This window comes from Oncorhynchus gorbuscha, linkage group LG19 (genome assembly GCF_021184085.1).
Source record: "Oncorhynchus gorbuscha isolate QuinsamMale2020 ecotype Even-year linkage group LG19, OgorEven_v1.0, whole genome shotgun sequence".
Classification (NCBI taxonomy): Eukaryota; Metazoa; Chordata; class Actinopteri; order Salmoniformes; family Salmonidae; genus Oncorhynchus; species Oncorhynchus gorbuscha.
The window spans coordinates 20,074,774-20,207,654 of record NC_060191.1 but is presented as its reverse complement, the minus strand read 5'-3'; the positions used below and the strand labels follow the sequence as shown (position 1 = coordinate 20,207,654).

The 132,881-nt window shown below is 42.4% G+C and overlaps 4 protein-coding genes across 17 annotated transcripts; 2 read left to right on the top strand and 2 right to left on the bottom strand.

Annotated features, from left to right (window-relative positions):
• Window positions 1-4,766: 4,766 nt before the first annotated feature.
• gpatch4 (G patch domain containing 4) lies at window positions 4,767-9,034 on the top strand. 2 transcript variants are annotated; one of them, XM_046314519.1, is made up of 7 exons: window positions 4,767-4,926; window positions 5,274-5,356; window positions 6,670-6,836; window positions 6,956-7,069; window positions 7,182-7,297; window positions 7,473-7,523; window positions 7,676-9,034. In XM_046314519.1, the coding sequence occupies exons 2-7, from the start codon at window positions 5,278-5,280 to the stop codon at window positions 8,529-8,531; spliced, it is 1,383 nt and encodes a 460-aa protein (XP_046170475.1). In that variant the 5' UTR covers window positions 4,767-4,926; window positions 5,274-5,277; the 3' UTR covers window positions 8,532-9,034. The 2 variants fall into 2 exon arrangements, with proteins under 2 accessions (XP_046170475.1, XP_046170474.1); XM_046314518.1 differs by having other exon boundaries at window positions 4,847-4,949.
• An 8,388-nt stretch (window positions 9,035-17,422) lies between these two features.
• On the bottom strand, window positions 17,423-24,520 carry LOC124006362 (C-type lectin domain family 9 member A-like). Its single transcript, XM_046316336.1, has 7 exons — window positions 24,309-24,520; window positions 21,343-21,423; window positions 20,541-20,648; window positions 20,185-20,454; window positions 19,894-20,054; window positions 18,405-18,532; window positions 17,423-18,303 (listed from the first exon to the last, which is right to left on the bottom strand). The coding sequence occupies exons 1-7, from the start codon at window positions 24,370-24,372 to the stop codon at window positions 18,165-18,167; spliced, it is 951 nt and encodes a 316-aa protein (XP_046172292.1). The 5' UTR covers window positions 24,373-24,520; the 3' UTR covers window positions 17,423-18,164.
• A 1,414-nt stretch (window positions 24,521-25,934) lies between these two features.
• On the top strand, window positions 25,935-35,360 carry LOC124005814 (nestin-like). 2 transcript variants are annotated; one of them, XM_046315379.1, is made up of 6 exons: window positions 25,941-26,934; window positions 27,805-27,929; window positions 29,638-29,711; window positions 30,350-32,516; window positions 32,596-32,757; window positions 33,047-35,360. In XM_046315379.1, the coding sequence occupies exons 1-6, from the start codon at window positions 26,119-26,121 to the stop codon at window positions 34,644-34,646; spliced, it is 4,944 nt and encodes a 1,647-aa protein (XP_046171335.1). In that variant the 5' UTR covers window positions 25,941-26,118; the 3' UTR covers window positions 34,647-35,360. The 2 variants fall into 2 exon arrangements, with proteins under 2 accessions (XP_046171336.1, XP_046171335.1); XM_046315380.1 differs by lacking the exons at window positions 29,638-29,711; window positions 32,596-32,757; window positions 33,047-35,360 and having other exon boundaries at window positions 25,935-26,934; window positions 30,350-30,508.
• Window positions 35,361-42,781: 7,421 nt separating this feature from the next.
• On the bottom strand, window positions 42,782-121,758 carry mef2d (myocyte enhancer factor 2d). 12 transcript variants are annotated; one of them, XM_046314067.1, is made up of 13 exons: window positions 121,547-121,758; window positions 83,718-84,090; window positions 81,400-81,603; window positions 67,717-67,851; window positions 60,927-61,134; window positions 58,783-58,839; window positions 54,048-54,226; window positions 53,118-53,147; window positions 51,288-51,399; window positions 50,788-50,971; window positions 49,539-49,607; window positions 47,338-47,388; window positions 42,782-44,445 (listed from the first exon to the last, which is right to left on the bottom strand). In XM_046314067.1, the coding sequence occupies exons 2-13, from the start codon at window positions 83,769-83,771 to the stop codon at window positions 44,022-44,024; spliced, it is 1,707 nt and encodes a 568-aa protein (XP_046170023.1). In that variant the 5' UTR covers window positions 83,772-84,090; window positions 121,547-121,758; the 3' UTR covers window positions 42,782-44,021. The 12 variants fall into 12 exon arrangements, with proteins under 12 accessions (XP_046170023.1, XP_046170020.1, XP_046170024.1 ...); XM_046314064.1 differs by lacking the exon at window positions 67,717-67,851 and adding an exon at window positions 67,500-67,637; XM_046314068.1 differs by lacking the exon at window positions 67,717-67,851 and adding an exon at window positions 67,500-67,637 and having other exon boundaries at window positions 53,127-53,147.
• Window positions 121,759-132,881: the final 11,123 nt, after the last annotated feature.

The window sequence follows — 132,881 nt, the reverse complement described above, 5'->3', positions numbered from 1 at the left end:
TCATACATGATCGCTATTCATTACAGTAGCCTAGTTTAAGATCTGAAGCAGTGGATGGGGAGATATGGTCAGGAATTTGTGGTTCAGATTGTAAGAAATAAGGACCAATCGGCAATGACTACTTGATGGAAAACAGAATAACTCATTGCATGCTAGATTAGGCCTTCAGTGCAGGTAGACATACCTAGTGCATCAGTGACATCATGTAGATGCAATGTTGGATGAAGGCATCTTTAAATCATTTTTCACCACTGTACAGAACTAATAATTCAACATAGTAGGCCTGGTGTTGTATAGGCTTAGTCATATAAATGTTCTCCTGTTGAAAAATGTTAATATGCATACTGCACATCATCCATTTTCTGCCAGTCTATCTTTCCCCTTGCCCCCCCCCAGACACTGGACACACGTTTTATTGACATTGGGTATTTCTGGCTCACAATATATATTGTGACTGCTGTGATAACTGTGTGTCTGGGTGGTTTATAGGGACTGTAAGGCAGCAAGAGAAGAGTTTCCTGGTAAACAGTAGGCTGGTGATGATAACTGGGGACTTCAGGACGTGTGTTTTTCCTGCCTGCTGAGTGTTCACACAGATAAACAGCACAGCATGGTGGGTTACTGGCACACACATCCTTGTCATGAGGAAACCAAGAGCCCACAGAAAACATCAAATGGTTTCCTGTAGGCTAGAGTGCCCTACCAGGGTCCTCTGAGACAAAGCCTGACTGGACTCCTGTTGGATGGAACTAATCATGTCCACCTGCCTGTCATGCACTAATTGAGCCTGGGGACGCAGTTAGAGTGGAACTGTAGCCTATGTCTCTACACAAACTCAAAAGCAAAGTTAAAATCAATTGAGCTGCAGAAATTCATGGAATAAGACTAATTACATATTATGTAAAGATGTGCTTGACCCTGGCCCATCTGTTGATTTGCAGATTGCTCTCTCTCTATCTCATATGACCCCTGGTGGATTATGAAAGCTTTACTCATGTGGCAAGCTGCTGCTTTAGAATATAAACATATTGTGATAAAATACGATATTGATTATGAATCATTGACATTTTCAAAGCATGATAAGTAAAACAATTACAATGTCTAGATAGCTTCCCATAGGCTCCATAATTATAAGAAACGTGTAGAAATGTTACAAACAGGATGGGTATAAGTTGGAAAGTTTGGGGAAACAGCTGTTGATGAAAACGTTATCACAATGCAATTTTCTCTGGGGCCCCAACATGGGGATTCTCCATTGGGACCCTAGGAGGCAGGTTTGCAAGAACAAGGGGGCAGGTAGGCCAACTGTCAGAACTGTGGCAGGCTAATCAAGAGTCCACTATTGGAAGGATATAGAGCACATTTGTTTCAAATTACTGTAGTTTCAACATAGGAGGTTTGTGGTACCTTGATTGGAGCAGAACAGGTGGAATGGTATCAAACACATGGTTTCCATGTGTTTCATGCCATTACATTAGGTCCATTCCAGCCGTTATTATGATCCGTCCTTCCCTCAACAGCCTTCTGCGACTTTCACGTATGTATTGGGTAAGGGTTGGTATTGGAATGACAATGGCAATGTTCAGTTTGGCTCGCAAGTACAACATTTAGCAATTAAGGATTATTTGCAAATTCAAAACCACTTCTAATCAACTAAGACTGAAAACAAGTTCAGAACGTTGCAGATTGTGCTCGTTCGAGGGTGTAATCATTTATCCAAACCAGTGGAGACTGCTGAGGGAAGGACGGCTCATAATAATGTCTGGAAGGAAGTAAATACAATGGAAACCATGTGTTTGATGTATTTGATACCATTCCACTAATTCCAGTCCAACCATTACCACGAGACTGTCCTCCCCAATTAAGGTGCCACCAACGTGCCACCAAACGAGAGTTACAATTGGACAAATTCCACTAGGTCCCTCCCCGTTTCGTTCAGTTTGCTTCTGTGTAAGAAACGTAAAAAATACACCCCAGTGTTTAGTCACTTCAAATGAAGGGGGAGATTTGCGGTGTTTGTGTGAGAAGTGTGTATAAGGGCATGAGACAAAGGAATGTGTAGCATTGGGGAAAGTAGGGATATGTGCAGTGGTGGAAAAAGTATCTAATTGTCAAACTTGAGCAAAAGTAAAGATACCTTAATAGAAAATGACTCAAGTAAAAGGGAAAGTTATCCAGTAAAATACTACTTGGGTAAAAGTCTAAAACTATTTGGTTTTAAATATACTTAAGTATCAAAAGTACATGTAATTGCTAAAATATACATTTGTATCAAAAGGTAAATTAAAATGTCAAATTCCTTATATTAAGCAAACCAGACGGCACCATTTTCTTGTTATTTTAATGTACGGATAGCCAGTGGCACACTCCAACACTGACATAATTTACAGACGAACCATGTGTGTTTAGTGAGTCCGCCGGATCAGAGGCAGTAGGGTGACCAGTGGTGTTCTCTTGATAAGTGTGTGAATTAGACAATGTTCCTGTCCTGCTAAGCATTCAAAATGTAATGAGTACTTTTGGGTGTCAAGGAAAGTGTATGGAGTAAAAAGTACATTCTTTTCTTTAGGAATGTAGTGAAGTAAAAGTTGTCAAAAATAGTCAAGTAAAGTACAGATACCCCGAAAAACGTCTAAAGTAGTACTTTCAAGTATTTTTACTGAAGTACTTTACACCACAGGATATGTGTTAATTATAGGGGTGCCCATGGGACTGTGGATCAGAAATGTCCAGTGCAGAAGAGGCAGGTTGAGCTTTTCAGGGCTAGAGTAGTGCAGAAGTTATCATATTCTGAGGCAGTGAAGAAAGTAGAGGAAGATGGGTCAAGGGGGAGGGACTGTGAGAGGAGTGGTGTGAGTACTGTAGTAGAGCTGTACCAGTACATAGGGATAGGCCAACAAGTGATATACAGTATCAGTTTGGATACACCTACTCTTTCCATTTTTTTAAATATATTTTTTTTAAACTATTTTCTACATTGTAGAATAATAGTGAAGACATCAACACTATGAAATAACATATATGGAATCATGTAGTAATCAAAAAAGTGTCAAGCTAATCCAAATATATTTGAGATTCTTCAAAATAGCCACTCATTGCCATGATGACAGCTTTTCACAATCTTGGCATTCTCTCAACCAGCTTCATGAGGTAGTCATCTGGAATGCATTTCAATTAACAGGTGTGCCTTGTTAAAAGCTATTTTGTGGGATTTATTTCCTCCTTTAATGCGTTTGAGTCAATTAGTTGTGTTTTGACAAGGTAGGGCTGGTATACAGAAAATAGCCCTATTTGGTGAAAGTCCAAGTCCATATGATGGCAAGAACAGCTCAAATAAGTAAAGTGAAACAACAGTTCATTATTTCTTTAAGTCATAGTCAGTCAATCCGGGAAAATTCCAGTTTCTTCAAGTGCAGTTGCAAAAACCATCTAGCACTATGATGAAACTGGCACTCGTGAGGACTGCCACAGGAAAGAAAGACCCAAAGTTACCTCTGCTGCAGAGGATAAATTCATTAGAGTTAACTGCACCTCAGAGATTGCAGCCCAAATAAATGCTTCACAATGTTCTTGTAACAGACACATCTCAACATCAACTGTTCAGAGGAGACTGCATGAAACAGGCCTTCATGGTCAAATTGATGCAAAGAAACCACTTCTAAAGGATACCAATAATAAGAAAAGACTTGCTTGGGCCAAGAAACACGAGCAATGGACATTAGACTGGTGGAAATCTGTCCTTTGGTCTGATGAGTCTAAATTTGACATTTTTGGTTCCAACAGCCGTGTTTTTGTTAGACACAGACTAGGTGAACGAATGATCTCTGCATTTGTGGTTCCCACCGTGAAGCATGGAGGAGGTGTGATGGTGTTGAGGTGCTTTGCATTGTCAGTGATTTATTTAGAATTCAAGGCACACTTAACCAGCATGGCTACCATAGCATTCTGCAGTGATACTCAATCCCATCTGGTTTGCGCTTAGTGGGACTATCATTTGTTCTTCAACAGAACAATGACCCAACACACATCCAGGCTGTGTAAGGGCTATTTGACCACAAATAACAAGAGTGATAAAGTGCTGCATCAGATGACCTGGCCTCCACAATCACCGAACCTCAACCAAATTGAGATGGTTTGGGATGAGTTGGGCCGCAGAGTGAAGAAAAAGCAGCCAACAAGTGCTCAGCGTATGTGGTAACTGTTGAAAAAGCATTCCAGGTGAAGCTGGTTGAGAGAATGCCAAGGGTGTGCAAAGTTGTCAAGGCAAAGGGTGGCTACTTTGAAGAATCTCAAATATAAAATATATTTTGATTTGTTTAACACTAGTTTGGTTACTGCATGATTCCATATGTGCAATTTCATAGTTTTGATTTCTTCACTATTATTCTATGATGTAGAGAATAGTAAAAATAAAAACCCTTGAATGAGTAGGTGTGTCCAAACTTTCGACTGGTACTGTATGCTTCAGTAAGATTGGATTTTTTTGCATTTATAGCAATGGTTTTCAACTGTACTACAGAAAATTAAGATTGTGGTGGACGCTACAGAGAGATATTTGGGTGTATGAGACTTAACGTCAGAAGAGTTACAGGGTGTGTTGTGTGGTGGTGACTAGGCCTACCTATATCTAGGTATGCCTAGATATATTTAAATAGTGGAATATTGTGGTGAGTCTAGGGTTAGATGGTAGGGTATTTGGTGATTTTTAAAAACATTTTGTATTTACAAGCAAAGTATAAAGGAGTTATACTCCAGTCTAGTAGGTGGCGGTAATGCAACATTTATTGGATGCCAACCGCCGTTAAACCTCATCGAAGAAGAATAAGAAGCGTAGTCTTTTCCGGTGCTGTGTCAGCCTGCTGAATTTACCTCATGGTTCCAGTCGAACTGTGAAAACGTTTGTATTTATCCCTTTTGAACAACAATGTGAGTCTTGATAACCAGATGAGGTAAAATAATTAGTACTATTACCCCGGTCGTTGTTTATGATTTTATAGCCAGCCCTTATTAGCACAGCAATGACTTGCATTGAAGTGTAAATGTTCTCTTAAAACTAACTAGCTTGTTAGCTAAACCCAAACTGAACTTTGACTGAGCAGTCTTTTTTTGCGGACTTTTAAACAGAATTTGTATATTATATTTGAGAAAATAGTGTTCTTTGTGCATTACTGTTCAACTATCTAATACATAAATATTGACATCTGATACTGAAGACTTGTCAAATGCAGTGTAATATAGCTAACGTTAGCTAGCTAACATGTTCATTTCTTTAGAAAAATGGCAGAAACTGTTCAGGAAAAGAGCCGTGGACTGAAGTTTGCAGAGCAACAGCTACTGCGTCATGGCTGGGAACAAGGTAAAGTTAATGTTATGTTTTCAGAAAGGTATTTAGTAACAGCATAGTCATTTAATGATGGGCAATATGCTAGCTAATGAACATTTTAAGATTACAGGCAGGAGTTTATATATCAAGTGTAACGTTATACATATGTCAGCTTGAACTTGCTTGTAAATTACATTAGTAGGCAGAGCAAACCAGTTTTGGTGATTTAAATCCATCAGAGCACATTTAGAGCACGTTTTTGGACTCATTCAGCAGTTTTTACCTGATTTAAGTACAATACCATTGGAAATGAATGTTGACAGTTCAATTTGTATTCCTGAAACTTGTGTTAAATGATGTTGGCTCATCCCGTACTGGCTCGGGAGAGACTAAGGTCGAAAGTAATGCGTCCTCCGAAACACAACCCAACCAAGCCGCACTGCTTCCTAACACAGCGCGCATCCAACCCGGAAGCTTTACCAATGTGTTGGAGGAAACACCTGGCAACCTTGGTTAGCGCGCACTGCGCCCGGCCCGCCACAGGAGTCGCTGGTGCGCGATGAGACAAGGATATCCCTACCGGCCAAACCCACCCTAACCCGGACGACGCTAGGCCAATTGTGCGTCACCCCACGGACCTCCCGGTCGTGGTCGGCTGCGACAGAGCCTGGGTGCGAATCCAGAGTCTCTGGTGGCACAGCTAGCGTTGCAGTGCGGTGCTCTAAACCAATGCGCCACCCGAGAGGCTGGCCAGCAACTTTTAAAGAGAGACTGACCCAACTTTTTTGTGCCATTTCATGAACGCCGTGTTCGGCACATCCCAGCATGTGTGACAATCAACGGTCCAAAACCAAAGATATTGATCTGTTTTGAGCAGTAAATCTTATGTCATCGTGATGACTATATTCTTTTATACTAACATCACCAATCTGAGGTTAAATGATATGTAATTCCACAAAATGTTATGGTTTGAAAATGCAAGCTTGTGAGTAAGGTAGTAACAAACTGTCCACATTAGTGAAATTAGCGCTATATTCAATTCAATATGGCAAAATAATTAAACATGTCAATTTAAGATGATTGTCTATGTTGCCCACTCACAAACTATTGCAACAATGACATCTATTTCTCACTAATTTAACGATTTAGAGTGTAAAAAAATGCTCTCAAACACAATTTAACCGGGCGCTCTAGACTAGAGTCTCAGTGTCTGTGCAGCAGCCTGAATGTTTGATGTCCCTACTAGTAGTAGTTGCCAGTTGTAACTAATTCTGTGGTGTTATGAATGGTAACTAGATCTAATATTCTTAGTCTACCACTAATAGAAGACCCCTCACTGTTCACAGGTAAAGGTCTTGGTCGGCAGGAGAATGGTATATCTGAGGCTATCAAAGTCAAAGTGAAATGTGACAAGGGAGGAGTGGGACATCGCCAAGGGGAGCAGTTCACCTTCCATTGGTGGGACCATGTCTTCAACAAAGCATCTTCTAGCCTGGAAGTGGAATCTGGTGAGGTAAGTCCTCAGAGGGGGGGTGTGAAATGAAAGATTATTTTACCACTAGGCCACACATGCATGCACACATTCACACACTTACATTGGGCTTAGGCTACATCTCCTCCTTTCTGTTCTAGAATGGTGTGCAGGTGAAGAAGTTGGTGGAGGAGGAAGAGGAAGGAATGATCTCCAATAAGAAGCCAACAAAAGCCATGTTGGGAAGAGACAAACTTTATGGATGCTTTGTGAAGGTACAGGAAAAACAAATCCAAATGGAACACACTCATATCTGTGCCAATGAGTGCCCTTGATAGTACAGAAAGATTGGATGGACTGGAACGGTTTTATTTCTCTTCCTCCTAGTCTGCCACCCTCCTGGCAGGACTGGAGCAGCCAGAGCAGAAGTCCTCCAGTACAGATGACAGCAGCAGCAGCTCTGATGATGAGGACCAGAGACTGGACCTCTCCAGCACCACCAAGTAAGAACCTCACTGCCCAAAATCATCCACCAACATACAGGGATTGATATCAGTTTGTGAAGGTTATTTGTTTTCATGTCGATGTGAAGATTACACCCATACATTGTTAATGACAGTGGTTTTATGTACTCACAGGTTTAAATAATAAATGCTGTTTCCCTCTCCCTTTGTATAGGCTATCAGACGCTGACCTGGTGAAGGCTTGTGGAGGACGCACCGCCCACAAGTAAGTTGCTTGTCACCAATACTTTTGTAATAAACCATAAACAAATCACATGAATGTGTGTTCTATCTTGGTGCATGCTGTTGGTGAAGAGCTTGAACCTGGTCTTAATTAGGAAGCTAAACATTGTTTGTCCCTATTCCTGTTCGTAACAGAGGAGCCAGACATGGCCTTACCATGAGTGCCAAGCTAGCCAGACTGGAGCAGCAGGAGCAAGAGTTCATGGCAAAGTATGGCAAGAAAAACCAACTAGCGGCTGCAACACCAGATAGCGTCACTACCCAGCCAGCTGCCCAGATCCCTGAGGTTGAACTGACCCATGAGACCCCGGGGAAGAAGACCAAAAAGAAAAAGAGGAAGAATCACTCAGAGGATACCCGTGAGAATTTGGCTGAAGAGAACGCTGATTCTGCTGTTGTCTCCAGAAGTACCAACATGAAAATAAAGGTGAAAAAGAAGAAAAAGAAGGAAAGTTTAAAGGAGAACACTGGGAAGGTGGCGGTGGTTCCTGTAGAGGAGGAACTAACGTCTGTGGAAGATAATACAGCAGACAATGCTCAGCCAACCAAGAGGAAACGTTCAAAACAGAGGAAGGTGTTGGAAGAGGGCGAGAGCTGTCATCTAAATGGAGAGGTGTGTGAAACTGATATCATTTCTATAGAGAGTGAAGCCGGAGGAGGCTGTGAAGACGCTTTGGAGGGAGAAGGTGCCACTCGGCAACAGACGGACTCCTACACTACTACCAAGAAGAAGAAGAAGTCCTCCAAGAACAAAGAGGTGGCTGAGGAGATGGAACACTCTAAAGATAGAGAATCCAACCAATCAGAAACTGTGGCGGACACCCCTCCAAAAAAGAAAAAGAAACGGGATGGAGCAATAGAGAGAACAGTGGAGGAGGAACCTAAAATGAAAGGTAAAAAAAAATCAATGCAAAGCGGTCAAGCAGACCGTAGAGGACAGTTTGCACGATGTATTGGACTCCATACCTCTAAAAAAGAAAAAGAAGGCTAAACACCAGGAACCAGTTTGATGAGGACTTGTGGTTGCCTTGTTGGAAAGGAAACAGGTCAGGGATTTGGGTCAGCGCTCTAATACATCTTATAGACACATGAAACCATCGAATGAAATGCAGTATATTTTTAATTAACGCTTATTGCAACACCGTGCAAAAAGGATGTTTTTGTTTCTTGTCAACGTATTTATTTGTATGGAAAGATTCAATTACAGACTATTAAGAAAATATATATTTAGTCGTGAACTAGTGTTTTTATACAGCTTCTTGTATGGTGGTCTTGTATTGTTCATATTCTCAACATGGATGTTTTAAACAATGTGATATCAACATCAGATATGAGGTTGCTGTGTATGAGCACAGTAATGTATTTTCTTTGCTCAATAAACTTCCCTTACTACTTTGTGTGATGAGGTACAAGTGCCAATGAAAGCTGCTGATTTAGAAGTATTACATTTGTTTATAAAAGTGATTTTATTAAAAGCGGAACCTATGAAAGCCCTACACAAATGAGTGTTTATTTTTTATATACTCTTTATAATAGATCTTTGACTGTGAACGTGGCTCAATTTACCCTGACCATATGATTCAGCATTCCAATTAGACGAAGGTGCATTGTTTGGGTTAGTTAGCACAATCATGACCCCACAGGTTGATGCTTCCGAAACCTATGAAAAGAATACAATGAATGAAAAAACTGAATAAAATAATGATTTAGGGCTGAATTCAATCTGTCGAGGAAGATCCACGTTAAGATTTGAAGGTAATGGTTTCCGATTGGTCCGGCATGCAAGCGTTTACCGTGAATGCAGTCTGCGAACGTGGGAACACTGATTTTAAATTTCAATCGAGCTACAATGGAGACCTTCGACGGTACCGATTGAATCCAGCCCTTGGTGGAGAGTTGTAGGCAACATGCTTCTTTGTTGTATTTATACTGATTGGAATGTCCTTACACATCAGTTAGATTCTGATTACGTCCATGAACCCAAAGCCATTGACTGTCTTCTGCTATGTCAGTCAGGCCAATCCAGTACCCATGATCAGCATAGTAGGTTTGAGAGTTGAGAATGAATTCTTGAATGAGAAATTAAGAAACTCAAAGTCGATACAAATGAGTAAATAGACTACATTTAACAGTTAGCCGCAGTTCTGTGAGCCAGCGTGACAGTGTCTAAACGTTATGGATATATGCACCTTATCTGGTCCAAATGAAAGAGATTATGGTATGAAAGTACTTCCTACTTCCTGTAGTCAGTCCCCTACTTTTTTGAATGGGCTTCAAGCTTACACAATCAAATTATTGAAAAGGCAGTTCTACACTGAGTGTACACAACATTAGGAACACATGCTCTTTCCATGACAGACTGACCAGGTGAAAGCTATGACCACTTATTGATGTCACTTGGTAAATCCACTTTAGATGAAGGGGAAGAGACAGGTTAAAGAAGGATGTTGAGCTTTGAGTCATGGACAGTGAGTGCCATTCAGAGGGTGAATGGGCGAGACATTATTTTTGAAGTGCCTTTGAATGGGATATGGTAGTAGGTGCCAGGTGCACCAGCTTGAGTGTGTCAAGAACTGCAAAGCTGCTTCTTTTTTGAATACTCAACAGCTTCCTGTGTGTATCAAGAATGGTCCACCAACCAAAGGACATCCAGCCAACTTGACACAACTGTGGGAAGCATTGTCAACATGGGGCCAGCATCCCTGTGGAACACTTTCGAACACCTTGTAGAGTTCACGCCCTGACAAACTGAGGTTCCTAATGTTTTGTATACTCAGGGTATAAGATATATATACAATTCTATTCGTGTTCGTGTATTGATTTGCTCATACCCGATTCCTTTTATCAACATATTTGACGCTCTAGAAGTAAGACACATCGCCTGAAAGTTAGAAAGGTCTTATTTGAAGCCCATTCTTAGCCTACAAAACGAGACAACAGGAAGTACCACTTTCATACTGTATAACAAAGAGCACAGATGTAGCAGTGTTAATGAACGTCTTGTTGTGAGGGAGTTTCTTTGAACATACAGTAGCTATAAACAGTTGAAGTCGGAAGTTTACATAAACTTAGGTTGGAGTCATTAAAACTTGTTTTTCAACCACTCCACAAATCTCTTATTATCAAATTATAGTTTTGGCAAGTCGGTTAGGAGACCTACTTTGTGCATGACACAAGTCATTTTTCCAACAATTGTTTACAGACAGATTATTTCACTTATAATTCACTGTATCACAATTCCAGTGGGTCAGAAGTTTACATACACTCTGTTGACTGTGTCTTTAAACAGCTTGGAAAATTCCAGAAAATTATGTCATGGCTTTAGAAGCTTCTGATAGGCTAATTGACATCATTTGAGTCAATTGGAGGTGTACCTGTGGATGTATTTCAAGACCTACCTTCAAACTCACTGCCTCTTTGCTTGACATCATGGGGAAATCAAAATAAATAAGCCAAGACCTCAGAAAAAAATGGTAGACCTCCACAAGTCTGGTTCATCCTTGGGACAAATTTTCAAACACCTGAAGGTACCATGTTTATCTGTACAAACAATAGCATGCAAGTATAAACACCATGGGACCACGCAGCCGTCATACCGCTCAGGAAGGAGAAGCGTTCTGACTCCTAGAGATGAATGTACTTTGGTGCGAAAAGTGCAAATCAATCTCAGAACAACAGCAAAGTACCTTGTGAAGATGCTGGAGGAACCAGGTACAAAGTATCTATATCCACAATAAAACGAGTCCTAAATAATCGACATAACCTGAAAGGCCGCTCAGCAAGGAAGAAGCCACTGCTCCAAATACTCCATTAAAAAGCCAGACTACGGTTTGCAACTGCACATGGGGACAAAGATCGTACTTTTTGGAGAAATGTTCTCTGGTCCGATGAAAAACAAATAGAACTATTAGGCCATAATGACCATCGTTATGTTTAGAGGAAAAAGGGGTAGGCTTGCAAGCCGAAGAACAAAATCCCAACCGTGAAGCACAGGATGGCAGCATCATGTTGTGGAGGTGCTTTGCTACAGGAGGGACTGGTGCACTTCACAAAATAGATGGCATCATGAGGGGGGTAAATTATGCGGGTATATTGAAGCAACATCTCAAGACATCAGTCAGGAAGTTAAAGCTTGGTCACAAATGGGTTTCCAAATGGACATTGACCCCAAGCATACTTCCAAAGCTGTGGCAACATGGCTTAAGGACAACAAAGTCCAGGTATTGGAGTGGCCATCAGAAGGTCCTGACTTCAATCCCATAGAAAATGTGTGGACAGAACTGAAAAAGCGTGTGCGAGCAAGGAGGCCTACAAACCTGACTCAGTTACACCAGCTCTTGTCAGGAGGAATGGGACAAAATTCACCCAACTTATTGTGGGAAGCTTGTGGAAGGCTACCCAAAACGTTTGACCCAAGTTAAACAATTGAAAGGCAATGCTACCAAATACTAATTGAGTGTATGTGAACTTCTGACCCACTGGGAATGTTGTGAAAGAAATAAAAGCTGAAATAAATCACTGTACTATTATTCTGACATTTCACATTCTTAAAATAATGTGGTGATCCTAACTGACCTAAAATGGAATTGTTACTGGGATTAAATGTCAGGAATTTTGAAAAACTGAGTTTAAATGTATTTGGCTAAAGTGCATGTAAACTTCCGACTTCAACTGTATCACAAATTTTAATATGGTTCCTATTTCACTTTTTGTACATTTGTATTGCTTGAGTAACCATGTAAAGGCTGTGTGAATCTCCCTTAAAGCATTTACCTGTAGTAGTGTCCTATCTGTGCCGTCTGCTTCCTTGCCAGGTCCTCCAAAGGTGACAGAGGGGGACTTTAATGTGCAGAAACGGGTAACAACTAGATTGGAACAGCACCCTGCCAATTTGACAAGGTTTGCCTCTCTATCTGTGCAACATGAAACATGCAAAGGAATATAATAATAATAATAATATATACCATTTAGCAGATGCTTTTGTCCAAAGCGACTTACAGTCATGCGTGTATACATTTGTTGTATGAGTGGTCCTGGGAAGCAAGCCCACTATCCTGCCAAGTGCCATGCTCTATCAACTGGGCAACAGAGGACCACTACGATCAGCTACATAGTGTTTTTGACATTTTAAAGTAACATAAAGCATCACTGTGACATACATTCTGGACCATCAGCATATGAGAAAATATTAACTAGGATGGAAACTTTAACTTTGGGGTTGGCATCTTTCTATGGGCAGTAGTTATCAACTGGGAAAGTCTTCAACTGAAATATGACCCCCATGACCCCCATGAGTCCAATTGAGCCCATCCCTGTCTCCTGACAAGTTCATCCTCTCTGCCTTCAATTGCTGGTTTTCAGCAATTGAAAAGCAATTGATTGGCTACACTCTGCTTGCAGTAGAGATTCATTAGGTCCTGATTGGCTGCCAGTAGGGTTATATACTCATCTGTTAGCTGCTCCAGTTCCATCAACACATTTGTGTTGTGCTCTGAGAGGGCAGCGTTGACTGTGGAGAGAGAGGACATACTTACTCAACCTGCACCTCTCCAAATGTCATATGATTTTGTCTTTATGATCCACATACTCACAGTAAACACAGAGAGGTATAATGGCTAGCACAAACAGGACACAAAGAATCCCCCAAACACACTGCCATGACTCGAAAGGGTTGAGAGTGGGGAGCAGGGCTGTCCTCCACAGGAATAGCAAAGATAGGAGTGCATTATAGTTACATTTTAACATGCTTCATTAGTGAATCTGACAGTAAGCTATCATTCAAAGGAGTCTAATAATTGAACAAATGGTGGATATTGATCTCTTATTTAACACACATGCAGGACCAGGTTGACTTGGTGCCCTCCCCCCTTGCCTTTACTTCAACATATAGCGTATGTTCTTCCTTTTTATCTTTTTTTTCCATTCGTTTTTACTGTGGTAAGAATGTAACTTGTCACTTGATTAAAACTTCATTTACAATACATTTGGCATCAATGTTCTCCAACACGGAATTGATAAAACATTCAAATAATCTGGACTAAATAGCTGCCATAACTGGCTCGCTTGCTTTAAGCATCCATCAATTTGAAGATTAAAAAACATGGCGATTTAAATAAAACCATTTTAGTGCTAGGTCTGGCAGTGAGAATTAGCTTAATTGGTAGAAATGCACTAAAAAAGAGTAAGATGAAGAGAGAAAGAAATGCTAAGACTCAGCTTTTGGTAAAGACCATTTTAGATTTTTTTTAAACCATTGTATATTAATGCAGCTCTTCTGGCATCCTTCAGATAAAAAGACAGTCATAACCAACGGTGTCTGAAATACATGTGTGACTACTGTTAAAAAGCATTCCTTACTCCAGGACTTTTCAACAGGTGACTATCAGGAAAATAAAGAAAAATAGTTCTCTGTCTGTATTGATCTGTTTTATTTAAAGCAGAATTCGAACAGGCTTATGTTTCGTCATTGGACGCCTTCATAAGCACTTTTTCTTTATTTTCCCCCGTTTTCTTTATTTTCCCGTTAAAGGTGTTTATATACCCGTTGAAGTATCCTGGGGTGAGGAAGGCCTTTTTTGATTTTCAAGTCCCTCAGTCGAGCACCTGATTCCCTTTTTTTTGTTCAAGCTGGGCTGAAGCTTGTTTGGGTACACTCTATTTCTACAAGTGGGACTACTGTTGTTACTATCTTCAATAGGATCTGTATAAGTACTTCTGGGTTGACTCTGGTCTGCATGAATAACTCACAGATAATCTCCACCCGGCCGGCTCTCTCTCTCTCTCTGTAGCAATTGAGCCTGGGGATGAGGTTACTTCACAGACTGACATTTCACTGTACAGATTCACACATCTGACTCAAACGGGTATGTTTACGTGTCATGATGGTAACATTGCTGTGTGGTACTCAATATGGAAAGCTGTAAAGATGTGGGAAACAGAAATAACTATGTTAAGAAACAGAAATAGGATTTTCTTTCATTCCTCTCTTGCTTTATGGTGAGCATATCTCTGAAGACTTGCCTTTCCCTCCTTATACCCTCCAGTCACTGGTGGATTCTTAAAAAATAAGTTGACCCGAGCCACATTGACTGGTTACAAGTTCAAGGAAAAGCCTCAACTTGCTAAGATGTCAGAAAATGTAGTAATCCTTTTCCCATTTGTCTGTAATAGATATATTAAGTAATTCCCCATAGGAATGCAATAGATCTTCAGTACACTATTGAGCGAACACTAAGAGATTGAATGGATGCAGGGTTGCTACAATGTGCATGTGGGCTGCTGTAATGTTGAAATACTGTCACCAGAGGGTAGTAGTGAGGTCATAATGGATCAGAGAAAATAGCTACACAACTTGTCATTCCCAATCCTTTATTCAGTCCATCAATTATCCAATAAGATGAATTTGATCTGTTTACTTTGTACACAAAATAGTCTCATGATATGTGTGTATCAGATAAACTAAAACCATTGTGTACACATTTAATAAAATAATTGCAAATGTATTTGCAGAGACCATCTTCTACAAAACATTAATGTCAGTCAAATCGTGAGTTTCTCCAAGTGACTGACTCAGACACCAATATCAAAAAGAAGAAGTCATCCAAGAACAAAGAGGAGGATCCAGTGGAGCTGGAACACACTAATGTCAAGAAACCAACCAATCAGAAACTGTGGAGGACTCTCCTCCAAAAAAGAAAAAGTAACAGGATGCAGGAATAGAGGAGAGAAAGGAAGGGAGAACAGTGGAGGAGGAACCTAAAATAAAAGATACAAAGAGGACAAGCAGACAGTAGAGGATAGGTTACACATTGAGTCCATACCTCTAAAAAAAAGTAAATAATTTGGAACAAGATTGATGAGGACTTGCCCAAGATTGTTGGAGAGGCAAAGTGATCAGCCATTGATGAGCTTGTGGCAGAGCTCCAATGTTCAGTTAATCTCATAGACAAATGAAAACATCAAATTAAATACGGTACATTTAATCTGGACTCAACTGAAATTTTTGCAAAACCATGAAAAAAAAGGGCGTTTTGTTTCCTGTCAACAATAGACTCCGCAATTCAACAATAGAGGTTTATAGTGGAATTGATATTAGAAATCCTTTTTTAAACTGGTGTTTATATGCCGATTCTTGTACAGTGTTCTGTATTGTTGATATTCTCAACATGGATATTTTAAACAATGTGATATCAATATCAGATATGAGGTTGCTAGATATGAGCACCGTAATGTCCGTGTATTTTTTGCTCAATGAGCTTTCCCTACTACACTCTGTGATGTCACACATTTGCATGATACTTAAAGGGGCATCATTTTTTGGACTTATAAATTAATGATATGTACCCATCGATTCTTGAAGAATATAACTTATACAGTGCATTCGGAAAGCATTCAGACCCCTTGACTTCTTCCACATTTTGGATTTATACGTATTTTTTTCATCAATCTACACACAAATCCCCCCAAGCAAATGTATTAAAAATAAAGAAACATAAATAACCTAAAGGGCCTGTTTGGCCCTGTCCGGGGGTATCATCGGAAAGGGCCACAGTGTCTCCCGACCCCTTTTTCTCAGCCTCCAGTATTTATGCTGCAGTAGTTTATGTGTCGGGGGGCTAGGGTCAGTCTGTTATATCTGGAGTATTTCTCCTGTCTTATCCGGTGTCCTGTGTGAATTTAAGTATGCTCTCTCTAATTATTTCTTTCTTTCTCTCTCTCGGAGGACCTGAGCCCTAGGACCATGCCTGGCCTGTTGACTCCTTTCTGTCCCCAGTCCACCTGGCCGTGCTGCTGCTCCAGTTTCAACTGTTCTGCCTGCGGCTATGGAACCCTGACCTGTTCACCGGACGTGCTCCCTGTCCCAGACCTGCTGTTTTCAACTCTGTAGAGACAGCAGGAGCGGTAGAGATACTCTGAATGATCGGCTATGAAAAGCCAACTGACATTTACTCCTGAGGTGCTGACCTGTTGCACCCTCGACAACCACTGTGATTATTATTATTTGACCCTGCTGGTCATCCATGAACATTTGAACATCTTGGCCATGTTCTGTTATAATCTCCACCCGGCACAGCCAGAAGAGGACTGGCCACCCCTCATAGCCTGGTTCCTCTCTAGGTTTCTTCCTAGGTTTCTGGCCTTTCTAGGGAGTTTTTCCTTCTACACCTGCATTGCTTGCTGTTTGGGGTTTTAGGCTGGGTTTCTGTACAGCACTTTGAGATATCAGCTGATGTAAGAAGGAGTTTATAAATACATTTGATTTGAAATATCATATTTACATAAGTATTCAGACACTTTGCTATGAGGCCCAAAATTGAGCTCAGGTGCATCCTGTTTCCATTGATCATCCTTGAGATGCTTCTACAACTTGATTGCAGTCCACTTGTCATAAATTCAATTGATTGGACATTATTTGGAAAGGCACACACCTGTGTATATAAGGTCCCACAGTTGACAGTACTTGTCAGAGCAAAACCAAGCCATGAGGTCGAAGGAATTGTCCGTAGAGCTCCGAGACAGGACTGTGTCGAGGCACAGATCTGGGGAAGGGTACCAAAAATGTCTGCAGCATTGAAGATCCCCAGGAATACAGTGGCTTCCATCAATCTGAAATGGAAGAAGTTTGGAACCACCAAGACACTTCCTAGAGCTGGCTGCCAAACAGAGTAGTCGGGGGAGAAGGGCCTTGGTCAGGGAGGTGACCAATAATGCGATGGTCAATCTGACAAAGCTTAACATTTCCTGTGTTGAGATGGAAGAACTTCCAGGACAAACATCTCTGCAGCACTCCACCAATCAGGCCTTTATGGTAGAGTGGCCAGACAGAAGCCACTCCTCAATAAAAGGCACATGACAGCCAGCTTGGAGTTTGCCAAAAGGACTCACAGACCATGAGAAACAAGATTCTCTGGTCTAATGAAACCAAGATTGAACTGTTTGACCTGAATGCCAAGAGTCACGTCTGGAGGAAACCTGGCACCATCCCTACGGTGGAGTATGGTGGTGAAGGCATCATCATAAACTTGTACTTCATATGCTAAGATGTTTCAAAATTGAAGGAAGAAAATCTTGGATGGCAAGTCCAGCTTTACTTTGTAAACTGAATATTATATGATTTCCGATCTATGAAAGGCCAAAACAAATGTTATACAAAAACACTACTATACATACAGTTGATTTTGATTGTGAACATAGAAATAGCTGTATGAAACATAATACAATAAGACAATATAAGAGCACTTATTCATTGTCATAATGAAATAATTGATATGAAAGAAAATGTCCCTGATTTATATGAAAGCTCAAAACAAAACATTATTTTTTAAATTCACCAAAGCTACATTAAAACAGATCGTTGATTGTTAACATTTCAAAAACGTACAAAACAGACCTGTGTTTGCGTCAGCCAATTAAGGTTTTCCTTTGTGAATTCTATATTAAAATCACTTCCTGAATTGAGTGAATCTGATTTGACCCCAAAAAGCAGATGCAGGGGTCCTTCAATGAGAAGAATACAACTTAATGGAATTCTCAAAGGAAGATAATATAATAATATAAGATAATATAATACAATATATTGGAGCTCAGTATGTGAGAATACCTCTTAAGAGAGTGTCCCTGCAATTTAATCTGACCATATTAATGCTCTACTCTCACAGATCCAACTGTTCTGCATATCACACCGTACAGCATTCCAATTAGCCAACGGTGCATTGCTTGGGATAGTTAACACACAATCACCCCCAGTTTGACTGTTCCAAAACCTGTGAAAAAAGAACACCACCATTAATGAAAACAAATTAGAGTCAAATAATGATTTAACAAGGTTTCTTTGTTGTGTTTACACTGAATAAAACGTCCTTACCCATCAGTCAGATTCTGATGACCTCCATTAACCCAGAGCCATTTGCCCTCTTCAGCTTTGTCCGTCAAACCGATCCAATACCCATGGTACTTATCATAGTATTCTTTAGTGTGGTTATGAATGAATTCCTTAATGAGAAGTGAGTGAAACCACACATGAAGTGTTAGGGAAAAGGTACATTTTATAGTCATATCCACATTTTCCGGAAGGCAGTGTGTAAATGTTGTATCTCGTGAATGTAATCAGGTCCAAATGAGAAATAACAAAGAGCACAACAGGAAGTAGCATTGTAATGGGCTTGGTCCTTTTTGTCTTTTAGTTTTGACTGCTGTACCCTGAGCTCATAGCTATCACACATTTGAATCTAGTTCCTATTTCACTTTTCAGTCGTTTTCATTGTTTGATTGACTTAAAGGTTGAGTGAATCTGTCCCTCTAAACCCATGGTGGAAAAAGTACCCAATTATCATACTTGAGTACAAGTGAAGATACCTTTGATGGGTTTGGATGTCTGAACTTGAAATGTTATTTATCATTAGTTATACTAGATACCTGAGGGGTGCCATAGCCGAGGGGCTACACCAGAGGTTAATGGCTATCTGTAGGGGGAAGGTATATGGTGGGTGCATTTAATCTTGGAATGTACTGAGTGTAGGGAAAGTGATCACATGTACCAGGCATTGATAAGGGGAGAGAGCCATGGATTAGTGATGAAGGGGGTCGAGGTCAGGTCACTTTAAGGGAGAAAGAAAAGTTTATTGCCTGTATCACTTAGTTTCCTGCCGAGCAATAAAGATACAATGTTTGGCGAGAAGGAGGGGACTCCACCCAAAGCGAGGTACAAATACCACTACTATTGTCGACATGTTTTTGTCGATTCAGCTGTTCGATCCTTTGGGGAGAATAAACTTGGGTTAAGGTTTCATAGTGTCTGTCGAGTTCTTACTCTGGTCATTTCAACCTAACACCTTAATAGAAAATGACTCCAGTAAAAGTAAAAGTCACCCAGTAAAATTCTAGTTGACTAAAAGTCTAAAAGTATTTGGTTTAAAATATACTTAAGTATCAAAAGTTAAAGTAAAAGTGGAAGTCATTTCAAATTCCTTATATTTAGCAAACCAGACGGTACCATTTATTTTATTTTTTAAATTTACGGCTAGCCAAAGACACACTCCAACATTCAGACATAATTTACAAACGAAGCATGTGTGCTTTGGGAGTTCGCCGGATCAGAGGCAGTAGGGATGACCAGGGATGTTCTGTTGGTAAGTGTGTGAATTGGACCATTTTCCTGTCCTGCTAAATGTAAATGTAATGAGTTCGTTTGGGTGTCAAGGAAAATGTATGGAGTAAAAAGTATAACATTTTCTAATGGAATGTAGTGAAGTAAATCTCAAAGTAAAGTAAACGACTTAAGTAGTACTTTAAAGTATTTTTACTCAAGTACTTTAGACCACTGCTATAAACTCTTGTTTGCACCAGTGTCCCACCTGTTCTGCTCGGCTGCCAATGACGGGCAAATCAGCATTCTCTTGTTTGCAATATTGTTGGCTTTCTGTCCAGGTCTTCCATGGAGGGTCATATTGCACAATCAGGTAACAACTAGATTGGAACAAAATCCAGCTATCTTGGCAAGAGTTACACACTCTCTCTACAACAATAAAACATTTACAGTATTAACGCTACAATATAAACAAAATTAGTTTTGTTAATACTGTATATTCATTTTAAGTGTAATATCTAATAAGTGATGTATTTTAATGTACAAGAAAGGGGATTACCTCCTGAGCCAACGTTTTGTGAACAATATTTCTTGACCGGAAAGTCATCAAACTGAAATATGAACTGAAGATTCCAGTTCAGTCTATCCCTCTCTCTTGACACATGTTCTTTCTCTGCCGCTAAACGTCGGTTTGTGGTGCTGACATTGGTGTAATCACTCTGCAAAATGTGATTGGCTCTACTCAGATTGCTATTGAGATTCATTAGGTCCTGATTGGCCGCCAGTTCCCCCACCAACTTTGTGTTGTGCTCTGAGAGAGCAGTGCTGACTATGGAGAGAGAAGGACATGTTTACTCTACGATGTCATTCTACACCCCTCCAAAATCCATAATACTTTATGATCCACATACTCACAGTAGACACAGAGGCCTATAATGGCTGAAACTAAGAGGGCACAAAGAAGCCCCAAACACACTGCCGGTCCTCGAAAGGGTTGAGAGTGGAGAGCAGACTTCTCGTCCACTAGGAATAGCAAAGATAAGAGTCATGTTATTATAACCATGCTGTTAGCATAAGAATATACATTTAATGGTGAGCATTATTCCATCAGCTGATGAAATCTAATAATTGAACAATAAAAGGTGGATAATTTGATTATGGCGTAGATTCAATCCGGCCCATGGAAGATTTGTGCTGTAGCGTGAATGAAATTTGAAAGACATTTGTGGAGACTCTGCATTCACAGTAAACACTGCATTAGTCGGGTAATTCAGAAATGACCTTAATATTTCTATTGCACCATAGTCTCGTAAGTCTGGCAACAGCAATGACTAAGGTCTGGTGTCAACGACAGAATCTTTCAGCAATTTCAATAAAGGATAAACAGACAACTCTCCCAACAAATCACGAGGCAGGCGTGTCAGAACGTTGCACTTTGAAACAAATGACGAGCCACTTGCAAAATGCTACCATTAATAAATAACCTCTGTGATCTCCATCTCGCTAGCTACTATTTAGTATGTTATTCAAGCGGATAAGTGGCAGTGACGTAGTTCCTCTATGCCAAACTGACATTCTGTTACGTACAGACAGACGGTGTTAAGCCGGAACATTTGAAAATTGTAGGAGGCAACCTGGATCTCTAGAGAGACTAATCATGCTATAACTCAGATCTTCCACAGTACGGATTGAATCTAGCCCTCTCTCTCAAACACACCTGCTGTGGCAGGATTTTGTTGAGTGACTGCACTTCCCTTAGCCTTTACTTCAGCATATGCTGTTTCTTCCTCTTTTTTCTCTGTGGGGAATAGAAATTAATACAGATACAGTACCTCAGTCCACTTACCAACACACCTAAACCCAATTACCCACACACCCCAGCCCAGTTACCCACACACCCCAGCCCAGTTACCCACACACCCCAGCCCAGTTACCCACACACCCCAGCCCAGTTACCCACACACCCCAGCCCAGTTACCCACACACCCCAGCCCAGTTACCCACACACCCCAGCCCAGTTACCCACACACCCCAGCCCAGTTACCCACACACCCCAGCCCAGTTACCCACACACCCCAGCCCAGTTACCCACACACCCCAGCCCAGTTACCCACACACCCCAGCCCAGTTACCCACACACCCCAGCCCAGCCCAGCCCATTACCCACACACCCCAGCCCAATTACCCACACACCCCAGCCCAATTACCCACACACCCCAGCCCAATTACCCACACACCCCAGCCCAATTACCCACACATCCCAGCCCAATTACCCACACACCCCAGCCCAATTACCCACACACCCCAGCCCAATTACCCACACACCCCAGCCCAATTACCCACACACCCCAGCCCAGTTACCCCCATCCCCTAACCCTAACATACACATGTCAGTACCCTAATATTCATACAGTCAACTACCGATACACCCATATCCTAGCCTTAATTGCCCTATTTGTTAGTCATAGACCCCAGTTTCTTTGCCAAAACTCCTCATCCCTGTAGCCTTACTATCTCAGCCCTGTTACCCACGTTGCCTAGTCCTGTATTAACCCAAGTCACCAACAGTAACCTATATCCAGCCACTTGCTGCACATCTCAACCCTGTTATTTGCATATCTTAGTCCTGTGACCTCTGACCTGTAATCACTTAATCATTTCTAATAATATCATAGATAAACTCACAGTGCAGTGGTATAACACTGGTAGGGGTAAAGTGACTATGAATAGACAATAAACAGCGAGTAGCAGCAGTGTAAAAACAAAAAGGGGGGGGGGGGGTCAACGCAAATAGTCCGGGTGGCCATTTTATTAATTGTTCAGCAGTCTTATGGCTTAGGGGTAGAAGCTGATAAGCCTTTTGGACCTAGACTTGGTGCTCCGGTACCACTTGCTCTGCGGTAGCAGAGAGAACAGTCTATGACTTGGGTGGCTGGAATCTTTGACAGATTTTTGGGCCTTCCTCTGACACTGGCAAGTATATAGGTCCTGGATGGTAGGAAGCTTGGCCCCAGTGATGTACTGGATCATACGCACTACCCTCTGTAGCGCCTTATGGTGGGAATCCGAGCAGTTGCCATACCAGGCAGTGATGCAACTGGTCAGGATGCTCTCAATGGTGCAGCTGTATAACTTTTTGAGGATCTGGGGACCCATGGCAAATCTCTTCAGTCTCCTGAGTAGGAAAAGGCATTGTCATGCCCTGGGGGTGTGTTTTCATTTCCTGTGCCCTGGGGGTGTGTTTGGCCCTCCTTTTCCTGTAGTCCACAATCATCTCCTTTGTTTTTCTCACGTTGAGGGAGAGGTTGTTGTCCTGGCACCACACTTCTAGGACTCTTTTTGCTGACGACACCGTTGTGGTCTAGAGTTCTTTCCTCTGGTTGCACATATGACATGCTGGTAGAAACAAGGTAAAACAGATATAGGTTTGCCTGCATTAAAGTCCATGGCTACTAGGAGCGACAATTCTGGATGAGCATTTTCTTGTTTGCTTACAGCCTTTTACAGCTCGTTGAGTGCGCTCTAAGTGCCAGCGTCGGTTTGTGGTGGTAAATAAACAGCTCTGAAAAATGTAGATGAAAACTCTCTTGGTAGATAGTTTATCATGAGGTACTCATGAGCTACTCTTTATTAGACATCGCGCACTAGCTGTTATTGACAAATAGACACACACCCTCACCCCCACCCCCACCTCGTCTTCCCGGACATAGCCGTTCTGTCCTGCCAATGCACAGAAAACCCAGCCAACTGTATATTATCTGTGTCGTTCAGCCACGACACAGTGAAACATGAGATATTACAGTTTTTAATGTCCTGTCGGTAGGATAGTCTTGAACTGGGATCATCCAGTTTATTCTCCAGTGATTAAACGTTGGCCAATAGAACGGATGGTAGAGGCCAGTTACCCACTCGCAAACAAATTCTCACAAGGTACCTTGATCCGCACCCCCTGTATTTCCTTATTTCCTTCATGCGAATGACGGGGATTTGGGCCTTGTCCGGGAGCAGCATTATATCCTTTGCGTCAAACTCATTAAAGAAAAGTCTTCATCCAGTTCGAGGTGAGTAATCTCTGTTCTGATATCCAGAAGCTCTTTTGGTCATAAGAGACGGTAGCATCAACATTAGGTACAAAATAAGTTACGATGCGAAAAAACACACAGGAAAACATCAGCCATCCCCTCTGGCGTCATTCTTTCATTCCATTCCAGATGTACATGCATCTCAGCCCAAATACCAATACGAAGAAATATCATTGTGCAAGAGACAGTAAACAAATCTGTTGACATTAAATATTTGTTCAGTTATTACGCTAATTCAGTTTATACAGTACATTCTGGAAGTTTTCAGACCTCTTGACTTTAACCACGTTTTGTTACTTTACAGCCTCAATCTAAAATGTATTAAATCATTTTTTTAAACTTGATTTAATCAAAGATATTTGATTAACACGTAATGGCAGAGTAGATTTGCCATCAAAGACAAAAAAAACATGAACATGATTCAGCATAAATAGCTGCCATATCTGGCTCACTTTCTTTAAGCACCCTCCAATTTGATTTTTCACAAATAATTGTGGTTGTTATAGTCTTCCGTCTATAACATTTTTGTAAACCGATAGAAATGAACTAAAAGAAGACAGTGACATTGATGAAGAGATGAGAAAGAAAGGCCAAGACCCACCTTTCGGCGAAGAAACGATGGGATTCTTGAAAACCACGGAAGAATAATGCAGCTCTTCTGCCATCCTTTAGACTTGTCGTCAACAGTGTGTACAGATAAACCTTACCCAGTGTTGAACTATATTATAGGGTGGACCCTGTTTTTTATATCCCTATTAGGACCTGTATTAGTACCTCTGCTTTGACTCTGGTTTGCGTTATTCATGTCAGACAACAATTTCACTGTTCCATCTGACGGAGAAGAGGAAGTTGTGTTGAAGTGCCATGGGCGTACTGTCATGATGGTACTGAATGACAATGCAGAAGTCAGTATGAAAATCTGTATGGAAAACCATTGGCCTACAACTTTGAATAGAAAACAGAAATAGTTTTGTACAGAAATAGAAATCGGAGTGTCTCTCTTTCTCTGCTCACTTGTTTTAGTGTGAGGATACCTCTGAAGACTTGCCATACCCTCTTGTCAGTGGTTGATTGAGACGTTTTTTGAGAAGTTGGCCAATCCACATTGTGGTTGACTGGTTTAAAAGTAAAATGTAATACCCTGATTTGCTAAGACTTCAGAAAATGTTGTAATGCGTTTATCATTTGTCTGTAATTCATTTCCCATATGTCTGCAATAGATTTTCACTTCAACCATAGGATCGAGGTTGAAGTGGTGTCACGACTTCTACCGAAGGTAACTCCTCTCCCTGTTCGGGCAGCGCTCGGCGTCGCCGATCCCTTTTTCCTTTTCTGGTTATTTTGTCTGTTCCTTTTCACACCTGGTTTCAATTAGGCTTGTGTGTATTTGCGTTCGATTATCTATGCTGTTTATTGTTTTCGCTATTAAGTACGTGTATGTAGTGTCGGAACTGTGGTTGTTCCTCCCTGTATTGACACGAGTTTCTGTTCCTTCGAGAGCGTAGTTTTGGATTTTCATCTGTGCCAATTTTGTATTGGTGGACTATGTGTGTGTGTGTGTATGCTCTCCTGCGCCTGACTCCTACACCTCTCACCGAGACGCACCTTATCACAAGTGGAGTTGTTACCATGTAGACGTGGGGCTGCTGCAATGTTGAAATACTGTCACCAGATGGTAGTAGTGAGGCCAAAATTGATCTGAAAGTAGCTACGTCACTTTTTAAAATCAAGATGGTAGTCTATCCTTTATTAAGTCAATCAATTATCTAATTAGATTGATTTAGCCTATAATTTCTAAACCTACATCACGTGTGACAATCGGAGTTGTCTTAGTTCAAATATAAATGTTTCCTCTAGGCTTCCTGTCAAGTCTATTCATCATAGAGTATTGTATTTATGCTATTGCATTTAGCCTTACATATTACAATCAGTAGTCTAGTCTCACAATTGCGCACAACATGTGTGTATCAGGAAAAAAAACTGGTGTAAAGAAATACATGATTTCATAAAAATAACTGAATATGTGCTTGTAGAGAGATAACAAATATCATTCAATCAAAATGTGAATTTCTCCCAGTGAATAAGATGCAGAAGACATTCCAGCAGTGCTAGAGTTAACCCCTAAATGACATCACTTCTCACTCCCACCTCCCTCTCTTCCCTCCTCTCCATCCCTCCTCCCCTTTCCTACCCTCTGCCCTCCCCTGCATTAATTCCAGTATGAAAGGAGAGTATCTCACCAGCGGTCACACTAGAGGAGGCAAGCAGCCTCACAGCACATTCTGACCCTCACACACAGGCTTGGAGAGAGAGACCAAATCAGCACCTCACACACATTGACAGAAACTGCTTGCTCCAGAGCGAGGCCCTCTTTACTCAACCAGCATCACTATCTGTCCTCTCTCTCTGACATGGAGCTCCACAGCCTCCGACACCACCACAGCCACCGGACCGACAACAAGCTCCAGATGCTGAACCTCAACCAGCGCCTGGAGACCTACCTGGGCCGAGTGAGGCTGCTGGAGGAGGAGAACAAGCTACTATGCCAGGAGCTCCAGGCCCTGAGGGTCAGTGGCCAGGGGGGGCGGATGGGCCTGGAAGACAAGCTGAGCCTGGCCAGGCAGGAGGTGGAGGAAGCCTGGAGGGAGAAGGACCGGGTGGAGCTGGAGCTAGGGAGTATGGGTGAGGAGCTCCAAGTCCTGGGGCTGCAGAGACGGTGGGAGGCGGACGCCCATGTGGAGGTGAAGAAGAAGCTGGCAGACAGCAGGAAGGAGATGGAGGAGGAGAAGAGGGCTCAGATCTGGTTAAGAGAGAAGGTGAGCCAGCTGGAGAAACAAATCCAGTTCCAGATACAAACCCACCAGGAAGATGTTGCTGGCTTCCAGGCTACACTAATCCAAGTCAGACCTGCCCTGCCATCTCCTCCACCCCAAACGGGCACCCAGCTTCCAAGCCTCCAGGACCTGGGTGAGGAGTACTCCCAGATGGCTGTCAGGGCATGGCATGAGGCGGCCATGGTGTTTCAGGGCCAGGTAGACAGCCTGGACGAGTCTCTAAACCAGGCCAGAACCCGGTTGGCCCAGGTGGGCCAGGAGAAGAATGAGAGCCAACTGAAACTTCATGCCCTGGAGAATGAGCTGTATTCAGCCCAGGATAGAAGGCAGTGTCTGGAGAGGAGTGTGGCCAAACAGAGAGACGGACAGAGGCAAGAGATACAAAACCTGCAGGTAAGAACAGTTAAAGTAGCCGACCTCGATCTTTGCTGTGGGCATATTTATGGGTGTGGGTTTATTCATGTCAGTATCTCATAGTTAACTTTGTTATAACAGTGTCATTTGCCAATGCAATCATCTAACAGTATCAATTAGATCAATCACCTGAACCTGAACTGAGCCATAAAAGTGAGATTCCTAACCCTACTATTAAATTACATATTGAGTGACGCTTGAATAATCATACATTCTTTAAAATGTCTTGAGTGTGTTGTTTGAATGTGACTGCTGTGTGGGATTTAGGACCTTCGAATGACTTCAGTCCAAAGGCAATTGACAATGTGCTTGTTGTGTATTTTGCCAGTTAATCGAGACAGCTAAAGCTGCTTCCAGTTGAGCAAACCAAAGCAAAACAAAACGTTTGAAATGTCAGTCATAGCAGAACGTTTTTCAAATGGACATGGCCCAAAATAAAAACGGGGAAAAGATGGTAATTTTATGAAAATGCACAGAGGTGTTTTTGTCCAAATGAATCTGATGATATCTATGACGAAGAAACACACCAACGCAGTATCGCTGAGAAGGCTTATATTGTGCCCCCTTTCATTTGAAATGCTAATGAAATGTTTGGACACAAACAACATATTGGGCTCTGCACAGGCTGGGGCTCAGGGAATTTGTTCCAGGTCAGAATTTGTCTAGAAAGGTCAAAAATCCACACTGGGGCCCAACCATAAGATGCAGCATAGAACTATGTTCTATGCTGGGCATAAGCTCTTGACATGGGGCCAGGAACTAGAATTCAGTTCCTTCAATACATGTGCTATTGTTGGATGACATCAATGCTATTTCTAATCAATTCTCTTCCCTTTTCCTGTTCCCCAGGCCCATCTGGAGGTGTTGGAGATGGAGAAGGGGGCACTGGGAAATCAGATTGACACTCTTCTGACAGAAAGTAGGGGTCTGGTGCAGCTGAAGATGTCTCTAGGCATGGAGGTGGCCACATACAGGTACGGTACATGTCACAGTACATATATCAGACGCTACAGTACCTTCCTCATCATACCTTTAGCACTAATCTATATACATTTTGGGCCAAATGCTAAAGGGTAACTAGTAAATCATGCATTAATGTCAATTGGAGCTTTGCTTGAAAATATTACTTACATACAAGGATCTCAAGTTGGACTTCAGTCTTAACTTGTTTTCCTTGTCTGTTTTCCTTCACAACCACTGATCTGATAGACCATGGCAGGTGAAAGTGTTATGATGGCCATCCATCCAATTATTTTACTCATCAGCTGTAGAGGGAAAGGAAACGAGGGGAGGAAGCCATGAAAGACCATTGGTCCACAGCCAAAGGTGATCAGAGGTTGTGTCATGTTGTATGTAAGAGAGGCGTGGGAAGGTTCAAATAAAAGGGTCACCTCAAGTTGGTTTGAACATGCTCTGATGAAACAGATGAAAAAGAGACATGTCTGCAACAAAGCCTGTCGATCAGAATATGAAAATTGAGGCAAAATGTCCCACTCATCCCATCTTCACTAATATCTTCCCCTTCTTTTCCAAGAGTTATTTGCCAAACATGTTCTTTTTCTTTTATATACCTTTCCACCGATATGTGAGAAAGCCGTCATTATTAGCCCCATGTCCATGCTGATTTAGACGTCTAGTTTATCACATTCAAAGATGGCCTTTCAACTGGAAGTTCAGACTGAGCCCCATCACCCCTCCCCCTGTGAGAATGTGGAACAATATGTAGATGCCCAAGGCCTGTTGTCCAATAGGGCTCAGCCGTCTGGGCTAAAGGTCATCCCCTTGAAAAGGCCAGTCTCGGCTGTCTTGAGCAGGGTAACTTTATATGGGCCTCTAGAGTGGCGCCTTGCTCTTCCCCCTCCATAGTGACCCCAAGGTATCAGCAGGGAATGATCAACGTATGAGCTATGTGTAACAACCTTCTTCTTCGTCTGATGAGGAGTAGGAAGGATCGGACCAAAATGCAGCGTTGTAAGTGTCCATGATCATTTATTATATCAGGACGTGACACTATGGGAGTCTAGAGTAACAGGAATAAGAGGCAGGGGGAGAAGCAGAGAGCAAGTCTCAAAGAGATTTGCTAAATGTGTCAAATTCATCTTTTCTGCACCTACACAGTGCATCCCAACACGCAATAGAACACATTGAGCAACACTTGGAATGGCATGCTGGGATCATATTGGGATATTCATGTGCACCAGTTTATAAGTATTTAAGATGCTTGTTTCATTAGAGATGCTGGTTTAAATGTGTGTGTGAATGGGCATGGTCCGCATCTGTGAATACAAATGGTATTCGTTCTGCTTGGGCTAATCAGAATGTCAGGGCGTGCATGCCTGTATTTGATGCTGTGAGTATGTGAGCGGGGGAATTGATGGTAGTGGTGTGCACTGCAGATGGCTCGTCAATGACAATGTCGTCCCCACATTTCAATAACAACAATAACATGTTGGCAACAAAAGCCCTCCCCACTTCACTCCTCTGACCCCACCCTACGACACTTATTTCAGAAAGCCCCCTAGTATGGCCAAACTAAAATGATCTCGCTTATTCGTCACATTAGTATTCAAGCTGCTTCTAACCAGGACATAAGATTTTCTAGATAGTGGTGCAAAACACATTACATCACTTTCCCTTCATGACTCCTTCTCTCGTTTGTCTGTGTCTGTTATTGTCCTTCAGAGCTTTACTGGACAATGAAAGTCTGATGGGGGATTTCTCTTCAACAAATCAGCTAAGGAGTACCTACACATCTGGTAAAGGATCACTTCATGCAGAAATCAACCAGCTATATCAGTGACCGTGTTGTAATACAACATGATATTGATAGGCGTCAAAGCCATCACCTCCATGACATGTATTCCTGTTACTGTATATTTTTACTCAAAACCAAGAGATAGGAGAGTCCTGACTCTGTATTGTACTGTATATAATCACATTAGACCAAAAAGACCGGGGGATGGTGTGGGTTGGTTAGGGGGCTGAGATAGATGCTTTGTGCTCTGTAACACAAGCTACCTAAGAGGGTCCCCAAAGGTCATTGAGCCATATGGCTTTGCTTTCCGGTAATTCAGACCGGAGGGGAAGGAAGTCATGATCAATATCTTTCCATTACTGTCTAACCTCAGGAGAACATGTCTCCTAATATTGCCTTTGGGATGGGATTTCGAGATCTGTCAACCTAAGATAAAACTGAAGACGTTTTGGAATAGGCAGAGATTTGCATTCAAAAAACAATCAAAGCATTGGTGAATGTTTCCTGGTATTGTCAAGATTACTGTCAGTATCATTTCAACTTTATTGATGTCTATCTATGATAGTCCCTGGCCTGTGGCCTACCCATTACCATTATGCATGGTCTACCTATTCAATAATCTTCCTATGTCATTCACAGATGGAGTCCCCAGCTCTCGAGGGGTTAAGCAAAGCTTCCAGACACAGCTGGCTACCAGTCACATGATCAGTCCCTTCTCTACCATCCATAGAGCAAGCCCACGATCCAATGTAACCACGATGTCCGCATCACCAATCTGGACTCAAAACCAGGTAACCCTGAACGAAACACCTGAGAGTTGTCGAAAGACAGAGGAAGAGCATGTTGACTTTGACTTAGGGTCCAACCGGCAGGTTATTTGGTCAACGCCTTACCCCAAAGTACCACAGGATGGAATTTCAGTCGACCACTTCAGACCCCAAGATGTCCATGAAGAAGTCAACTATGCTGAGCCTCTCTCACCTCCCACTGAAGAGGCAGGAGCTGATGTTGTATCTTGGCTTGGTTCTGACCATAAGGAACAATCCATGTGGGATTTAGAAAAGGAGGAAGAGGATCAGAACATAGTCAGAACCTGGGTTGCTAAAGACAAACCAGTTCTGGAACATGCCATGAGTCACCAGGTTGAGATCAGCTTCAGTATGCCAACTGTGTTCAGCACTGATGCTCAAGAGCCATACAGCCCTTCAGTGAGCTTTGAGAGAGCAGGTTCAGTGACAGGGGCACATTCTGCTTTCTCGGCGAATGATGATAATGATGTACCTTTTGAAATGTCTTCTGAAAAGGAGGAACCTCTACTAGATCTGCCTTACGGTCCCATGAATGCATTGGAGGAAAGAGATCTCGAAACAGCAAGGAAAGACGCTGAATGGGTGGGGAAAGAAGGCTTGGAGTCTGAAACTAAATTAGTGCTAGAACCTGCATTTGAGACCTTCACTATCAGTCAAGCTTTTGAGTACAACAAGCCAAAAGAGTTCAACCAAGAGGACAATATGTCATATGCATCTACTCAAGCCTCCCACGGTTCAGAAGAGGCATTTCACCATGTTAAAAGTGTGGAGGAAGATGTTATTAATCTCACAAAAGAGGATGATGAAAACTACATGTCTAACAAAGATGAGGAGCAATTGGAAGATGAATTGCGCCCCTATGGGTATGGTAAGGATGATTGTGAAAGATTGGCTGGGTTCAATAACGAAAATTGTGTGACAGAAAGAATCGATAAGTTCAACCGAGAGGCGATTATCTCATATGAATCTGCTCAAGCTTCTCACTGGTCAGAAGAGGTAGTATTTCACCATGTTGAAAGACTGGAGGAAGGTGATATAAATTTCACAAAAGGGGATGATGAAAATGATATGTATAATAAACGTGAGGAACAATATGCATTGCACCCCAATGGGGATGTAAATGATGAATGGGATAGAGTGGGAGGATGCAATGAAGAGAATGGAATTAGAGAAAGAATGGATGAAGGAATGGATCAAGAAGGAAAGGATCATATGAAAGAGGAAGAGATGTGGAATAACAGAGAAACCCAACCAAATCAGTCTGATCAAGAGCATATACCTTTAGGCAGAGAGAATATATCCGACAATGACAAAGAGGATCATGATGAGGCAAACTACTGTCAAAATACTTCTGTTTCATGGAGGGCTGAGCTAGATGGTGACAGCTACGCTCAGGACAACACACTGGCCGACACACACCCCCTGATCCGTTACAAGAGTGACGAGACGGATGCCAACACTCAGGCTTCACACATGGGCGAGAGTGACTCCAGTGATGGTGAACAGGACAGGGAGGTTTGCCAGACAGGATCAGGCACCTGGGGCGAAGGCAAGTCCAAACAGTTTGACACCATGGAGGATCTGTATGAAGAGTCAGAAGGGGATGTCATAGATCAGGAACGTAACATGGGCTCCACTCACCAAGAGGACGTGGATGCTTGCCAAACAAAGGAGCATGCTACACAGGAGAACGATGAGGAGAATGCAGTAGATCAGTTGATTCAGGAGGCAGAAGAGGAGCAATCCTATGAGGAACTTACAGAACCTGGAGAGTACTCCATGATGTGCTCCGATGAGGACTATAATGAAGAAAGAATTGATAGATTGGTGGAGCAAGAGTTAGAGAATTTATCTATATCCAGTTACAGTGAACACTTTAATGGGCAGATGATTGAGAGCGAGTCAGTACTGAGTCTTCAAATTGCGTCTCACACTGAACTTTCCCAGACACAAGACATATTATACAGTGAGGAGGTAGAGCAGATACACTCAGAGAGACTGAATCAATCTGAACAAGACCTCAGGCGGCTAGGAACTGAATCAATCTGAGCAAGACCATATGACCTCAGGCGAGGAACTGAATCAATCTGAGCAAGACCATATGACCTCAGGCGGCGAGGAACTGAATCAATCTGAGCAAGACCATATGACCTCAGGCGGCGAGGAACTGAATCAATCTGAGCAAGACCATATGACCTCAGGCGGAGAGAAACTGAATCAATCTGAGCAAGAGCATATACCCTCAGACAGAGAGAAACTGAATCAATCTGAGCAAGACCATATGACCTCAGGCGGCGAAGAACTGAATCAATCTGAGCAAGACCATATGACCTCAGAGGAACTGAATCAATCTGAGCAAGACCAGACCTCAGGCGGCGAGGAACTGAATCAATCTGAGCAAGACCATATGACCTCAGGCGGAGAGAAACTGAATCAATGAGCAAGACCAATGACCTGAACTGAATCAAAGCAAGACCATGACCTCAGGCGGAGAGAAACTGAATCCTCAGACAGAGAGAAAATCTGAACCCTCAGACAGAGAGAAACTGAATCTCACCGAGCAAGATAATATACCTTTAGGCGGAGAGAAACTAAATCAATCCGAGCCAGGGTATATAACTTCAGGCGGAGAGAATTTGAATAAATCTGAGCAAGAGCATATACCTTCAAACGGAGAAAAACTGAATCAATCCCAGCAAGAGCATATACCTTTAGGCGGAGAGAAAATTAATCAATCCGTTCCAGAGTATATACCCCAAGGCAAAGAGAACATGAATCAATCCGAGCAAGAGAATATAACTTCAGGCGGAGAGAAACTGAATCTATATGCGCAAGAAAATATACCCTCAGACGGTGAGAAAATTAATCAATACGAGCAAAAGAATATACCTTCAGACAGAGAGAAACTGAATCAATCTGAGCCAGAGTATATACCCTCAGGTGGAGAGAAACTGAATCAATCTGAGCCAGAGTATATACCCTCAGGTAGAGAGGAACTGAATCAATCTGAGCCAGAGTATATACCCTCAGGTGGAGAGGAACTGAATCAATCTGAGCCAGAGTATATACCCTCAGGTAGAGAGGAACTGAATCAATCTGAGCCAGAGTATATACCCTCAGGTGGAGAGGAACTGAATCAATCTGAGCCAGAGTATATACCCTCAGGTAGAGAGGAACTGAATCAATCTGAGCCAGAGTATATACCCTCAGGTGGAGAGGAACTGAATCAATCTGAGCCAGAGTATATACCCTCAGGTGGAGAGGAACTGAATCAACCTGAGCCAGAGTATATACCCTCAGGTGGAGAGGAACTGAATCAATCTGAGCCAGAGTATATACCCTCCGAGGTTCTGTATTCAATGACCTCTAGGATTCGAATGACACCTGAACACACGTCTCTTAGAGAAAGTTCAGAAATATCCAAAGCAGACTATTTGGCTCAAGGTAATGTCTTCAGTGAGGAACTGGGAACTGAAGCTGTACCAGACAAAATAGAAGGACAGGATGACCAGAACCTTTCTATGCTGACTCATGAAGACTTTACTGAAAGCCATTCTATCCACAGCAGTTTAAACAGCAGGCCTGAGAGTCAAACCAACATGAACAACTCGGATATAGAAGAGTCCAACAGCACAGATGATGAGTCTCCAAATGCAAGCCAGTATTTGCAACGTACCAACGGAGCAAATCTAACTGCAGATCAGGTAGACTTGTTAGATGTGGAGGTCTCTCACTATGAGGATTGCAATGCTCTTATAGAACATTCTGCAGAGGAGGTCACTAGCTATCTGGAAAGTCATGAATGTCTTCAGACAGACAAATGGGAAGTCTTAGAAAGTCCAAACAAACACCTGGAATCTGGAGATCCTTTTGCAGGTCACAAGAGAGACTCTGAGAGATCATCCAAAACTGACAGCGAAGGCCGGGACCTCCACAGCTTCCTCAGCTCTGGTGTACACAGCAACTTCTGGGGTTCCAATCTGGAAACAGGAGCCTCCTATCAACCGGACGAGCCATATGACCATGTGACCAAGCTACACAATCAGAACCTAGCCTTGGCTGATAACCTATCCTGGGTGGATTTGGAATCCACAGGCGGCCAATTGGAACATAAAGATGGACAGTGACACACCTTAAGCTTCCACCCTTGAAGAAGAGGACAACCAGATGCCCTCACAGGTGAAGCAGCTGGTGTGTAGAGATGTAGTAGAGGGTGTGAATGTGACTTCTGAAGGTTCTGAAGATGAGGGAGACTCCAGGTCATCTGGGGAAGAATAGGAACAATTTCAGCATGGTTTCTATAAGGAGTAAAGTAGAAGTAACAAGTGTTATTGAGAGTGTAATACTATTTACACTTTACAGGCTTTGAATATGAGCATTGATTCACATTGATCCTTACAGTGAAAAGTAAATGAAAGGATAATATGTCACAGAATGTCATGACAATTCAGTGTTCTCTGGAATCCTTGGGATGTTCCTACCCTAAACCCCAACCTTAACCCCTACCCTACCCTTACCTTAACCCTAGAATATAACCATAACCCTTACCTACACCATTTCAAATGTCAACTTCAATGGGGTAGGGACGTCCCAAGGATGCGAGATAGCATGGACCGTCAAATATTTATGCTGTTTTCAAAAGCCAAAGTTGTGCCTTGGTGCACACCCTGCTGACACTAACCACCAGTGTACCTACTCCATTTCAAGACATTGAGGGCCAATTGTGTAAGTTTTACAAATGTATGTTTGAATAGCCATTTTTGTATTCAATGACCTCTAGGATTCTTTGGAAAAAGTAACTTAGTTAAAAACCAAATAAAGGACATTTGAAAGTCAAAGCATTCTTGATTTGATTGCACTGATTGAAGGAAATCAATTAGAGAAAAACCCAGGTATTTCAATGCACAAGACCTGGGAGCTTTTTTTTCTAGTGGCAACTTTTATCTTAACATCGTAAGCACGTTTATTTGATAAGGACTCCAGTTGATATATACAGTACCCTCAGAAAGTACTCATTCCCCATGACTTACTCCAATGAAAAGTGTCATTTATGATTATAATTTGAATTACAACTCAAACACTACAAGCGGCAGTGCAGTGGTTTGAAATCCTAGAAGAACAGCTTGCCTTCATTTTTATAAATATAACTAACAGACAATGAAACAACATGGTGCCATATTAGCTATGCTTCGTTAACGATTATGGCAAAAAAACACTTGTGTTGTTTATTGGCTAGTGTTCTCTGTAGAAATCCACACAAAAAAATGAACATGGAAAAATAAAACTAATTGACAAATATGTTTATAATTGTATATTTGCTTAAGAACTTTTTATGACTTATTTCATGATGCAGTTTTGATATACTCTACATTGAAATATTTACATTTTTATAACTAAAGCTTTTGTAAAATTAAGGGAGAAAAACAAAGAAATATAAACAAATAAACACACTGGTCCAATATAAAAAATAAAAAAAATAATTTAACAAGGCAAGTCAGTTAAGAAACTGTCAGTTATTTTACAATGATGGTCTATTATCCAGTAGTCTGTTCTGATAGAGGAAAGACTAGCGCGCAACGGGTTCCGAGAATAAATATCCAGTGTCTTGACAAAGCTCGTTAAAGACAGAGGAAAGCATACCCTTAGACCAGGCCAAGAAAACAGCTGGCTTCTCCCTCAGCATCTATCTGTTTCCTCTGAGTATTACATTAAAGTGAGTGAGACCCAGGGGCGGTGTGGGAGGGGAGACTTGGCACCATCCCAGCTTTACTGACCTCGAAGCAGGCTAGCTAACAAAGCCACACTGGGCCCTCCATAACAAACAACCATCCCATGGGAAGACCGAGGGAGAAAATAGGCAACAAGGAACAATGGATGACCTCCCCTCACCTCCTCCTCTTCCCGCCTCATGGCCTTCTTTCCCCCCTTTCTGTCATTCATTAGTCAGTCTTCAGAACAATGGTGTCTATTTTAGCTGCCGGTTGCCTGCTCACTGCCCAAGTCTGTGCAATGACTGATTGAATAAAGAGGAAACCACAGCCATTCACAGAGAGAAGGGCTGGGTGCTGGAATGGCATTACGGCAGCTGTCTGGCATGCTCTTATTTTCTAAGGTCTATGGCTCCTACTCAGCCTTGTAACTAGCTATGACAATACAACTTTATATATTCAGTTTGGGGAATAAGAATAAACTAACTAGGTTATTTCGGCATAAGATGATCTACAGTATATGAAATAACAATACTTATTTAAAGAGATGTTGTGGATGGACAAGCCATTTCTATCCCAGGAACACATGCCCAGTGCTGTTAATAGAAGAATAGTTTCCCGACAAACAACCAGGATGACCACATCTGATGCAAGACGCTGAAAGTGTTTGGTCACTATGTCCGGCTGCGACCAGAGGCTCCATTTCAGCTGGGCCTTTCTGGCTAACCTGGGGGGAGGGGCTCAGCTGCAGGGCTGGGGTTTGTGTGTGACTTTGACACAGGAGGGGTGTAAAACTATACCAGCTCTCTACAGGGAGTGTGTTTGTTCTCCTTCGACAACCATCTGTCATCCATTAGTCCCTTTCTATTGATTTACTCCATGTGACGGAAGACCTGTAAAATCAGACAGAGGAACGGGTGGCTCCTTGACAGGCCTTCATTTTCTCTTTTGTTCTAAATTTACGACTGGCCCACCCCCTGTAAACAATGGGCTATAAGGAAGAGAAATATGTTATACGTGCCATGCTGTAAACAGAATATAAACATATATTCAACCTGATGCATATACAGTGTGTACTCGTTCTATTAGACTCAAATAATTGTATGAATACATCACTAAGGACAAGTGCCACTTACAGTACCAAGGACAGACAAATGACAAAGCACTTCAGACAGACGCTTCTGACAGGGTTTCAGCTGCTATCTCACAACCACATCAGCTGCTCCAAAAAATGTGTGAATCATTCTCACATAAAAGGTCCCCCTTATGACGAGATAAGGTCACGTCTGGCAATCAGCAACAGGGTAACAGAAATAATCACACGCGCCCAGCCAATGACCTTGATTGTAATAGAGTATAAGTTGTTCTAAAATGTGCAGTCGTCAAATGGTAACGCTGATTAGCGGGAAAGAGACAGTCAGGCTCTTGACCCCTAGCTCTAAAAGAAGGGTGTATTTATTTTGGTTATGAATATGAGTTTGGCCTCACTGACAAGAATCTGAATAATGACAAATATGTTTTTATACTGAACAGAAATATAAACGCAACATGCAAAGAATTGAAAAGATTCTACTGAGTCACAGTTCATATAAGGAAATCAGTCCATTTAAATACAAATCTATGGATTTCACATGACCAGGAATACAGAGATGCATCTGTTGGATCAGAAAACCAGTCAGTATCTGGTGTTTCCACCCTTTGCCTCATGCAGCGCCACACATCTCCTTCGCATGGAGTTGATCAGGCTGTTGATTGTGGTCTGTGGAATGTTGTCCCACTCCTCTTCAATGGCTGTGCGAAGTTGCTGGAGATTGGTGGAAACGGAAACACGCTGTCGTACCCGTTGATCCAGAGAATCCCAAACATGCAGTGGTGGAAAAAGTACCCAATTGTTATACTTGAGTAAAAGTAAAGATACCTTAATAGAAAATGACTCAAGTAAAAGTGAAAGTCACCCAGTCAAATCCTACTTGAGTATAAGTCTAAAAGTATTTGGTTTTAAATATACTTAAGTATCAAAAGTAAAAGTATAGATCATTTCACATTCTTTATATTAAGCAAACAAGATGGCTTATTTATGGTTTATTTTTATTTTTTTATGGCTAGCCAGGAGAACACACCAACACTCAGACATTTACAAATTATGCATATGTGTTTAGTGAGTCTGCAAGAGAAGAGGCAGTAGGGTTGACCAGGGATGTTCTCTTGATAAGTGAGTGAATGGACCATTTCCCTGTCCTGCTAAGCATTCAAAATGTACTTTTTGGGTTTCAGCGAAAATGCATGGAGTAAAAAGTACATCATTGTTTTAGGAATGTAGTGAAGTAAAAGTAAAAGCTGTCAAGAATATAAATAGCAAAGTAAAGTACAGATACCACAAAAAAACTACTTATGTAAAAATACTTTAAAGTACTACTTAAGTACTATACACCAATGCAAATATGCTCAATGGGTGACATGTCTGGTGAGTATGCAGGCCATGGAAGAACTGGGACATTTTCAGCTTCAGCGATATGGTGTTGTGCTTTATCATGCTGAAACATGAGGTGATGGTGGTGGATGAATGACATGACAATGGGCCTCAGGATCTCGTCACAGTATATCTGTGCATTCAAATTGCCATCGATAAAATGCAATTGTGTTTGTTGTACGTAGTTTATGCCTGCCCATACCATAACTCCACCACCACATGGCACTCTGTTCACAACGTTAACATCATCAAACCGCTCACCTACACGATGCCAGACAGAGGAAACAGAGGAGACTGTGGTCTAACACAACGCTGAAAGTGGCTTATGGTAGAGAAATTGACATTCAATTATCTGGCAACAGCTCTGGTGGACATTCCTCCAGTCAGCATGCCAATTGCATGCTCCCTCAAAACTTGAGACATCTGTGGCATTGTGTTTTCTGACAAAACTGCACATTTTAGGGTGGCCTTTTATTGTCCACAGCACAAGGTGCAACTGTGCAATGATAATGCTGTTTAATCAGCTTCTTGATACCTGCCACACCTGTCTGGTAGATGGATTATCTTAGCGAAGGAGAAATGCTCACTAACAGGGATGTAAATACATTTGTGCACAAAATGAGAGAAATCAGCTTTTTGTGCATATGCAACATTTCTGGGATCTTTTATTTCAACCCATGAAACATGAAACCAACATTTCACGTTACGTTTATATTTTTGTTCAGTGTACATATTCGGATGCATATTTTGTCCACTCTGTGATGCAGGAGCCAGTGGATTATTTTATTTTGCCTCAAGACAGCCGGATGGTACCAGATGCCCACTCTAATCCAATCAAAGATGGCCCCCGGTGAATTCACTCCATCAGTTATATACAAGCAAATGTGGCCATGCATAATATTAGAGCCACACCCTGGCCACGTGATAGGCATTAGAGTTAGCAGTGTGGTTAAGGTTAGGTTTCAAATCAGATTGTATGACTTTGTGGCTGTGCCAGCTAGTGACCACCCTGCAGCGCTGCCTCCAGAATAAGATTCAGGACAAAAAACGCTAACCTGCGAGATATACTTCCACAGACTGAGTGGTCTCGATTATAAATGATTACTAGTTGGCCATTGTCACTGGAGGAGACAGAAGTGTGTGTCTGTCTGAGACATGAGCTACACAGGACAGAACAGCTGTCACTATGGTCAACTGTCTGGAGGAGGGGACAATACACCCCCACCTCATCGCTCCAATCCTCTTGTCTCATTACTTCATCTCTCTCATTTAGAAAATTGGGACTAAACATGGTATTATTTATTAAGCATTTGTTTACTGTCCAATGATGATTAAGAAATTGAAATCTTTCACTTCTTTAAATAAATAGAGATTATGTCAGTGGAAAGGTTATCATGCAATGAATAGATGCCTCAATACAACATTTCTCCATGAGAACTCCCCCAAGTCTCTCCTTCCAAGATCATTCGACTTTCTCTTTTCCCTCCCATGACAGTTATGATTTACAAAGAGTCATTTTATATTAACGTTTTTGTTTTATTAGTATTAACCTTTGTCGTTATGTCATTCAAATACCGTGGCATAGTCTCACATAACATGCAGTTTAAGTCAATTAAGTTGATCACTTTGCTTGCGAAAAATGTAATGCTTTAAATGTGATTTGATATAGTAAATGATTTCTAGAAACATTTCCATTTTTGAAAACTAAAGAAAAAACATATTTGGCTTAGGTTTATGGGCTGTAAAATAATTCAGTAGATCTGAACACTTGATAATGATGACCAAAGCATTACCAGCACATCTTATAGTAAGAATAGATCACTCCACTCCACTCCACATATCTCTGGCAATTAATGAGAAACTCTCTCAACAGTCCCATATTTACTTACCAAACATAGCTGATACATCACGTTTCAGATTTTTTTTTCTCTCCAGAAAATAAGTTTGTATTGATAAATGATCAAACTGTTTTGATAGTTAACACAAATCCACATTCTAATGTAAATCATAATAATAACAAACCAAAACCTCTTTGTAGGTCAACTTGTCTATTTAATATATAAAATACGATAAAACATACGCAAAAAGGGAAGGGTAAGAAGGGACAAATGGATACTTTGGTACAATAACAAACACTTTTTTTGTAAAAGCAGTATAGAATTTGTAATAACATATCAGTGCATACTTTATTTATGAAAATATACACAAATTGTATATCATTCCCCAAAAAAAACAAAAATGTTTATTTTTTAATATATTTTTTTACAACGTAAATCAGACTAGCCGAACACAATATATTAACTATAATTTATTCACTTTTTTCTTCAATTTCTATTTTATTTCTGTGTGATGTAAATCCTTATTGATATTACATTTCATATTTATTTCCTATAACATGATTCATTCTTTTTTTGTGTTATGCCCATGCATTGACATCTTTGTGTCTGGTCGGAAATAAATTAAATGTGTCTTGTCCCCACTTTACTATGTGTAGACTAAGTTTTATACATTTGACTAAAAATTGCAGCATTGTATTAAACTTGTTTACCACCTTCCATGATCTCACATGTACTAATATTACTACAGCCGTTTTGTTTTATGTCATAAATCGTGCAATATTTGTACACCATTTGAAGAAAAAACAAAACAAAAATTGAAACCAAAACAAAAATATAATATTTATATATAATAAAATAAATTCAAATAAAACAAGATTCCTAACCTACACAAAACCGCAAAAAATAAAATTGTCTTTTCTATATCATCATTACAATTACCATCGATGGTCACAATAATGATAATATTAACAGTAATAATAGCAATTACCATAGAACAATTATAATAAAAACAGACAATAGAACTGTCACCAGCACAAATTAACACTGGAAAGTGAGATTCTCTAAACATCATTCATTATACATGGGAGATATGGGGGCGCAGGTTAACTATTGTCATGACGATTGTCTTTTCATTTGTGATTACAGTGACCCTTAGTGTTGTTCTGAGATAATGTCAGGGCTTTATGCAACACATTGATTGGCCAATGTCCAGAGTACTAACCAACCATCTCCCCATAGTCTGCTTCCACTAGTGACCATTTAGTCTAGTTATGAAACATCGCTTCATGGCGTGTGGCCCTATTCAAGACATAGCTACCATTTTTATGAAAAAAACAAAAAAACATCAGGGTCAATGTTTTGTTCAAAGCTTAGGACACAACAGTCTTACAGTCCAAGGGTGTGCGAACATGCCGGCAGTCGTGATAGCTCTCTCTCTGCCATCCGTCTCTAGACGATCGTCTAGACTCCTGAAGAGTCAAGCTGCACAATCCCTACAGCAACAACTACAACGATATAAAACAATAAAGAGACAATGTGAGGTCATTTGAACAGAGTGCAGAGTATATGTGAGTATGGTGTTTGAGTGTGTGAAGCAATGAGCCGTTTTGGCAGAATATTGATAGTGGTGGAGGTCAAATGAGAGTGAGATGGACTTGTCTTTTAAGTCACGGGTAGGGAGCGAGTGAAATGCTGTAATTAATTAATGTGGCCAGGGAGGTACTCTCGTCTAACATAAAGCACAAGGGATACTTGTCTGGCTAATGTGTGTGAATGTGTTTGTATGTGTGTGTTGGATGAGTTTGATGTGCCTGAGGACATGCAGACATGACTGTCCCATTCTGGAGGACACCTGGCTTTTAAAGAGACGGGGCATTTTTTGGGGCTTGGGGGGAGGAAGGGGTTAAAGTGCGCTCCATCAGAGTACTAACCACTGCTCACTCAAACAGTCCAATCCACTGCTACTTTCCATTCTGTCCCTCTAGCACCCTCACTTGGCTTTGCAACGTAGTACACTAATGTACACACAAATAGAAAGACAGATCCACTGAGAATCAACACATTGGCTTTTAGGGATATCCTGCTGAACATATGTGAACATATATTTCTATATACAATCCCTGTCATCTATCATTTTCTCTGCATCGTATGCAGTTCATCCCTTACTCTCAAAATCTACTATCGTTGCTGTTATATATATATATATATATATATATATATATATATATATATATATATGTTTACCCACAAAAAAACAATATCCCTGCTATATAAAAGCCATACAGAAGGAAACAGAACAAATTGCTTATATACACAGTTCTTTGCTTTTTCTCCCAGTTTACATCTCTTATTCAGAGCCTTCTGAAACACTGGCATTGTTTAACAAAAATACTTTTTGTGTGTGAGTGCGGATGGATTTGAGCGTGGAAAAATCAAAAAAAGTCAAAGGTAGTAACAAAAAAACTTTACACAAAAAGAGCATTTGAAATAAATATCAAAAACATGAACACACACGTAGAATCTGAAGTTGATCTGTAGGTATCTGTAGCATGTGTCATAGAGCTAGTGCAGCCCATCCCTGATAAAACAGTATTTGACCTAGACAAGGTATCGATGTTTCAGATTAAACAGCTTTTTGCATGGTTCTGATTAAATACCTGGCTAAAACTAAACAAAACAAGGATCGTCCACTTTAGAACAGTGAATCCTGTCTTATCAAATGGTGAATTTTGGGTTCTTAAATCTAAATTAGAAATGTTTATAGAAATGTAAAGATGGCTGATGGACAAGTCAGACAGAGAGAGTACGTAATATTCCAACAAAACCATTTAAATCTCATTCACCAATCTCATACTCTTTACAAAAACACCAAAAGCTGGATATAACAGTACCACTGGGCAGATACAAAGAAGTGGATTCATTTTGGTTGTCATACTGTTTCTCAACAGAGCAGTGCAGCTGGACTAGAGACCTACTGTGGATAAATGACAGGAGGATACCAGATGTGTATTATGTGATGTAGAGGGTAAAAAGAAAACCCAGCAAAGCCAATAGTCAGTCAATAGTCAGTCAGTTTTCTAGACGCTCTCTCTCCCTTCAAAACGAAAAGGAGACAGAGCCAGTTTGAACAAAAGAGAACTCATTCTAATCCTAATCTTGTCCAACACACTATGTTGACATGTAATCCCTGGTTCGGTTACTCTGCCCCTATAGAGGGTGCATGTGTGAGAATATGTGTGTGTGTGTAGTACAATATAGGGTAAAACAGTATGCAGCTTGTACGTCAATGCATACATTTGTGAGAGAAAGTGTGTAAGAGCATGCGCAAATGTGCGTGTCCGGTGCACGTGTGTGTGTTTGTGTGTGGTGGAGGCATGTGTGGAGGTCAGCATTTACTGTACATACGGTAAATAGGTGTGGGGTGGGGGGGGGGGGGGGTGAGAGAGAGGGGGGCATCTCTCCCTTTCACTCCCTTGTTCTACACATCTATGTTACCCAAGTGTCCAGTCTCATTCTCTTCACATTGGCACCCTCCTGCTCCTGCTGCTCCTGCGTGGACGAGGGCCTCAGGAGCCCCATGGCCGAGGAGGCCCCTCCCTGGTGGTGGAAGTCCTGGGCCCGCCCCTGGGCCCCATCGTCCCGGTCCCCCTCGTAGGAGCTGCCGTTGCTGCTCAGGCTGCCGACGGGCGAGCGGCCCTGCAGGGTGGACGGCTCCAGGCGCAGGGCCCCTGGGTACTGGCCTGACATAGGGGCCCCTGTGATGGTCACTAGGCCTCCTCCTCCGCCACCTCCGGCTGTGGAGCACGGGGTGCTGCGGTCACGGTTGGGCGACACGGGCTCCGACTTGATGCTGATGTTGGGGTTGGTGTTAATTGTCAGCATGGTGCCCTGAGGTAAGTGGCCTACCGGCCTGGAGGGACCGAGAAAAGAGAGAGAAATGGTGAGACGTGTGCTGACATCTGCTGGTCAGCCAGGGTAACTGCAACACTCCTTACGAACACACATCAACATCACCATGAACATCACTTTTAACACAGGAGCCCAGACAGGGACCTGCTCAACAGCACACAGTGCAGTAAGTGCTGATGGAACATAGAGTCAACACCTCCACACACTAGGTGGAGGGGGGGGAATCCTAGAAAACAAATGTGTCAGCAAATTGAGTAGCGGAAAAACAAACAGAACCTTGGAGAGAAAGAATATAATTGTTTATGGGAGTGGTAGATAAGTGTCCCTTCTATGAACTGCGTAGGTCTTCATTTCTATGTGCAGTGCTCTGTGTTCCACCCTACTGTTCATACACACCCTGGGCTGACAGCTCATGTTTGGCTAATTGCTAACGACAGGTAATGTTTCACTGCTAATGTTTTAGGGAACAAAGTGTCATGACGTAGCATTTACAAGAGACTACAGGTTGATGGACTGAGGTTAGACAAATGAACAGATACGCAAACAGACTGGATGAAAAGGCCACACGGAAGCACACGGTCCACAAGCCATGCAGACTGACTCTGGATTCCGAAAGACCATGCCTTGTGCCATGTGTCCACAGTCACTTTAATCTTTTGCATTTAGTAACTCATGCAATTGTACCCAGACACCTCCAACAACACACCCCTCCAACAAGTCCCATCTGTAAATTCACACAGCCCTCAGCACCCTCCCCCTCTCTCCCACACCACCCCCCACAATTGGAAAAGCCAACAATCACTTCAATCAGGTCACCCTTAAAAAGGTTCAACGCAGCCGTTTTTTTTATCTCAATATGAAATCATTTCTGGCTAACAATCAAGTACCTTCCTGTGATTTTGACTATTTGAATTGAAAACAAATAAACAAAAATAGCTTCTTAGCAAAGAGACATTTCTCATGAGTGTAGAGGGGAAAACTGAAAACTAGCTGTTATTGGCAGAGAGGATTGGAACTCTGTTATTGGTCTATTCACTAATTTACCGCCTGGCGATGACACCAGGCAGGCCAAAACTCCATCCCACAAAAACAGGCTGCCATTTTTTTCCCAAAAGTATTTTCAAACAGCTCTTACACTAAAAGGGTATATCATAATTTTCACGGTATTATCCCAACCTCGGTGTGGAAATATTCAGTGAGCTCCAAAGTATTGGGACTGTGACTCATTTTGTGTTGTTTTGGCTCTGTACTCCAGCACTTTGGATTTGAAATGATGCCATGAGGCTAACCTGTCAAGCTTTAATTTGAATGTATTTTCATCCATTTCGGGTGAACAGTTGAGAAATTACAGCACTTTTTGTCCCCCCATTTTAGGGGACCGAAAGTACTGGGACAAATAAGAATAGAATATATTCTATTGCTACCATGATTATGGATAGTCCTGAATAGTGAATAATGATGAGTGAGAAAGTTACAAATATTATATCCCCAAAACATGCTAACCTCTCACCATTAGAATAACAGGGGAGGTTAGCATTCTTGGGGGGTATGATATTTGTAACTTTCTCACTCATCATTATTCACGATTCAGGACTAAGTGATCATTATTCACCATTCATTCAGGATGAACCATAATCAAGGTAGCATCCCTATTAATGTAGAAGTGTTAAGAAACATATTCTATTCTTATTTACAATAAAAGGGACTCAAATGATTGGTCACAAAATAATGTGAAACACAACCAAAACAATGATGTAATCATTGCATGCTAGGAATATGGGACCAAATACTAAACTTTTGACTTCTTTAATACACATAAGTGAATTTGTCCCAATACCTTTGGTCCCCTTAAATGGGGGGAATATGTACAAAAAGGGCTGTCATTTCTAATCGGTTTACCAGATATGGATGAAAATGCCCTCAAATTAACACTGACAGTCTGCATTTTGTCACTGTATCATTTCAAATCCAAAGTGCTGGAGTAAAGAGCCAAAACAACAAACAAAAAGAATCACCAATACTTTTTTTTCATATTTTTGACTGCACTGGGCCTTTAAGATAGTGTACTTATAGGGCACAATGACCCATTCATATTATTTTATATATTCACAATTGCACAATAAAAGATGCAAGAATGTGATTATGTACCCTACAACACACACACATATTCTCGCTCATGTCCACACTCACTCCCTAAACCCTTGACTGTGTTACTCTGCCTCTATGTGCCACTTTATCAAGTGTAAGCCCGGCATTATGGACTTGTACAGGTAGATGGATTATAGTGCCACAAGGGTCCTGTTGCTATGGAGAACAAAACGAGCAGAGTCAGCAGGCCGGTGACAGTGATGAAGGCTCGCTCTTCAGGCTAGCTCAGGGCGCTAACACAGCTAGTGTAATCAGAAGCACATGGTTACAATACAGTACAGTATAGTGCCGTTTCCCAAAACCTGGTCCAGAAGGACCATTGTGTGCACAGTTTTCACATTAAACCAATCTCTCAATAAATTTGCTTAAACCGAGTTGATAGTAGGTTTCATGGATGACTATTACCAGCATCTCCATATGGAGTCTCTGTCAAATCATTATTGGATCTGGTTTTAAATGAAAACCAGCATGCATGGGGGTCCTCAAAGACCAGGTTTGGGAAACAGTGCCATGCTGTGTGGCTAGTTATACACTGAAGATAGAAGAGGCTGGTGGGAGGAGCTATGGGAAGATGGGCTCATTGTAATGTCTGGAATGGAATTAATGGAACGGTATCAAATACATCAAACATTTGGAAACCACATGTTAGACACAGTTCCATTTATTCCATTCCAGCCATTACAATAAACCCATCCTCCTATAGCTCCTCCCACCAGCCTCCTCTGACTGAGGAGATATACAGTACCAGCAGAGACCCTCTTCCCTGCCAAATAGCAAGTTTGATTGAGAGGCCATGCTGTAAAAGGAGGGTAAAAAAGAAAGTTTGAGAAACTAACACAGGGAGGGTGATTCAGAAACCTGCTCTCCATTGATGTACATAACAGACAGCCCAACAACTTGGCTAAATCATTTTACATTCAAAATTTGTCAAACATTGGGTATTCATTTACTAAATAAAATGTAATTATAGACTTATCATTTTGAATGTATTGACCAAGACATCAATCTAGTTCCTAAATACATTTTATTTGATCAATTCTATTATTTTTCTCTTTCCTGCAATGTAGTGTAATCAAGCTGGAGGGGATGTGTTGACACAATGATTCCCTATCCGGTTGTCTGTGCAAACAATCTATTCCTTGAGGATAAAGGAGCTTTCTCTGAACTAAATAGGATATTATGTGCACAGCACACAAATCAGCAGTGTGTACTATTTGTTTCTGTGTACATTGTAAAACATGCGTAAGGTAGAGACATAAAGGTAAGCCTTTCCCTGAATAAAACAGCTGGAGACAGGGAGAGGGAGAGAGAGACAGAGACAGACAGACAGAGGAGACAGACAGACAGAGACACAGAGAGAGAGAGACACACACAGAGGTAGACACAGAGAGAGAGTGAGACAGAGAGAGGGGGAGAGAGGGAGATATTGAAAGAGACAGACAGAGAGCGAGTTAATAGTAAGACGGATAGCAAGGTAATGGCAATAACTGCCACCTGTAAACTTACTGAGGTAGCGAGTTGTGTGTGTGCACCATTTCTCCAATGCAAAAGGACATGTCCTTAATGCAAGGACAGACAGACTGACAGACAGAAAGACAGACATGTTCTCTAAACAGGAAGCATTTCTCCAAAACCCCTGAAAACTCCTCAACTCAGATCCTTTATCTCCTGAATGCATCAGCTGGCTTCTTCAAACATAGAGACCAACACATCCTGCAAGGCTGAAGGCAGCAATTGACATGTGGAAAACGATTCAATAAACAAGTAAACAAGTCAACGCGGGAAGGCTAGCGGGACACCCTTGACACAGCATTAACATTTAGATTGGTGTGCTAGTCAACAGGTGCACGCTAGTTGCAGTGAGTCTTTACAGGAGGCTCTGGAATGACTGGCCACTCAGTGCAAGAGAAGGAAGGGGTGAAAAAAACAGCAGAAATCATTTCTCCCTCGCTTCTCACGGCGAGTAACCAGGGCTGACAGGGAACGCGAGGCTCGCAGTGCAAAACCGTCAATCACCTTTGATTGGAAGTGTCTGCTCACTGCGGCTACCGTGCAAGGGAATAAATAACAGAAACAGTGGGACTGTACGTATAGCCTATGTAATCAAACGCTTGTGTGAGAGAACAAATCGTGGGAGGAACTTGCTCTTCAGGGCAAAATGAGAACGGTTTGTTCAAGTGCCTTACTTTGAAGCAGCAGTTTCACTGATCTATATGAAGTATGGATGGGTGAAATCTGACTATTGATCTTACTGTCAGGCCATCCAGGTGATATACAGATAAATAGACCTGTGCTTTAAGACAAAAAAGGAGGACTACATTACTCATTCTTGGTGTGTGTTTGGGTGTGTGTGTGAGTCAATGCTGTCCTGTGAGACTGAAACACACAGTGCGGGGCGGCTGCCATATTCCTGCATATTTCTCTCTTTGGTTCCAACACTCAAAGCCTCAGAAACAAGATATTATACAAGGGTTTGGCCGGCCGGCCGGGATGTCCTTGTCCTATCGCACTCTAGCGACTCCTGTGATGGGCCGGACGCATGCACGCTGACACGGTCGCCAGGTGCATGGCGTTTCCTGCGACACATTGGTGCGACTGGCTTCCGGGTTAAGGGAGCAGTGTGTCAAGAAGCAGTGTGGCTTGGCAGGTCGTGTTTCGGAGGACGCATGGTTGTCAACCTTCGCCTCTCCCGAGTCCATACGGGAGTTGCAGCGATGGGAAAGACTGTAACTACCAATTTGGTACCACGAAATTGGGGAGAAAAAGGGCTCAAAATGAAAAATGTAAATGTACAGTGTAAGTTACATGGAATCTAAACTGTTATACCTTCATTATGTTCATCAGAATTGAACCCGACCTGAGAGCCGCACAAACTTAATTTGATGCGACAGACAGGAAAAGCATGACGATAACCACACATGTAGCGCTAGATGCTAATTCGTTCACCTCAGGTTAGCAGCGAAATTGGAGATGCAGTTAGCCATCTCCCCGTTCTGTTTCTCTGCGCCCCACATGCTGTGGACAAGAGGGGGAGAACAAACAGGCGGTTACATACAGCTACCTCACGGCTAGCCTAGCCACCACAATCACAGAAACCTGCATTTAGCTCTAACAATGCCAGTAACGAGACAAAGCTGACGGCTAATGAGGATCACTAGCTAGCATTAGCCTTCAGCAGGTGGTCAACGCACACCTAAACCTAAAGTGCTCTTGGATCCACGTGGGGAGGTGTTAAGGGAGAGGGAGTTATTTAGGTTAGCCCCTGACATACTCAAACTCAAAGTGGAGGTACATGCATACCAGAGAAGGCTGGTGGGAGGAGCTACAGGAGTACGGGTTCATTGTAATGTATAGAATGGAATCAATGGAACGGAGTCAAACGTGGTTTCCATATGTTTGATATGTTGGATACCATTCCATATATGCCATTCTAGCCATTACAATGAGTCTGTCCTCCTATAGCTCCTCTTACCAGCCTCCTCTGATGCATACTATACCATAGCTAGTGGATACCAGTGACGGTCAGAGGTATTCACAGTTTGGGTCTTTATTGTAGCTAGCAACCATGCTAAGCTGCTCTTGAGGAAAAATCCTTAATTTCATGTCAAATGCCATTGACGCACGGCTTTGGTGAGTCAGAATTGCTGATGAAATTGTGTGCATACAGTAAGTGCATGTGTGTTTAAGGGCTATAGTACAGGTAGGTACAGAGGGATGGCATGGGAGAGTAGTTACTACTAGATTGGTCACATAGTTTTGGGAAAGGGTTTTGGGTTAATTCACTGAATCTCACTGCCCTAAACGCCGATATCTGCGTTTAGGACAGTGGGGACCCAATTTTTCAGCTAGAATTTCAGGGGGCCTCATTTTCAACCCAAGAATTTCCCCCATCCCACCTCAAATCAAGTGACACCTTCAATGAATTGCATTTTCATCTCTTATCAAAATGAAAAGAAACCAATAAATACATTTACTCAATAATAGTTTTTTTGTATATTGTTCCACACAATAATCTATACTCTTAATTTATTATTATTATTTACATTATTTGGGGGGTGAACCCACTAAAGTTCCCCCGTGAGCCTACAAGGGGTCGTGACCCCGACTTTAAATACCACTGGTTTAGGGTGCAGCTAGCCACACTTATGTAGCTAGCTACACTCATACAATTGGGTGACCGGTGAAGTGTACTTACACCAAGTTACTGAGTGACGCCAAGCTAATCTGTTGTTGTTGTTGTTGCTGCTGTTGTTGTTGTTGCTGCTGTTGCTGCTGAGACACTGCTGGTTGCTGTTGCCAGGTGGACATGTTGCTAGGCAGCAGCCCTGATGGCGTGAATGTCTGGAGCGCAGTGAGATCCGCACTTGTCAGCTGGTACTCTGAGATGGAGGGAAGGGGAGGGAGGGGGAGAGAGAGAGAGAGAGAGGGAGAGAAATACTCACACATTGATCAAAGTGAATACGCATAGGATTCACTTATAGTGTTAAATTGTGCTCCTTTCTGCCTTTGCCAATTAGGGCAATTACAGAGCAGACTGACAAAAAGAGAATAACTGAATAAACGAATCAAAAGTATTCACCCTTGTGTTTCTATCATCCACGGGTCCTAATACACTTGCTTTAAGACTCACTACAGACATACAGTGTGTGCCCAATTGCCCGTGAGCAGAGAGTACCCATGTCCTCTTTCACTCACCAGTGTTGTAGGTCGTCTGCATGGCGGAGAAGGGGGCTAGGAGACTGGGCGTCGCTACGGAAACCACTGGCGTGGACAGGTTCCCTTGAGAACCACCTAACCGCTGAGCATTCTGGGAAGACAGAGGACACAGGAAAAACGCTTGAACATCAGGAAGACTTATTTTAAACCAAAAATGTTGTGCCCACGCAGTACCATGACGTTTACTAACAGTATCAAATACAAACAAAGGTGGGAACATCCTGGCCTGTACGGTTCTTGACTTCTCTATGACACGAAAACACCAACATTCACGGCCACGTGAAAGAATAGTTGGTAGAGGTGTTAGGAAGTGTTCCACTCAATGGAGAGTCATGCGGATTGAATGAGAGACATGCATCGGGCAGAACAACCAGAGTGAGCGATAAAGTGATTGTGTTTGTGTGTGTGTTGGTGCGTGGTGAGAAGTGTGTGAGTCTGGGCTCAGACGCTCCAGGGGTGGAGGTCATTGTGCCATTGGTGTCACCTTGTAACAGTTTATCCTAGTCAATGGATACACACACTCCAGAGAATACTGTAGACTACACACAATGACCTCCTCCTGCCCAACCCGACATGGATTACACACACATGGAGTTGACCCATGCACGTGCCAAGATGCATACAATGCATTCACAGAGAGAGCTTTTGCTCCATTTTGGATTTACCACACATAGTATGTATACATGGCTACACACTATTCTATAACATACAGTACCAGTCAAAAGTTAGGACACACCTACTCCAGGGTTTCTTTATTTTTTCTATTTTCTACACTGTAGAATAATAGTGAAGACATCAAAACTATGAAATAACACACATGTCAAAATATATTTTATATTTGAGATTCTTCAAAGTAGCCACCCTTTGCCTTGATGACAGCTTTGCACAATCTTGGCATTCTCTCAACCAGCTTCATGAGGTAGTCACCTGGAATGCATTTCAATTAACAAGGGTGCCTTGTTAAAAGTTCATTTGTGGAATTTCTTTCCTTCTTAATGCATTTGAGCCAATCAGTTGTGTTGAGACAAGGTAGGGGTGGTATACAGACGATAGCCCTAATTGGTAAAAGACCGAGTCCATATTATGGCAAGAACAGATCAAATAAGCAAAGAGAGAAGACAGTCCATCATTACTTTAAGACATGAAGGTCAGTTAATCCGGAAAATGCAGTCGCAAAAACCATCAAGCGCTATGATGAAACTGTCTGCCACAGGAATGGAAGACCCAGAGTTCTCTGCTGCAGAGGATATGTTCATTACAGTTAACTGCACCTCAGATTGTAGCCCAAATAAATGCTTCAGAGTTCAAGTAACAGACATCTCAACATCAACTGTTCAGAGGAGACTGTGTGAATCAGGCCTTCGTGGTCAAATTGCTGCAAAGAAATCACTACTAAAGGACACCAATAAGAAGACGAGACTTGTTTGGGCCAATAAACACGAGCAATGGACATTAGACTGGTGGAAATCTGTCCTTTGGTCTGTGCAAAGCTGTCATCAAGGCAAAGGGTGGCTACTTTGAAGAATCGCAAATATAAAATATATTTTGATATGTGTGTTATTTCATAGTTTTGATGTCTTCACTATTATTCTACAATGTAGAAACTAGTAAAAATAAAGAAAAACCCTGGAATGAGTAGGTGTGTCCAAGCACTGTACATTGTACTGTGCTCCTATTCGGTACTACACTGTAAGTACTGTATACTCATGATGTACTAATATACCAGTATATCAGTATGACACTCATGCCTGTGAGATCACAGTGTTGACACAGCAAACACAGTCAAGTCTAGGAGGAGTTTCTATTCACCTCACTCACCAACTCCAGCTCCTCATCGGTCTGCAGGGGGCAGTAGGACAGAGAACACGGGTTACAGTTCTGTACTAACCTGCTGATCTAGGATCAGCCCCCCAATCCTAACCTTAACCATTGGGCTCATTAAGGGGAAATTCAAAACTGAACTCGGATCAGCATCCAGGGGGCTATTTCCTCACAAAATTATCAAATTCAGAACAGTAATTATGACGAGATGCACGGATGCATTTTGACATCAATTCTTCTTTAGCACCGCCTAAAGCCACACTCAGTTTGAGTGCCAAAATCAACCTTTGAATTGAATCTTACTATAATTGCTGTCCTATTAATTGTTCAATTACTTTATAAACTAATAATGACTCAGCATCTGTCTTGTAGAAAAATGTGCACTTCCGAGTGACACCACTCTGAGAAACAAAACGCTGTTATTACTGTAGACATCCCAACCTCCTAAAATGTGTTGAGTTGAATCACAAGACACAATAATAAATAAATACCTCTCATATTTCAACCGTTTACAAATCAAACAGCGTACAATTTGTTTAGGTATTAAATGTTTATCTCAGAAGGAACAGAGATTTGACCTAGATAGTTTGTGTGTATGCATTGATATGTATGCTGTGTGCCCTTCTTAAAAAATGTATGTAGTTCTGTCCTTGAGTTGTTCTTGTCTATTGATGTTCTGTATTATGTCATTCTGTATTACGTTTCATGTTTTGTGTGGACCACAGGAAGAGTAGCTGCTGCTTTTGCAACAGCTAATGGGGATCCTAATAAAATACCAAATACCAAAAATTCATAAAGATTCAACACCCCATTGTTTTGTGACTGGCGGGACACCAATGAAGCATTTATCAATGTGAGAAAACAACAGACTCAGTTTGGGCCAGTAGGGCTCCCGTAGTAGATCTCTCTGTGGCTCACCAGCTGCATCAGGCTCTTGCCGCTCTGGGAGGTGATGACCCGGAGATCAGGCTTGCGGCTGTTCACCATCTGAGGGCTGGGCAGAGGTGGAGACTTGGCCGGGACTACTTTCCCCAGGCTGTTGCCGTTGGAGACGGAGAGGAGGCCGGGGGAGGCCCTGGCACTGATGTAGCCGTTCGCTGGTTGAGAGGGAGACGGAGAGGAGATATTAATATGGTGTTAAGGAATGTATGGAGTGTTTGTGTGGTTTGTGTATACCTCTCACTTACTGTAGGACAAATGTCACACTGTGAATAACAGCATGAATCTGTAAACTTTACTCGTTTGACCCTTTCACGCATTACACCGTAACACTACAAAACGTCATAGCTTTTCTCTACAGGAGCAACGTCACACCTATGTCAACCCTACGGCATCCCTACAGCATGTCAACAATCAGAAAGTCCCCTTTAGTTCATGTCATGTGACACACCCCTAAGAGAAACAACCTTTTGTTATTACTCAGGACATTCCAACCTCCTAATGTGTTGTTGTCTCATAAGACACATTTAAAAACAAATAAATACCTCTAATATTTGTATCTTTAACAAATCAAACAGTGTACGCTTCGTTTCGGTTTCACTCATTATGAAGGTCTATTCATCGAACGGCTCAATGGTGAGCAGTGTTAATCTGGGACAGCATCAAGCTACTCAGACAACAGCATTCCTTCTTGCCATGGGACAGACCGTCAGACTGATTTCCCCTTACTTGGTTAAAAGGAGCCGTTGACTCAAAGAAAGACAGGCTCACTGTGTGGATGGGGGAGCGGGGGACTTTCCCAGCACTGTCAGGAACACAACCAGGCAAACACAGACAGTAGACACACACAGACAGAGAGTGAGAGAGACAGAGAGAGAGATACAAAGAGACATACGAACGTACCGTGGGCAGACACACAACTACGCACGCACGCTCACACACTCCCTAGAGCTGGGCAGGGTTCTGCGACAGCAGATAAAAGTTGCTCCATGACGTGTCCCAGATGCTACCAGCATGTGACACCGTTTCATCTCAGTCACACATACTTCAGTTCACACACACACACACACACACACACACACACACACACACACACACACACACACACACACACACACACACACACACACACACACACACACACACACACACACACACACACACACACACACACACACACACACACACAGATGGGTGGCAAGGAGCAAATGATGTTTGTTCCAGACTCATTTGTGGGAGTAGTATCAATAACACACTACCTCCATCAAACATACAAATGCGTAACAGTCATCTTAATTTTGCTCACGCCATTCACAACTGGATAAAGAACTCTGGGCAGCCAGTGAAGGTTACTTTGTACTGAGGTGTTTAGGGATGGGAATATGGGAATTTAGGTGAGTGTGAGCCACAGCCGAGGGAAAAGTGGAACAGGGCGATGGTGGCTTTTTGTGTTGTACCCGACCTAGCAGACAGAGACACTCGCTCAGTCCTTCCTCTAAGAAACCGGACACTCACTCATCTACCCCAGCAACAGAGGAAGAAGAAGGAGGAGAAAGTACGTGTGTTAGTCAGATGTTGGCCCCAGGCCCTGGGCTCTTTGAACAACAGGGCTCTAGTGTGTAAGAATTCACATTCATTATGTGTCTATGTTAATGTTAATCCATGGATGTGTTTGTGTAAGTATACAGTTGAAGTTGGAAGTTTACATACACCTTAGCCAAATACATTTAATCTCAGTTTTTTACAATTCCTGACATTTAATCGTAGTAAAAATGTCCCTGTCTAAGGTCAGTTAAGATCACAACTTTATTCTAAGAATGTGAAATGTCAGAATAATAGTAGAGAAAATGATTTATTTCAGCTTTTATTTCTTTCATCACATACCCAGTGGGTCAGACATTTACATATACTCAATTAGTATTTGGTAGCATTGCCTTTAAATTGTTTAACTTGGGTCAAATGTTTTGGGTAGCCTTCCACAAGCTTCCCACAATAAGTTGGATGAATTATGGCCCATTCCTCCTGACAGAGCTGGTGTAACTGAGTCAGGTTTGTAGGCCTCTTTGCTCACACACACTTTTCAGTTCTGCCCACAAATCTTCTACAGGATTGAGGTCAGGGCATTGTGATGGCCACTCCAATACCTTGACTTTGTTGTCCTTAAGCCATTTTGCCACAACTTTGGAAGTATGCTTGGGGTCATTGTCCATTTGGAAGACCCATTTGCGACCAAGCTTTAACTTCCTGACTGACGTCTTGCTTCAAAATATCCCAAATTTTCCTTCCTCATAAAGCCATCCTTTTTGTGAAGTGCACCAGTCCCTCCTACAGCAAATCACCCCCACAACATGATGCTGCCACCCCCGTACTTCAAGGTTGGGATGGTATTCTTCGGCTTTCAAGCCTCCCCCTTTTTCCTCCAAACATAACAATGGTCATTATGGCCAAACAGTTCTATTTTTGTTTCATCAGACCAGAGGACATTTTTCCGAAAAGTACGATCTTTGTCCCCATGTGCAGTTGCAAACCGTAGTCTGGCTTTTTTTTATGGCGGTTTTGGAGCAGTGGCTTCATCATTGCTGAGCGGCCTTTCAGGTTATGTTGATATAGGACTCGTTTTACTGTGGATATAGATAATTTTGTACCTGTTTCCTCCAGCATCTTCACAAGGTCCTTTGCAGTTGTTCTGGGATTGATTTGCACTTTTCGCACCAAAGTACGTTCATCTCTACGAAGACAGAATGCGTCTCCTTCCTGAGCGGTATGACGGCTGCATGGTCCCATGGGGTTTATACTTTCGTACCATTGTTTGTACAGATGAATGCAGTACCTTCGGGCGTTCGGAAATTGCTCCCAAGGATGAACCAGACTTGTGGAGGTCTATATTTTTTTCTGAGGTCTTTCTGATTTCTTTTGATTTTCCCATGATGTCAAGCAAAGAGGCAGTGAGTTTGAAGGTAGGCCTTGAAATACATCCACAGATACACCTCCAATTGACTCAAATGATGTCAATTAGCCTATCAGAAGCTTCTAAAGCCATGACATAATTTTCTGGAATTTTCCAAGCTGTTTAAAGGCACAGTCAACTTAGTGTATGTAAACCTCTGACCCACTGGAATTGTGATACAGTGAATTATAAGTGAAATAATCTGTCTGTAAACAATTGTTGGGAAAATTACTTGTGTCATGCACAAAGTAGATGTCCTAACTGACTTGCCAAAACTATAGTTTGTTAACAAGAAATTTGTGGAGCGGTTGAAAAAAACAGTTTTAAATGACTCCAACCTAACTGTATGTAAACTTCTGACTTCAACTGTACGTTCATGTATGTTTCTAAGTGTTTATCTGTTGTATGTATGCATCACCATATCTGTTTTAGTGTGTACCTGTGTGAGTGTGTGTGCTGTGTGAGTGTGTGACTGTGTGTGTGTGTTCTCTCTCCCAGGTTCTACTCCTATTACACCCAGTGCCGGGTGTGGGAATCTCAGGAATGCCGGGTGACGTCAATGGTGACATTCCCTGAGCCCAGAGCCTGGTTCTGTGTTCAACAGCTGAGAACGACAGAGCGAGGGGGAGGAGGACGGGATGTGGAGAGAGGAGGGGGAAGAGAGAGAGAGAGAGACAGCGGGCTAGCAGCGTGAGTCACTTGAGCTGCGTCTTGGGACCACTGCACTGTTTACTGCACTGAGGGTTACTGAGACAACCCCAGTTTAGAGAGAGAAAGGCATCGTGACTACAGTGGTCCCGGTTCCATGACTTTGTGACTTGGATATGATTCTGAAACTTCAGATATGAGTGTGTAACTCATTGTCGTACGAGTCTTTCATTGATATCAATGTGAAAGCCACACCTATGCTCACAAAATGTAAATTAAGATTTGGTGCTTAGTGCCTTAGTCACAAATAGATAAACATATTCTTCTCAATACAATAATACAGTCATTCAGTTTTGGGGAAGATATTGTAGCACAATATCTGATAATATTGTCATCTACCTATGACTGTATGCTGAGAGGAATTAGATTAGAAGTGAGGCTCTGGTCAGTGTCAAAGTCACCTCTGAGGAGATGGCTCTGCCTACAGTTTGAACCAGGGGGATTAGAGTGTGTGTGTGTGTGTGGAAGGGGGGGACATGGGGGAACAGCTGCGATAGAGGGAGAGGACAGAGAGAGGGAAGGAGAAAGCAGGGTCAGGGGAGACAGGAGAAGGGGGGTGAGGAGATGGCGTAGATGCTAGGCCAGAGTGTTCATGTCATTCATGTCTCTCTCTACCCCTCTTGCTCCCTTTTTTCCTCAGTCTTTCATTCTCTCTCGTTCCCTTTCCTATCAACCCCCTGAGCTTTTTACAAGTGGCTTTCCTGTGACCCTCAGCTGTCGCTGTTCGACAGGTGTGTGTGTATGTGCGTGTTTGAGTACATAAGTGTCAGTGTTTGTGGCGGTTGCCATCGACCAGCTATCCTGACATTTTTTTCTCTTCCATCAAACAGTGGAGTCTGTCCCAAAGTGTAATCCATACACCTTTTATGCTTTACTATAACCCACAACTCCCATCACATCAAGGAAAGCCATGAAGGGTAAAAACTAACAAGCTAATAATCTATTTTCACAGCTACAACAGAGAGACGCAGTTCACTGTGTATACAGTATCATCTTATTTGCTAAGTAAAAACTACTCAAACCCAACTAGGTATTTTAGCAGAAGTAGACGTCACTTACGAACTGGGCTTGGGCATCCTCCGTTGGAGTTGTTCAGTTCACCTCCTAATAGAGCACCTGTGGAGGTAAGAACAGAAGACGGCGGCCATGTTGAAAAGGACAAGTTGCACATACGAGTGGATGTGAATGGTAACAATTGCTAAGAAAACATGAAGAACATGAACAATGCTGAATCCATAACATTGATGCTGTTCATCGACTACAGCTCAGACTTCAACACCATAGCGCCCGCCAAGCTCGTCACCAAGTTCAGGAACCTGGGACTGAACACCTCCCTAGATCCTGGACTTCCTGACGGGTAAACTTCAGGTGGTAAGAGTAGGCAACAATACCTAAGCCACACTGATCCTTAACAGGGGGGCCCCTCAGGGGTGTGTGCTTAGCCCCATCTTGTACTCCCTGTTCGCCCACGACTGTGTGGCCACGCACAACTAACCCCATCATCAAGTTTGCTGATGACACAACGATGGTAGGCCTGATCAGAGACCTGGCAGTGTGGTACCAAGACAACAACCTCTCCCTCAACGTCAGCAAGACCAAGGAGCTGATTGTGGACTACAGGAAACCGGAGTGGGTGCACACCCCGATCCATATCAACGGGGCCGCAGTGGAGAGGGTCAAGAGCTTCAAGTTACTCAGTGTTCACATTACTGAGGACTTAACATGGTCCTCTCACACCAGCACAGATGTGGATGTGGATTTGGCAGAGCCCCTCAGATTCTTAGGAACATTTACAGTTGCACCATTGAGAGCATCCTGTCTGGTATGGCAACTGCACCACCCTCGACAGGAAGGACCTACAGAGGGCGGTGCAGACAGCCAAGTGCATCATTGAGGTTGAGCTCTCAGCCATCCAGGACATACATGCGAGGTGGTGTCTGAGAAAGGCCTGAAAGATTATAAAATCTTATTTTCCCTGGCCATAAGACTGTTCAATGGCTAACAGCTACTGCTCCCCCTCACACCTCCCCTGCCGCTAAAATGATTATTGATTTGATCTATTACTACCACTACGCTGCTGCTCTATATTACCATAAATATTTATATATTCCTGCTCCAAGTCACTTTTCAGCCCTGTTTACATGTACACCGAGTATACCAAACATTATCAACACCTTCCTAATATTGAGTTGCACCACCCTGTTTCCTTCAGAACAGCTTCAAGTCGTCGGGGCATGGACTCTACAGGGTGTCGAAAGCGTTCCACAGGGATGCTGACCCATGTTGACTCCAACGCTTACCACAGTTGTGTCAAGTTGGCTGGATGTCCTTTGGGTGGTGGACCGTTCTTGATACACACGAGAAACTGTTGAGTGTGAAAAACCCAGCAGCGTTGCAGTTCTTGACACAAACCAGTGTGCCTGGCACCTACCGGACACCGTTCAAAGGCACTTAAATCTTTTGTCTTGCCCGTTCACCCTTTGAATGACACACATGCACACTCCGTGTCTCAAGGCTTAAAAATCCTTCTTTAACCTCTTTAACCTTTAGTCTCCTCGCCTTCATCTACACTGATTGAAGTAGATTTAACAAGTGACATCAATAAGGGATCATAGCCTTCACCAGGATTCACCTGGTCAGTCTGTCAAAGAAAGGGCAGGTGTTCTTAATGTTTTGTATAATCCGCCTATCACGCCTTCATTTACACTCTTGAGCGCACACACACACACACACACACACACACACACACACACACACACACACACACACACACACACACACACACACACACACACACACACACACACACACACACACACACACACACACACACACACACACACACACACACACACACACACACACAGTATGCTGCTGCCATACTGTTTACTACTTTATTATCATCTATCCTGCTACCAGACACTTTCTCCTAATCCCTGCCTACATGTACAGTACATCTCAAATACTCCAGTATCCCTGCACATGTTGTTTTGGCACTGCCCCCGTATATAGCTTCCTCTCTTATTTCTCTTGTTTATTTTGTATTATTAGTTAAACCATTTTGATAATGCATTTTTTCAAAATTACTGCACTGTTGTGTATGGCTTGCAAGTTAAGCATGTCACTGTACTTGTGCATGTGACAAATAAAACTTGAACTTGTGATGAAGTCAACCATTAACCACCGTCCATTCTGTTCCTTACCTGCACTGGCCGGTCGCTGTGGTAACCCTGGAGACCCAGTGTTCCTCTGGAGAGATGGTTGCTGTGGCGACAGCAGGCGGGGGTCTGTGAGGGTGGAGGTGACGAAGGAGGTGGTGACCAGGCCGCCAGAGTTACTGAACTGGAGAGCGTTCTGATTGGACACTGGCACCGTGACGGGCATGGAGAAGGTGGGCTGTGGGACGGCTGACTGGAGGAAAGACAGGAAGAGGAGGGGCTTAGAAATGTAACCGCACGATGGGCACATGTATAATGTTAAAGACACTAACACACACTCTCAGAGGCATGTGCACGCATAAGCACACACACATGATTCGTTACCATGCAAGTGACTTGTGGAAACAAGAAGCTGAAAAAGTGTTTGCTTTCAGATCACATGCAAGGTTATGTGTACATCATAAAAGCTACATGGGATTGTTATTGCATTGGTTATTGGTGACATGTATAATATGATATCTCATGACCCCACATAGTATCTTTAATTGCAGGGAAAATTGAAGAGAAACTATACAAGTTTTTTATTTTTGCACAGAGCTTGGAAATTTGAGTATCTGATATGTAGCCTCTACCTGAGAAGTTGACTGCTGATTTTCTTAATTTGACCTTGAAGTAAACGTTTACCCTTAAAAATGCATATAACTAGTCACTAAAACGTTCTCTAAAGTATCAAGGACTGCTTTAGCAAAGTATAAGAAGTGTAGTTAGCAAATAGCTTTGAACCGGTCCTGAGTCAGCTAAATATTACTAGCCGTGTGACCCAGACCAACACCAGGTCCTAGTCAGAGACAGGACCCAGGCCAGGGTTGTCCACTCTTCTGCCTGTAACCCATTTCACCCTGTTTTCCTCATCATGGCATAAAGCAGGCAGTGCCTCTATATATAGAATATGGGCCAAGCGTGGCCTGGTACTGTATGTGCTGAATGGGACCCAGTTTAAAAAGAGAGAAAGAAGATGCTCTACTCTGTCCATCATATCGACCTTCCTTCCCGTTAGCCTACAGCGTATTCCACAAGTTTACATCTGGGATGTATGTGCGATGCTATACAGGGGAAGAAAGGAGAGCAGAGGAGACTAAATTCTTTTGGTATTGTTTGTTTTGTAATGTATCGGTCATGATCTGACAAGAGTCCTGTCATTCTTGTGACAAACTATTTGTCAATGTGGCAAGACTGAGTGTAACCTTTTCCTTTCTTTATAGCATTTTAGTAGACTGAATATTAGTCTTTGTCTGCATTATCCTGTTCTAGTGACGAACAACAACAGTGCTAGGTAATGTAAAGACAGAAAAGCATCTGGGCTGTCACTAGTGCTGTAGCTCCTCTGACCCATAAGACCTGCAATGGTGTCATGTCACGTACACAACTTCACTCAATATGCTCTATATGGCAAGAATGTTCAGGGGACTATGGTGACAAAACCAATCTGACTTGGACTCCACCGTAGTAGAGATGTCTCAAATCCCAGAGCACCAGAAACTGAGAGAGAAAGAGGCAGAGAAAGAAAGAAAGCACAAGTGAGGGTAGGGGAGAGAAGAAAAGAAAAAAAGAGAAATAAAGAGAAAGACAAAGACAGAGAGAGAGAAAGCCCAAATGGGTAAAGCCTACTGGGCAAGCTGGTGTGCAGGTCTGGCGTCTGGAGAGGTAGTCTACAATATAAGGCAGAAGGTTACAGCACTGCAGCACTGCACACTGGCCAGGCAGAGAGGAGGGCTGGATGGATGGATGGGTGGAGGGATGGAAGTGGGGTTAGTGTGATGGGGCAGAGGTGTGGAAACGTGGAGCATACAGCACTGGGACAGCACTTCCTACATACACTTATCGTACACTCATTAAAATACTGTTTAATACTCCACTGATGTACACTAAACTGTGCTGTGCCATTTGGACAGATATCTCTTGGATAACAAGTTATTCAGCTATAGGTCAGCTCAAATACTGGACCCTATTCCAACTAAACTACTGAAAGAGGCTTGGCCCTCCAGTAATAAAGCCTCTCTTGAAAAAGCCAAAAGCCTATATCAAATCTTCCATTCCTCTCAAAGATTTTAGAGAAGGCTGTTGCGCAGCAACTCACTGCCTTCCTGAAGACAAACAATGTATACGAAATGCTTCAGTCTGGTTTAGACCCCATCATAGCACTGAGACGGCACTTGTGAAGGTGGTAAATGACATTTTGATGGCATCGGACCGAGGCTCTGCATCTGTCCTCGTGCTCCTAGACCTTAGTGCTGCTTTTGATACCATCTCACCACATTCTTTTGGAGAGTGGAAACCCAAATTGGTCTACACGGACATGTTCTGGCCTGGTTTAGGTGCTGTGAATGGTTTGTCCTCTGACAAATCAACATGTTCCTCAAGGTTCTGTTTTAGGACCACTATTTGTTTTCACTATATATTTTACCTCTTGGGGATGTTATTCGAAAACATAATGTAAACTTTCACTGTGCGGATGACACACAGCTGTACATTTCAATGAAACACGGTGAAGCACCAAAATTGCCCTCGCTAGAAGCATGTGTTTCAGACATAAGGAAGTGGTCAAACTTTCTACTATTTATAGTCGTCTCAAATAAAAAGGACCTCGGCGTTACTCTGGACCCTGATCTCTCTTTTGAAGAACATATCAAGACCATTTCGAGGACAGCTTTTTTCCATCTACGTAACATTGCAAAAATCAGAAACTTTCTGTCCAAAAATGATGCAGAAAAATTAATCCATGCTTTTGTCACTTCTAGGTTAGACTACTGCAATGCTCTATTTTCCGGCTACCCGGATAAAGCACTAAATAAACTTCAGTTAGTGCTAAATACGGCTGCTAGAATCCTGACTAGAACCAAAAATTTGATCATATTACTCCAGTGCTAGCTCTCTACACTGGCTTCCTGTCAAAGCAAGGGCTGATTTCAAGGTTTTACTGCTAACCTACAAAGCATTACATGGGCTTGCTCCTACCTACCTCTCTGATTTGGTCCTGCCGTACATACCTATACGTACGCTACGGTCACAAGACGCAGGCCTCCTAATTGTCCCTAGAATTTCTAAGCAAACAGCTGGAGGCAGGGCTTTCTCCTATAGGGCTCCTACCCATGTCAGAGACGCAAAGTCTCAACCTTTAAGTCTTTACTGAAGACTCATCTCTTCAGTGGGTCATATGATTGAGTGTAGTCTGGCCCAGGATGGGTTACAGAAGGCTACAGCACTGCAGCAAGGCTCTGGAGCAGGAACCAAGACGCAGGGGCCCCTTGCTAGAATTTCTGCAAACAGCTACCCTCAGGGATCGGTCTCAACCTTTAAGTCTTTACTGAAGACTCATCTCTTCAGTGGGTCATATGATTGAGTGTATGGATGCTGGGGGTGGTCCCTGGGGGGGGGTGCGTCACCTGGGTGGGTTGATTCACTGTTGTGGTGGCCTGTCTGGGTTTCCCCCCTTTGGGTTGTACCGTGTCGGAGATGGGGGCCTTGTCTCAGGATGGTAAGTTGGTGGTTGTAGATTTCCCTCTAGTGGTGTGGGGGCTGTGCTTTGGCAAAGTGGGTGGGGTTATATCCTTCCTGTTTGGCCCTGTCCGGGGGTGTCCTCGGATGGGGCCACAGTGTCTCCTGACCCTCCTGTCTCAGCCTCCAGTATTTATGCTGCAGTAGTTTATGTGTCGGGGGGCTAGGGTCAGTTTGTTTATCTGGAGTACTTCTCCTGTCCTATTCGGTGTCCTGTGTAAATCTAAGTGTGTATTTCTCTAATTCTCTCCTTCTCTCCTTCTTTCTCTCTCTCGGAGGACCTGAGCCCTAGAACCATGCCCCAGGACTACCTGACATGATGACTCCTTGCTGTCCCCAGTCCACCTGGCCATGCTGCTGCTCCAGTTTCAACTGGCCTGGGCCCTAGGACCATGCTGTCCCCAACCTGGCCATGCTCCTGCTCCAGTTTCAACTGTTCTGCCTTGCTATTATTCAACCATGCTGGTCATTTATGAACATTTGAACATCTTGGCCACGTTCTGTTATAATCTGCACAGCCAGAAGAGGACTGGCCACCCCACATATGCTCTCTCTAATTCTCTCTTTCTTTCTCTCTCTCGGAGGACCTGAGTAGGACCGTGCCCCAGGACTACCTGACATGATGGCTCCTTGCTGTCCCCAGTCCACCTGACTGTGCTGCTGCTCCAGTTTCAACTGTTCTGCCTTATTATTATTTGACCATGCTGGTCATTTATGAACATTTGAACATCTTGGTCATTTTCTGTTATAATCTCTACCCGGCACAGCCAGAAGAGGACTGGCCACCCCACATAGCCCGGTTCCTCTCTAGGTTTCTTCCTAGGTTTTGGCCTTTCTAGGGAGTTTTTCCTAGCCACCGTGCTTTTACACCTGCATTGTTTGCTGTTTGGGGTTTTAGGCTGGGTTTCTGTACAGCACTTTGAGATATCAGCTGATGTACGAAGGGCTATATAAATAAATTTGATTTGATTTGATTTGATTTGATAACTACCCGTGGGCATAATTTTAATACTAGAGTAAAGTGACTCATTCATTGTGTCAAGTACATGTCATTATAAAGGCCCTAAAATGAATCATATTGGATAAATAATAGTCTTTAAGCTTTTCCTCAGGCTAAGTGGGTTCATTGAAGGCAGCTCAAGGCCTTCAACAGCATAACAAAAAACAAACCTATTTTCTCAGCGGCGTGCTACATTGGTGTATTTCCTAGATGTGAGGGTATCAGAATGAATTAAACCAATGCCCTACTTTCCTTCCCTCCCTCTTGTCCTAGAAGCCTTTGAAAGTTTTCCTTTCAACTTTTGGGAACGTCTCATCCTATTTGTTAGCAGTGACGGATTAAAACCACAAAAACAACTTTCAAACAACGTTTTGTTGACCTTTAAAGGTCCTTGATATTTGACTACAATGTTGATCTTACCAGTGAATACTCTGTATAATGCAATTAGATCGAATCGTTTCACAAAAATAATGCTCAGCTTTTATCTTAGTATTGTTGGAATACAGGAGGGAAAACGAGTGCTTTCAAATGACAGAGAAATAAGGAACATTTGTCTCTTTTTAGTACAAATTTTCTGACAGTCACAGTCAATTTCAAACTAACACAACACATAACATTGCAAACAATATTAAGGAACATCTCTTAAATCTGAAAAGCTAAATCAGCTGTGTCACCAATTGGCAAGTTCCAGTCTAGCCTTTATAATCCTGTACATGCCTGTAGCCTGCCTAGCCTCCCTATGCTCCCAAGCACTTTCTACTCGACTCCGGGGATTGCAGTACGAGTGGGATTAAGCGTGTATATCCCAGCCCCCTAGCTGTCATGTTGGTAGATTATGATGCTGTTGAAGGAGATTGGTGCTGTATGCTTCCGTTTGCTACAGTAGGCCCTGTGAAAGGTGTGCCGGGCAAGGTGGGGGATGGGGGGCCAAAGCCAGTGCAAGCTTGCTTCCAATCGTCTAGGGTGGAAGCTACACTGTCCAGGGGGTGGCAGATTGAATTCTATTCTTCTTCTTTCTACTCAGAAATGTTTTTAGGAGCTATTTCAGCTCACCACAAACACCAAAGTGTTGGAGATATGGCTTAGGTTAAATGCGGGATAAGTGGTATTCACTGAACTCATTCAATAGAGAGACAAACTTTTTTTGCTGAACCGCTGCTTTAATGTAAGTGAGTGGTTGGGTGTGTGATAATATTATCAGTTTTGGAGAACAAAACCTTTCCATCACCATTGCGTTTTTTGTCTTAGTGACAATATCCTGCATAATACAGATTACGCAATACATTGTAGTACATGTTGTATAATACATTCTAAAAAACCAGGGCTTAAGTCAGGGATAGGTGTGTACATATCCAGTTCAGCTCATCCTGTGAGCAGTAAAGTCCTTCACATTGGCCCGACGGGAACTCGATAGACAAAGTCCCATCCCTCGTGACCAATAGGGAGGCCAGATCAGACAGGAAGCCTGGTTGAAATTGAGTGCTCCTCATTAAACTGACGTTAATGGCATTATTGAGCCCTGGTGGAAAATAATGAATCATAAAAAAATTGGCACCGGAGAGAGGAATAAAAGAGGCAATAAACCGCGGCAGCGTGCCAATTATGAGGCAGCCCTGGAGAGTGTCTGAAAAACACCCTGGAAAATGAGGAACAGCCTATCCGAACCTAGATGGTCACACTATCTGTAAAACTGACGCCCTTGAAAAGCATGAATCTTGTACGATTCTTCTCACTAACAATGGGGTGACAATGAATAATGAGAAGTTTTGCCCCGTTTACCATGGCATCCTCATATGCCACTTTTATGTAGTCTTTATGACATCTGTCAATGGCTTATGAATGATTCCTGATACCTGTGACCACTCTCCAATCAGACTGTTGAGCTCCGCGCCCCGACATCCTTGCCCGGGCACACACGATCAGAGGGGTATTGTGGGTACAGAGGTGTGTGAGAGATGGAGAGGAGTGGGGGGTGGTGGGGTGCTCTGTGATTATTTGGGTTGCTGTCTGCAACCGGATCTGGGTAAAATCCAGTCCGGTCTGGTACAGCTCACGGTACTCACTGACAGCCTATAGCTCTGCATCATTTTATCAAACTCCTCGTCAATTTTTTTGTATTTCTCCTCAGTGTGGGGGGTGAGAGAGAAGGGCTCCTCGGGGTCTGGGCTCTCTGAGTCCCGGTGCTCTTTCTTGTTCAGAGCCTTGGTCCATTCGTTCCCACAACAGAGAGAGGAGAGAGAGGGAGGTTAGAGAACGTGACGAGAGGACGATGGTACTCACGCCATAGCGCTTGAACAGGATATCCAGGTCCTCGTTCTTGCGGTACTTGTCATCGTTTAACGGGCTTTGGTCGATGGAGTCGTCGCCGTCCGGCTCGGGGCTGTTGCAACCGTTAAAGCCTTTCTTTCGCAACGTCTGAAGCGGTTAGAGGAAGAAGAAGCAGAGGAAGGAGGAAAACATTTCATTTTCATGCACAATTATGTCAACAACACCCATTAACCAGACTGTACCATCATTTAAATTCTAATAATGATAAGGAAAGGAACAGCGATGGCATTTGAACAAAACCAGTAACATGATTCTGAGCCTCAGATAATATTTAAAATCGATCCATTCCAGGAAGGTCAATGTTCACAACATCTATGACCGTTTCGAAGCTAACCACCTTTAAAGGTTTACTCTACACAAATCAACAAAGATGTCTGAAATAAGGAGTTATCACTGGACAATGACTAACATTTTCATCCACCCACACAAGTTCAACAGTTTGGGGCCAATTAGAAATGTCTTTGTTTGATGAATGAAAAGCCTTTTTTTGTCCGTTAAAATAACACCAAAATTATCAGAAATACAGTGTAGACATTGTTAATGTTGTAAATTACTATTGTAGCTGGAAACGACAGATTTTTAATGGAATATCTACAATTGAAGTCGGAAGTTTACATACACCTTAGCCAAATACATTTAAACTCAGTTTTTCACAATTCCTGACATTTAATCCAAGTAAAAATTCCCTGTCTTAGGTCAGTTAGGATCACAACTTTATTTTAAGAATGTGAAATGCCAGAATAATAATAGAGAGAATGATTTATTTCAGCTTTTATTTCTTTCACCACATTCCCAGTGGGTCAGAAGTTTACATACACTCAATTAGTACTTGGTAGCATTGCCTTTAAATTGTTTAACTTGGGTCAAAAGTTTTGGGTAGCCTTCCACAAGCTTCCCACAATAAGTTGGGTGAATTTTGGCCCATTCCTCCTGACAAGAGCTTGTGTAACTGAGTCAGGTTTATAGGCCTCCTTGCTCGCACACGCTTTTTCAGTTCTGCCCACAAATTCTCTATAGGATTGAGGCCTGGGCTTTGTGACGGTGTTACGTTCCCCAGTTTCAGTGTTTTGGGTTTGTATGTGTATGTGTTTCAGGATGGCTTCCTGGATTCCAATCAGCTGATTGGTTGGTCCCATTGCAGATTGGAGCTCTGACCCCGCCCTCTCGTCAAAAGACACAGCTGTCTGCAATTACCAACTCCTTCTCCAGCTTGAAATGCCAGTGTTCATTTGTTAGGAGAGAGAACTTCTTGGTATGTGCTGTGTTGATTAGACAGTTTTTGTAAAGTATTTTGTAGCCGGTCCTGCAGTGGTATGTGTATGCCAAAAGGACTCAGTGTCTTTGAAATTGAAATTGTTAATTTCCGTTAGTAATTATTCTGTTTTTGTTCCCAGGGGGGAAGGGGAAGGCACCATGGGAGTGTTTAGGCAATAGGCCTGCGGGCATACATATACCCGTAGTATGTTATCTGTCTATGCACACTAGGTAAGACCTGGGTGGGCCACCCCCAGTATTTTGGTTAGCACGCCAAGTGGCGTTAAGAATAAGTAAGTAGTGGGTAGGTAAGGTAGGAGAGGGGGCTCTTTAACTTTTACTTTGGTTCCATCCAGCCCCTTTCCCCCAAATTACCGTATGAAGGAAGAATATATTCCCTGTAAATGGTAATATTCTCTGCCTCTGTCATCCTTACCCGCACCTACAGTCACCTACACCTCTTTCAGTCCACGGGGAGTTGAGTGAAGCAGGGTGTTGCGTTCCCTCTTCCAAGAGGTGTAGGTAACATAATGGGGGCTCATCCGGGATCATTAAACCCACCGGACCCTGCTGCTCTGAGCTCTCTGTGATTGAGGTGTGCTGGTAGGTTGAGTTTGGATGACTTGTTTAGTTACGTGTGTTCAGTACGCTGCTGTGTACCATGGCTGCCTCAGCAGTCTCCCAGTTTACTGAAGCGCCCTCTGTTGGTGGGGTTGCGTAAAGTAGACCTTTGCGCCATAGCTGATGATTATGGACTCTTCGTCCCTGAGAAAGCCCGAAAGGCTGAGCTTTGGTGCTAGTCAGAGAGGGTTAATTGAGAACTAATTTTCTCATTGAAAGATGAGGAGAGGGAGGCTTCAGGGAGATGAGACGGGTAGACCTTCCGATGCCAAGTCTGAGGACGGCGCGGAGGAAGGAGTTGCTAGTACCCCCTTTACATTGCCCCGATATGACCCTTTATCTTTTGCTTCGGGTCATTCAGACGGAACTGCAAGGCTAAAGGTGAGGCTGGCCTGTTTGGAAATGGAGCAAAAAGATAGATGGATGAAGTTGATTTAGAAATTAGGAAAATGAAAATCGACAAGGAGGTGAGGATCCGACAACTGGAGCTAGACGCTGGCTCCAGTGCGATTTCACAACCTGCCCATCATCAAGGCCACTTCGATGTTAGTAAAAATATTGCTTTAGTCCCTCCATTCCGTGAGTCGGAAGTTGATTACTATTTATCTGCGTTTGAGCGTGTGGCTGTTGCGCTGCATTGGCCACTCGAGGTTTGGCCACTCCTGTTGCAATGTAAATTGTCTGGGAAAGCGCAGGAAGTAGTAGCTGCTCTCTCCCTGGAAGACAGTTTACACTGTGATATAGTTAAAACAACCATGTTGCATGCTTATGAGTTGGTGCCTGAAGCTTGTAGGCAGTCCTTCAGGAACCACAAAAACCCTCTCACTGTAAGTTTGTTGAGTTTGCTAGGGACAAAGAGACTGTTTTAATCGCTGGTGTTCTCCAATACCATGACTTTGTCCTTAAGCCATTTTGCCACAACTTTGGATGTATGCCTGGGGTCATTGTCCATTTGGAAGACCCATTTGCGACCAAGCTTTAACTTCCTGAATGACGTCTTGCTTCAAAATATCCCAATTTTCCTTCCTCATAATGCCACCCTTTTTGTGAAGTGCACCAGTCCCTCCTGCAGCAAAGCACCCCCACAACATGATGCTGCCACCCCCGTGCTTCACGGTTGGGATGATGTTCTTTGGCTTGCAAGCCTCCCCCTTTTTTCCTCCAAACATAACAATGGTCATTATGGCCAAACAGTTCTATTTTTGTTTAATCAGACCAGAGGACATTTCCCCAAAAGGTAAGATCTTTGTCCCCATGTACAGTTGCAAACCGTAATCTGGTTTCTTTATGGTGGTTTTGGAGCAGTGGCTTTTTCCTTGCTGAGCGGCCTTTCAGGTTATGCCAATATAGGACTTGTTTTACTGTGGATATAGATACTTTTGTACCTGTTTCCTCCAGCATCTTCACAAGGTCCTTTGCAGTTGTTCTGGGATTGATTTGCACTTTTTTTACGTTCATCTCTAGGAGACAGAACACGTCTCCTTCCTGAGTGGCATGGCGGCTGCGTGGTCCCATGGTGTTTATACTGGCGTACTATTTTTTGTACGGATGAACATGGTACCTTCAGGCATTTGGAAATTGCTCCCAAGGAGGAACCAGACAAATGTTTTTATGAAGTCTTGGCTGATTTATTTTGATTTTCCCATGATGTCAAGCAAAGAGGCACTGAGTTTGAAGGTAGGCCTTGAAATACATCCACAGGTACACCTTCAATTGAATCAAATTATGTCAATTAGCCTATCAGAAGCTTCTAAAGCCATGACATAATTTTCTGGAGTTTTCCAAGCTGTTTAAAGTCAGTCAACTTACTGTATGTAAACTTCTGACCCACTGGAATTGTAACACAGTGAAATAATCTGTCTGTAAACAATTGTTGGAAAAATTACTTGTCATGCACAAACTAGATGTCCTAACCAACTTGCCAAACTATAGTTGGTTAACAAGAAATGTGTGGAGTGGTTAAAAAACAAGTTTTAATGACTCCAACCTAAGTTCATGTAAACTTCAACTGTACGTAGGCATACCAAGGCCCATTTTCAGCAACCATCACTCTTGTGTTCCAATGGCATGTTTTGTTAGCTAATCCAAGTTTATCATTTTAAAAGGCTAATTGATCATTAGAAAACCCTTTTGCAATTATGTTAGCACAGCTGAAAACTGTTGTTCTGATTTTAAAGAAGCAATACAACTGGCCTTCTTTAGACTAGTTGAGTATCTGGAGCATCAGCATTTGTGCATTCGATTACAGGCTCAAAAGGGCCAGAAACAAAAACCTTCCTTCTGAAACTCGTCACTCTATTCTTGTTCTGAGAAATTAAGGCTATTCCGTGTGAGAAATTGCCAAGAAACTGAAGATCTCGTACAACGCTGTGTACTACTCACTTCACAGAACAGCGCAAACTGGCTCTAACCAGAATAGAAAGATGAGTGGGAGGCCTCAGGGAACAACTGAGCAGGAGGACCAGTGCATTAGTGTCTAGTTTGAGAAACCAATGCCTCACAAGTCCCCAACTGGCAGCTTCATTAAATATTTCCCGCAAAACACAAGTCTCAACGTCAACAGTGAAGAGGCTACTCCTGGATTCTGGCCTCCTAGACAGAGTTCCTCTGTCCAGTAACTGTTCTTTTGCCCATCTTAATATTTTATTTTTATTGGCCAGTCTGAGATATGGCTCTCTCTTTGCAACTATGCCTAGAAGGCCAGCATCCCGGAGTCGCCTCATCACTGTTGACGTTGAGACTGGTGTTTTGCGGATACTATTTAATGAAGCTGCATCAGATGACCAGGCCTCCAATCACTCGACCTCAACCCAATTGAGATGGTTTGGGATGAGTTGGACCGCAGAGTGAAGGAAAAGCAGCCAACAAATGCTCAGCATGTGTGGGAACTCCTTCAAGACTGTTGGAAAAGCATTCCAGGTGACTACCTCTTGAAGCTGGTTGAGAGAATGCCAAGAGTGTGCAAAGCTGTCAAGGCAAAGGGTGGCTACTTTGAAGAATCTTAAATCTATTTTTGATTTGTTTAACACTTAATTGTGTATGTTATTTCATAGTTTGTCTTCACTATTATTCTACAATGTACAAAATAGTAAAAATAGAGAGAAACCCTGGAATGAGTAGGAATCCAAACTTTTGACTGGTACTGTATATAGTAGTAGTATTGCGCTCGTGGAGCAAATTAAGGTTAAGTGCCTTGCTTAAGTGCACATCAACATGTTTTTTTTTCCTCTGTCGGCTCGGATATTCGAGCACCTCTAAATTGGTGTGAAGCGGCACGCCAACAAAAGCCATTGAGCAAAGGTAAAGGGTAGGGGGTGAAACAGAAGCACACCGCGGTGTTAGCCAGCCAGAGAGTTGGGCAGTCAGGCCATTTCAGCTCGAAATGCACAGTGGAAAGGGTCTTATTTTGACATGATTCTGGAAACAAGCTTAACTGTAAGTAGCTTTTCCAGTGGGATCTGGACCAAACAGCAAACCAGATCCTGACACTAGCAAAATGGATTCCCACCTAGTGTCGCAAATTCTTCCACATGACAGATGTACTATTCAGTTCTATTGTATATGGAAAAAGGGAATATGTATTTAAGTAAAGCAACATAAATAAATGGGTATCTACAGTATTGCGTGGCAGAGAGAGGACTGTATTATCCACCATACAGTGAGTACTGCCTGATGGAGATTTGATTAGTAGATAAGTGGATGTTCTCTAGGACACCCACTAGGGACTATCACTGTTCTCTGTGTAGTGAGGATGACTCAATAACATGAAATTCAATGCCAAGCGGAGAGGTAGAGAGAATAAAAGACGTAAAAAGACTAATGCAGTCATTAGCTAACCAACTGTGAAGTTCAATCCAGGTTTACTGAGCTAAACCCCCCAATACAGATCAAATTCACTCTAAATATTATCATCCATAATGTATACTGTGATATCCATAATATATATATATATATATTCATATTATTACACACAGTGTGAAATACATTCCACCCACAGAGATGATTCTTTCATCTGTACCCGGTTTCTCTGTTCAGGTATATACATTCAAATCAGTACACTGATCAAATTAGACACGAGAACTTCCTGACACTGTTTAGCCTCCATGCTGTTTATTCTGCACTGTTCATAGAAAACATGATCAGTGTGTCTGTGCTGACCTAAAAAACTAAAAACTGACAATGACAACATCTGACAAAAGTCTGTGCGGGGACGTGGTAGAGTCATGGACATATGCAGCCGACTGTCAACAAAAACAAAATCGCTACATACAAACCTGCCCTGACAATAGGACATGGCAGTCCTATATAATGGTACACACACACACACACACACACACACACACACACACACACACACACACACACACACACACACACACACACACACACACACACACACACACACACACACACACACACACACACACACACACACGTCGGTCAGCTGATCAGCTTGTTTCAGTCAGCTCCATCTGTTCACCTGTCCCTCCACACCTCTCCCCCGCTGGCACACTCTTTCAAGTGCTGCCCTCTATTGTGTTGCCAGGGTAAGATTCCCCTGCAGAGCAGCACACAGTCTGACTGGCTGGGCTGTGAGCTTCCCTGCCCCTCCCCCTATCTCCTGCTCTCTCTTTCATTCTCTCCCGGTCGCTCGGTCCTGGTCTTTTTCTCTCCAGCTGTATCTCTCGCTTTCCTTCACCTTTCACCCTCTTCTCTTTCACTCTATCCATTTATATTCATCTCTTTCTCCATCTTTTTCTCTCAGGATCTAATAATCGATCCATACAGTCCTCTCACGTCATCCTCCTACATGTTCTCCTGCACTGCTCTCCTTTATCCTCTTATCCGGGCTTCATTTCTCCTCCATCTCCCGTCTATCCATCTCTCACTTCTGTCGTCTTTTGACCTCTTCCTCTCTTGACCTATTCCCACAGCTTCTCATCCTACTTTTTGCTCTCAAAATGCCATCCATCTCTCCTTTTCTCCAATTCTACCTTCTCTCTTTAGAATGGAGGTATGTGGTGAGCAGTACGGGCCGGGGCCCAGGACCACAAAGGCAGAAGGTAATGTCACGTCCCTTTTGCAGTTGCCCGCATTCAGGTACATTGTGCCATTACCACAATGGCCAGCGGTGTGGGTGTTATTACTTATACATGTGGTTAATGGACCCCCTCTATCACACCATCTCAGGAGGGGCCGATGTCTTGCTTCCTCACAAGAGTACAGAGGTAGCGGACCATGCCCTCATTGGATATGGATGGTCTGGAATCTGCCGGATAACAGTGTACTTATCCCTACGAGGAGATCCATATGATCTGTATCACAGACCAAGCAATCGTATTCTGTTGTATTTTTTATTTATTTTACGAGGCAAGTCAGTTAAGAACAAATTCTTATTTTCAATGACAGCCTAGGAACAGTGGGTTAACTGCCTTGTTCAGGGACCGAACGACAGATTTTTACCTTGTCAGCTCGGTCATTTGATCTGTAACCTTTCGGTTACTAGTCCAACGCTCTAACCACTAGGCTACCTGCCGCCCCATTTAACAGTCTGTCTAAAATGGGAATAATGATGCTCTTTAAAAAAATTGAGATTCATTTTAACGGCATCACATCACACTATTTATTTAGCTTGCCGTGATGAATAAATAAATGCGGCTTTCATTTGCTCTTAAATAATCAATCATGCCCCATTAATGTTCCTGGCAGTAACAACAACAAACATGATGCAGACTAAGTGCCTGTTTAACAAAAAACTGAATCTGATTAGATGCCATTTACCATCACACCCTGATGCATCATAATAAAACCGATTACCGTCTCCATGGCGATCAAGTCACCGCCATGACCTTTGGAGGTGACTTGATAAGGAGAAGCCTCCATTGACCCTGTCCTGTCCCGATTAGGATATTTGAATATGAAAGGTCTTAGGGCATGTCCCAGGAATTTGGCTGATGTGGCAAAACGGGATTATTCTGAGGGAGGCCTGCCTCATGAGGAACCATCAGCGTCATGATAGGACAGTCCCGAAGGGCCCTGGCCTCTACCCAGAACTCTTTTTGGTGTTGGGCCTCCATATTGAAAAGTGATGGGCAATTATATGTTCTAATTAGAATCAAATACTTATGGGGAATCTTGTCAAGTGCTGTTTTGTGGTGCGTGTCATGAGGAGCTCCTCTCACCGTTGATCTTGAATCAGGGCAGTGACAAAGTCTTTAAGCCATGCTATGGTAAGATCTTCCTCTTTGAGCTGCTTAAGAAAAAGGGCTTCCCCTCCTCTTCTTCCTCTCTCCTCTTCCTGGATTTGATTTGATTTGATTCATCTCGCTCCTCATTCAGAGCTCATTCTCCATCACTTTTCCTTCCCTCGCCCCTGATTGGGATCTGCAGTGAAGCGGATTAACACGTTCTGGCAGGAGAGGCAGGCTGCCCACACACACACACACACTGCACGTGCAGCATAGAAAGAAGCTGTGTATGTACATATGCATCACCTCCCAGCTGTGTACTAGAGTGAAGGAATGCCCAACTGTGTGAAGAAAATTGTGTGTACATACAGTACCAGTCAAATGTTTGGACACAACTCATTCCAGTGTTTTTCTTTATTTTTACCATTTTCTACATTGTAGAATAATAGTGAAGACATCAAAACTGAAATAACACATATGGAATAAGGTAGTAACCAAATAAACAAAATATATTTTAGATTCTTCAAAGTAGCCAGCCTTTGCCTTGATGACAGCCTTGCACACGCTTGGCATTCTCTCAACCAGCTTCACCTGGAATGCTTTTCCAACAGTCTTGAAGGAGTTCCCACATTGTTGGCTGCTTTTCCTTCACTCTGCAGTCCAAATCAACCCAAACCATCTCAATTGGGTTTTGGGTAGGGTGATTGTGGAGGCCAGGTCATCTGATGCAGCACTCAATCACTCTCCTTCTTGTCAGAGCAGCTCACAGATCACTGCACCTGTACATAGATGGGCAGTTTACAGATGGGCTATCTACCTCATCCCCATACTGTATTTATTTATTTATCTTGCTCTTTTGCACCCCAGTATCTCTATTTGCACATTCATCTTCTGCACATCTATCATTCCAGTGTTTAATTGCTATATCGTAATTACTTCACCACCATGGCCTATTTACCTCCTTATCTTACCTAATTTGCACTCACCCGTATATAGACTTTTTTGTTCGATTTTTTCTACTGTATTATCGACTGTATGTTTTGTTTATTCCATGTGTAACTCTGTGTTGTATGTGTAGAATTGCTATGCTTTATCTTGGCCAGGTCGCAGTTGCAAATGAGAACTTGTTCTCAACAAGCCTACCTGGTTAAATAAAAGTGAAATAAAATAAATAAAAACAGCCTGGAGGTGTGTTAGGTCATTGTCCTGTTGAAAAACAAATGATAGCCCCACTAAGCACAAACCAGATGGGATGGTGTATCGCTGCAGAATTTTGTGGTAGCCATGATGGTTAAGTGTGTCTTGAATTCTAAATAAATCCTAGACAGTGTCACCAGCAAAGCACCCCCATACCTCCATGCTTCAAGGTGGGAACCACACATGCAGAGATCATCCGTTCACCGACTCTGCATCTCACGAAGACACGGCGGTTAGAATCAGAAATCTCAAATTTGCACTCATCAGACCAAAGGACAGATTTTCACCGGTCTAATGTTTATTGCTCGTGTTTCTTCGCCCAAGCAAGTCTTTTCTTCTTATTGCTGTCCTTTAGAAGTTGTTTCTATGCAGCAATTCGACCATGAAGGCCTGATTCACAGTCTCCTCTGAACAGTTACTTGAACTCTGAAGCATTTATTTGGGCTGCAGATTTCTGAAACTGGTAAATCTAATGAACTTATCTTCTGCAGCAGAGGTAACTCAGGGTCTTCCTTTCCTGTGGCGGTCCTCATGAGAGCCAGTTTCATCATAGCGCTTGATGGCTTTTAAGACTGCACTTGAAAAAACTTTCAAAGTTCTTTACATTTTCCGGATTGACTGACCTTCATGTCTTAAAGTAATGGACTGTCGTTTCCCTTTGCTTATTTGAGCTTGGACTTGGTGTTTTACCAATTAGGGCCATCTTCTGTATACCATCCCTACCTTGTCACAACACAACTGATTGGCTCAAATGCATTCACTTTTTATGGCTGCAGGGGCAGTATTGAGTAGCTTGGATGAAAAGGTGCCCATTGTAAACGGCCAGCTCCTCAGTCCCAGTTGCTAATATATGCATATTATTATTAGTATTGGATAGAAAACACTAAAGTTTCCAAAACTGTCAAAATATTGTCTGTGAGTATAACAGAACTGATATTGCAGGCGAAACCCTGAGGAAAATCAAAACAGGAAGTGGCTTCTATTTTGAAAACTCCATGTTCCATAGCCTCCCTTTGCTGGTTTTAAAGGGATATGATCCAGATTCCTATTCCTATCGCGTCCTCAAGGTGTCAGTCTTCAGACATAGTTTCAGACTTTTATTTTGAAAAATGAGCCTAAACGATAACATCGCGTCAAGTGGTCACATGAGTTTTGCTCACAAAACAGAGTTTGGATAGGTATTGCTTTTCCCTCTCCTACTGTGAAAGACATTTGCAGTTGATATATTATCGATTTATATATTTTAAAAACAACCCGAGGATTGATTATAAAAAAACATTTGACATGTTTCTGTGGACATTATGGAAACTATTTGGAATTTTCGTCTGCGTTGGCGTTACCGCTCTTTCCTGTGGTTCATAACACGGCAAACAAAGAGGTATTTTGGATATAAAAATAACCTTTATGGAACAAAAGGAACATTTGTTGTGTAACTGGGAGTCTCGTGAGTGAAAACATCCGAAGATCAAAGGTAAACGATTAATTTGATTGCTTTTCGGATTTTCGTGACCAAGCTACCTGATGCTAAGTGTACTTAATGTTTTGTCGTGCGATCGATAAATTTACACACGCTTGGATTGCTTTCGCTGTAAAGCATAATTTCAAAATCTGACACGACAGGTGGCTAAACTGTGTTTTCCTATATTGCACTTGTGATTTCATGAATATAAATATTTATATAAATATTTATTGAATGTAGCACTATGCTATTCAGCGGTTGTTGATGACACTTAGTGGGATTGCAGCCATAACAAGTTAAGAAATGCAAAAAATTAACTTAACAAGGCACACCTGTTAATTGAAATGCATTCCAAGTGACTACCTCATGAAGCTGGTTGAGAGAATGCCAAGAGGTCATCAAGGCAAAGGGTGGCTACTTTAAAGAATCTAAAATATATTTGAATTTGTTGAACACTTTTGGTTACTACATGATTCCATATGTGTTATTTTAGTGTTGATGTGTTCACTATGATTCTACAATGTAGAAATAAAGAAAAACCCTTGAATGAGTAGGTGTCAAAACTTTTGACTGGTACTGTATGTAGCTGCACATTTCAGTGTTAGTACAAGTGCTTTTGAGCATTGGGTCAGTATATTTGTGTGTTTGTATATTAATGGTCTGTATATTTATGTGTGTGTATATTAATGTACTGTGTGTGTGTGTGTGTGTGTGTGTGTGTGTGTGTGTGTGTGTGTGTGTGTGTGTGTGTGTGTGTGTGTGTGTGTGTGTGTGTGTGTGTGTGTGTGTGTGTGTGTGTGTGTGTGTGTGTGTAGGGTACATAATAAGCATAACGTATGACTAAGTGTGTGTGCGTGACTGCATCCAACTCCATAATTCATACACCAAAGCACTTGCTTGGAGGGAGGCAGAGCGGCAAATGGACACATTTTGTGCCCATCCGCTCAACCCCTCTCCTCTCTTTCCTCTGTCTTTCTCCTCCTCTTTCCCCACTCAACAGTGCCAAGAGATTCATCTCAACTCTGCCCCTCTCCCTCGCTACACAATACAGATCAAACTAAACAAGCTAGAAGGAGCCTCTCGGTCTGAGGAATGGCAGTAGAACAGTGGTTCTCCTCTGGGCCTGAGGCTTACTGAAGGAGATGGAGATGCATGGGGGAACCCTCATATGGATTCAGGCAGTGACACACTCCCGCGCCGAGGCATCTGGCCTGAATATTGTATGAGGCATTCTCACGGGCCACTGCAGAGCGGGCGCATGCACACAAACATGAAGGCTTACACACGAATACAGGCAGACACAGACACACACACACACACACACACACAAACACACACACACACACACACACACACACACAAACACAGCCAGTGGAGCTTAAGCTAATGTGGCCCAGAGCGGCCCAAATCCCTGCCACAGCACACACACTTAAGAGCCATCTGCAACTGGAGCTCCATGTAGCTCTCCCACTGAAAGCCCTCACCTCTGCCATCCACAGACAGAAAGACATAGGAGACAGAGGAGAGAGAAACAGCGAGAGAGACACTCTGAAGCGATCTCAGTTATTCCACGTGGTAATGGACAGCTGCAACGGCTGTACCAAGAATTTCATGATCCAGTGACATGGTCTTTATAGAGCGAAAAGGCTTCACTGTATATGAATTATAAGTGGCAAGTTAATATTTAAATAGCCAGTTAAAATGTATCTGCCCATTTTTATGAATCCATGAAAAAACCTGCGTGTAAAAAGGGGTCAAGGCAGATAAATGATAGCGCACATCCATGTTGGTGGAAAAAAGATACCACTTGAGGGCTCATTCGCTCAATGTAACCTCATTCACATTCCCTATCTAGAAACTCTCTCTATGCTCCTCCTCCTTTGTGCAACCCTCCATTTTGTGATAGCATGGTTTCATGGGGACCGGAGGCTTTTTGTTGGAGTGGCCTTGGAGCCCCGGCCAAGGCTAGGGGGTGGTGACAGCAGGTCCAGCTGTCCCTACCTCTGCCCTCCCGCCATGATCCCAGGCAGCCAGCCAGGCCTGGATGGATACTGGAACAGGCCCCACACAAGCCTGTAATCTGGCCACTGGTGTACATTTAAGGCCTTCTAGAGCCAGCCTATGTTAGCTAGGGGCGGCCATGCTAGGCTAACTGCCCTCTCAGTCTCTCTCGATCTGTTTCCTTCTTGGTCTCTCTGAGGTAATCTCATGGAAGTTACTGTACCTGCCCTCTCACTAGACACTTGCTTTAAGAGGAATCAAGGCTTGTAGCTTGTGTTTATATTTGTTTACTCTGGCTATGACAAACACATCCAAACAACTCTGGGTTCAACCAAAGATTCAGAGAAAAGCACACACAAAAAATAAAAGCGATCTTGAATACTCTAAAAAAGAAAAGAGAAAGAAATAAACATCCCTTTCTCTTGCTACATAAATAAAGACCTGATGGAGCTGATGGCTTTGGATTGAAAGCGCTCATCCAGACCAGAGTGGTGATAGTCAAAAATAAAACAGCTCTTGATATCAAGAAAACATAACACCAGGTCACGTGGGCCTGCTTTCAAATATAAATCATGAACAGAAATATTGCCTACTTAATTTGTTAAAAATATATAATACAAAATAAAACAATCAACAGGTTATAGGCAAACCCTAAAATAAAGTGTTATCAAATGTAAACTACCTTATAAACAAGCATATTATGACCAAATTACAACTATATTACAACCACGGATATAAAAACAAAATGAAACACAGCGAGCCATTTCATTACTGCCTCTCCACCATGGCACTGTACTAAAATATCATATTGTAACACCTCTCCCCTCCCCCTCAGAACACACAACCACCCTGTTCACTCTCTCCTGCAGGGACTACACAGTAAGTCCTCCTCCTCCTCTCTCCCTCCTCCATTACCTCCATGATGTCGACGTTGGTACGGCTCTCGTGGGGCTCGTTGTACTCGGTGTATTTGAGCAGGACCTTGTCCATGTCGGTGCTGGCGTACTGGAACAGCTTGTTGGAGTGGTTGAAGATGATGAGGGCGATCTCACAGTCGCACAGCACACTCAGCTCGTACGCCTTCTTCATCAGACCAAACTTCCTCTTGGTGAACGTCACCTGTGGGGAGGGATAGTGTGGGTATATTGGGGGGTATATTAGAGGGTGGTAGGGAAGGGATGTTGTGTGTGTGTGTGGGGGGGGGTATTGGGAGGGAGAAGGGGGGATTGGCAGGTGATATTGGGAAGGGGAAGGGAATATTTGGCATAGAAGGAAAAAGGAAGAACAATAACATTAGCGATACTGTAAAACTGAAGGAATTTGTAGTAATAATTGGTTAAATGTAATAAAAGTGTGAGGGACTATATCAATAACAGTATATAATAGTCTCTTCGAGAACAGCCAATGTGTGAACAAACAACACATTACAGACAGCTAATTAAAGGTGACAACCGGGACGAGGTCCTGCAGTGTGTTGTGGTTGTGTTTAATACCACTCCCTTGGTTTTGAGGCATGTATGCAATGGGGGTATTTGAGTTTGTTTGTTTTGCTGTAGACAGGATCAGAGAGGAGCGCGAGGAAGCAGACGCACGGAAAGGAACCACACAGGCAGATTCTACAGCTGCCATGTGAGACCTTCAATTGCTCACTCTCTCTTTCTCGCTCTCTCCATCTCCCCTCTCTCTCTATAATTGCTTGAGCACCCCCATGTTACACTGATGCCTCTCTATGGGGCAGGAGCCAGCTTGTGCTCTCCTTGTCCTCCCCACGGTCTCCGTCTCCCTCTCTCACTGTCTCAGTCTCTCTCATTTCCTCGCCCTCATTTCCTTTTCTCTCCCTTTTCCTCTCCGTGTCGTTCTTGCTCACTCATTGCTTCCCGCTGCCACAAATCAAATTATATCGGGGTCGTATCCATGGGCAACCGCCTACCACCCCCTCCCTCAAACCCCATCACACACACTCCCACAATCAACCACACACACACACACACACACACACACACACACACACACACACACACACACACACACACACACACACACACACACACACACACACACACACACACACACACACACACACACACACACACACACACACACACACACACACACAGCAGAACATAGAAACAAGGGGAAGAAAGTTCAGCGAGGACAATGGCAAGCCAGGCTCACAGAGCTGATAAACAATACTATTACAATGACTCTCATAACCAATTATAAGACGGTTTATCACAAATAGAAATGCTCTGATTTGTCGGAGGCGTGAGGTACACAGAGTCTTCAACAATAATTAGTCTTGATCCTTCCTTCGACATGAATGCCAAGATAAACAAGCTGAACATAACTGACATTAAGAATAGAATTGCAAGTAACCAATGGCAACGAACGACAGAACAAGACATCCGCCATGAGAGGGATGAGTTGTTTCATAGCCGTGTCCTGACGAGTGCGGTTGTGTGGCAAGGAGAGGAGGAAGCCACAGTGACAACCACAACCTCCCCAGCTGCTCTACTTTCTGCACCTGCAATGTTTCAGGAGTGTTCATGGTCTCTGTAGCATTCAGCGTTCAGTTAATAATCCATTACTATGTAAAGTATTTGTGGTTCTCACGCTCTCTTTTCACAACATGTATTTCACATGCTGTTGAATTTCCATCAGAGTCTATAGCCTTGGGGACGGGGCCAATCCATTAGTGCTAATGACAGTATTTTGTGATCAACATCTAGTAGGATGATGGTTCACCAATATTTCTATCAACTTTTTATTAATCAACATAATGCTTGAATGCCTGAAGCATTTTGAGTCTATGTGTGCTGCTCTATGAAAATGGGCACCTATAAAGAAATACAAAAAGCTTAAGATGACTTCAGGACCTCGATCCACCTAGTGTCTAAAACAATCAGGTTCTACTCAGCCAGGGACATTTTGGGGATGGCAGACGCATCACATCCATTACTCAATAAGCTCAAATGAACCAAAGCCCATTAACCAGTTAATCATTTTTAGAAGGATCATTTAGCCTGTCATCGTCTTGGAAAAATACTGGTGTAGTCATAGGCATGATAGAGTTCTAACATACAAATAAACATTATGCACACACACACACACACACACACACACACACACACACACACACACACACACACACACACACACACACACACACACACACACACACACACACACACACACACACACACACACACACACACACACACACACACACACACCTGTCTGTTCCGTTCGTCTGTGATCCTCTGTATTTGGATCTTTTTCCTTCCCATGGTTCCGGTCTGGCGGTGGGAGGGGCAGGGGGCGTGGCGGGGTCGGAGGGCACGGCTGTCCTATGGAGGTGGTTGGTGGGCACTGTTGCCGACTAGGCGCTTGGCTGTCGCACTCTTTCTCGTACACACTCTCTCTATCTCCCTCCGCTCCACCTGTCTATGGCAGCTGGTCTAGGAGCTCTTACCCCTGCAGGAAATAAGGAAGAAGAATGGGACCACGTGGCGGGGCCTTCAGATCATGGTCTGTACAGCAGGCAGGTCATGCACTGGTCCGCTGAATTAGGATCCTCTTCCCCTCTTTAATGCAGGTGTGTTACTCCTGGAAAACAGAGCATCGGATCAGTATGACATTCGGGAGAGGTAGAGGTATCGTTCATGTACCATTCCTGCCAACATCCTTCAGAATCAACAATTGTCTTAGCATTTTAACCACCACAGTACTCGACGGAGAAACCAAAGCGATGCATTTAAGTCAGGGTTCCTTTCGGACAAATTAGAAGCACGCTTCGAAAGAGCAGCTGCAGCAGCAGCGGGGGGGAACTGAAGGATGGAGAACCCTTCTCTTGGGGTTAGTGTTTCCATGGGGGCAAGTGTGCCCCTCAGGGGGGCCACAGGGAGAGAGGCTGTGCTGTGTCAGCTTTATTAGAGGCATCACCGCCACATAACTGATCTGTTGGTTGCCCGCAGCAACTACCTGCCTGCCCGACCTGATACGCTGCATGTGATTCCCAATCGAAGGCAGAGCCCGGCCCCATGGCCCAGTGAGAATGCTCGCCATGTGTGGGCGGGACGCTAGAGCTCAGAGCTTCTGTTGCGTTTTGAAGTAGGCTCTTGGATTCTGTCACTGAACCAGTAATGTTATCATTACCACTAGGTTTTGTTATCTGAACTGTGGTAATTTGGCACCGTTCCATGTTAGATAACACAGTGTTCCTTTAATATAATGAAAATAATTGTATTTTAAAATAAATATTTAATAGAAGACAGAAACGTCAAGGTTAAATCCTCAGTTGAATTAATAACAAAGCTGGCCACCCCATCTATGTTTTGGTAAAAGGCTGAGGGAAGGGACTGGATAAATGTAACCACTCTCAAATTCGGAGAAAGAGCTATGGACCGACAATCTATAAGAACTTAAATGAATAATAATAATAATAATAAATGTTCGTTTTAACTATGTTTTGAGGCTATATAGTGGTTGTTTATATTTATAATGTTTACAAACATTGGAGTAAAAACAAGCTATTATTTTGGGTTCTGATGGGGTGTGACTGACTAAGCTCATGAGGCATTTCTAAAGTTATATTCTTTTAAGAATCATTAGGTAAATATCATTGTTTTAATTAGTTCAAAAGTGGGTGCAGCAACTGCAGATTGTCCCTTTAACTAAACAGGGTTTTATTTATTTTTTGCAATGTATAGCAATTTCTATCAACAAAAAGAGAGAGGGCAAATGAGAGAGTGCAGAGTACATGTGTGCATATGAATGAATGAATGAATGAATGAATGAATGAATGAACGAACGAACGAACGAACGAACGAACGAACGAACGAACGAATGAATGAACGAACGAATGAATGAATGAATGAATGAACGAATGAACGAATGAACGAGCAGACAGCAACCCAGGAATGGCAACAGAGGCATGGACCATTTTAATTAAGCCCCACTACTACTACTATTTGTGGTTCAGCCTTAAAAATAGCTCTCTATATATACATCCAGACTGTGTACTGTTCACACACACCCGCATGACAGTGGGAGCCGAGACATTGCATTAGAGTGAGTGCATCTGGAAAGCCTTGAGTGCAGTTTCAATACTACATCACCCACATTGTTTACCTGAGAGAATAGTAAAACCACCCCCTGATTAATGCCTGCTCTGCTACCATTACCATAAAAAACAAAACAATGACGTGATGGAACGGGTTCTGTATGTCGGTGTGTGCAGGTACCACACATTTTCTTTTAGTTGAATCAATTGCCTTCACTATGGCAATGTGTTCTCCATGAATTATGCACTACGTATTTGGCTTGGAGGCAGGACAATAGGAGGAGTCTGAGAAAAGGGTGTTATGCATGTCATAATTGTTCTCTTAAAAATAAAGCCCTAGCAAAATAAATAGAGGTATCTTCAGCTCCCGTTTTACATGGAAAATATGGAGGGGGTTGTATTAGGGCATTTCCGTGGCAATGGAATTACACTTTTTCACTTTGGCATACATTTTCAACAAATACAATTGATTTCAAAGTTTAACAAAGCATATAACTCAATGCACTAGGACTACTTGGAACAATTTACACGGAACATTTCACAAAAACGCATTTACTGGAAGAACTGTGCAGATGCAAAGTTTGGTAATATAATTACTGTAAAATCTCCCTCAGTTTGTTAAGCGACCACATTTGAGAAAAAAGTAAATATCTGATCAAATTCAGATTAAAATATGTCTGCAGAAAGAACATTCAACACCTTTAGTTTGAAAAATTATATTTTGGTTATTGAACAACAGTAGGTGAAGTGAATTTACATCTGGTAACAGAGTTACGGTAACGGAATTACATCATGAGTCCCTGATCTGTACTATATAGAAATGCATAATTATGGCTATGAATTGAATTATCTTCATGGTGATGTATCCTGAATAGGTACACAAAAAAGGTAGAAATATGCAACATCCTTCTTTTGGGTATTATTCTACACACTGGGTATGATTGTAATGAGCTCCGCCCCCAAACAAGACCACATTTAGTTGGTCCGGACCAGACCAAATCTGAAACAATCATAGACGTCTATGTTTCACAAGATTGGACATCACAGTAGAGTCGAGTACAGTAGAGCACAGTAAAGTAGATATGTTCAGTATAGTACATTCAATTATACTGTACTCTACTGGTGTATTGTACTCTACTTTAGTCTACTGTCCAAACTTGTGAAACATAGACTTCTATGATTGGTACAAATTTGGTCCGGCCAGGGTGGACTGACCAAATTTCAACATCCATGGAAGTGTGATGTTGGTCAGTGCCCAGTGGGTGAGGATGCTTGTTACAGTAAATGGAAAGAGGGTTGGTGTCAGTAAGAACCGGGAGAGGTGACATTAACGAGAGAGATAGAGAGGAGAGAGAGGGGCAAGAAGAGCCTTCTATGCCATCAAAAGGAACATAAAATTTGACGTACCAATTAGGATCTGGCAAAAAATACTTGAATCAGTTCTAGAACCCATTCTCCTTTATGTTTGTGAGGTCTGGGATTCACTCACCAACCAAGAATTCACAAAATGGGACAAACACTAAATTGAGACTGCATGCAGAATTCTGCAAAAATATCCTCAGTGTACAATGTAAAATAACAAATAATGCATGCAGAGCAGAATTAGGTCGAAAACCTGAAAAGAGACGTTAAATTCTACAACCACCTAAAAGGAAGCGATTCCCAAACATTCCATAACAAAGCAATCACCTACAGAGAGATAAACCTGGAGAAGAGTCTGCTAAGCAAGCTGGTCCAGCAACACAATTAGGCCCAACCAAATCATGAGAAAACAAGAAGATAATTACTTGACACATTGGAAAGAATTAACAAATAAACAGAGCAAACTAGAATGCTATTTGGCACTAAACAGAGAGTACACCGTGGCAGAATACATGACCACAGTGACTGACACAAAATTAAGGAAATCTTTGACTAATGTACACACTCAGTGAGCATAGCCTTGCTATTGAGAAAGGCTGCTGAAGGCAGACCTGTCTCTCAAGAGAAGACAGGCTTTGTGCACACTGCCCACAAAATTAGGTGGAAACTGAGCTGCACTTCCTCACCTGCCAAATGTATGACCTATTAGAGACACATATTTCCCTCAGATTACACAGACCCACAAGGAACTCGAAAACACAAACAATTTTGATAAACTCCCATATCTATTAAGTGAAATACCACAGTGTGCAATCACAGTAGCAAGACTTGTGACTTGTTGCCACATGAAAAGGGAAACCAGTGTAGAACAAACACCATTGTAAATACAACCTATATTTATTTATTTTCCTATTTGTACATTATTACAACACTGTATATAGACATAATATGATATTTGAAATGCCTTTATTCTTTTGGAACGTAATGTTTACTGTTAATTCTTTATTGTTTATTTCACTTTTGTTTATTATCTATTTCACTTGCTTGGCAATGTAAGCATATGTTACCCATGCCAATAAAGCTCCTTAAATTGAAATTGAGAGAGGGAGAGTGAGTAGGTAGAGGATGTCCAGACTGCTTTTACAGTGTTGCTTTGACCACCAGATGACAGAAAGAGAAAAACAGTTATGATCTGAACATAACAGTATGCCAGTGGAAGGGAGGACAGTAGCAGGTGACCCAACTGTGGTTTGTGACTACTATGATTTTCCATTGTAGGCAATTCAATTGCAGGTTTGTATCACAAGGGGTGTAGAGCCTAACTGGCACACATAAGCAGCACGTGAGTTTCAAGTGTGGGGCAGATCATTTTCACCATAAAACTCACCTTTATAATAAAAGCATTACATGCATAATTGCATTCGGAATCACTTTTGACAATGGTGTTTTCCACTAATGGAACATAGCCTACTACCATGTGCGCAGTGATGCGCTTATAATGTGAAATAGCCTAGTAGTTGATCATTTTAAGCTAAATGTTCTGATCTGTTGCATCAGCCACATCGCGTAAAAAGATTTTTGATGAAAGCGATGGTAACCTACCTAATAAAGCAAAGGTAACCTGCCTCAAAGATTTCCGCCCTGTTGCACTCACATCGGTAGCCATGAAGTACTTTGAAAGGCTGGTCAACACCATCATGCCAGAAACCCCAGACCAACTCCATTTCGCATACCACCCCAGCAGATCCACCGGTGACACAATCTCAATTGCACACCACACTGCCCTTTCCCATCTGGACAAAAGAAACACCTATGTGAGTTCATTGACTACAGCTCAGCGTTCAACGCCATAGTGCTCACAAAGCTCATCACTAAGCTAAGGACCCTGGGACTAAAACACCTCCCTCTGCAACTGGATGCTGGACTTCCTGATGGGCTGGCCCCCAGCTGGTAAGGGTAGGCAACAACGCATCTGCCACGCTGATCCTCAACACCGGGGCCCCTCTGGGGTGTGTGCTTAGTCCTCTCCTTTACTCCCTGTTCACCTATGACTGTGTGGCCAAGCACAACCCCAACACCATCATTAAGTTTGCTTACGGTGGTAGGCCTGATCACCGACAACGATGAGACAGGGAGGAGGTCAGAGACCTGGCAGTGTGGTGCCAGGACAACAACCGCTCCCTCAATGTGAGCAATGTGAGCAAAACAGCAAAGCTGATCGTGGACTATAGGACTACAGGCCCCCATTCACATCGACAGGGCTGAAGTGGAGCAGGTCGATATGTTTCAAGTTCCTTGGTGTCCACATCACCAACAAACTATTATAGTCCAAACATAACAAGACAGTTGTGAAGAGGGCATGACACCATATTGCCCTCCTCAGGAGACTGAAAAGATTTGTCATGGGTCCCCAGATCCTCAAAAAAGTTATACACCTGCACCATCTAGAGCACCCTGACCGGTTGCATCACCGCCTGGTATGGCAACTGCTTGGCATCTTACCTTAAGGCGCTACAGAGGGTAGTGCGTATGGCCCAGTACATCACTGGGGCCAAGCTTCCTGACATCCAGGACATATATATTTGGAGGTGTCAGAGGAAGGCCCAAAGAAATTGTCAAAGACTCCAGTCACCCAAGTCATAGACTGTTCTCTCTGCTACTGCACGGCAAGCCATACCGGAGCTTCAAGTCTAGGACAAAAAGGTTCCTTAACCGCTTCTACCCCCAAGCCATAAGACTGAACCAGGTTTTACTCTAGGATTTTGCCTGTGCTTAGCTCTATACATTTATTTTTATCATAAAAGACTCCATAGCCTTGCCAATGACAAGTATACCCATAACATGATGCACCCACCACTATGCTTGAAAGTATGAAGAGTGGTACTCGGTGATTTTTGTGTTGGATTTGCCCCAAACATCATGCTTTGTATGCGGGACATAAAGTACATTTCTTTGCAATATGGCACTGTCTTCCCTTTTTTCACTCTGTAATTTAGGATCGTATTGTGGAGTAACTACAATGTTGTTGATCCATCCTCAGTTTTCTCCTACTACAGCCATTAAAACTTGGTTTTAAAGTCACCATTTGCCTCATGGTGAAATCCCTAAGTGGTTTCCTTCCTCTCCGGCAACCGAGTAGGGAAGGACGCCTGTATCTTTGTAGTGATTGGGTGTATTCATACACTATCCAAAGTGTAATTAATAACGTTACCATGCTCAATGGGATATTCAATGGTCAGCTTTTCTTTTTTTCATCTACCAATAAGTGCACTTCTTTACGGGGCATTGGAAAACCTCCCTGGTCTGTGTGGATGAATCTGTGTCTGAAAATCACTGCTCAACTGAGGGACCTTACAGATAATTGTATGTGTGGGGTAATCATGTTAAAAATATATATTTTGAATAATCTTACAACACTATTATTGCACAAAGAGTGAGTCCATGCAATTTAAGCAAATTTTTACTTCTGAATTTATTTAGGCGTGCCATAACAAAGGGGTTAAACATTTCTGAAGACAATTCCACTTTGCCATTATGGGGTATTATGTGTAGGCCAGTGACACACAATCTCAATTTAATAAATCTAAAATTCAGGCCATAACAAAATGGTGTAAAAAGTCCAGGGGTGTGAATACTTTCTGAAGTGTTGATATTAGTTGTCAGGGGTCTTTACTTCAACATTATTGTGTTTTAATGTAAATCTAATACCTTTCAATAATTTTTCTGGTCAATGTTGTCCAAGACCCTTTTTTACATATGTTTGACCAGAAATGAAAGCCTTTCCTTATTCCATATTTGTTGGATGGAAAATGGTTGCAAAATGTATATATGCCTTAATTTCTAAAACATTTCATTTGACACCCAATTTGACATGCTCCTACGAACTTCACATGTGTGTGCTCATGGGTCCTTTTAGATGTGAATGCCCATTATATACTAGCAAACAAGAGAAACTCTGGAGGGGGTTGTTATATTTGCCAAAGACTGTAGAAGTAACAGGTTTATACTGAAAATACTCAAACTAAAACAGAAAACACTTTTGAGTTTTATGTTATACACTCAAATAGTAGAGAACTAGTGAGTGAGCAGAGCACTACTCCTGCCATAGGAACATTGGTCTACAGTTCAAAGGCAACGGTCCATGGGATTTGTTTTGGGCTGCGGGCCGGTCACACATGAAAAGGCTGCTTTATCTGCACGGGTGCTCAAACCACAACCTTTTACCCTTCATGCTGCGGGAGTCAGCCTCCCATGTCTGATGTCAGGTAGAATCTCTCCTCTCACATTGAAGGCAGAGGGCCCGGAGAGTGTCTACTGACTGACTGACTGAACTAGGGAGTGTGAGACACTTTAGACAAGGAACAGATTAACACTGATAAAAGCTATTATGCAGTGGTCCTTGCATTGAGCCCCGAGGAACCCCCTAAAATATATGCAATTTGTATCTGTATTGTTGAAGATATTTTAGTGTGCAGTATACTATCAACAGCTACACGACACGGGGAAGATCTTTGAACCGTAAGGCACTCACGACAGAATAATCCATAAAAGAACAGATACACAATGGTGCATCATTTGTGTGTAAGTTCAGAACATCTTTTGCTGTTCTTTCAACCATTTCAGAGGACCACCTCCTGTTCAGCCTATGAGGGAGCAGAGTCATTGGCTACAAGGTGGTGCAACACAGTAGGAGCCAGAGTGTCGCATAGAGTTGCCACCACCTTGTCCATCCTGCATCATGTGTCATAGCCTACAGTGCAGAGGCACAGGGGGTCACGATTGAGTCATGACATATAGCACAAACAACAATTGCATGCCACAGCAGCAGAGCATATGTGCAGAGAGATGTGTTGGAGAGGTTTTGTGCACATGTATGTCCTTCTGTCAATGCATACTGTATATACGTGTATGTATGACTGTCAGCCTGTCAGTGTAGTCGGCTATACGTGTCAAGCTGTCAATTGTGTATATGTGCGTGGTGTGTGTGTGTGTGTATATATATATATATATACACACATCTCTTTGTAAGTTGGATCAGAGCACGCGGGGGCCCAGAGACAACAGTCAGAGGTGGAGGCTACTGGAGTCAGGCCAGAGCACTGCTGAGAAATCCATCACCTTTCCCACTCAGCACCAGAGCCTGCCAGAACTGACCACAGTCTGCTCATAACAAACACAACTACTCTATAGTTAGGAAACGGTTACTTACACCCAAAACAGGAGAAAACTAACCTTTACAATTAAATTACCTCTCATTGGTAGCTAATTAATGGTTATGTTTTATGTATCCAGATCTGTTTGAGAGCAGTTACAAGCTTCGCTGTGTATATGCTTACACTGCCTTGTTGGCAGACATCACCAATATCAGAGGAGTCACCTACAGCTCTGCTGAGGACTCAGGTTTCATTGGAAGCAGCCAGAATCTCCCTCTCTGGTTGCATGGGGCTGCAGTCTCTGGGGAGGCTATCAACAAGACAGATCTCGCTCTCAGTTTGTGGTCCAGGCAAATCAATACATATATTCAGTATCACCATGGTCACCCTAGCTAGGGTAAAGGTAAAATCCCTTCTCCCTGTATGAACGATGACAGTCTGGCTGCTCCATACAAATGAAATTGCTACTCAAAATCTAATCTAATTCAATCAAACCAGAGTGCCACCATGGTATTGCGTATAATCATTGCAATCCACACCTGAGGCATGGAGGCCACCTGAACAGAGGAGCAGGAGTCTGATTAGTTAGCCTTTCATTGGGGAAGACGTATCCGCAAACACAGACAGTAACTAGCTACTGATCTCTCTCTCATCCTGCCCAGTGGGACTCTGTGCTTTCACCCCAACCTTGGGCTGTAGTCCCAGCACCAGCTGTGGGATATTTACAGCATGTTGCCTCATGTTCCAGCACAGCCATTCCGCTCGGCTGGCCTGCTCCACTCTGCCTGTTGACTGACCGCTTGTTTGGTTAGACGGGTGTGCATTGTGCCTTATTAACCAAAGTGTTCATTGTGAAGGTGAATCTGTGTGAGTGATATGGTGGAGAAATGTATGGTGGTGGGCTTGGATTCTTTTGAGGAAAGGAAGGAAGGATGGGGGCTGGACCTGGGTCTGCTGTTTGGTTGTGACTGGGCTTGTGCCTGTGTGCATGCTGCCAACACTGGCAGGGGAATATGATCCCACCCCCCTCTTCCTCTTCACCAATCGTAGGGTGGGTTTTTTGTGAGGGGGTAGCTGCAGTGCAAGAGCAGCACTTCTAGAAAGAGGTGGGAAATTGGAGGAGGTTGGACAGGTTTGGGATGGGCGGTAAATAGATCTGCGCTACTCGGCTCGTGAATCACACCCCCGCTGCCAGTCTTGTCAATACTGCAGTCTACCCCAACAACAAACACACACACAAAGACACAACCTCAAAGCATCCAACTGCCATGGAACTACCACCACCACACACACACTGCCGGTCAAAAGTTTTCGAACACCTACTCAATCAAGGGTTTTTATTTATTTTTACTATTTTCTACATTGTAGAATAATAGTGAAGACATCAAAACTATGAAATAACACATATGGAATCATGTATTAACCAAAGTGTAAAACAAATGCTTTTCCAACAGTCTTTAGTTCCCAATATGTAGTTCCCACATATTCTGAGCACTTGTTGGCTGCTTTTCCAGGTCATCTGATGCAGCACTCTATCACTCTCCTTCTTGTTCAAATAGCCCTTACACTGCCTGGAGGTGTGTTGGGTCATTGTTCTGTTGAAAAACAAATGAGTGGGACTAAGCCCAAACCAGATGGGATGGCGTATCACTTCAGAATGCTGTGGTAGCCATGCTGGTTAAGCGTGCCATGGAATTCTAAATAAATGACAGACAATGTCACCAGCAAAGCACCCCCACACCATAACACCTCCTCCTCCTTTTTGGTTGGAACCAAAAATCTTGAATTTGGACTCCATACCAAAGGACAAACTTCCACCGGTCTAATGTCCATTGCTCATGTTTCTTGGCCCAAGCAAGTCCCTTCTTATTATTGGTATCCTTTAGAAGTGGTTTCTTTGCAGCAATTTGACCATGAAGGCCTGATTCACACAGCCACCTCTGAATAGTTGATGTTGAGATGTGTCTGTTACTTGAACTCTGTGAAGCATTTATTTGGGCTGCAATTTCTGAGACTGGTAACTAATGAACTCATCCTCTGCAGCAAAGGTAACTCTGGGTCTTCTTTTCCTGTGGCGGTCCTCATGAGAGACAGTTTTATCATAGCGCTTGATGGTTTTTGCACTTGAAGAAACTTTCAAAGTTCTTGAAATGTTCCGCATTGACTGACCTTCATGTCTTAAAGTAATGATGGACTGTCGTCTCTCTTTGCTTATTTGAGCTGTTCTTGCCATAATATGGACTTGGTCTTTTACCAAATATGACTATCTTCTGTATACCACCCCTATCTTGTCACAACACAACTGATAGGCTCAAACGTATTAAGAAGGAAAGAAATTCCACAAATTAACTTTTAAGAAGGCACACCTGTTAATTGAAATGCATTCCATGTGACTACCTCATGAAGCTGGCTGAGGTGAGGGCACTCGGAGTGTGGTGTCAGGAAAACAACCTTTCATTTAACATCAACAAAACAAAGGCGATGATCGTGGACTTCAGGACGGAAGTCAGCAGAGGGAGCATCCCCCATCCACATCGATGGGACAGCAGCGGAGAAGATGGAAAGTTTTAAGTTCCTGGGCGTACATATCACAGACAAACTGAAATGGTCCACCCACACAGAGTGTGGTGAAGAAGGCGCAACAGCGCCTCTTCAACCTCAGAAGGCTGAAGAAATTTGGCTTGTCACCCAAAACCCTGACAAACTTTTACAGGCGTACAATCGAGGGCATCCTGTCGGGCTGTATTACAGCCTGGTATGGCAACTCAACCACAAAGCTCTCCAGCGGGTGGTGCGGTCTGCACAATGCATCACCGGGGGCAAACTACCTGCCCTGCATGACACGTACAGCACCCGATGTCCCAGGTTGGCCAAAAAGATCATCAAGGACAACAAACACCCGAGCCACTGCCTGTTCACACCGCTATCATCCAGAAGGTGAGGTCAGTACAGGTGCATCAAAGCTGGGACTGAGAGATAGAAGCTGTTTTTCAATCTCAAGGCCATCAGACTGCTAAACAGCAATCACTAACTAATAGAGGCTGCAGCCTACATTGAGGCCCAATCACTGGACACTAATAAATGGATCACTAGTCACTTTAAACAATGTCACTGTAAATAATGTTTACATATCTTACATTACTCATATTACATGTATATACTGTATTTTATACCATCTAATGCACCTGCCTATGCCGCTCGGCATACGCTCATCCGTATACTTATATGTACATATTCTCATTCACCCACTTAGATTTGTGTATATTAGGTAGTTGTTGGGGAATTGTTAGATTACTTGTTAGATATTACTGCACTGTCGGAACTAAACTCAGCAAAGAAAGAAATGTCCCTTTTCAGGACCGTCCTTCAAAGATAATTCGTAAAAATGCAAATAATTTCAGATCTTCATTGTAAAGGGTTTAAACACTGTTTCACATGCTTGTTCAATGAACCATAAAAAAATAATGAACAAGGACCTGTGGAACGGTCGTTAAGACACTAACATCTTACAGACGGTAGGCAATTAAGGTCACAGTTATGAAAACTTGAGACACTAAAAACAGGCCTTTCTACTGACTCTGAAAAACATCAAAAGAAAGATGCCCAGGCTCATCTGCATGAACGTGCCTTAGGCATGTTGCAAGGAGGCATGAGGACTGCAGATGTGGCCAGTGCAATAAATTGCAATGTCCGTACTGTAAGACGCCTAAGACAGCTCTACAGGGAGACAAGACGGACAGCTGATCGTCCTCGCAGTGGCAGACCACATGTAACAACGCCTGCACAGGATCGGTACATCTGAACATCACACCCTCGGGACAGGTACAGGATGGTAACAACAACAACTGCCCGAGTTACACCAGGAACGCACAATCCCTCCATCAGTGCTCATACTGTCCGCAATATGCTGAGGCGCTGGACGGAGGGCTTGTAGGCCTGTTGTAAGGCAGGTCCTCACCTGACATCACCGGCAACAACGTCACCTATGGGCACAAACCCACCGTCGCTGGACCAGACAGGACTGGCAAAAAGTGCTCTTCACTGACAAGGAATGAGCATTACACAGAGGCCTGTACTCTGGAGCGGGATCGATTTGGAGGTGGAGAGTCCGTCATGATCTGGGGTGGTGTGTCACAGCATCATCGGCCTGAGCTTGTTGTCATTGCAGGTAATCTCAATGCTGTGCGTTACAGGGAAGACATCCTCCTCCCTCATGTGGTACCCTTCCTGCAGACTCATCCTGACATGACCCTCTTGACAGTTTTTGTTCAGTTTATGTCTCAGTTGTTGAATCTTGTTATGTTCATACAAATATTTACACATGTTAAGTTTGCTGAAAATAAAAGCAGTTGACAGTGAGAGGACAGTTGACAGTTTCTTTTTTTGCTGAGTTTAGAAGCAAAAGCATTTCATTACATTTGCATTAACATCTGCTAACCATGTGTATTTGACCAATAAAATCTGATTTGATTTGAGAGAATGCCAAGAGTGTGCAAAGCTGTTATCAAGTCAAAAGGTGGCTATTTGGAGAATCTCAAATATAAAATATATTTTGATTTGTTTCACATTTTTTTTGGTTAGTACATGATTCCATATGCATTATTTCATAGTTTTAATGTCTTCACTATTATTCAACAATGTATAAAATAGTAAAAAATAAAGAAAAACCCTTGAATGAGTAGGTGTTCTAAAACTTATGACCGGTAGTCCACAACGAATCACAAACAAGTCTGTCGCAGAAGGCACTCTGACTTAACTGTCCTTCTGTAGCTCAGTTGGTAGAGCATGGCGCTTGTAACGCCAGGGTAGTGGGTTCGATCCCCGGGACCAACCATACGTAGAATGTATGCACACATGACTGTAAGTCGCTTTGGATAAAAGCGTCTGCTAAATGGCATATATTTATTTTATTTACAAACACACACAAAGAGGTCCACAAGACTGGTGTAGTCAGGTTTGTTGTTGACAGAGGCTCATCTCCATCACCACGCCATTCCTGTGGCAATGTGGTTTGACCTGTCAGGTGACATCACAGACTCACATACAAACAGGACCACACCCACTCACTCAGCCCTGGGAGTTGGCAACTGCTCCCATTCACCTGGAACGCTCCTGGGGCCATGCCAGAACAAAATAATAACAGGTGCCTAGGTTATAGTATCCCTTGCTGCTTTCCACAGGTTCTTCCCCCAGTATGTCTGTAATGGGAATACTCAACCCATCATCTTTCTATTTATTCTCATCCTTTCGGTTAGAGAAACCTACTGGATGCCCCTCCCCAAAAACGTCCCCTTTTCACCTCGCATCAGATGAGGACCAACCAGCGCTGAAGGTCTGAGAGACAAAACACCCTCTAGACAAAACACTGATGACATCAATGTGACATTAGGGGAGAGGGTGTGTGCACAGGTCTGTGTGTGCAAATGTTGGTTGTCACCAGTCGAACATGTTCTGTCAATGAGGCCTCACAAAAGAGGTAGACAGACAAGATCAAGATAAGTGCCAGTCAACTAAGTACAGCCATCTATCATTATATAATATCACATGTTTATTTTTAAGACTACAGTCATTAGTGAATTAAAGCTAATGTACATAAACATGATAATGAGTCTGAAAATACTCAATGGCACACCAAAACTTGTGATGTTGTTTTCAGGAGATTACCCATGTTTTGCAAAACTCTATGTATAGAAGGAGCTTGCAATGTGTTTACCAAACGTGTAATAAGTGTACATTTTTGGTTAGACAACAAAGGTTCTTTCACTAACCTCATTTGAAGAGTTCAACCTAGTTCCATTGTATCCTGCACTTCTTCTATGCACTTGCAGTGACTCTCACAACATTTCTCATCATTCTGTTATTCTTTGTAGGAGCATTTATTGAGGCTGCATGATCATTAGCAAGGACTTTTTCTCAAAAGTATATGATCGGTGACTTTATTAAGCATGCTACATGAATATAATTAAAAGAAGTAGAATTGACATGTATTGAAAAACTGAACTCCTTTTCATTAGTGTCTCAAACACATATTGAAAACACAGACTTGCAGTGAGCAGCAAATTGCAATGGAAATGTGGAAAATTGGAGTTAACTAACCACACTTCACAGATCAGTAGCTTGAAAGAGTTATTCTTCTCACAGTTATGAGAGTCACGAAAGAACAGAAAACTAAATCGATAATGTAAGGCCATATTTAATAGCATATTAGCACAATGCTAACATTTAAAAACACTCAAAGTGAAAATGCATACCCTTAGGCTATTACTGTATGTAGATGGCACTTGGATGAAAACTGGCTACCAAAAATCTATCAAATAAACCATATGTCACTTAGGCCTACAGAGCCACATGAGCTGCTGTAGAAGAAGTGGGGAACTCAAAGTAGGCTTTACCAATCCACCAGTATGGAAACTGTTAGTGAAGCACAAGCCACACAGTAAGTTAGCTCACAGTCTTTGACATCTGCCATCACTAGCTTCCTATACTGATTACTAAACCACAAAAGCAAAACATAAAACACAGTAACTACCCTGAATGTGTGGCTGTTCTGTGAAAGAATATGCTGAAAGCACAGTCTTATAGTAATATTATTCCACCAAGACAACTTATTTTCATTAGAACTTAAGCCTGAGGAGAGGCCTCATACTGTGCATAGGAGGGACATTTTTCTCTTTTAAATTCATTAGGCATTTAGCTGGAGCAACATTTGAGTTAATGCACAAGTCACGTTGTAAGGAAGTAACAAATCTTATATGAAAATGCAATGCCGGTGTTGGTTGCCCTTACCCTTGGCTGATCAGTGGGCTGCAGTCAAAAAACAGAGGCGCAAGTTTAAAAAGACTCTTTAAAAAGCAGAAAGCACCAACAAGCACTTTGAATTGAATCCAAAAGACTCTCAGTTACAGTGGCACCCAGAGTATTCTAAGTCAAAGTTCAGGCATATTCCCAGTGAGAGGGGTCCAAACAAAGTGTGGTGTGTCCATCCTGCACACAACTGGTAGAAATGACAACTGCAGCAGAGCCCCTCACACTGGAGACCCACTCCCCAGGCTTTCCCTCTGGACAACCAACCCCCCTTCCATCCCCTGGTCAACCACCATCCATTCCCTGGTCAACTCGCCCCCCCCCCCTCGTCCCCACGGTAAACCCCTTATCATACTCTTCCCAGGTCATCCTTTGCCCTAATATGCAGTTAGGCTGTGTAGATGATCAGATCCTCTATACCCCCCCCCCTATTCCCTGGCCGGTACAAGTGCGTGTACATTCTCCCTTCGGATTCACAAGCTGCTGTAAATGCAGTGGCAGCTGCCCCTACACACCTTTTGTTCCAACAGCCCCTCTCCGCTACCCCGTCATCTCCTCACACATGCTCAGCTGTTGAAAGGTTGGGCACACCGGACTAATGCTGATCTATGCAGCCCCAAATCTGTAGATGTTCTGAAATGGTGTTTTGACCTATCTTTTGTGTTACACGTTGCGTGTAGTCACATATTTTGCCTCTAAAATTGCTATTGTGTCATGCAAGAAGGCAAAACTTTCAAGGGTACAACTGAAGGCTCTGACTTGATTAGCTATAATCTCACAATCAAGCCCAATTAAAAGCTGGAAAACTGGAGAAATCTACACGAGAGTTGAGAAGTAATGCATATGTACAAGTTGTCATTTGTGTCTGTTTTCAAGAATGACTCCGCTTCCCAAGGAGTAAATCTCAGGCTGTGCCCTATCATGACCTTCAAATCTCTGAGGGGGTCGAGAGGGTGTGGGAAATGGGAGGCCAGGAGTCTGTTGAACAGTTGTGTCATTGAGTTTCCACAAAATACAGCAAATATCTTTATTGGTAAAGGCACGTCTATGTCCAGAACCCAACTGGTTAATAAAGGGTTGAAATGCTCATATCAATAACTCATATGGATACATCTGAGGGAAGGAAATGAAACGGCTCCCTTTGAGTATCAGAGAGGAAATACGCACAAAAATGCACAACAGCCCTAAACACAACAAGACACTTTGAGGACACAATTACTTCCACAACAAACACCAGTGATTGGTAATGGCCTTATCTCGCTGCCCCTCTCCAGGTTTTTCCCTTCCTCTCCTCTTATCGTCCATGTGCTAGTAAGGCAGACTGGGGCTCTCCATGTTGAACACATTGTGTTGGCCCATAGCCTAATAAGGGGATCCATGTGACTGCCTTCTCTCTTCCGGTGACTAATGTGAATGATGCCCAGGACTATGTGGTGCTGCTGGCCCACGTGTGGTGGTGGAGTATGGGCATCAAGAAGGGAGAGGGATGGTGGTAATGCTGCAGTATGGAGAGTATGGAGAGAATTAAAGAATGAAGGCGTTTATTTTTTCCCTGAATAAAGTCGAATACCAAATTGGCAAAGTCACAATACCAAATGTATCATTGAATTATTATGCTGAAAGATAGTGATGGGGGAAAAATAGTTTTGACAATATCACAAAATTATTTTGCGCTAGTTGGCTGTACCTGCACGAAAACTCCAGTATTCTTACTTTTTCCAAAACTCTCTCTTGTCCCTCTGTCGAAAAACATCTGGTGAGCAATATGTTTGGAACATCAAATCTCAATAAGGTCACAGTATCGAATAGCAATACATATAGAATTGTGAGAATTCAAATACATATTGTATCGGAACCAACGTATCGTGATAATATCATATCGTAAGGTCCCTTGTGATACCCAACCATACTGGAAGGGACATTTTGTTTTAGAAAAGGACATGCAAATAAACATCCATAGAGCTCTTCCACCGCTCTGTGCTGGACAGCTACCTTAGGAGTCTAGATTCACGTCGCTCAGGGTCTACCTGAACGATGATTGAAAGGATCAAGTCTGTCTATCAACGCACTGACTGCAGCCCCTGTAATAAAGCAGGTTCTTTGCGCTATGGCTTTAGAGCACGCAGAGTAAAGCACCTGCTCCACTTACTCATTCATTGCTAGAGCTGTCTCGGCTGCATTAGCTTCCCACTCATGCTGCACAGAAGTTAACGCACTTGAAAAATGCAACACAGCATGTAGAAATGTTGAAACTGTTCATTACTGTTCACAAAACAATGTCCAGACAGGATAGAATACTTTTACAATGCAAGACGACACCGGTAGAATCCAGCTTTAAAATTGTAGGTTAACTTTCCTTGCTAGCTTAGGCTACAGCTGAATTCAGTACCCTAGTACTTTTTTTGTGATAACCATAATTCAAAATATGCTGATTTCAAAGCAGATTGTCACCAAAAAAAACCTTTATTAGTTCACTTCGTCTACCTCGCCACCAAAAACCCATTCACTTCTTTGTCTCCCTTGCCTTCCATCTGATTTACACTAGACTCCATAGCCACAAAGTCATATTCCACAGCCACATTCTGCCTCAGCAAATGACCTCATTACCTTTCTTAAAGAGGCAGCGCACACATTTATAAAAGGTTAGATTGCTTCTTCTATGCAAATGTTTGTTTGTTTTACCCCTTTTCTGTGGTATACTACCAATTAGTTACAGTCCTGTCATGTTGCTGCAACTCCGGTACGGACTCGGGAGAGGCGAAGGTCGAGAGCCATGCGTCCTCCAAAACACAACCCAGCCAAGCCGCAATGCTTCTTGACACAAAGCCCGCTTAATCCGGAAGCCAGCCGCACCAATGTGTCGGAGGAAACACCATACACCTGGTGACCGTGTCAGCGTGCATTGCGCCTGGACCGCCACAGGAGTCGCTAATGCACGATGGGACAAGAACATCCCTGCCGGCCAAACCCTCCCCTAACCCAGGTGACGCTGGACCAATTGTGCACCGCCCCATGGGTTCCCCAGTTGCGGCTATCTGCGGCAGAGCCTGGACTCGAACCAGGTTCTCTAGTGGCACACTTATTTTCTTGGCAACTGCTAGGAGAACATTACTTTATTGTACTGATCACTGAGGTGCCTTAGACCACTGTGCCACTCGGGAGGACATATGCAAATGTTGATGATCAGTACAATAAAGTCATGTTCACCTAGCAGTTGCCAAGAAAATAGGTCTGTAGCCCAATGAAATCAGCTAAAACAAGCTCAATAACTGCATGCACACAGTATTGAATAATATGCATTCACCTGTATTGTGAAGACCTATGCTACATCTTGATTTACCCTGTTTTAGCAATAGAGATTGACCATGTTGTTTTGTAGTTAAATTGTTTTTTTACCAAAGTCAAATTGATTGATTCAATTAATGCATACATGTCAAAACATTTTTTACAAACATTTGCAAATATAATAATACTGAACTCAAAAGATGCCCAACAATTGAACAGAACAGTAGCTGAGTTTATCTGTCTGAATCAAGTGCCATTCTGTGACTTGCTAATATACATTTTTTTTTACTATGCTACCGTTTTGGTATTTAGTATCATGATGGTATTGAGTATTGTGATACTAAACCTGGTATCGGTATCCAAGTCAAAATTCTGGTATCTTGACAACACTAACTTACAAAGGACACTTTTAAAATAAAATAAAGGAATAGAATATTAACCATGAAAGGTGTGTCTTTAGAAGGAACTCTCTGCTCTAACAGTATAATAGGAAATTCACAGATGCTTTGTTCAATACAAGCCCATTTGGTACTCTCTTTGTAAGTGACTAATAGATTTGTGAACAAACCTCATATGCTTTCAAGTGTTTGACAATGAATACCCTAATTATGCAAATCTGCTTCCTTCTCAGGGACCGCACAAAAATAACTAATAAAAATAAACTGCAGTACAGCATTTTAATTTCGTTACAATTGATATTACAATTGTGTCAACCATAACAACAATAACTTTTCAGTAACATGTGAAAACAATTTTCTCTAATGCATTATTATAGGGGAATAATCTGCAGGGTAAAAGTAGTAAACCCCTAAACCTCTGACCTGAGGTGAGACTTGACAGACATTCCTTCAGGGTTTGACCATTCAGAACAATTTTCAGTCATAGGAGGCAACAGCTGCCACCAAGATATTTATGGATTCTCAAAAGAAAGACGCCAACACATCCGACCCACTTTATCCTAAACAGCCTTCCAACATCATTAACATTTAGTAACTAATATGATCTCATTCATGAATATCAACAGTGCTGGGAGAGAAAACCAAAGGACTTGACCCAAATTCTCTGAACAAGACTACTGTCCAACAACAACAACAACATGGATTTATGTTAGTGTCCCTCCCTGAAAGCCTTGCCTCTTTCTCCTAATCAGGGGAAATTTGGTATCTCCCAACCCTGGGAGCAGTCACAGCTAAAGGGTAGAGGTCAAGAGGAGCGGGACGAGTCCTAACAGACGTGTCAACCTGTTCCCTTCAGCCACGCCTCGCTCAGCTGCCACCACAAAGGGCCCCTGCCTTCACACATGGAGGCAGTCGCCAGCCACGACACTCAGAGACTACCACACACCAGAATGACCAACCTGGGAGGTGGAGGACATTTAGTCTAAGCTGAGACAGAATGAGACGTAACATTTATACGCAAAGGTTTATCAACAGCTCCTCAGGAAGTTGTTTTGATTGTGAAAAGAGTAGGATATTTCAATAAAACCAATGCCTGTGGTCTCATTATTTTGTAAAGACAAATAATGGAATCAATGTAAGAATAGAATCATGATATCAACTCAAATTGAGCATATGTTGAAATCCAATTGCAGTATACTTGATGTTGATTATCTGTATGAATCTACTACACCCTTCAGATTATACATGATCACTGGATAAAAAAAAGAAGTGACGAAAACAAGAAAGCATACAGAGTCCACATCCTAATCTGTGGTGATGAGTATTAGGCTTGGGCGGTATTTGCAAATAGCCACAAGATGGTTTTTCAATACCATTGAAAAATGATTTATTTTAAGTTTTTCAATACATTTTCATATTTGTAGCAATTTGTATTTTGTAAATACCTGCAGTCAACTTGTGCAATGCGTTAGGAGATAAAGCAGATTGCGTTCTTCATTTCACCTTATTTTACATTATGAAGCTTACCTTAGTTCCCCAGAACAGTTGAGACAGTCATGTGTGTGTTCGTAAATAGCACGGGAGAAAGCGGGAGCAGATGAGTCCAGCTTTGCATTAACAGGGGTCGAGTTTTATAATGAAAGTCAGTGTTTTTTACTTCACATTTTTACTAAATACATTACTGCAACACATTCAGCAGAAAATAGCATCATTTTCATCAGATGACAAAAGAAGTGCAAAGCTACAGTGGGGAGAACAAGTATTTGATACACTGCCGATTTTGCAGGTTTTCCTACTTACAAAGCATGTAGAGGTCTGTAATTTTGATCATAGGTACACTTCAACTGTGAGAGACGGAATCTAAAACAAAAATCCAGAAAATCACATTGTATGATTTTTAAGTAATTCATTAGCATGTTATTGCATGACATAAGTATTTGATCACCTACCAACCAGTAAGAATTCCGGCTCTCACAGACCTGTTAGTTTTTCTTTAAGAAGCCCTCCTGTTCTCTACTCATTACCTGTATTAACTGCACCTGTTTGAACTACCTGTATAAAAAGACACCTGTCCACACACTCAATCAAACAGACTCCAACCTCTCCACAATGGCCAAGACCAGTGAGCTGTGTAAGGACATCAGGGATGAAATTGTAGACCTGCACAAGGCTGGGATGGGCTACAGGACAATAGGCAAGCAGCTTGGTGAGAAGGCAACAACTATTGGCGCAATTATTTGAAAATGGAAGAAGTTCAAGATGACGGGTCTGGGGCTCCATGCAAGATCTCACCTCGTGGGGCATCAATGATTATGAGGAAGGTGAGGGATCAGCCCAGAACTACACGACAGGACCTGGTCAATGACCTGAAGAGAGGTTCTGCTTTTCTGATGTATCAAATACTTATGTCATGCAATAAAATGCTAATTAATTACTTAAAAATCATACAATGTGATTTTCTGGATGTTTGCTTTAGATTCCGTCTCTCACAGTTGAAGTGTACCTATGATACAAATTACAGACCTCTACATGCTTTGTAAGTAGGAAAACCTGCAAAATCGTCAGTGTATCAAATACTTGTTCTCCCCACTGTATGTGGCTGGCAGCCACACAAGTAAATGAGTTTACAATGAAAAAGCATTTTTTTTCCAAAACAATGAATGGCCATCATATTTCTAATGTTTAGGCCTATCATAGAAAGAATGCAGACAGCTACATTTCCTAATGTTTTGCTTAAAGATAATCTTGCATTTTACCAGAGAAAAATTGGTTGGCTACACTGGGAAAATTATGGCGAAAAGTAGCTACACAGGGTGCTGTCTGCTGATAAAATGCCCGTCCATGAATTGTCATCCGAGTTTAGAAATGCAACTAAAGCACAAAATGTGTCTGATGCCGACCAGAAATTACAACAATAAATATTTTAGGTCAGCGTTTACAAACATTTTAAAATGTTTAAAAATATTTCATGCGTTTTATTTTTTCCCTGCGTGAAAAATGCATAATTATGTTTTAGCAAGTTACAATTAGGGGTAGTGTTATCTAAGTAAGTGGCTGAATTAATAAGGTGACGGGGCATCATATTGTGTTAGCTTCCTGCCATGTTTGAGAAGTCAAAGCCCTTTGGATGAGGGTTTTGTACATCTGCCACTGCCATCTTGATTTCCTTTGCCCTAGCAACTCCAGACAGACACAGTGTGTAGACATGCTGCTGGAGGGCCAGTGCTGTTCTTCCTTCAGACAAGCATGCATCTAAACTTTGTTCATTTTGCACAATGTCTCTCGTTCACATTCGCTTGTAAAGTGTCCAAACTCACCAAAAACGACATGTGGTAGCTCCTATATATATGTATAACTTTATGAGCCAGTTTGCCTGTCTTTGTAATTGGTTTATTTTCATTTTTAGCTTATTATCAAATTTAGCTAGCAGCATTCATGGAAATTCGCCATTACTTGTGCTAATTTTGTTAGCATTCTGGGAATAGACGCCCAATGTGCTTTTTTGGTGCCCTCTTGTGTACTAAGCCTGTAATACCATAAATCTCAAGGTGAGAGAAGGACGGTATGAAGATATGACAATTTGGATACCGCCCAACCCTAATGGATATTTCTAGCCATTAGATTCAAAGGGAAAGTATTGTCCTAGAAGATTCAAAATAGGATTTAACAGAAGAGGAAACCTGTGCTTTTTCAGTAAACCTTTTTCATATTGGGTCCAGAAGTCTGTCCTTCAGAGCACCATGGACTGGTATGGACCACAAGACCTGTGCTAGATGACTACTTCGGTATTTAAGATGGAGGCAGCTGACCAATGGTAAATAAGACTGGGGGGGGGTATATGAGCTGCTCAGAATGGCACGGCGCAACATGTCCCAACTGTCATTGCACACAATGCAGATGAGGCGCTGTGTTGTGCACAAACAAATCACCCAGGCAACGAGACGTTTGATGTAAACAGTGGGACAGAGAGGCCTCCACACAAACACCTCCCTTCCTTATCCCCCATCTAGCACGACACACAGACACACTCACACTTCTCCTCAGAAACAGCTGACGTTTTAACAGACTTCTAACAGCTGACAGGCTACAGGTGGGTCAGAGGGGACCCTTTGTAACCCCCCTTCCTCTCCTCTTAGTCCCCAGCTCCATAATTCCTCTGAGCTGCACACACACACACACACACACACACACACACACACACACACACACACACACACACACACACACACACACACACACACACACACACACACACACACACACACACACACACACACACACACACACACACACACACACACACACACACACAGACAGGCACACAGAGTCCCATTTCCACACCTGTTGTGACTCCATAGGAATTGTACTGCATGAAAAACCCAGCTTTACCAGTAACCACCCGTCCAACTCAGTTGACCTCGCCATCTCTAACCCACCTATTCTCTGGACCTTTAAAAAGAGCTTTATGACCTGACAGCATGTGTTGGAGAGGCTTGGTTTGACCATGCGGCTCAATGTGTGGGCACTGTGTACAGTATGTGAGAGCAGCAACACATGCTACTGTGGTGTCGACTATAACTATGGCACAAGCAAACCCGCTAAGCTCCTTTGCTGCTTCCCTTACGGATGTCCTCAGTGGTATAGGTAGCAAGACCACAATGGAAATAAATCATTGACTACAGTTTAAATCCACAATCATTTCTCAATGTTTTTATGTAATCTGTAGACAATGTTACATGACGCCCTATTTTGTATTACATTTTTGCTTTCAATTATTAAATAATTGTCACACCTTGGTCTTAGTATTTTGTGTTTTCTTTATTTATTTGGTCGGGCCAGGGTGTGACATGGGTTTATTTTGTGGTGTGTTTTTGTATTGGGGTTTTAGTAGGTATTGGGATTGTGGCTGAGGAGGGTTGTCTAGGAAAGTCTATGGTTGCCTGAGGCGGTTCTTAATCAGAGGCAGGTGATTATCGTTGTCTCTGATTGGGAACCATATTTAGGCAGCCATATTCTTTGAGTATTTCCTGGGTGATTGTTCCTGTCTTTGTGTTAGTTGTCACCAGATAGGCTGTATAGGTTTTTTGTATTGTTCGTGTTTCTTCATTATTAAACATGTATCAAAATTACCACGTTGCATTTTGGTCCGACTCTCTTTCGACGGAAGAAAACCGTAACAATAATACATTAATTACAGGTATACAAGTAAGATCTTCTTAACCTTCTCAGGAGCATATAAGGCTGACACACACAATGAAATTCACATTCAAAATAGAATGGACAACAGTGGCCTTATGATAAAAGAATGTCCAAAATGCAGCAAGATGCCAGTTTTACAGGTAATGGTAGGTCAAAGCAGCTGAAGGGGCCTTGGGCTGCAGTTAAACTACCAGTGGATGCAGCGCTCTTCTTACAGGGAGCTGTGATCACAGAGTATCTAGGGTGACAGACTGACTGAAAGGCTTGTGAAAGTTGAATTGTGAGGGAATGCTGTCTTCATATTTAGGACAAGTAGACAGTTTGTAAAGGGGTAAAGCTCTAGAAGAGAGGGGATTTGAAAGCACAGCACTTCTTGGGATTGGATGGGAAAACCAACCATGGGTTGAAGAAAATAATTTAGGATTTAGGTATTCTTGCTGTGTGTGCAAAATGGAGCAGAAAACTCTCACTCTTGTCACTTACCTTCTCACCCTCCAATTCCTCCATCTATGCTTGCTGAATCTCTTCCATTTTCTCCCACTATTTTTCTTCCTCTCCATACTTCTCTATTTCTCTTTCTTTCTGAAGGAAATGAGACTGTTGGCTTTCAGCTGTAATGTGATAACCATTTCAATTATATAAACAATAGCCAGACTCCTCCAGAGGAAGGAGTGGTTAAGATTCACTTGGAGTGTCGAGGCCAAAGCGCACATGGAAGCTGACTTGTAAACACATAGCGTGTGTGTTAGAAAGTGAGTGTGTGTGTGTGCGTCTCCGTGGATAGATGTCTCTGTGTGTGTACATATAACTGTGTGTGGGATAAAGAGCATAAAGAGGCCTGGGAGAGAGAGAGGTGAGGACGAGTCAGTCAGCAAACACGCTGAAATGAAATGTTATCTAATACATGGAGAGGAACAGTGAGGCTGCCGGTTAAAAATAGTGTATTTTTCTCACCATCTATAACGTCACTGCATTTGCCCCATGGCAAACTAACTGACCACCTGCATTGCTATAGTCTGGACGCCTGTTGAATTAGAATTCAATGCATTTCCTGTGGGATTGCATTGTGGTGAATAGGGGGAAGGTTTTGAGAGTCATAAGATATTTTTCCAGTTCGATGGAAATCTATTTTCATAAGAATATTTTAAAAATCTGCATAAAAACAATATGCACCAGAGATGTGTTTCCATCTAAATGGACTATTTGAGGATAAAAGGCTGTGTTTAATGACGTAGCGTACATAAAAATTACTTTTGCGGTTATACTCCCACGTACCGGAATTTAAAAAAAAAGTTAAATGGGTTTCCATCGCATTTTCTACCCTACTGACGGTTTTGTCACAACAAATGTAGAGTTATATAGCGAATGTGCCAACTATGGTATTGGCCTGTGCGCCTAAGCCAAAAGCTCGCAGATACAGTGTGTGGGTATAGCCAACATAATGAGATTATTATGGACAAAAGAGCGAGATTATTGTACTTGTCAAATGGCAGCCAAACATCAAACTTTGTCACGTCCCGAATACAACAAGTGTAGACCTTACTATGAAATGCTTACTTACAAGCCATTAACCAACAGTGCAGTTCATGATCAGTTAAGAAAATATTTACCAAATAAATAAAAGTTTAAAATAATAAAAAGTAACAAAATAACAATAGCGAGGCTGTATACAGGGGGTACCGGTACTGAGTCAGTGTGCGGGGGTACAGGTTATTTGAGGTAATTAGTAAATATAGGTAGCGGTGAAGTAACTACGCATAGATATTAAAACATCGAGTAGCAGCAGTGTAGAAAACAAAATGGAGGGGGACACAATGTAAATAGTCCATTGGCCATTTGATTAATTGTTCAGCAGTCTTATGGCTTGGGGGTATAAACTGTTAATGAGCCTTTTGGTCCTAGACTTGGCGCTCCGGTACCGCTTGCCACGTGGTAGCAGAGAAAACAGTCGATGACTTGGGTGACTGGAGTCTCTGACAATTTAAAATGGGCTTTCCTCTGACACCGCCTTTTATATAGGTCCTGGATGGCAGGAAGCTTGGCTCCAGTGATGTACTGGGCTGTACGCACTACCCTCTGTAGCGCCTTACCGTCAGATGCCGAGCAGTTGCCATACCAGGCGGTGATGCAACCGGTCAAGATGCTCTCGACGGTGCAGCTGTAGAACTTTTTGAGGATCTAGGGACCCATGCCAAATATTTTAATTCTCCTGAAGGGGAAAAGGTTTTGTGGACACCAAGGTGATGTGGACACCAAGGAACTTGAAACTCTCAACCCGCTCCACTACAGCCCCATCGATGTTAATGGGGGCCTGTTCGGCCCACAATTTCCTGTAGTCCACGATCAGTTCCTTTGTCTTGCTCACATTGGAGGGAGAGTTTGTTGTCCTGGCACCACACTGTCAGTTCTCTGACCTCCTCCGTCTCATCATTTTTGGTGACCAGGCCTGTTGTGTTGTCAGCAAACTTAATGATGGTGTTGGAGTCATGATTGGCCACGCAGAGGGGTCTAAGTACACACCCCTGAGGGGCCTCAATGTTGAGGATCAGCGTGGCAGATGTGATGTTGCCTACCCTTACCACCTGGGGCCGGCCCGTCAGGAAGTCCAGGATCCAGTTGCAGAGGGAGCTGTTTAGTCCCAGGGTCCTTAGCATAGTGATGAACTTTGTGGGCACTATGGTGTTGAAAGCTGAGCTGTAGTCAATGAACAGCATTCTCACAGTTTTCCTTTTGTCCAGGTGGTAAAGGGCAGTGTGGAGTGTGATTGAGATTGCGTCATATGTGGATCTGTTGGAGCGGTATGCGAATTGGAGTGGGTCTAGGGTTTCTAGGATGCTGTTGATGTGAGCCATGACCAGCCTTTCAAAGGACTTCATGGTTACCGACGTGGGTGCTACGGGGCGGAAATCATTTAGGCAGGTTACCTTCGCTTCCTTGGGCACAGGGACTATGGAGGTCTGCTTGAAACATGTAGGTATTACAGACTCGGACAGGGAGAGGTTGAAAATGTCAGTGAAGACACTTGACAGTTGGTCCGCGCATGCTTTGAGGACACGTCCTGGTAATCCGTATGGCCCGGCGGCTTTGTGAATGTTGACCTGTTTAAAAGTCTTGCTCACATAGGCTACCAAGAGCATTATTACATAGTCATCCAGAACAGCTGGTGCCATTGTGCCTGCTTCAGTGTTGTTGCCTCAAAGCAAGCATAAAAGGCATTTAGCTCGTCTGGTAGGCTCGCGTCACTGGTAGGCTCGCGTCACTGGGCAGCTCAAGTCTGGGTTTCCGTTTGTAGTCCGTATTAGTTTTCAAGTCCTGCCACATCCGACGAGCATCAGAACCGGTGTGGTAGGATTCAATCTTAATCATGTATTGACATTTTGCTTGTTTGATGGTTCGTCTGAGGGCATGGCAGGATTTCTTATTAGCGTCCTGATTAGTGTCCCGCTCCTTGAAAGCGGCAGCTCTAGCCTTTAGCTCGATGTGGATGTTGCCTGTAATCCATTGCTTCTGCTTGGGATATGTACATACGGTCACTGTGGGGATGATGTCGTCGATGCACTTATTGATGAAGCCAATGACTGAGGTGGTATATTCCTCAATGTCATTGGATGAATCCTGGAACATATTCCAGTCTGTGTTAGCAAAACAGTCATGTAGTGTAGCATCCGCGTCATCTGACCACTTTCGTATTGAGCGAGTCACTGGTATTTCCTGCTTTAGTTTTTGCTTGTAAGCAGGAATCAAGAGGATAGAATTATGGTAGATTTGCCAAATGGAGAGGGGGGGCTTTTATGAATCTCTGTGTGTGGAGTAAAGGTGGTCTAGAGGTTTTTGGTTGCACATGTGACAAGCTGGTAAAACTGTTGTCAAACTGATTTAAGTCTGCCTGCATTAAAGTCCCCGGCCACTAGGAGCGTCGCTTCTGGATGAGCATTTTCTTGTTCGCTTATGGTCTTATAGAGTTGTTTGAGTGTGGTCTTAGTGCCAGCATCAATCTGTGGTGGTAAATAGACAACTAAGAATAATATGAGAACTCTCTTGGTAGATAGTGTGGTCTACAGCTTATCATAAGGTACTCTACCTCAGGCGAGCAATATCTTGAGACTTCTTTAATATTAGACAGCTGTTATTGACAAATAGACACACACCCCCACCCCTCGTCTTAGCAGACGTAGCTTGTCCTCTGTTCTGCCGGGGCATGGAAAATCCCACCAGCTTTATATTATCCGTGTCCACGACTCGGTGAAACATAGGATATTACAGTTTTTAGTTGTAGGACCACACAGACTTGCCACCGCCATTTCACGCATATTTAATTTTATAGACACAAACAGATCCCACCTTATTTTGTTTGGTCTACATTTGGAAAGTTGACCAACAAATTAGCTGTTTCCATCAGGCATGTCGTGACATTTTTTATCCGACATGTACTTTACTCACATAAAAAGGTTGGATGCAAACCTGGTTATGGACTGTATTTTAGTGGTCCAAAGGCTGTATTATGCTAAGTCGTCTGCCATTTCAAAACTTGTTCCATGGTAACATCAGATTGCCCTTCCCAGTTGTTGTCCACACTACTCAGATTGCTGCTGGAGATCAGTACCAGACCAGCATGCTCTCACACACACAAAATGGGAAGTGTGTCACTTTGGAAGGGTGGAGAGGGGATTTTTTACTCTCCCTCTCTATCTCTGACTCACTGGAACCATTCCCAGCTCTGGGTAATGGCTGCTTTACAAGAGAAAAGGAATAAGCCAGTCATCTTCCCTCCCAACGTAAACTAACACACCCTGCATGGAGAGCACGGCTAACTCAAAGAGCCCTATGCAGATGGCCCTGTTACTGTACAACCATAAAACTATACCACACACCAGTGAGGAAAGGGTGCTATACATTCAATTGAGGGCACAACTTACAGCATATGCCGTAAATCAGTGACATGAGAAATGTAAGACACAGGTTTGGGAGGAATAAGATGGGAGGGGAGTTTGGAAAAGATGAAGACCAAATAATGGCAGGAGTTGAGATCAAAGGGAAAGAGGGAGAGAAGAAGAAGGAGAAAGGTGTGTGAGAGGCGGAGGTGTAGTGTTTCAGCTCCTGGGCCGGGCGCTTGCCGTTTCAGCTGTGCCGAAATGATGGCCAGCCCCTGCTCTCGCAACACTGTAACCCCGTCAGCACAGCGGCATAGCTGGTGCTTGGTCTCACTCGCTCTTTTTCTCTTTCAGTCTCAAAGTTGGGATTATTATAGTTTTCTACAGTTGTGGAAGTCTCTTCTCCTCCCTCTTCCTTTCTACTTTTGTCTCTCTCCTGGATGGTTTTGAACTCTCGTAACAATGACAGACCTTCCCACTGTACTTGAAGTTTTCACATTGTCCAATGGATTCAGCTGCATTTTCCAAAGAACACAGGTTGGTTTTCCCAAAGACCTCATCCAATACTCTGATTAAATACAGTTCACTGGTGGTCGCTGAACCTGATCCAAAGTCCTGTCCCCTTACATTAAATCTAACATTACCTGAACACACTGGTTCAGGTTAGTTATGAACCATGTTTGTTAGGGAGCCGCTGTGAGGAAAGGGGACAAGACCATCACCATAATTACTCTGCATTGAGGGAAGATGGCCTCTTTCTGGTTCCTCTAAAAAGCTCCTCCATTTGTGCACAACTCAATAGATTTTCTAAATACTGTTCTCATTACCTCGTTTCTTTGACATATTTTCTGTAGAAAATGACAGAAAAGGCTTGCCTGATTTGAACTGAATGAACACAAAATGTAATTACATTGACACCAGTCAAGGTCACGCTGGCCCCAGTGTGGTGTAGTGTAACACTTAGTAGTGTGTAGTGTGTTCCAAATCCTTGCTCATCTCAAACTCAATTGTTAATGATAATTTTGCATATATGTACAGCTAAGTTGCATTTAGCCTACGTAGGTTGTGATGTCTTGATCCCACCGCCCCTTGATCCCACCAAAGACCCCCACAAAAGCCCATTTGGTTGGCTTTATGCAAGATTACCCTTTCTATTCGCAAAGAGTATATTAAGAGGAGAGAAATTCGACTTAATCTGGATAAAGCCTCTGGCAAAACAACTGAGTGATAGAGAAGAACAATGAAAACAAAAGAATATGGACACCGTCATGGAACGGAATGAGGGAGTTTTAATATACTCCTACAGATTTCATAATCCCAGATAAAAATACATGTTACGTGCATTCATCATTTTGATTTATTCATCTGTTTCTACCTACTAGCCAAAAGGAGGTCAACCCAGATTTCAATGTTTTGCTCCAAAGCTACATATTTCAAGAAATGTCTTTAGAGGCGGATTGGATAAATGTAGTGCTCTGAGCAGACTATTTTTTAGAGAAAAGCAACAACTGGGTGTAAGGATTTACCATTCATTTTTTTTTTCTCTTCAGCTATATTTTTATGAAACAGATCCTCATGGACTGATCACTCTAAGCTATAACCTGATGCATGATTGACATACATATAGAAACATGGTACGCAAACCAATCACAAGACAATAGTATCTGATGATAAACCAACTTTTGAAGAACTGTTGAGATGGGTAATTTCAGTGAATTTAGCTGCCCTTACAAGAACCACGGAAGATCTCTTCATCTTTAGGAGTCCATCTAATAAATGTGAGATGTTAACATGCTAACTAATGCTGTTACTGCAATAAGGATCAAGTGTGATCATTTAGAGCTGAGACATACATAACATTTTTAAAAACATGCTATTTTAGCTATGGTAGACTAATGGCTCCAGTGAGAATTGATGAATGCTACAGTATAACAAATTAATAGGGAATCATTGATATGCTTTTATGACCGGCAGTTCAATGGAACGCTAATCGCTATACCATTTATGGCTTTAAGTCTATGGTTGAATTCTAAGCAGAGATTTGGAACCTAACTTCCCCTTCAAGACGCGAGCAGCTGTTATTTTTGTTGTAAGCTGACACCGGTGGTCGCACAAAAGCAACCACCTCGTTTCAGGGAACTAGTTTTTCAGTGACACCAGTCAGTTCTCATAGTTGTTCAGTTCAGAGAACGGATGTAACAGATTCAAATGCTCATGAGATTACTCTTTGGTGTGTTGGAGCTGTTTGATACATTGCGTCCTTGTACCCAATTAACTAGTGCAAAGTTCTACATGCTCGGGTCGAAGGTGTTTGAACCTCCGCTAGAGAGCAAGCAGCCGGTTCAAGTTTTTTTTAAAGGTCAAGTAATTCTAAATAATATGAGAGGTTTTCAGCTGTTTCTCACTGCTATTCAGGTTATTTCATAACATTCAATCACCTCTGCTTATTCAAAATGACCAAGAAAGGTTGGTGGGAATCAAATCTGAAGGGTAGTAAAAGATGCAAAATGAGAGCCTCAAATAGGCTACCTACAATCGTGTTGAGAATATGTCAATCCTCTCTACTTCACCTTTAGATTGGGGATATGCCAAGAACCACCCTATGGTAATTAGAATAAGACCATCAGACCGTTACCAGAATTTTGACTTCGACACAGATACCAGGTTTAGAATCACAAAACTCGATACCAAAATGATACATCAAAAAAATAAGGTGTTATTAGCCAAAGTCACAGAATGGCACTTGATCCGGACCTTTTGAGTTCAATATCATTACATTAGATTATTTTTACTTTGTTTACCACATAATAGTAATAATTTATTTGAATGATAAATCTCTAGTCTATTGATAAACTAGGTAAATCAAGATGTAGCCTAGGCCTATTCACAATACAGGCGAATCATATTCAATAGGAGTGTGGGTATGAGTTGAATTATTGAGCTTGTTTGGCTGATTTCTTGGGGTTACAGAATAAAAACAATATGTCCACCTTCCATTTGGAACTTATAAATCACTGATCTGGCTTTCAAGTCTGTCTATGAAAATGCAATTTTTGTTAGATTTAACTAGAACCACACATAATACACATTCATTATTAATGACTAACTTCTTGTAACATGCATTATAGAAAAGTATCACAGGTCTCATAAACAATCTCTCAAGCACAAGCCCAGGTGCTAGTAAGTTAGTGATGGGGTGGATACAAATCTATAGTTACATATCGGGATATTATTTGACACTATATTGTATCGTTTTGACAATATAGCAATATAATTTTGCACTAGTTGGCTGTACCTGCACCAAAACACATGTATTTTCACGTCATAGCTCGTTCTCCATCTTATTTTTAAATAGGAAGCTAATTTGCTTCAAGCACTTTTATTCATATAACTGATCAAAACAATATGTTTGGAACATCAAATCGCAATAAAATCACAGCATTAAATAGTAAAAATATTCAATTGTGAGTCACAATACATATCGTATCGCCGCCTAAGTATTGTGATAAAATCGTAAGGTCCCTGGCAATTCCCAGCCCTATATATAGTGAGTAGCCATCTAATCTTTATACTTTAAGTTTAGCCAACTTGGATCTATTTTCTAGCTAACAAGGTAGAACAGTTGAAATGTTATGAACACACCCTTCTGTCTGTCTCCAATTGTTTGGACAGCATGCTAGCCCGTCCACTTTGTTCAGAAGATGAAATCAAGTGACCTAACTTATTTCTCAGAATGAGAATGAGTTGCCAATTCCTTATATAAATTATGCTTTTTATGGTTATTGCACATTTATAAAACACAGACTAGACAGCTGGCATAACAGTCATTGGTTAAAATGTTGCTAGCAGTATCTGTTACCACAATGCTGCACGTGACAAACTGAGCATATATTTTCAGAGAGGAAGAAGTGATATCTCATCTTTGTTGTTGTGAGTGGCAGGGGCTTAGGTATGTGAGTAAAAGGTGCACAGAAGGAGCAGAGAAGGCAAGGCCAAAAGGACAACATGAGAACAAGCGGACAAATCAAAATAAAAACTTGATTCTTGCAATATAGGCATTTGAAATATTGCGCTAAAACCTAAATTAGAAATAATCTAAGCCCAGAGTCCCAGCCCGAAATGATCAACAACATTTGAATAGAAGAAGCAATCTCTTCTTCTATAAAAAAGTGTGCTGTCTCTGTAGTTAAGACCCATGACACACACACACACACACACACACACACACACACACACACACACACACACACACACACACACACACACACACACACACACACACACACACACTTCAAGGCTCCAGCAAAGACAATATTGGCTGGGAGAGACACGAAGTGAATTAATCAAGTTTTTGGCGAAAATCTGCATTATGGTTGCATATTACCAAAAACAAGGTACTAGGTAAATGAATTGATGTTAGCTTCAACTGTAAGCCGGCAAGGGAAGATAGTCTCCAAAACTGGAAGCTACTGATACCATCTTCTTGCATTGTAAAGTGTTCTCACCTGTAATGGACATTGTTTTGTGAACAGTTTCTAATTGTGTATACTTCTGTGCAGCATAAGTGGTGATGCAGCCCAGACTACCAGTGAGAACAGTGGTTCCGCAGGACAGGCTAAAGCTAGCACATGCACGGTGCTCTCGTGCTATAAGGGGACATCGGCTGCGTTGATAGACTTAATGCTCTCTCAATCAGTAGACAACGGGAGACACATTTGACAGAAGTACCGAAAGCAACAAATTCTAGTACTGAACTGTTTCATGTTCTATTACCGAAAACATACTTTAGTTTCAGCATACTTTGCAAAACAAGTTACCACTGATTGGTAGAGAATCTCAGGCTCCAGCATGATCACCATCAACCTGCTCCACTCCATTGTCCAAACCACTCATCCCTAAGCGGGCACTTCAGATCTCCACCTCTCCCAGAGCATCCTAACTCCTCCACTGGCCCACTCCATCCCCCTCTTTCCTTCAGGGACCGTAGGGCCTAGTTGACCTCCCCTGCCCTCTGGACTGGAGCCCTTACTCTCTCCGCTGTGCCTCTCTGCACATAACCTTAATTGATGTTTAACCCCTGAATCAGCTGCTAATGATGGCTCAATTAACAGCTTGCTGGAGGAGAGATTAGTCCTGGGTAAGTAAAGAATGTTCTGCCCTATAGCCAAGGAGAAGCAGAGCTCACTAGGCTTTAATCCTTGGAAGGATGGTTGGGAGACAAAGGTTGCCAGGACTGCTTCCCACATTACACCTCTGTAGGTCTTTGCCCTGTGTGGAGATCCTCTGGCTGCAATTTCAGGATGAAGCATTGAGGGGAGGCCATTTTGAAATTACATGGAAAGAAAGGGGATGGAGGTGAAGCTTGCCAGTATACTTCACACTTTAAGCGACTGTTGGTCTTAGCCATGATGAACAGCACTGTTGGCTTGTGGCTCCATTAAGCGAAGAGAGTGACATTTCTTTCCCTTATAGTGTGCTGGAGTAAAGTGAGGCCCTGTGATGATTGAATCACAGCCATAATGGCAGAAGGTAGGACCCTGCTGTGCAGCGTGGTCCTTCTGTAGCTCAGTTGGTAGAGCATGGCGCTTGTAACGCCAGGGTAGTGGGTTCGATTCCCGGGACCACCCATACGTAGAATGTATGCACACATGACTGTAAGTCGCTTTGGATAAAAGCGTCTGCTAAATGGCATATATTATTATTATTATATTATTCCTGCTCTCCACACACAATGTGGGCAAAGCTGCCCTGGAATAAAGGAACACAAAAGAGGCCATGAAACGATCACGGCGAAAGCACACACTCCTTATGTGACACTTGATATAACTAAAATGCTCTCATTCTTTCCAAAGCTGTTGGTTTGTTACAGGTGGAACAATTTGTTGGGGGGGGGGGGTGACAATAAGCAGAGGCTATAGTTATCTGACCTGACTGAAGTGAAGATAAGATGTCTTCCATCGCAATAGAGCGAGATAACATGAGGTCAGCTGTACGCCGGTGTATGGGGGTTCAGACAGACATTTAACTTGAACTATCCAGGCATTATTTCAGCCTAGGGTTAGGCAGTGATTAAATCACATCAATATATGTGTCAGGCAAGGGGTCGCCAGTACACCATTGATTGTCCCAGAGATTAGTGCTTAATTGAAATTACACTGTAATTGGAGGAGAGAAGGCTTTGACCAATAGAATGTTCTGGGCAGCAGATTTAGGCTATGCTGATCACTTGCTCTTTAGTCTAATCTATAGATTGCTAGACCACCACTTCTATCCCTTCTTAAGTATCCTTACTCTCTCTGTATCTCTGTCATTCCCTCCCTTCCTACACAGAAGCTCACGCCAAAACAAATATTTTACAAACACACACGTACCACACATAAAAATACAGTAATTGTATGGGCACATACTCAAACACTTACATGAAAACATATTCAGTCATTATTCCATACAGACTGCCACATGTGAGATGTCTGAAGAGCACAATAGCTGACCATCTGTGTTTGCAATTCAGCAGGACGCTGCAGCATGAGAGGATGATTGTTATTCCTTGGAGACTGAGTTAACAAGAGGAATCTTCTTTTTTTGACTGGAGCCACCATGTGGCATGGCTATTCTGAGGGCGCCATATAAACATTATGTTTTTACTTGTGTAATTACAGTGCTATTACATAGGTATAAGACCAACTTAATCTAAAGTGTTACCCATTTGCCTTAATATAACTTAAATTAGATTTTTGAGTTGCCCGTTATTAAATAGTAAGAGACTTCTCTGGCAGAGGCTAGTAGGATGCCCCCTTGCTTGCAGTCACGCTTCTCAAGCACACAAAAGGCTTTTACTTTGCTGAGCCTAAAAGTTATTTGTCGCTAAAGCCTTTCACTGTTTGAGGAGAAAGTACACTAGTCTACTTGCACTCAATCTGCCAGTTTATGCCGTGTGTAGCCTAGCAGCAGGTAGCTTAGTGGTTAGACCGTTGGAGTAGTAACCGAAAGGTTGCTAGATCGAATACTCGAGCTGACAATGGGAAAATCTGTCGTTCTGCCCCTGAACAAGGCAGTTAACACATTGTTCCTAGGCAGTCATTGAAAATAATAATTTGTTCTTAACTGACTTGCCTAGTTTAAATAAATGTCAAATAAATAAAATAAATAAAAGTGTGTGTGCATGTTGAGAAAGAAAGAGTGTGCAAATCATCCAATTGCAATACCCAAACACTTTAAACTATTTCATGACATCCTCCTGTGGCACATGTGGGAATGATGGTGGGAGCCTCTAATGATGTCAAAATTGAGGCCAGCACAGGAGACTCATGAGGGCCAGTGTCTTCCAGAAAGACAAGAATAGATAAGGTAGGGGAGCTGTGAGGGGGAGGAGTGTTAAGCTCCCATTAGCTCTGACATCTTGACAATGTCAGAGACAGCAGAGTTATTTTGTATTGTTTGGAATACCCAGTCCATGGCACTAGTCCTGACCCATAGCATCTCAACGATGAAAACAGATTAGCCTTTATCTGGGTGAAAAGTATAATTTACCTTTTCTTATTTGTTTTTGATCATGTTCCCTGTCTTACCTGTAAGTACCCCTCAGCGGGAAACACAGGGGCATGTCCTTACGGGGACAGCTCATTGTCCTGTAATCTCCTACTCGGTCTCTGACTGCTCTGAGGCTTGCCAGGGCTGGTGAGAACCACTATCTGGACTGTGTCCCTGAGGACCCTGTCTCTGCCATGTGACACCCTGACATGAATCACAACGTGCACTATACCTGCCTGCATAGCTGAAACACGTCAGTTTATGCCCCTCATTTGTGGGGGGAGGGCAAATACATTCATACATTTAATCCCACAAGTGAGACACTGAACTGTCACATATTGAGGTTTAGGCAGTGCATTAATTCAAATCACTAGACTTCCTATGTTACTGTAAAAACAACATGCCAAGGTAATGGAAAAACTGACAGAATATAATTTCTCCCTCAAAGAATATTGGGAAAGAATTCTTAATACAACACGCTTGTTATACTTTAGGTTTGGTCTACACATCCTATCTCCAACACTTTCACGCGCAAAAGGGATTCCGGATTTTAGAATAAATCAATAGTTTGTTGACACTTTTCCCTTGAGAAAACAGCAATTATACCACAGGCAACCATTTTTGCGCCGTTAAATTCATATACAGTCAGGTCAAAAATGTTTAGGCAATGTTTACCATTTGATGGATGCAAAACATTAACGTTGGCTTACATGCGCATTCCGTTGACACCAAAGGTTCCTTAAATTACTTTTTTTCTGACACATTGATGCTCTCTTTGCGCTATGCTGTACTGTAACTCTCTTGCCGATGGAGAAAGATTCCATCGAATTGCGTGTTTGCCATGAAGGAACAACCAACAATAGCCTCTCAATCGGAATAAAGTGTGCAGTAAACTATTCATTCTACTCATTTAAGTGAAATCAATTCATATACATTAAGAGTAATCGTGTCAAAACCTCGGTGACACTTTCCATAAATCGTTCTGACAGCTCCTGGTGAACGGTCACCACGGCTGTTGCGCTCATGAAGGAAGAGAATCCCAGCATCCATACAATCAACAATTATTGGCGTTTATTAACTGTGCTAGTATCATACAATTGAGGCGACATAAAGTAATCCCTAGTTTGCAAGTAATACAAACCAGCAAGCAAACTCTCCATGTAGTCTACCCTTGACACTCAAAACAAAGCACGAGACAGCACGCGACCACCACACCGAAATATGGTTGCTTAGAGTTGCCCTCAGTTCAATGACATCAGAAAGTGGCCATTCGAAAGCAACATGTTGTTAAATATAAGTTATTCAAAGTAAACAGTTGCCTAATGTTACTGACCAAACACATTCACTAGCAGGTAGCTAACCTGGGTAACGTTAGCGAGCTTGTGAAGAGTGACTTACCCTGTAGAACTGTATCCACATCTGTCTGGTGAAACTGGAGATTCAAAAATATATGACTATGTATTTAAAATGTTGATTGAGGAATAAAAATTATGTAAACAGGCTGTCTACCGACGTCAGTAGATATTTTTTTAAATCATTCCTCTTGAAGTACAAGGTAACTATTTAGTTCTGTCAAACGATACAATGTAGCTGCTGCTGCCCAATCTATCATGATTGGCACTGCTTCATGATTGACACTAGCCGGACCAATAGGCAAGATATTTTCGTGTTGTTTAACCAATCACTGGAGACGTCACAGGATTTGACTCGTCAACGTGAAGTTAGTAGAAGGTGAACCGTGAAGTAGGAAGGACTAATGGTGAGATCATGTGTGAGTGTATCCCTCCGCCACTTCTGTTTTACTGTAAGAATTAACGTTTCTATTTGAATCATGATATCCATTGTCAATATTGTCTTACTTCTCTAATTTACGCACAGTGTTTGAAACAATGCAGTGTGCCATTTCAATTGTGACGCCAGTGATTTCTTATGTGTTTGCCTTGTAGCATAATAGCAAAATAAATGTTATCTTTCCTCTTGTAAGGCTATTGAATATGGCCAATAATCTGACTTTATAAGTGTCTGTTTTCCCCCAATACATTTATCTTGCATTTAGTCTTATTATTTGGCTATATGCTGTTGGACAAAAGTGCATCCATAAGCTCTATAGTAGTATAGTAGTATATAGGTACAGCATAACCTACGGAAAGTAACATACAAATCCTGTACAATGGGTATCACCCATTGAGGTAGAATTGGAAACTTCGATTTCTGCAGACTTGAAGGGTAGGTTACGCACTGAGCGAAAAGCAGAGCAGCGTTTCAATGATGAACTACTTTATCTCATGACTGCGGAAGAAAATGGTGTTTACAGTGAGGAAAGGTGTGATGCTGGTCTGCATAGAAATGAAAATGTACGGATGTAATGTGAAGCGCATGACACGCTTGAATGTTCATTTGCTCATAATCATCTGTAAAGTTTTAAGGCTACTTCACCAGTATAAACACGTAATGTTATTTATTCCAGACTAATGAAAATATTAATACAGTATTTCTATCTTATTTAGTTTCATATTACAGTCTGTCGCACATAGCCTACGTCACCACCTAGTCTGTAGCCTATGAAGCAGATGGTAAGGGCTGTCAAATGTAAAGTCACAGGACATGGTTTCACAGAAATATGAAATTATATTGTATCTGGAAGTAGCCTACAGTATCAGTATCTTCATAATTGAAACAAATGTGTCCGTTTATTATTAGACAGACTGATTTACAATGATTTCGCTATACCCGCAATAACATAAGATTTGATTTGATTTGAAGACAAAAAATAATAATAAAACGTTTAATGGGCCTACTTCAATCTTTCCCACATTTTGCATTTTATCAAACTGTAGATGAGGTTCCTCTTATTAGATCAAATGTGCCTTTTTTTGCCTGTTGTAATATTTCCAGTCACATTTGGGGTCTCTTCTTAACTTCCCATTTCTCTCTCTCTCTCTCTCTCTCTCTCTCTCTCTCTCTCTCTCTCTCTCTCTCTCTCTCTCTCTCTCTCTCACACACACACACACACACACACACACACACACACACACACACACACACACACACACACACACACACACACACACACACACACACACACACACACACACACACACACACACACACACACACACACACACACACACACACACACACACACCAGTAATGTGTCATATTTCATTCTGTGCTGCCACAGTCGATGCAGAGCAGCATACGGAAACACCCAGCCAGGGAGACTCGGCAAATGGACCATTTACTTGCCTGACACTTTACAGTTTTTCTCAATTGCTAAAACACAATTTCTGAAGCCTTGCTCCATTTCCTGAAAACATTAAACACAAAACCTCATCTTCAAGCACTATTTACATAACCTCTGACTCCTCTTGCAAAAGGAAACATTCGCCTCAAAACAGTTTTACTTGTGTTCAAAATCAAACACTGCTCTCAAATCATAAACAAAGTGATCAACATGATATACACTCTCAAGCAGTCAGTAAACAATACACCGAAAAATAGAAAGCACATTGTTCGAAACATACAATTCTCAGGGAGAAGTACATTTTTAATCTAAAAAAGTATTCATATTTTTCCGTCTTTGTCTTTTGATGAACGAAAATATGTTCTATCATAGTCGCTCAAAATTGATCATAAATTACTACTCTGCTTTGCTCTTTGCAATTTTGTTTTTTGTTCTTCCTCCTCCTTGTACCCCTTTGTCTGTGATACTCTAATTCTTGTTCTTTCTTGATATGAACCTGCAACCAGTCAAAATCTATTGAGCAGTCAGTACTGTTAATAAATAGAAAGCACAATGTTCAGGGCCATACAATTTGTCCATTGTACAGTATACAGCCTACAATGCACTGTACTACAGTATCCATTCTCAGACTTTCTCCTTCCCACCTTCAACAACTTGTTTGCTCTCTGAACTGGCTTATATTGGTTGTGTCACATCATTTGAAACAGGTTAAATCAATTTTGAGTGGTTGTGTTCAATCAATGACATATGTTCTCTATTTGCATTTGATTGTTGCCACTTGTGTTTGCCAGTATGGATGACATGTGCATTAGAGTGCAGAAAGTGATTTGAGAATGTGAATGTGTTTAGAGTTTTGCTGAAAAGTCTAAATGAGATCTGAAAATTGTGTTTTACCATGTGAAATGGTTTAAGGTATTGACAACAGACTGCAGAATTAGCTAAATGAGTCCAGGCAACTGAGAACTTTGTTCAGCCAATAGGTTATAGTGTTTTAGCAATAGAGAAAAACTGTAATCGGTGTATCCCTAAATGTACATTGAACTTTTTGTGATCAATCAACGAGCAGCCAGAGAAACAGAAAGAGAGATAATTGGGGGGTAATCAAGCAACAGTAGTAGTAGAGGGGAGGAATAGGCTGTAGGTAGAGAGATTACACTGTGTTTTATGCTTTGTGTAAGGAGCTTACGTAGTGTGGTTTTGCAGAGGAGAATTAATGCAAACAGATGGACACCCTGTTGGCCTCTCACACTGGCCTGTTCCTAGACGTTCAACCAGTTGGACTTGGAACCAGTTAGACCCTAATTTCACATGACTGGGAATACAGATATGCATCTGTTGGTCACAGATACCTTAAAAAAGGTAGGGGCATTGATCAGAAAATCAGTCAGTATCTGGTATGACCACCATTTGCCTCATGCAATATGACACATCTCCTTCAGAGTTGATTGGGCTGTAGACTGTGCCTGTGGAATGTTGTCCCACTCCTCTTCTCTCTGTGAAGTTGATGGATATTGCCGGGTGACTGGAACACGCTGTTGTACACTTCGATCCAGAGCATCCCAAACATACTCAATGGGTGACATGTCTGGTGAGTATGCAGGCCATGGAAGAACTGGGACATTTTCAGCTTCCAGGAATTGTGTACAGATCCTTGTGACATGGGGCCGTGCATTATCATTCTGAAACATGAGGTGATGGTGGTGGATGAATGGCACGACAATGGGCCTCAAGACCTGGTCACAGTATCTCTGTGCATTCAAAATGCCATAAAAATTCAATTGTGTTCCTTGTCCGTAGCTTATACCTGCCAATACATTAACCCCACTGCAACCATTGGGCACTCTGTTCACAGCGTTGACATCAGCAAACTGCTTGCCCACATGACACCATACACACTGTCTGCCATCTGCCCAGTACAGTTGAAACCAGGATTCATCCGTGAAGAGCACACTTCTCCAGCGTGCCCGTGGCCATCGAATGTGAGCATTTGCCCGCTGAAGTCGGTTACGTAGCCGAACTGCAGTCAGGTCAAGACCCCGGTGAGGACGACGAGCATGCAGATGAGTTTCCCTGAGATGGTTTCTGACAGTTTGTAAAGAACTTATTCGGTTGTGCAAACCCACAGGCGTGGTTACACGTGGTCTGCAGTTGTGAGGGCAGTTGGATGTATTACCAAATTCTTCAAAATGATGTTGGAGGCAGCTTATTGTAGATGCATTAACATTACATTATTTGGCAACAGCTGTGGTGGACATTCCTGCATTCAGCATGCCAATTGCACGCTTCCTCAAAACTTGAGACATCTGTGGCATTGTCTTGTGTGACAGAACTTCACATTTTAGAGTGGCCTTTTATTGTTCCCAGCATAAGGTGCACCTGTGTAATGATCATGCTGTTTAATCAGGTTCTTGATATGCCATACCTGTCAGGTGGATGGATTATCTTGGCAAAGGAGAAATGCTCATTGCTAACAGGGATGTACACTTATTTGTGCACAACATTTGAAAGAAATAATATTTTTATGCATATGAAACATGAAACATGGCACCAACACTTTACATGTTGCGTTTATATTTTTGTTCCATATATGTTATTATTTTGGTAAGAGGTTCACTTGCAGTTAGAAAACTTTGTTTATTCTGAAACATAGGTAATGTTATGGAAGATCAGGTAAGTGTCCAAGCACATTCCACACAATAGTTACTTCTCACGATTAAGCAATGTTTTCAAAAGTCACTCATAGTGTCATTGTGGAACCCTTTTTCTTTCAACTAAAAACATTAACCTCATGCAACAATATGATCATATATGTGTCTCCACAATCAGGATCCTCCACATAATGCTGCCTGCATATTGTCTACAGAACAAATATTATGGTGGCTCTGTCTCTGTCTCAGTTGATTTGGCGTTCTAGCTAAATGCAGTGTCCCTGGTGACCTAGCTGCCTCTCTCGCCCAAGACTTTTGCAGGCTAGAAACCCCTCATCCCATCCAAACACACACATTAGCAACAAGAGGCTTTGAGGGAGGGAAGCAGGCTGTTATAGTGATGTAACCGGATTGCTCTTTATCAGAGCTCTTGTGTCCAGCAGACCAGAATAAGTACCAATCAGAGTGTGTGTGTGTGTGTGTGTGTGTGTGTGTGTGTGTGTGTGTGTGTGTGTGTGTGTGTGTGTGTGTGTGTGTGTGTGTGTGTGTGTGTGTGTGTGTGTGTGTGTGTGTGTGTGTGTGTGTGTGTGTGTGTGTGTGTGTGTGTGTGTGTGTGTGTGTGTGTGTGTGTGTGTGTGTGTGTGTGTGCGTGCGTGCGTGCATGTGTGGTGCCCATATTTATATTTTTAGGCATTGGCTACAGCTAACACTTCTCAATAGATGTCGTGAGACATGGATTTATCTTGATATTGGACCACTTTTGAGGTCAGACAATATCTGACATACTTGTAAATATTGTTTTTCACTTCTTCACCCTTGCTCTCTCCTCTCGCTCCCTCTTCATAAGCCAATATTTTCCTTTATTTTGTCCCTTCTATTCCTCTCTCCCTCTCTTTCTCTTTGTGTGGAGAGTGTGTTAGTCCACGTGAAAGGTGTGTGGGTGCAGCTCCCTCTCTCTGCAGTGACCCGCTGCTCCGCCGCACTTGGCTTCCAAAGCATCCTGTCGGCTGCCTAGCAACACTCAGTCTCCATGGCAACGGAGCCAACAAACCCTCCCACCTCCATCAGCTGTACCCCCACAATAGAGCTTAAGTGTGGCAATCAGGAGCAGGACTAGAATCCTGTATCTGGGCTATAGTGAACAGGTGGAGTCAAATGTTACAGTAAAGCAATCACCATGTCTTAATACTAGTTGTTTTTTTGGGGATGAGAGCCCACCAATTTTCAGCTAAGACTACCAAACTGCTGAGGGTTCAAAAAGGGTGACAGGTTCTCGAGAACCAGGATGCCGAATAAGAGACTCGAGGGAGACCAAGTAATTGCACCGTTGTAGAGTTTCCAAAGTGCAGAGGTTGTATCTGTTATTTTGTAAAGAGAGTACAGCATAAAAAGTGACTAAGCCAGGGTCAAATTAGTTTTCAACTTTTACCTTTTTGTCTTTCATTCCGATATGAAAAAACTGTAACTGTGTCTTAACACATTGTACAGAAGCCCACCTGAGTTTTCGCTCTGATTAGAGACAGACATGGATGCATATAGGCCTATACATTCATGTGAACAATACATTTATGGCTCTGGTTAGAGGAGGCTCTTCAAACCTGTCCCTGGAGAGCTACCCTCCAATAGGTATTCTCTCCAATCCAAAATTGATTCAGTTTATCAACCAGCTAATTATTGGAATCAGGGTAGATTAGGGTTGGAGTGAAAACCTACAGGAAGGTAGCTCTCCAGGAACAGGGTTGGAGAGCCCTGGGTTAGAGGTAGTGTGCCCCCTCTAGTGGGTATAAGTAAGCATTACACCCAAGTTAATTTTTTTTAAATTAAATTTTTATTTATTCCACCTTTATTTAACCAGGTAGGCCAGTTGAGAACAAGTTCTCATTTACAACTGCGACCTGGCCAAGATAAAGCAAAGCAGTGCGACAAAAACAACAACACAGAGTTACACATGGGATAAACAAACGTACTGTCAGCACAATAGAAAAATCTTTATACAGTGTGTGCAAATGTAGTAAGATTAGGGAGGCAATAAATAGGCCATAGTGGCAAAATAATTACAATGTAGCATTAACACTGGAGTGATAGATTTGCAGATGATGATGTGCAATAAGAGATACTGGGGTGAAAAAGAGCAAAAAATAAAATATATGGGGATGAGGTAGTTGGGTGGGCTATTTACAGATGGGTTGTGTACAGCTGCAATGATTGGTAAGCTGCTCTGACAGCTGATGCTTAAAGTTAGTGAGGGAGATATAAGTCTCTAGCTTCAGTGATTTTTGAAATTCGTTCCAGTCATTGGCAGCAGAGAACTGGAAGGAAAGGTGGCCAAAGGAGGTGTTGGCTTTGGGGATGACCAGTGAAATATACCTGCTGGAGCGCGTGCTACGGGTGGGTGTTGCTATGGTGAACTGTGAGCTGAGATAGGGAGGGGCTTTACCTAGCAAAGACTTATAGATGACCTGGAGCCAGTGGATTTGGCGATGAATATGACACGAGGGCCAGCCAATGAGAGCATACAGGTCGCAGTGGTGGGCAGTATATGGGGCTTTGGTGAAAAAAACAGATGGCACTGTGATAGACTGCATCCAATTTGCTGAGTAGAGTGTTGGAGGCTATTTTGTAAATGACATCGCCGAGGTAAAGGATCGGCAGGATAGTCAGTTTTACGAGGGTATCTTTAGCAGCATAAGTGAAGGAGGCTTTTTGCGAAATAGGAAGCCAATTCTAGATTTAATTTTGGATTGGAGATGCTTAATGTGAGTCTGGAAGGAGAGTTTAAAGTCTAACCAGACACCTAGGTATTTGTAGTTGTCCACTTATTCTAAGACAGAACCGTCCAGAGTTGTGATTCTAGTCATGCAGGCGGGTGTGAGCAGTGATCGGTTGAAGAGCATGCATTCAGTTTTACTAGCATTTAAGAGCAGTTGGTGGACACGGAAGGAGTGTTGTATGGCATTGAAGCTCGTCTGGAGGTTTGTTAACACAGTGTCCAAAGAAGGACCAGAAGTATACAGAATGGTGTTGTCTGCCTAGAGGTGGAATCACCAGCAGCAAGAGAAATATCATTGATATATACAGAGAAAAGAGCCGGCCCGAGAATTGAACCCTGTGGCACCCCCATAGAGACTACCAGAGGTCCCAACAACAGCCCCCCGATTTGTCACACTGAACTCTATCTGAGAAGTAGTTGGTGAACCAGGCGAGGCAGTTCTTTGAGAAACCAAGGCTATTGAGTCTGCCGATAAGAATGCGATGATTGACTGAGTCGAAAGCCTTGGCCAGGTCAATGAAGACAGCTGCACAGTACTGTCTTTTATCGATGGCTGTTATGATATTGTTTAGGACCTTGAGTGTGCATGAGGTGCACCCATGACCAGCTCGGAAACCAGATTGCATAGCGGAGAAGGTACGGTGGGATTCAAAATGGTCGGTGATCTGTTTGTTAACTTGGCTTTAGAAGACTTTAGAAAGGCAGGGCAGGATATATATAGGTCAGTTTGGGGATCTCAGACGATACGAAAGAAAGGTTGAACAGGCTAGTAATAGGGTTTGCAACAATTGCGGCGGATCATTTTAGAAAGAGAGGGTCCAGATTGTCTAGCCCAGCTGATTTGTAGGGATCCAGATTTTGCAGCTCTTTCAGAACATCAGCTGTCTGGATTTATCTGAAGGAGAAGCGGGGGGACTTGGGCAAGTTTCTGCAGGGGGTGCAGAGCTGTTGGCCGGGGTAGGGGTAACCAGGTGGAAAGCAATGCCAGCCGTAGACAAATGCTTATTGAAATTCTTGATTATCATAGATTTATCAGTGGTGACAGTGTTTCCTGGCCTCAGTGCAGTGGGCAGCCTGGAGGAGGTGCTCTTATTCTCTATGGACTTCACAGTGTCCACAAAGTTTTTGGACTTTGTGCTACAGGATGCACATTTTTGTTTGAAAAAGCTAGTTTTTGCTTTCCTGACTGACTGTGTATATTGACTGTGTATAACTTCCCTGAAAAGTTGCATATCGCAGGGGATATCCGATGCTAATGCAGTACGTCACAGGATGTTTTTGTGCTGGTCAAGGGCAGTCAAGTCTAACCAAGAGCTATATCTGTTCTTAGTTCTAAATGTTTTGAGTGGGGCATGCTTATTTAAGATGGTGAGGAAAGCACTTTTAAAGAATAACCAGGCATCCTCTACTGACAGGATGAGGTCAATATCCTTCCAGGATACCCGGGCCAGGTCGATTAGAAAGGCCTGCTCGCTGAAGTGTTTTAGGGAGCGTTTGATAGTGATGAGGGGTGGTTGTTTGACCGCAGACCCATTACGGATGCAGGCAATGAGGCAGTGATTGCTGAGATCCTGGTTGAAGACAGCAGAGGTGTATTTAGAGAGCAGGTTGGTCAGGATGATATCTATGAGGGTGCCCGTGTTTACGGATTTAGGGTTGAACCTGGTTGGTTCCTTGATAATTTGTGTGAGATTGACAGCAAGGTCGTAGTTTACCTGTTCCAAAGATATCATGAATTCATTGTTGAGGGCTTACACCATTTATGCCATTTTTACATTGCTTTTTAACTGGTTTGACATATGCTCACATTGAGATGAGGACATAACTGTGTGCGGGCTTCATTCAATTGAATCTGCATGTGGTATTTACATACCTGTAAACATGCCATTTCACCCCTGTTGTTTAGGGTTTGATTGATTCTGGTTCTACACAGTCAGTACATTATGCCTACTCTCTCAGTTGCTGATGTTATTTAAAGTATCCCATTTTAAATCAGATGATGGATATAGAATGACCATGTATTGTTAGGCTTAAAGACCTAAACCATTTAAACAAAGTCTATGAGCCCATACATTTTTTTTATTACAGTGCTAGGATACTGTATGCAAATTAATAGAATGGAAATCGGTATAATTAGGCCTATTTTTTTGTTTAAACACTGTTTTTCGGAAGAGGCATTATGTAATGGACAAATAAAATCACTTGGTGGCGACCTCCATCAAGGAATTGGTCGATCCTGCACAAGTTATTTTTGCATCAAGGATCCCCCATCTTTGATGCAAAAAATAGCTTGTGCAGGATAGACCAATTCCTTGATTATTATTGTTATTGTTATTATTATTATTGTAAGCATGGTTTGAGCCTAGGGGTGTTGAATGTGGAGAAATGTAGGGCTACATTTTTCCACATTCAACACCCCTAGGCTCAAACCACGCTTGCAATAACCATGGCAATACGGCTATGAAGAGGTTATAATTCATTAGAAGCCTATTTTTAAAAAGTTACAAAAATCACAGATATAATTGTGGTTCTTTATGATATTATTCCATGTTGATATTAGGCCTATCAATAAGATTTGCCTACTGGTAGATCCATAACAGAACTAAACCTCAATATGAGGTTTCATTATCTGCAGCATTATGAATACTTACAAATCTTTAGGCAGATGATGCCCAATAACTGACACTTATAAGACATCCATATAGGGTTGACCTAGTTAAGACCTAGTTTTATATTTTCCTTGCATTGTCATTTGTGAATAAATAATAGATTGTTTTAACCTTTATTTAACTAGGCAATGTCAGTTAAAAACAAATTCTTATTTTCAATGACAGCCTAGGAACAGTGGGTAAATTGGCAGAATGACAGATTTGTACCTTGTCAGCTTGGAGATTTGAACTTGCAACATTTCAATTATTGGTTCAATCCTCTAACCACTAGGCTACCCTGCCACCCCAAATGATGCTGGTCAATGAGTAAGCACTTCATATACAGTCACTACACTCTGAGAAAAAAGGTGATATCTCGAACCCAAAAGGGTTCTTTGGTGGTACCCATCGTACAACCCTTTGAAGAACCCTTTTGGGTTCCATGTAGGACCCTTTCCAAAGTGGGTTCTACATGGAACCCAAAAGGGTTCTCCCTGGAACTAAAAAGGGTTCTCCTATGGGGAGTACCAACCTACTCCACATTTTCAAAGTGAAAGAATTATGGAAAATGTTCCAAATTATTACAAAAATAAAAGATTACCCCCAAGTTAATAATTGGTAGCTGTGAATAATTTTGAATAGGATTCTACCAACCTTGCTCAACTCTCAGGGCAACAAAACATTATGAACACCCGTCTAAACTCGTCGGGCATGGTCTCTAAAAGGTGTCAAAAGTGTTCCACAGGGATGTTGGCCCATATTCACTCCAATGGTTCCCACAGTTGGGTCAAGTTGTCTGGATGTCCTTTGGGTGGTGGACAATTCTTGATACACACGGGGAACTGTTGAGCGTGAAAAACCTAACAGCATTGCAGTTCTTGACACATTCAAAATGGTGTACCTGGCACCTACTAGCATACCCCATTTAAAAGCACTTAAATATTTTGTCTTGCCAATTCACCCTCTGAATGGCACACATGCACAATCCATATCTCAGTTGTCTTGAGGCTTAAAAATCCTGCTTTAACTTGTCTCCTCCCCTTCATATACACTGATTGAAGTGGATTTAACAGGTGTCATCAATAAGGGAGCATAGCTTTCACCTGGTCAGCCTATGTCATGGAAAGAGCATGTTTTGTACACTCAATGTGTATCCGTTGTTTTTGTAAAAATTCCTCAAGCTCAGTAAATTTGTAAATATGCAAACCTCATTTCTGACTTTCAAGCTTATTTAAGTCAGGACTGAGACTGGAACATTCAGGAACACTAACATCTTGAAAATCCATTCTGGTGTGTCTTTGCCATTAAAATGTGTGTAACTGTCCTGCTGAAAAAATGAAACTGTACCCCAGGATTAGGTTTTCAGAAGTCTATGAATGGTTTCCTACATTTCTTTAGTTGGGATATATTCCTTTCATATTTG

Excerpts from the sequence above, each read along its gene's own strand:
- gpatch4 (XM_046314518.1), top strand. Across the intron at positions 5,357-6,669 it reads GCGTCATGGCTGGGAACAAG|GTAAAGGTCTTGGTCGGCAG; the intron begins GTAAAGTTAATG and ends CACTGTTCACAG. Across the intron at positions 7,298-7,472 it reads GACCTCTCCAGCACCACCAA|GCTATCAGACGCTGACCTGG; the intron begins GTAAGAACCTCA and ends CCCTTTGTATAG.
- LOC124006362 (XM_046316336.1), bottom strand. The coding sequence starts at position 24,372 with ATGGCAGAAGAGCTGCATTATTCTTCCGTGGTTTTCAAGAATCCCATC. Across the intron at positions 21,424-24,308 it reads CATCGTTTCTTCGCCGAAAG|AGAAAAAAGAGGAAGAAACA; the intron begins GTGGGTCTTGGC and ends TATTCCCCACAG. Across the intron at positions 18,533-19,893 it reads TTGGCAGCCGAGCAGAACAG|GAATTCATTCATAACCACAC; the intron begins GTGGGACACTGG and ends CTTCTCATTAAG.
- LOC124005814 (XM_046315379.1), top strand. The coding sequence starts at position 26,119 with ATGGAGCTCCACAGCCTCCGACACCACCACAGCCACCGGACCGACAAC. Across the intron at positions 27,930-29,637 it reads ATGGAGGTGGCCACATACAG|AGCTTTACTGGACAATGAAA; the intron begins GTACGGTACATG and ends ATTGTCCTTCAG. Across the intron at positions 32,517-32,595 it reads GAGCAGATACACTCAGAGAG|ACTGAATCAATCTGAGCAAG; the intron begins ACTGAATCAATC and ends CTCAGGCGAGGA.
- mef2d (XM_046314064.1), bottom strand. The coding sequence starts at position 83,771 with ATGGGAAGGAAAAAGATCCAAATACAGAGGATCACAGACGAACGGAAC. Across the intron at positions 61,135-67,499 it reads TGCAGAGCTATAGGCTGTCA|TCAGCCGTCCCACAGCCCAC; the intron begins GTGAGTACCGTG and ends TCTTTCCTCCAG. Across the intron at positions 47,389-49,538 it reads AATTTCGCTGCTAACCTGAG|CATGGCCTCTCAATCAAACT; the intron begins GTGAACGAATTA and ends CTCCTTTTACAG.